At 45.8% G+C, this 144,179-nt stretch overlaps 1 protein-coding gene across 1 annotated transcript; it reads right to left on the bottom strand.

Moving 5' to 3' along the window:
- Nucleotides 1-63,116: 63,116 nt before the first annotated feature.
- LOC126161438 (farnesol dehydrogenase-like) lies at nucleotides 63,117-137,593 on the bottom strand. The gene is made up of 6 exons (XM_049917239.1): nucleotides 137,427-137,593; nucleotides 111,168-111,330; nucleotides 108,153-108,282; nucleotides 88,783-88,912; nucleotides 78,688-78,831; nucleotides 63,117-63,278 (listed from the first exon to the last, which is right to left on the bottom strand). The coding sequence occupies exons 1-6, from the start codon at nucleotides 137,556-137,558 to the stop codon at nucleotides 63,231-63,233; spliced, it is 747 nt and encodes a 248-aa protein (XP_049773196.1). The 5' UTR covers nucleotides 137,559-137,593; the 3' UTR covers nucleotides 63,117-63,230.
- Nucleotides 137,594-144,179: the final 6,586 nt, after the last annotated feature.

Raw genomic sequence — 144,179 nt, 5'->3', positions numbered from 1 at the left:
GCCGGTGACAAGCCAGCGCGGAATAAATTTTATGGTCAGGATCTCTGTCCACTTCTCCATCATAATCATACTGACTTAGTGATCGGTGGTGATTTTAATGCAGTAATTGATGGTCGCGATCAGGCGCCGCGTCCTAACTGGTGCCAGGAATTGCGTACGTTGGTTGACAGCTTTCGGCTCCGGGACACGTGGCGTGTGCTTAATCCGGAGAAGACGCAGTTCACCCACTTTTACGCCACCGGTCACAGTCGCTTAGACAGGATCTATGTGTCTTCGCCGCTCGCCGCCCACGTCCGGAAGGAGGACGTGTTGCCGGTTATTTTATCAGACCATTGCGGTTACATGTGTCACCTCTTCCTGCCGTGTGTGCGCCCTACTCGGCGCTGTAATATTTGGAAATTTAACTGTAGCCTTTTGGACGATGCCAGTCTAACGTCTCAATTTACTGCGTTGTGGCGCAAGCTCTTGCGTGGTAAAGGAGATGGCGGCAGTACTATCGGGTGGTGGGTGGCGGTAGCCAAGCCGGCTATTCGGCGTTTTTCAATCGATTTTAGCCGCGATGCGGCGCATTGGCGTCGGTCGACGGCACGATTTTACCAGGACTGTTTAAAGGATATCGCTCAGCGAGTCGCGACGTCACCTGAGTTGCTTCCGGTTTTTAATCAATTCAAAGCCAAGCTCCTCGATGATCTACGTCGGAAGGGTGTTGGGGCTATCGCGCGGAGCCAACCGGTGGGTGACGTGGAAGGGGAACCGCTCTCTCTCTCTACCACCTGAGCAGGGAGCGCCGGCGGCGCGAGCGGTTGGCCATCCGTAAGTGGATCCAGCGAGATGGCACGTCCACTTCCGATGGTGCGGCCATTGAGCGAGAAGTTCACGCGCACTTTGAGACGCTCTTTCGACAGGTTGACGTCGACGCCGGGGCGTTGCGCGATTTTTTGCAGAGGGTCCCACGTGTGTTAACACGACAAGATAGAGCCAGTTTAAATGAACCCTTTACCCTTGATGACTTAGATACAGCTGTGAAACGGAGTCCTCGGGGCCGGTCCCCTGGACTGGACGGGATTCCTGCAGAATTTTATTTAAAATTTTTCAGTCCTTTAAGTGATGTTTTAATTGCCATTATGAATGAGGTCCATAATGGCGTTGCTATTCCTGCGGAATTTTCAGAAGGGCGCATTGCACTCGTTCCGAAATCGACCGCCACACCAAATCTCGACAATGTCCGTCCTATAACCTTGCTGAACGCCGACTATAAAATTATAGCGCGGTGTATCACGCACAGGTTGACGAACGTTATGCCAAAGTTGGTGAGTGACCATCAGACTTGCGCTGTCAGGGACCGTAACATATTCGATGCTGTTCTGGCGTACCGGGATTGTATCGGATATGTAAAAAGTCACAGGCTCCGGACGGCTGCGATAATGCTGGTCTACTTCAAAAACGCTTTCGATCGGATTAGTCACACCTATCTGCGGCAGGTCTTGGTCGGTTTCGGATTTGGTCCTAAACTGACGACGATGGTGCACAATATTTTAAGGAATGCCACGTCACGGGTTGTAATAAACGGAATTCCCAGTCGTGTTATACCTATTAGCCGATCAGTTCGCCAGGGCTGCCCCTTGTCTATGTCGCTCTTCGCTTTGGCGTTGGATCCGCTCCTCCGCTGTATCGCCGAGGAATGCCGGGGCATTCGCATTGGTGGCGATCAGCTGATCTGTAGAGCGTATGCCGACGACCTCGGCGTGTTCCTCGTTCAGCCAGAGGACATTAACAGGTTGCATGGTGTTTTACAGCGATTTGAGAGGGCGACGGGGGCTATCGTCAATCCTCGGAAGACTGTTTTGCTCCCTCTTACACCTCGCCTGCGTACTGCTCGCGGCGATTGGTTCTCTGTCAAGCAACGGCAGACAGTACTTGGTGTCATTCTGACTGACAATACGCAGCGCATGGAAGCTCTTAACTGACGGTCCACGCTGTATAAGGTTAGGGCCGTTGCGAAACTGTATGCCTCTCGGAATTTGGCGCTCCGTCAACGGGTGGCCCTCATTAACACGCAGATTTTGGCCAAAGCGTGGTATCTGGCACAAGTCCTACCTGTGCCGAAACAACTGGAACGGGCCCTTCAACAGGCGGTCTATTGGTTGTTATGGAAGGGTGACAATTTTAAGGTCTCCCTGGCAACCTGTACCTTGAGTCTGGCGGAGGGGGGGCTGGGTTTCGTTGACTTTCGCAACAAGTGTGCGGCGCTCTTCGTGAAGCGGACTACCGTGGTGCTTGACAAGGGGCCGTGCAGTCCGACGGCTGCCTTGTTCCGTGCATATCGCCCGCCATCGGTGATTGCTCCGGTATCGGTTAGTCATATTCCGTTCACGTTGAACTTCGTACGCCGGTATTATGTGTATAACAGCTATCTGGTGCTCGGTGATGTCCGTGCGTGCAATGTCGGTGACATTATTCGCGCTCTTCGGGGATCGCCAAGCAGGAATAAATGGGAGTATCGGCTGCCTCAGCATGACTGGCGGATGGTGTGGCGGAACCTTGCCACCGCCGTTATTCCGGCCAATGTTCATGCCACTTGGTATAAAGTGGTCAATCGCACATTTCCGACTAATGCTAAGCTGCACTCCATCGATCTGATTTCTTCGGGAATGTGTGATGCGTGTCCTGAGGAGGACACTATCGAACACCGATTCGAGTGTCGGAAATTCCGTGTTGTTTGGGACATTGCGTGTGACATGGTGCGTCTAATCAACAGAGTGGACAGGCGGCAGGTGACAGCCTTGGACGCCATCGTGCCTCAGTGTGTAGCGTATCCGGCCACCAAACGGAATGCTACTCTTTGGATTTTGGGCCACACGGTTTATTGTATTTTCACCCTGAAATTGACTGATGCCGTCGACTTTCTGTCTTACCTGTGGGCAGAACATCGTCTGACCCTCGGTCGAACGGCTTATTCCTCGACTTTCGCCAATTTTCTGCATGTTGCCTTGGCCCATGCATTCACTAAATTGTCACTTCCCTCATAAGACTGCATACCCAATCTTGACATTATTACTTTTCTTATCTGGCGATACTGTTAATATTCCTGTTGAAGTGTTTTGCCGAAACCTTGCTTACCATAGGACTTGGATTCTTGGATAATGAATTAATGGCTTTGTAAAGTTGTGTTTATATGGACCGTCCATTACCGTACATGTACAAATGACCTCCTGTTATGTAAATTATGTTTTGTCCGTCAAAGTTCTTTTATGGTTGCTTTACCTTCTGTTTCTTCTTTTTTCTTCCTTGTTATTTGTTCTTTTCTCGCGACGGCTGAGGGGACAGTGTCGAGGTGATAAATTTTATTACAGGTGGTGAGTGTCTGCATGTGGGACTCCTTCCTCCTACTCTGTGTCGACGTTTTGTTTTCTCCTCCATGTACTATCCGTCGACAATTAGCGGAGACATTTTTTTCGGACTTTATTTTATTTGCGGTGGATTCACTTTTTTTTTTGTTGACTGATGCTTTGGCGGGTTGTCATTGTTGTAGGTCACTGTCACTGCCAGTTGCAACGGCGTCCAGTAGCCACTTTTGTTTCTATTATTTGGCATAACGGATTCCCTTACGTTTCTTTTTTTGTATTGGCGGATGCAAATTCTTCTCTGATTTTTGTAGTGGAAACCCACAGCATATATTCACGCCAGCACACCTCGCCGATGAAGGCACTATTGGGGGGCCTTACCTCGCGTCCCTTGCAGAAGTCAACGGCACCTTTATAGCTTGAGAAGCTCGCCAAGAGAAGGCGTTTTGTGGAGAGCGAAAAGGCCGGGCTATAAGGGGAGATGGGAGGTTTAAAAAAAAAAAAAGTGCTGTGGGCTCCCCTTCTTTTTCTTTTTCCTTTTTATGTCGCTACTCCTGCCAGACCTCTTATCACTTCTGTTGTGACAAAGACGTTTCCTCAAGCATTTTAAACTACTATAATGGTACGAAAAAAAAAACAAACAAAAAAATGAACCAATAAAAAATGGTACTGTTTGCTCCCATGCATTTTTTTTCCTTTTTAAGTCGCCACCCTGCCAGCAGTCTTCTCATACTACCTTTCTGTTGTGACAAAGATGCTTTCTTGAGCATTTTAAACTAATGCAACGGTATGATAATGCGGTAATTAACTCAGTTTGAGGGAGAATGTGCTAACGAAGTTTGCCGGAAAGGCTTTGAAAACGACGAAACAGTACGAATCTGCAGGTGAGCCCTGAAATGCGTCAGCGCCCATTGTTGTGCAGCACTGTACAGTTCCAAATTTGATTTGTAATCATAAATTTATTCTTTAGTCGCGTCGTCTAGTCCCGCAGACGTTTGTGGTGCTTGCGCCGTCATATGGACCACGACCCGAGCGGCAGCGAGCGGCAGTCGGGACGAGTCGGGACGGGGACAGGGGTAGGAATGGTGCGAATGCACTGCAAACTACGCAGACACCTGGTGTGAAGCGAGGCGTGGCGTGGCGTGGCGAGGCGAGGCGAGGCGAGGCGAGGAAGCCCACATCGCTGCCAGTGGCGCCCTCCAGCACGACACTGCCACACCCCGCACAGGCCCCCTGCTGGACACCAGGGACAAGATGCGTCCTCCGCTAGTGTCTAAGGCTGCACGCGCCCAGCCACACCTCGGTGCTGTGGCTCCGCCCTGCGGTCGTTCGCTGTCAGTGGTGACATAGCTGTCGTCGCGTGCGCGTCGGCGCGCGGTTGCTCCTGCCCGTGTTTGTGTTTGCTGTTCTACAGCCGGTGAGTACCATTATGTCGACATTCAACAGGGCGAATAGCGCACAGTGCGTTTTTGATCGAAATGCTAAGCGGCCGACAGCTTTTGAGATACATGAATGGATTTTCGATGAACTTAAGTTACCGGATGAAGTCGTTGACACTTTTCAGCTTGATTTTATACTGTATTCCTTGTTTATCAAGTTTACTAATGTAGCCCATTACGATAAATTTATCGAAACGTTTGCTGGCGTCCGCAAATTTAAACATTTCGACGGCAGTGTCAGTGACGTGCAGATAGTTCCATCTGGCTACGGTGTGCGAACTGTTCGTGTTTTTAATGTGCCACTTGAATGTCCCAACGACTATATCTCTCGCGGGTTGACACAGTTTGGCACGGTCTTGTCGATAAGTAATGACAAGTGGGGTAGTGGATACCGTTATCAAGTTAACAGTGGCGTCCGGAGTGTTAGAATCGATTTGAAAAAGCACATTCCGTCTTATTTCATGATCGCGGGCGTGCGTGCGCAAATAAGTTATGTCGGGCAACCGCCAACTTGTTCTGTTTGTCATTCGTCGGAACATTTGCGCACGGACTGCCCGCGCCGACGCCCTGTTCAGCTCCCACGCGAACGGCCTGTAGACGCCTCTGGCCAGTTTGTGCCGCTTCTTAGTGACGTTGTCGCGGGCACGGTATCCCCACCCGTTCAACCGACTCCGCCACCTGCAGTAGACGAGACCGTTCCCTCTGTTTCTGTTAATACTGCTATTGATGTTGTAGACGCGTCACCGATAGCACCTCTTTCTTCGCGGCCGGAATCCATTCCGCCAGCTGTGTTACCGGCAACTTCTGTCTCTGTTTCCGCACACGTGGAGGCGATTCTGCCCCCGCCGCCCGCCCCGAAGGAAAAGCCTACGCTGCCGAAGCAGCAGCGTAAGCGGAAGGTTAAGGGGAAAAAATCCAGGGATAGCTCACCGACCCCTCTCTCAGGGACCGGCAGTGACTCTGTCGTCGTGCTCAGGGGGTGGGACGAAAGAAACGAGGGAGACGCGAATCCAGGAGCAAACCCAGCATTTACGTCAGCTACTGGGAAGTCAGGGCGATATGGCTGAGCCGCCTGTTAAACGGAAAAGTGATCAGGCCGGCGATCAGTCGCTGAGACGGCAACGCACGCGTTCGGGGGCGGCTGCGGCCTCCCCCGCCCGTGCGGAACCGATGGAAGCGGAATCTTCGCCAGTTGTTGACAGAGACCGTATGGAGCAGGATGACGCTTGGTGGAAGTCGCCGGAGGACGTCCCACTGTCGGGGGTGGTTCCTGACCCCCCACCCGCACCTACGTAAATGCATTCCTGTTCAAACCACTCAGTAGTTGTTTTAATGTTACCTTTCTGTGATTGACAATGTTTCTTGTGTTTGTACTAATCACGCTGTGTCTTGCACGTGGACAATAATTTAACGGTTGAGATAGAGCTTTCTCCCCTTTGCTCTTTTTGTGCAGTGGCTTGCCTAAGGTTTTCGGGTGTAGCAACGGTATTATCTTTTACTGTGACTGTTTGCCGTGACGTGTTTTTCAGCCTCTGGACGGTGCAGTATCGCCGTTTGACTTCCTGTTGCCGCCGTTTTAATCTGAATTTCAGCGTCGTGCTTGTCCTGTTATACTATTTCGCTCCTATTGTCACGTTGTCTTGTGGCAATGTTGCTATGTTGAGGGGCGGTTTCTGTCTGCTTTTTGGCGTTTTTTTTCTGCAGCAGTTTTTTTCTAGCATTCCGTGTGTTTTTCCAGGTTTGCTTACTGTCAAATGTCCGTTGTCCTTTCGACGGTTTATTACTGCCGATTAATTTTCATGCCTGGCACTGTTACTATTTTGTGGGGCGGTTTCTGTGTGTTAATTGGCGTCTTTTTTGCAGCAGTTTATTTTTAGAAATCCGTGTGTTTTCCTGTGTTTATTTGCTGTCCGATGTCTGTTGTTCTATCGACGGTTTATTACTGCCGCTTAATATTCCTGTCCACTTTGTTGTATTGCTGTCGTCGTGAGGTTTTGTAATGTGCCATTTGTGTTGTAAGTTTGGTGTAATTATCCCGCGTTATAATTAAATGACATTGGCCTGCCATGTTTGTCGCGTTTCCGCAGTCTTTAGGGCAGGATTGTACACTCACGTGGCATTATGTGGTGTTAGATGTTGTCAATTTCGCGCAGCTGTTGTGTTCCACTGTGTTCGGTCTCCGCTGCGCGCATGTTCAGCACATCAACCGGCGCATGTTTTTCTGTATCCATTGTGTTACCTTTTTATGCATGACTATGTCCTAATCTGTTGCAACTATCAGTTGGATCATGCTTTTGATGCGGGGTTTTTGTTTGCCGTTTTTTTTTGTGCAACCTCCTGCGGGTTCGCAACTTTTAGAATGGCGACATTCCGGCCACAGTTCTGTCATGGGCTCCTTACGGGGTGGGTCTGTGTTATGTGCCCCCTTGTGTTTTTACGTTTTATTTTTTATTATGCATGTTGTGTCTCTTTCCACGTTTACATTTTTACATGTTGACTTCGATTTGTATCCCCACGATATGGATATCGTTTTGTGTACTTCCCTACCATGTTACGTGACGAGCCTACAGTCGGATAGCTTGATGTTTCTTTTCTGCACCCCACCTCTAGACCAATGAGTTTATGTTCGATCTTCACGCTGAATGTCAATACCGTCACGGCTGCGTATAAAGTTTTATTATTCACTGACCTCATAAAATTTGGCCGTTATGATGTTGTTCTTCTTCAGGAGGTGGCCGGCAGAGTTTTTGGTGATATTCCTGGCTATGGTGTCATTTACAATGTGGACCGTGACACTAAGTGTGGCACTGCCATTTTATATAAAGACTCGTTAGAGCCACAAGATGTTCAGGTGATGCCTAACGGCCGTGCTATTGCGTGTACGATAAGAGGAGTCCGTGTTGTAAATATCTATGCGGCGTCGGGCGCGGACAGGCGCCGTGACCGGTCGCGTTTTTTTAGCTATGAGATTTGTCCTTTTTTAACTCCTGGTCGTCCACTTGTGGTAGGAGGGGATTTTAACTGTGTTGTTGATGCTGCAGATATGAGTACCGCTCCCTCTTTGTGTCAGGAACTTGCCGCGTTGATTACTGCTGCTGATTTGTGTGATACTTGGCGACATTTCCACCCACGTCGCACTGTCTTCACGCACATCTACAACACCGGGGGCAGTCGCCTTGACCGTATTTATGTTTCTCGCGCCCTTAAGGATGCTCTCCGTCGTGTTGACGTGCTCCCCGTGGCGTTCAGTGATCACTGCGGCTACGTTTGTGATCTGCGGCTGCAGGGTGGAGCTGCGGCTCCTGTCCCGCGGGTTTGGAAGCTAAATGTCACTCACTTGCCGAAAGCCGGTTTCCGACTAACTATTACGGCTATGTGGGAATCTTGCGTTCGAAAAGTTGACAATTACCCCTCGACGCTTGATTGGTGGTTGGCGTTAGCTAAGCCTCAGCTACGTCGTGCCGCGCAAGCGTTCAGTCGCGAGGAGTCGTACTGGAGGAACCGTACGCTCGACTTTTACCAGCAGTGTCTTAGGGATGCTTTCGACGCCCCTATTGACCAATATGGTAACCTCCGTCTGCGGCTCAGTCGCATTAAAAGCAAGATTCTAGGTATTCATCGCGAAAGGGCGAAAGGTTACATAGTCCGTAGTCGTTTTGCGGGCACCGTTGATGTGGAGCATCCGACGACTTTTTATTTGGCGAAGGAGAGACGCTTGGCGTCTACGAAACGCGTTCGGAGTTTGTTAACGGATGATGGCGTTCGCCTCAGTGGCAGACGGGATATGGTTGCCCACGTTACTGCCTATTATTCCGCGTTGTTTTCTGACTCCGATGGTGATGGCATCGCCACTGCCGCCTGTTTGGACGAGCTCCGTTGTTTTTTAACGGACGACGATCGCGCCGACTTAACTGCAGCGTTGTTGCCACAAGATGTTTTTTCGATTTTGAAGGCGTGTCCCAAAGGGAAGTCTTCAGGGCCCGACGGATTACCGACGGAATTTTATCTCGCCGTCTGGGACATTATTGGGGGCGTGTTCACTTCCTTGATTAACGACGTCCTTCGTGGTATGGCAGTACCCAGCCGTTTTATGGACGGTAGGGTGGTGCTTATTCCTAAGAAGGAAGGAGACTGTCGCGTCCAAGACCTGCGGCCTATCACCTTATTGAATGCCGACTATAAGATCGTTGCGCGGTGCGTGGCTCACAAGTTGAAATCTGTCATGGATAAGGTTATTGCTGCTCCTCAGTCGTGTGGAGTTCGGCGTCGTAACATCTTTACTGCGGCTTCTGCATACAGGGACGTAGTCTGTTCAGCAGCGGCTCCTGGTTCCTCCGCAGGAATCTTATCCATTGACTTCGCCAACGCCTTTGATCGTGTCAGTCACGACTACCTCCTTCAGGTCATGTCGCGCATGGGATTTGGTCTCCAATTTCTGGAAGTGGTACGCAACTTACTTACGGGAGCTCGGTCGGTCGTCATCTTAAATGGCTGGCCGACCGTGCCTCTTCCGATACGTCTTTCTGTTGGGCAAGGCTGTCCATTGTCGATGTTTTACTTTGTGCTTGCCATCGATCCACTGCTGCGAGCTCTCGACCGTACACTCCATGGGGTACACATTGGTAATATGTCGTTGAGATGTTCGGCTTATGCTGATGATGTGGGTGTTTTTGCAGCGCATACGGCGGATGTTGATGCAACTCGAGCGTTACTGGACCGTTACGAACAGGCTTCTGGTGCCCAGATAAATGCACGGAAAACTGTGCTCCTTCCACTGGGGTTGCACGGTGTTGACGACCGACGGCCGTGGTTCCGCGTTGTTTCACACCACACAATTTTGGGTCTCGATGTTAGTGCGTCGCCGCAGAACATGCAAGCTCGGAACTGGCGGTCACTCCTTATGGGTATTCGCATTCTTTGTCGTACACATGCTTCCCGACGGCTCAATTTGCTACAAAAAGTCGACCTCATCAACACGTTTGTTCTTTCGCGGGCATGGTACATTGCGCAGCTGCTCAGCGTCCCGAAATTGATTGCACGTTCCATCTCACCTATTGTTTTTTGGTTACTGTGGCGTCACGAAATTTTTAAGGTGCGGGCGTCGGTCTGTGTCCTTGACAGATCCTTGGGAGGCCTAGGGCTTGTGGATTTTGCACGTAACTGTGCGGCGTTGCTTGTAAACCGCACAGCTGCGCTGCAGACCAGCTGTCCGGGTGGCTCCACAGCTGCTTTATTGGAGATTTGTCGGCCGGCGTCTGTGCGCGCCCCCGTTTCTGTCGCCGACATCCCGTATCGTTTGTCGTTCCTGCGAGAATACTATCTCACTCGCAGTTACGTTTTAAGAACGGCTAACGATCCACACTGTACGGCTCGACGTCTCTACGCCGACCTGATGGGACGGCCGCCGGTTCACAAGTTGAGGTTCGCTTCCCTACTGTGAACTGGAAACAGGTGTGGCCGAACATCAATGACAGCGTGTTGCCAACCGACGTTTCGGCGTTGTGGTTCAAGTTGGTGAACAACACCTTACCGACCAACCAACGCCTCGCCGACATCCACCTCCTCGCATCGCCCAGCTGTGGCGCGCCTGACACCAGGGAGCACCGGCTGCAGTGTCGGGCTGTTGCAGACGTGTGGTCGCTTTGTCAGATCACGCTCGCACTTATTCACAGAACTGTACCGGCAAATGTCACCGTCATTTCCGTTATTACCCCTGATTTTAAGGGGCTCCGGAAAGGCTCAAAATCATGAAAAGTTCAATTTTTACTTTTTTGCGTTTTCTGAATCTGCAGACTATTACCTTTTAATAGATATTATTTTCTCATACTAATTATTTTCTCATACTAATTACATGTTTTCTAAGGATCTTCCAAACATATTTGTTTCAAACTTTCAGTAAATGTTACACAGTACCTTCTGCATAATTTAACACAGCCTTTTTCCAAAAAACTATATTTTTGAATATATAAATAAAAAATTGCAAAAAATGTTGTGAATTTTCATTACAATTGAAAAAAAATCATCTTTAATAACTGAACTAAAATTTTGTAAAATCCCTGTGTTAAGTTGTAGCCCATATTCCAATAAATAATCTGTAAAAAGTTCAACTTCCTACCTCAAATACTTTGTGAGGAAAGATGTAATTTATAAGCGTTATTTTAACATTGCAAGTATAGGGCGTTCCGGAGCCCCTTAAGTATTTTCCACGTGCAAGGCATACAACTACTGTGTGATTATTTGGACATACGGTTTACGCCCTGATTGATCTGGAACTGTCTGATGCATTTTCTCATTTGGCATTGCTTTGTGACGGCGAAGCGTAAACAGACATACCGTGCAGATTTCGCCAACTATTTGAATGTAGCGATCTCTCACGCTTAAACAAAAGTTCTGCGACTTTGAATTTTCTTTCTTTCATTTATTCATTAATTTGATTCTTTATCAATTTTTTTTCCAACTTTGCACGCTTTGGCGTCTTGTTTGTGGTACTGACATACACCTTTTCTTTCTCCATTTATGGTGACGCACTTCGGGCCGTGTGTTACTTCAATGTGTAAATGCTTATCACTGCCACGACTATTATGTTTAGCTTACGTGCCTGTTTGTCTCAGTCGCTTTGTTTTTACGCGTGCAGTGTCGCCTGCTTATGTGTTTTTAGGTATTTTTCTGTGGCATGTTATTGCCAGGTACTTTAGTTTTTCATTTTTCTTGCAGCGTGGCGAGCTTATTGCCCACTATTTTAATTCTACTTTTTGTGTGATGATCCTGCATATGTGTTCAGCTATTTTTCTGCGGCATGCTAATGCCAGGTACTTTTGTATTCATTTCTTCTTTTTTTTTTTTTGAAGCGTGGCGAACTTACAGCCTAATATTTCACATTTATTTTTTGTGGCTGTGATCATGCATATGTTTCCACTATTATATAAAAAAATACACCGGTAAAAAAAAATAAAAAAAATACACCGGTTCTCGTCCGATCACCGAAGTTAAGCAACATCGGGCCCAGTTAGAACTTGGATGGGTGACCGCCTGGGAACACCGGGTGCTGTTGGCTCCCCTTCATTTTTTTTTCTTTTTATACAGCCAGCCCTGTTTCCATACGACCTTTCTGATGTGACAAAGATACTTCCTTAAGCATTTTAAACTACTGTAATGACCATAAGGTACGAAATTGCAGTAAATATCTCAGTTTGAGGGAGAATGTGCTAACCAAGTTCGCCAGCAAGTCTTTGAAAACGGCAAAACAGTACGAATCGGCAGATACGTTCTGAAATACGTCAGTGCCTGTTGTTGTGTAGCGGTGTACAATTGCTAATTCGATATGTAATCATAAATTTATTCTTCAGTCGTCTCGTCCCGTCTCGACATCTCCTGCAGACGTTTCTTGTGCTTACGCTGTTATATGGGCCACGGCAGCGAGCGGCAGTCAAGCACTACAACGTATGACACGTTACACCAGTTTCAGAAGTATGATAAACTTACATTATTTCATATAATCCACAGGAGTGTGTGGAATATTTACAACTATTTTTGAACAAAAAAGCTTAAAATGATACATACAATTACACACACTCCTCTTGAAGTTCAACATTTACGAAACTGAAGTTCCATCTCACACACACATTGGACTGGTGCGCTACGCCTGTATACCTAAGGTCAACATAAGTGATCCTGTTGTACATTTGATGGTACACAACACCAGCTGGAATACAACTTAATGAAAACTATAATCCCTGACCTTTGAGGGCTGTCCGCTGTGTGGCAGCTCCCATTGCAGCAGGAATGGCGCCTCCATGCTTGACATGGCAATGTGCGGCACATCCATCTGTCCATTGACGCAGCAATGGTGTGCATGCAGCTTATCTAGGGCAAGTACAAGGTTCATTGACGGCCCTACCATGATGTCGATGGACATAGGCAGGAGTTCCATTCCAATCTGCAGCTGTGCCTTGCGGACACAGCCCACTATATTCTGCTCACCGACAACACCAGCGCAGCGCGTGTTCGCCAGAAGCTGTAAATTGCTGCATTTGACGTATACCGCCGACATGGTCGTTCTCTGGTTGCCCCGCCAAGGCATTAGGCGACACAGGTGCACATTCATCCAGCTCTTGACGTACAGCATGTTGCCATTATGGGATTCCACCTCCTGGTTGTTGAGCCGCATCTGTCGCTGCCTTCTGAATGCGTGGAAGAATCCGTCACGACATGATGGAGAAGTGGGCGGGACAGCAGTAGCGATGCCCACGGCACTTGCCCCACAGCTGGTGATCCACTTGCAAGTGGCACCTGCTGCAGCTGCACCGACTGTGGGCAGCTGCGCTAGCACGAAGTGGCAGCACGAGCAGGGGCTGCACGTGGGTGCTGACCATCACAGGTTTCAGCGTGGCAGCATTGGGTAGATCAGTTCAGATCAGACTCGTACAGTGTGATCGACTGTTCCACGTGACGGATCAAGCTGTCATTTGGTGAGCTCTCGTAGCTGGCTAGTGAGAAGCTGCCAGACGTCTCGTGCTGGGCTGACACTGTGTCATCACAGCGTCTACTCTTACTTGCAGACTCATAGAAATCTGACAATTCCTCGTCAGATTTTCTCTTACAATTTTCATCGTCCTCTGATGACGTGTGAAAATCACTCACCAGCCCCTTTTTTTCCTTTCCTTTCCTCCTTTCCTCTCCTCCTTTCCTCTCCTCCTTTCCTCTCCTCCTTTCCTCTCCTCCTTTCCTCTCCTCTTCTTTCCTTCTTTCCTTTCCATGTTAAGGAATTGTAACTGTGTGTGTGTGTGTGTGTGTGTGTGTGTGTGTGTGTGTGTGTGTGTGTGTGTCAGAGGCTCTCACCTCACCTCATCGCGATCCTCCACCCCATGGTCGGACGATGTTAACATTCAGATGCTGCAGAATTTCTCTTCCAGACAAGTACTTTCTCCTTCATACATAAAATCTCCTGTGGGTGGCGGGCACATTTCCCAGATGCTGGAGTGAAGCCACTGTCATACCCATGTATGAACCCAGTAAGAACAAGCACTTTTCTCCTAGCTACCGTCCCATTTCTCTCACCAGCCGTCTTTGTAAGGTCATGGAACGTATGATCCATGCCCAGCTGGTATGGTGGCTCTAGTCCCACAATGCACTAATAACTGCAGTGTGGGCTTCGGGCGCGCCGTTCTGCAGTCGGCAATCTCGTCACTTTGCCTGTATGAAAAAGCGTTTCCTCCAGAAATCCCAGACTGTGGCCATAGTTTCCTGTTTTGAGAAAGCCCACTACACGTGCTGGAAGACTGGTAACCTCTCCACTCTCCACATAGGGCTTACATGGCTGCCTGCCCCGTTTCGTTGGAATTTTTAAAAGACTGAGTTTTGAAGATACACGTGGGTTCTGGCTTGTCGGACACCTTCAGCGAGGAACACGGTGTGCCTCAGGGTTCTGTCCTAAGTGGTGTGTTCTTCACTCTCACCAGCAACCCTATTGCGGCCTGTGTTCAGCGGGCCTCTACAGGTCCCATTTCGTTGACGATTTTGCTATCTATTGCAGGTCTACATGGACTTGCCACCTTGAGCGGCGTCTTCAACGTTGTCTCGATCGTCTTTATTCGTGGGTCAACAACAACAGTATTTACATTTCCACTGACGAAACACTTGGTATGAATTTCTAGCGGCACAGTCGGTTTTCTGCAGTCTTCACATCGTGGGCCTGTTGTCCTTCCATTCCTTGAAACTAACGCAATTCGTGAGGCTCATGCTCCACTGGAGACTTCCTTCAACCTCCCACGTGTCTCACCTGGTCGCCCACTATACGCAGTCCCTCAGTGTCTCACGCGTCTTCAGCGGTATTTCATGAGGAGTGGATACGACAACCCTCCTCGGATTGTACCGGTCCCTTGTCTGTTCGAAACTGGACTATGGGTGCTTTCTTTATGCATCTGCACGTTTGTCAAAAAAAAAGTCTAAATGGCTATGACCACTATGGAACTTACGTGGTCACCACTTCCCTAGAACTTAAAACTATTCAAACCTAAATAACCTAAGGACATCACATACATCCATGCCCGAGGCAGGGTTCGAACCTGCTACCGTAGCAGTCGCCTTCCTCCTCCTTCTCCACACGCCACCTGAGAAGCGATCCTCTTCTCAAGCGTCCATCGGGGAAACGTTCCGGACCCCGGCTTCCGAGGTCCGGCGTTCCAAAACGGACCCCGCGCGTGAGGACCTTCTTCGGGTCCAGCCCACCATCCCTGTGCCTCCTCGGCCTTCCAAGAAGGCCTCCAAGAAGAAGTCTCTATCCCCCTCTCCACCCCGGCGCGTTTCGACTGACGCTCCATCCGTGAGTCGCCGCTCCTGGCCGTCCTCAGTTTCGCCGGGACGCTCTGCTGCCAGGCGCTCAGCTGGCCTTTCGTCGGCAAATGATGCTGCCCCTCCTACACAACCAGGGACAGCGGCCGCAGCTGGCGACCAGTCGATGGAACCGGATCCGCCTCCCGTCGGTTGTAGCGTTGTTCCCTCGCAACCTGGCCCTCCGCGGCCGTCGAGGTGACCAGCTCTTCCCCCGTCTCGTTCCCCCAACTTTTTGACTAGCGATGGCGTTGTTTCATTGGAACATAAGAGGTATTCGATCTCATCGGGAGGAATTACAACTGCTCCTCCGCCTGCACTGTCCGCTCGTCCTTGGACTCCAGGAAACCAAGTTGCGCCCGACTGACCGTATTGCCTTTACCCGCTATACCTCGGAGCGGTATGACCTCACCCCTGTGGACGGTGTCCCAGCTCATGGTGGGGTCATGTTGCTCATTCGGGACGACGTCTATTACCATCCCATCCCATTGACCACCCCACTCCAAGCAATAGCTGTCCGCATTACTCTTTCTGCTTTTACTTTTTCAGTTTGTACCATCTACACTCCACCGTCGTCTGCTGTTAGTCGGGCTGACATGAAGCACCTGATCGTTCAGCTTCCCCCGCCGTTTTTATTGTTTGGCGACTTCAATGCCCATCATCCCCTTTGGGGCTCTCCTGCATCCTGTCCAAGAGGCTCACTCTTGGCAGATGTCTTCAACCATCTCAATCTTGTCTGCCTCAATACCGGCGCCCCGACTTTTCTCTCGGACTCCACTCATACCTACTCCCACTTGGACCTCTCGATATGTTCTACCACTCTTGCCCGTCGGTTCGAGTGGTATGTCCTTTCTGACACCTATTCGAGCGACCACTTCCCCTGTGTCGTTCGTCTCCTGCACCACACCCCATCCCCACGTCCTTCGAGCTGGAACATACTGAAAGCTGACTGGGGACTTTACTCATCCCTGGCGACCTTTCCGGACCACGATTTTCCCAGTTGTGACAGTCAGGTCGAATACCTCACGGCTGTTATCATCCATGCTGCCGAACGTTCCATTCCTCGTACTACTCTTCACGTCGCGTTTCCGTCCCCTGGTGGAACGAGGCTTGTAGGGACGCTATCCGTGCTCGACGACGTGCTTTACGCACCTTTCGCCGCCATCCTACGTTGGCGAATTGTATTGAATACAAACGACTCCGAGCGCAATGCCGTAGAGTCATCAAAGACAGCAAAAAAGCTTGTTGGGCCTCTTTCACCGGCTCCTTTAACAGTTTTACTCCCTCTTCCGTCGTTTGGGGTAGCCTGCGCCGGCTGTCGGGCATTAAGGCCCACTCCTCGGTACCTGGCCTGACCTCAGGTAATGCGGTCCTTGTTGATCCGGTGGCTGTCTCCAACGCCTTTGGCCGCTTTTTCGAGGTGGTTTCAAGCTCCGCCCATTACCATCCTGCCTTCCTTCCCATGAAGAGGCAGAAGAGGCTCGGCGACCTTCCTTCCACTCGCTGAATCTGGAAACCTATAATGCCCCCTTTACTATGCGGGAACTCGAACGTGCGCTTGCACTGTCCCGGTCCTCTGCTCCGGGGCCGGATGCCATTCACGTTCAGATGCTGGCACACCTTTCTCCGGCGGGCAAAAGCTTCCTTCTCCGTACCTACAATCGCGTCTGGACCGAAGGTCAAGTCCCCATGCGTTGGCGTGACGCCGTTGTTGTTCCTATACCCAAACCCGGGAAGGATAGACACCTTCCTTCTAGTTACCGCCCCATTTCTCTTACAAGCTGTGTCTGTAAGGTGATGGAGCGCATGGTTAATGCTCGGTTAGTCTGGATTCTTGAATCTCGACGGCTACTTACTAATGTCCATTGCGGCTTTCGTCGCCGCCGCTCCGCTGTTGACCACCTCGCGACCTTGTCGACATTCATCATGAACAACTTTTTGCGAAGGCGCCAAACGGTAGCCATGTTCTTCGACTTGGAGAAGGCTTATGACACCTGTTGGAGAGGAGGTATCCTCCGCACTATGCACAGGTGGGGCCTACGCGGTCGCCTGCCCCTTTTTATTGCTTCCTTTTTAACGGATCGAAAGTTTAGGGTACGTGTGGGCTCCGTATTGTCCGACGTCTTCCTTCAGGAGAACCGAGTGCCTCAGGGCTCCGTCTTGAGCGTAGCCCTTTTTGCCATCGCGATCAATACAATTATGGATTGCATTCCACCTAATGTCTCAGGCTCTCTCTTTGTCGATGACTTCGCGATCTACTGCAGTGCCCAGAGAACATGCCTCCTGGAGCGCTGCCTTCAGCGTTGTCTAGACAGCCTCTACTCACGGAGCGTGGCAAATGGCTTCCGGTTCTCTGAAGAAAAGACGGTTTGTATCAACTTTTGGCGATATAAAGCGTTCCTTCCGCCATCCTTACATCTCGGTCCCGTTGTTCTCCCATTCGTGGACACAACTAAGTTTCTAGGGCTCACGTTGGACAGGAAACTGTGTTGGTCTCCACATGTCTCTTATTTGGCGGCCCGTTGTACACGTTCCCTTAATGTCCTCAGAGTTCTTAGCGGTTCATCTTGGGGAGCGGATCGCACTGTCCTGCTTCGCTTGTATCGGTCCATAGTCCGATCGAAGCTGGATTATGGGAGCTTCGTCTACTCGTCCGCTCGGCCGTCCCTCTTACGCCGGCTCAACTCCATCCACCATCGGGGGATACGTCTTGCGACCGGAGCCTTCTACACTAGTCCTGTCGAGAGTCTTTATGCTGAAGCTGCCGAGTTACCGTTGACCTACCGGCGCGACGTACTGCTGTGTCGGTATGCCTGCCGGCTGTCGTCTATGCCCGACCACCCCTCTTAAAAGTCCTTCTTCGCAGATTCTCTCGACCGTCAGTACGGGTTGTATGTGTCTGCCCTGCTGCCCCCCCGGAGTCCGCTTCCGTCGCCTGCTTCGACAATTGGATTTTGCCCTCCCTACCACCTTCAGAGAGGGTGAGAGCCCGACACCACCTTGGCTCCAGGCTCCGGTTCATATTTATCTCGACCTCAGCTCACTCCCGAAGGATGGTACTCCGGCTGCAATGTATTGCTCACGGTTTGCCGAACTTCGTGCTCGACTTGCCGGTCACACCTTTATTTACACCGATGGCTCCGAAACTGACGATGGTGTCAGCTGTGCCTTAATCGTCGGGGCCGCCACATTTAAATACCGGCTCCTCGACCAATGTTCCAGCTTTACGGCCGAGCTTTTTGCTCTCCATCAGGCCGTTCAGTATGCCCGCCGCCACCACCATTCATCATATGTACTCTGCTCTGACTCACTCAGTGCTCTTCAGAGCCTTGGAGCTCCCTATCCGGTCCATCCCTTGATTCAACGGATACAGCAGTCCCTCCATTCTTTCGCTGATAACGGTGGTTCTGTCAGCTTTCTGTGGGTTCCCGGACATGTGGGAGTGCCTGGGAATGAGGCTGCGGATGCTGCAGCCAAGGCTGCAGTCCTCCTGCCTCGGCCAGCCTCCCATTGTCCCATCATCCGACGTTCGTGGGGATGTCTGTAAGAGGCTTGTGTCGTTGTGGTGGGATGCTTGGTCATCCCTCCAAGGAAACAAGCTCCGGGCAGTAAAACCGCTACCAACTGCTTGGACAACATCCTCCCGACCGTCTCGGCGCGAGGAGGTCCTTCTGACCAGGTTGCGGATTGGGCATTGCCGGTTTAGCCACCGCTACCTGCTCTCCGGTGACCCAGCCCCGCAGTGCCCTTGTGGTCAGGCATTAACAGTGCGCCATGTTTTATTGTCGTGTCCCCGTTTTAGTCAATTTCGTGTTGTCCTGTCCCTGCCATCTACTTTACCGGATGTTTTAGCTGATGACGCTCGAGCAGCTGCTCGTATTCTGCGTTTTATAACTTTAACTGGCTTGTCCAAAGACATTTAATCTTTTTACTTATTTTGTCTGCATCTTTGTCGGGTCCTTCTGGTGTCCCCTCCATCCCCTTGAGTTTTACCAGATTCCATGTGCTCTAACAACAGTGACTGGGCGCTAATGACCTCAGCAGTTGAGCGCCCTTAAACCCAACAAAAAAAAAAAATAGCAGTCGCGCGGTTCCAGACTGTAGCGCCTAGAACCGCTCGGCCATCCCGCCGGCGCACGTTTGTCCCTCTTCCGGAGTCTCAATACTACACACACACACACACACACACACACACACACACACACACACACACACACACATACCATCGCAGCATCCATTTGGTCACTGGACCAGGCTAGTGTAAAAGGCGCCAGAGTCTCTATGCCGAAGCTCCCAAACTACCACTGTCCTATCGCCGTGACATTCATCTCAGCAGGTATGGATGGCGTTTGTCTACCACGTGTGGCTATCCATCCTGCGCCTCTTTCTTCGATGACTTCTTTGATAGCCTGAATGCGGCGCATCCTTTCCTGATACCTCCTGAGGTTCAGTTTAGGCTATTGCTCTGGCAGCTTAACTTCCTGCTACCTGCAACTTTCCTAGTTGGTGTGAACCCTTAACCCCCTTTCCTTCATGCGGCGTCTCGTGTTCACATTTGGCCTTCATTCGCTTCCTAAGGACACCAGTCCAGCCTCATTCTGTCGCCTTCAGTTTCACGACGTCGGCTTGGAATTTAGCGATAGTAGCTTAGTGTACACTGATCGCGGTCAAACTGACCGTGGTGTAGGGTGTGCCTTCGTCGTTGGCGCCGACTTTTTATAGTATCGGCTTCCGGAACATTGCTCAGTATTTACAGCAGAGCTCTGCGCCCTGTATCAGGCCACACAGTACATCTGGCATGTACGTCATCTACTGAGTCTCTCTCAGTGCCCTCCGAAATCTGGTAGCTCCACACCATCCAACCCGTAGTGCAGCTGTTCCAGGATATGTCACTTGCTCACTCTTGATGGAGCCAGTGTGATGTTTACGTGGATCCCTGGTCACGTGAGTCTGACGGGAAACGAGGCTGCTGACACTGCTGTCAAGACTGCAGTCCTTTTACCACGGCCGGCTAATTCTTACATTCCCACCGATGATCTGTGTTCCTGTCTGTTAACAGGTCGTCTTCCTTCATGGGAACATGCTCCGTGGAATTAAACCTCTCCTAGTGGCTTGGCCGACTTCCTCTTGGCCCTCTGGGCGCGAGATCATGTTGGGTAGGTTACCTTTTGGGCACTGCCTTTTTAGCTATCGCCCCCACCGTTTTGCACTTCTTGCCCTCAGTTTCTGATGGTTCGCAACTTCCTGGCGGAATGTCATTATTTTTTAACCGTTTCAGTTCTCATTTCCGTTTCCCATCTTGGGTATCAGCCGTTTCAGTGCACGGCGCGCTGGCTATCGACTGCGTTTTACCATTTACTTTTTACTTCAGGACCTCGGTTTCTCTGTGGCGTATTTCGTAGACGTTTCACCACGTCACTCTTTTCAACTATCTTTTCTTCCGTCCATAGGGCTTAACGTGTAGTCGTTTCAACTCCGTTTTCTCTTTGTGTTGTGCTGTTCTGACGTGGTCGTGAATGACCCTGGTTTTATCACCCTAAAACGTAAACTACATGAACAGCAAAAATCTTTAAAATTTTGATCTGTCGTGACAAAGCGATGGTTTTCATCAGCAGTGACAAACCGTAAGTTCGTTTCGGTCTCTAGATCCAAGCTGCTTAAATGAAGACACCGCGATCTTCAGCATTGAAAACAAAGTGGGTGTTGTTTCGTACTGCCTATCCCACGAAAGCTGCACAGCTGGTACTAGTTCATGGATAACGTCATTGCATGTGGCGATGGCTGGGAGTCGAACAAAGAAAGCAGTCAGTATGTTAGAAGAACATGTCGACAAAGGAAAGAGATTGTAGGTACTAGTTCCCCGGTTTTGGTGGTAACTTAGTAGTGTCGTGAGTTGGTTAGCAGGTAAGCGTTTCTATTCTGGTCCTGTTGGCTACTCGGTAGGCACAGTGTAAGTAGCACGAACGGTATCGTATCACAGCATTTTCTCGTGTAGAGAGTAGTTCATCTCAGTTATTTGTACAACTCCCCTGCAGGACAAGACATCGTTGCTTTTGAACAGTATGTTCTGTAGAATTTCTCTAATGCTCTCGATGTTCATTTGACAGAAACACCTTCTCACATTTTCCTAGGTATGTGCCCCTGTAATAGGAGCTTCTGCTGTGGCATTCTTTCTCTGTTCGATAATGTGTTCGCATACATTGAGACGTGGAGTTATTGTCTAGCAGACGGTTGTTGGTTTCCTAGCACCACACAGTGTCATATGTAGGAGACTTCCTGGTAACACCTACAGATCCGAAGTTACATCGACCCCTGAAACAGCAGTCAGTTGTAAAACTCCTAAGCTTCATCTTAATTTATGTAAGGTGTCCGTTCACATACGTAACATCTCCCCTCAGCAGTGACAACTTATGTAATTGTCATTCATTTATTTGATGATGTAAGGCGTCTAGATTTTACGGATTGTACATGATCTTGATCTATAACTACAGTACAATGTAGTATGATATCGTCCAAAAATAATAATTATGTATCTACAATAGGTTGTTGCAGTAATCTCATGTATAAAAAACTAACAAAAAATATTGATGCCCCTGCCCATACTGGTAAAATGAAACGCATTTTGGAGACGAAGCGAGCAGGTGGTTAATGTCATCGGAAAACCCCACTTAAAAGGAATAACGTATCGTTCCGGCCTCATTCCTTTCTGCACTGAAGCTCGCCATTCTTGTCGTAATGTAAATATGGCCGGCACCAAGGGTAAATAGCTGGACAGCTTTAACAGAGCTAGGCTGCGAGCTGGCAAGAAAAATAAAATTCTCCTCTAATGAGACAGCTATTGGCTGAAGCCATACTGGGCGACACAGACGCTTCACATCCCCCTGCGGGTCCGGGGATTAGAATAGGCCCGAGGTATTCCTGCCTGTCGTAAGAGGCGACTAAAAGGAGTCCATCCCCTTCACGGGGGTAGTTAGCGCCTGCGTCCGGAGACGGACGGTTCCTCGACCTATTATTGTGGTCTTTTTGGTTTTTCCCTTCTCGTTTCTTCCTTCCTTTTGTTGGTTCCTTTCTTTGCTCTTCTCCACCTCACTGTCTTCCTTACTCTTTCCCTTGACTTCTCCTTGCCTTCTCATTGCCTTCTTCTCCTTGCCTTCTCTGGTCTCCGCCTCGGCGTTTGAGACAGTCTGTCCTCTTTCTCCCTCTCTCTCTTCTTTTTCTTCTTCTTCCTTCCTCCCTGTGCGTGCCTGAAGGCCGACCCACGCGTTCGCACGCGTAGCCGGTGACGTGGTAACGTGTAAGTCCCCGCCCTGGGTAGATACGTAAGGCACGCGCGTACCCCCTGGTAAAGGCCAGGCCCGGGGAGGGGTGATTGCCTGAGCTGATACCTTCAGACCATGCCGATTGGTCCCTCCGTCTGTTTCTCGGGAGGTGTGACCTGAGGTGTAAACATTCACCTAAGGCAGGAGTGCCCTCTGAGAGGGTCCCCACAAGGAAGGAGCGCGCCATCGGAGACGCTGGCAATCATGGGGGATTCCTCCGCAATGGATTCTACTCCATCTCTCTCGACTTCGACCCAAAAACGGAAACGTGACCAGCCAACAGTGACAAAAGTACTACCGCCTGCCCCACAGTTCCTCGTAGTTTCTAGATCTGAGGACGGAAAGGATTTTTCCTCTGTCAACCCTTTCGTTATTCAGAAGGGCGTAGATGCCATAGCCGGATCTGTCAAATCTTGTACCAGGTTGCGTAACGGTACCTTATTACTAGAAACTGAGAATGCCTTTCAGGCACAAAAACTGCTTCGGGCCACACTATTGTACACGTTCCCTGTCCGGGTGGAGGCCCACCGAACTTTGAATTCGTCTTGTGGTGTAGACTATACTAGCTCCCTCGACGGATTGACTGACGAGGAGCTTCAATATTTCCTCGCTGAGCAGGGCGTGACGGCTGTCCATCGGGTCATGAAAAAGGTCAACAATGACCTTGTACCGACCCGGACACTTTCCTTGACCTTCGATAGTGTTAAGCTGCCATCGCGCATCAAGGCGGGCTACGAGGTTATTTCTGTTCGCCCCTATGTCCCGACACCTACGCGCTGCTACCAGTGTCAGCGTTTCAGTCACACTCGACAATCTTGTTCCAATGCGGCTAAATGTGTCACTTGTGGCAGGGATGCCCATGAGGGTGACTGTCCACCTCTGTCTCCTCATTGTGTGAACTGTCAGGGTGACCATGCCGCATCCTCCCGCGACTGTCCTGTCTATAAGGAAGAACGCTGTATCCAAGAAATTCGGGTCAAAGAGAAAGTGTCCACCTCGGCTGCTCGCAAGCTATTGGCTAGTAGGAAGCCCACGCTGCTCCCAGCGGGGAAATACAGTACTGTCCTCGCCTCTCCTCGGACTACCCGGGAGGTAGCAACCCAGACATGCGATCTGACCTTCAGCACCACGGTCGTCCGTTCGGCCAGTGCTAAGATCGCGCGGTCGACGTCTCCTCTTCCTCCCATCACCCCACAGACACCAGCCCCTTCCTCAGCTTCTGCTAAGTCGAAGACCCCGAAGTCAGATGCACGGGCCTTCAAGAAGGAACCATCCCGTGCAGACTTCCTCCGCCCCTCGACCTCCCAGCCTTCGACCGGTACTTCCGCCAAACGTCCTTCCAAAAAGGCGCATAGGAAGCACAGTTCTCCTTCTCCGCCACGGCGCATTTCTTCTCCTGCGCCACCCAGCGGTTGCCGCCCCAGGCCGTCATCCGTTTCGCCTGGCCGCACCGCTGGTAGCCGTACATCTGGCCGTTCACCGGCGGAGGAAGCTCCCCCTCCCGGCCATCCTCCCGAGATGGCCGATGACCCTATAGACCCCATGGACGATGACTGTCCGCCTACTGATAGCGGCGGCAGTGCTCGCTCGAAGCCAGGCCCTAAGCGGTCTTCGAGGTGACCCCTTCTCTCATCTTCCTTTTCTTACGATGGCACTTATTCACTGGAATATTCGCAGCATTCGCTCCAACCGAGAGGACTTGAAGTTGCTGCTCCGCTTGCACCGTTCGCTCGTCGTAGCCCTCCAGGAAACGAAGCTACGCCCATGCGATCAAATTACCTTGGCACACTACACCTCTGTGCGTTTTGACCTACCCTCTGTGGTAGGTATCCCAGCTCATGGAGGGGTTATGTTGCTGGTCCGGGATGATATTTACTACGATCCCATCACGTTGCACACCGGCCTGCAAGTAGTTGCCATCCGCATTACTCTCCCCACTTTTACGTTTTCCTTTTGTACCGTTTACACTCCATCGTCATCTGCCGTTACCAGGGCAGACATGATGCAACTTATTGCTCAGCTACCTGCACCATTTTTGTTAACTGGAGACTTCAATGCCCACCATCCCCTTTGGGGCTCTCCAGCATCCTGCCCGAGGGGCTCCTTGTTAGCAGACCTTTTCAACCAGCTCAATCTTGTCTGCCTCAATACTGGCGCCCCTACTTTTCTTTCGGACACATCTCATACCTATTCCCATTTAGACCTCTCTATCTGTACTCCCCAACTTGCACGCCGGTTTGAGTGGTATGCACTTGCTGATACATATTCGAGCGACCACTTCCCGTGTGTTATCCATCTCCTGCAGCATACTCCCTCTCCGTGCTCCTCTAGTTGGACCATCTCCAAGGCAGACTGGGGGCTCTTCTCTTCCAGGGCGACCTTTCAGGATCAAACCTTCACAAGCTGCGATCGTCAGGTCGCACACCTCACGGAAGTCATTCTCGCTGCTGCTGAATATTCCATCCCTCACCCTACTTCTTCTCCACGTCGCGTACCGGTCCCCTGGTGGACCGCAGCATGAAGAGACGCTTTACGTGCTCGTCGACGTGCTTTACGCACCTTTAAACGCCACCCTACAGTGGCGAATTGTATTAATTATAAACGATTACGTGCTCAGTGTCGTCGTATTATTAACGAAAGCAAGAAAGCCAGCTGGGCTGCTTTCACAAGCACCTTCAACAGTTTTACTCCTTCTTCTGTTGTCTGGGGTAGCCTGCGCCGGCTATCTGGCACTAAGGTCCACTCCCCAGTTTCTGGCTTGAAGGTCGCGAATGAAGTCCTTGTGGCCCCTGAGGCTGTCTCCAATGCCTTCGGCCGCTTTTTCGCCGAGGTTTCGAGCTCCGCTCATTACCACCCTGCCTTCCTCCCCCGCAAACAGGCAGAGGAGGCTAGGCCAACTGACTTCCGCTCCTCGAATTGTGAAAGTTATAATGCACCATTCACCATGCGGGAACTCGAAACCGCACTTGGCCGATCACGGTCCTCCGCTCCAGGGCCTGATTCTACTCATATTCAGATGTTGAAGAACCTTTCTCCTGCGGGTAAAGGTTTTCTTCTTCGTACATACAATCGCATCTGGATTGAGGGACATGTTCCCGCATGCTGGCGCGAGTCTATTGTTGTCCCGATTCCTAAGCCGGGGAAGGACAAGCACTTGCCTTCCAGTTATCGACCTATCTCGCTTACCAGCTGTGTCTGTAAAGTGATGGAGCGAATGGTTAACTCTCGATTGGTTTGGCTGCTCGAGTCTCGACGCCTACTTACCAATGTACAATGTGGATTTCGAAGGCGCCGCTCTGCAGTTGACCATCTGGTTACCTTGTCGACCTTCATTATGAATAACTTCTTGCGGAAGCGCCCGACCGCGGCTGTGTTCTTTGATTTGGAGAAGGCTTACGACACCTGTTGGAGGGCGGGCATTCTCCGCACCATGCATACATTAGGCTTTCGCGGTCGCCTCCCTCTTTTTATTTGTTCCTTTTTATTGGATCGACAGTTCAGGGTACGTGTGGGTTCTGTCCTGTCCGACACCTTTCGCCAGGAGAATGGGGTGCCGCAGGGCTCAGTTTTGAGCGTCGCTGTCTTCGCCATCGCGATCAATCCAATAATGGATTGCCTCCCAGCTGATGTATCAGGCTCCCTTTTCGTGGACGATTTTACCATCTATTGCAGCGCGCAGTGTACACGTGTCCTGGAGCGCTGTCTTCAGCGTTCTCTTGACCGTCTTTACTCCTGGAGTGTCGCCAATGGCTTCCGTTTTTCTGCCGAGAAGACGGTCTGTATTAACTTCTGGCGCTACAAAGAGTTTCTCCCAGCGTCCTTACGACTCGGTCCCATTGCTCTCCCAATCGTGGAGACAACCAAATTTTTAGGCCTTACCTTTGACAGGAAACTTAGCTGGTCTCCACATGTGTCGTATTTGGCCGCCCGTTGTACCTGTTCTTTAAATGTCCTCCGTGTTCTCAGTGGTATGTCGTGGGGAGCGGATCGAACCGTCCTACTTCGTCTATATCGGTCGATCGTCCGCTCCAAGCTGGATTATGGGAGCTTCGTATACTCCTCTGCACGGCCATCCATCTTACGCCGCCTCAACTCCATACAACATCGGGGTTTACGACTTGCGATCGGAGCATTTTATACCAGTCCCGTAGAGAGTCTTCATGCTGACGCTGGCGAATTGCCACTCACCTACCGGCGCGATATACTGCTTTGTCGGTATGCCTGTCGGCTACTGTCAATGCCCGACCATCCGTCTTATCGTTCCTTTTTTGACGACTCTCTTGATCTTCAATACGGGTTGTATGTCTCTGCCTTGCTACCCCCTGGAGTTCGCTTTCGTCGCCTCCTTCAACACCTTAATTTTTCACTCCCTGCAACCTTTCGAGTGGGCGAGAGCCGCACGCCACCTTGGCTCCAGGCTCAGGTCCGCGTTCACCTCGACCTCAGCTCGCTCCCAAAAGAGGTCACCCCCGGTTCGGTCTACCACTCCCGTTTTTTGGAACTTCGTTCGATGTTCATCAACATGACTTTCATTTATACAGATGGCTCTAAGACCAATGACGGGGTCGGGTGTTCCTTTATTGTCAGGGCACAAAGTTTCCAATACCGGCTCCATGGCCATTGTTCGGTCTTCACAGCTGAGCTCTTTGCCCTCTACCAGGCTGTTCTTTACATCTGCCGCCACCGACATTCTGCTTATGTCATATGCTCAGATTCCCTGAGCGCCATCCAGAGCCTCAGTGATCCGTACCCGGTTCACCCTTTCGTACACCGGATCCAACGCTCTCTCCAGCAGCTGGTGGACGTCCGTACGCCGGTTAGCTTTATGTGGGTTCCTGGCCATGTCAGTATCCCTGGGAACGAAGCTGCAGATGCCGCGGCCAAGGCTGCGGTCCTCCAGCCTCGGACAGCTTCTTGTTGTGTCCCTTCGTCCGATTTTAGCAGGGTCATTTGTCGGCGCGTCGTGTCGCTGTGGCATGCCGATTGGGCTGCACTTACCGACAACAAGCTTCGGGCCTTAAAACCTCTTCCCGTGGCTTGGACGTCCTCCTCACGCCCTTCTCGGCGGGAGGAGGTCGTTTTAGCAAGGTTAAGAATTGGACACTGCCGGTTCAGCCATCGCCATCTGCTGACGGCTGCGCCGGCGCCGTTCTGCCCATGTGGGCACTTGCTGACGGTTAGGCACATTTTAATGTCCTGTCCAGATCTTACCACACTGCGCCTCGATCTTAACCTGCCTAATACTTTCGATGCCATTTTAGCGGATGACCCACGAGCAGCTGCTCGTGTTCTTTGTTTTATCAATTTGACAAACCTCGCTAAGGACATTTGATGATGTTTTTTAATCCTCTGCCTGTCCGTCTGTCTTTATTTGTGTTTTCCCTTTTAGTTGTTGTTGTCAACTTGTGCCTCGCGGTGCATTTTTAGAGTAGTCAGGGCGCTAATGACCATTGAAGTTGTGCGCCCTAAAACCACAAAAAAAACAAAAAAAAAACACACGGACAAGGCCTGGGTAAAACCATTGCCAGACACAGCAAGGGCAACTTATGTGGAAGTGCTTTCTCCTCCGAGGAGCCATGAAAGCGTGGCCCAATCACCACAACACCAGGAAACACACAGCAACAACGACCAGGTCCACCATGACTGAGAAAGCTCTAGGGAACCCCACACACTTCACATTTCAGACACACATTTCACATTTAAAGTAAGCCGAGATTAAACTCGACTAACAGTCGTAAAAAAGCTTTCACACAATGCATGGTTGAATCAGGGGGGTTACAGATATTGCATGTTAAATGTATTAGTCATCGCCTGTCATCAGTTAGAATAATATTATATAGGCACATTTTAAAACCACATCACAATGCACCATTGAACTGGGCCATAACAAAATTGTTACACCATTCCCTTATTTCGTCTCAGTTAAACTACCAATGCTACGAACCAATGGTTAGATAGCAAGCCAAATAGCTTCTGTAACAACTTCCTGTACTTACCTTGCCGAAGCGACTGTCCGAAACTTTGGTACTGCCAAACACAGTCGCAAGTACTTCCAGAAGGTATCCGGTAGTGGACACAAACGTAAATAAATGAAGGGCTGGGGTCATAGAGGTTAGCGATATCACGATGTATTGACCCATTGAAGTGGATTCACACCTGACGAAACGTCATAACGTAAGGTTTCTCGGGAAGAATGTTTGGACGGGCCATTGATTTATGAGTGCTGTATGGCTTCCCGGAAACATCAGGTTCACAGCGATGACATCTCTCCGTGCAGTTCAAGAATACGGACAAAGCAGACGAGGTTCGCCTGACTAGCGAGAATCACTTCCGGAGGTTCCTCAAGGCTTACGTTACGTCCTGAACTTCTCGTAACCACATGACTTCCTGCCTAACGTACAACAAGCAGATTTAGTTGCTGACAACAGCAGTATTTGTATCAAACTTACATACAGTAAGTGAAGTGGAAAGTAATATTCGAAGTATTATTAAGAGTGCAATGTGTTGCCTTTCTGAAATTGAGTGACACCATTCACGGAAAACTACTCAATATCTAGAGATACCACACCGATCATGAATATAACAAATTGTGACGAATTAATAACTAGGCTGGAAACGTGGAAATTTTTGAACACGGTAAAACAGATTTTCGAACTAGTAAAGCATATCATTTTGGCCTCATTTGCACGTCGAATTATCGAAAAATATTGACGAGAGACCAGTACGGTAGTTGACATTTTGCATATTTTCATTGTCTAATGTTCTGTGGAATAACGTTCTGCGGTAATTCAACGTCAGGAAGGAAACGTATATATCCTCTGCAATTCAAAAGGAACAAAGACATGGACAATTATAATGCCGGGAGAAAAAGGCGCATTCATTACTCCACATTAAGCATATCTTCCCTTCAAAATAGGGGTGCAAAGTGGAGACACCAAACTCTTCGCTCCCTTACTGCACTGGTATACAATGCCTGAGGAACGGCTAGGTTAAATTTGAAAACGTAATGAAAAAGTTCGTCCGTTGCAATTCTTACGCCGTGCTCCTGAGGGGTGGGTGGCCATTTCTACCACCAAACCCTCCATCAGCGTTTCTTCGTAACACCACGTGAGCTGTCAGTCTTCAGCTGACGTGCTCTAATAGACAAAGGTACGATCTACTGGTTCTCGCAGGGCTCTTCATAAATATGCCTGCCTATCAGTATGTGTGAGCCCCCAGGGGCTCAGCATTCATTTGCTGAGTACGGGCTTGGCGACCCCGGGGTCCTGAGCTGGGGACTGGTCAGCGCCGCCAGTCTCCTGTCACCGTAACCCCCGGACATGCTTCAGCGACCACCGTATGGCGCGGCGGTGGAATGTTGTGTCCTGGGTGAATGATAATCTTGGCTCGACCGCCTGGATTGTGAGGAAGGACAACCTCTATAAAAAACCCTCAATCTTCCGGTGTGCTCCGCGCCTATGAGATGCATGGCTGTTGGGGTGGAACAGTCGCAAGCGGGCAACCTCTGGGGCACCTGCCGCACCCCAGTTGTATAAGGCTTACTCAGGCACGCGGGGCTCTGTCTGAGCGGACCTTTAGTTCCCTAGCTGCTCGTGGGACGCACATGGCAACCACGTATTTCCCTTCACCAACTTCGCAATCAGTCAAGCGCATGAGGGAGGCTAGTCCTCCAGATATGCAGATGGAAAAGAGTAACAGGGCTCATGGAGTCGTAAATGACAATGTTTTCATCGTGATTAAGAGGAAGGAGGGCTCATTTGAAAAAGTGTCTCCATACATAAAGGTTTAGAAGGACTCGCAGGTACACTGAAATCTATCAAACGCCTGAGGAATGGTACCCTGTTAGTTGAGACTACTAGGGCAAAGCAAGTGGAGCTGCTTCGGAAGTCAACCAAGGTAGGCGAGTATGATATTACTGTCGAGTTGCACAATTCCCTCAACTCCAGTAAAGGCGTTGTCACCTGCCGTGATTTAATGGATATCGATGTCGACGAGCTGAAGCAAGAATGGGCAACACGGGGGACTGTAGATGTGGAACAAAGGACACGTAGGAATAATGGAGTTATTGAGAAATCTGCCACCTTCATTGTGACTTTCAATTCGCCTGTCTTACCTGATTACGTTCTGGCTGGTTTTCTCCAACTTAGGGTTCGGCCTTATGTACCTAACCCTATGCGCTGTTTCAAATGTCAACGATTTGGCCATACGACAATGAGTTGTGGGGGTGAACCAACCTGCGGTATATGTGGCAAGGCAGCTCATGAAGCTGGGACCAACTGCACTTCTCCAGCGCTGTGTATCAGCTGCTCTGGGAGCCATCCCGTCTGGAGCAGAGACTGCCCCGTCTTTGCGGAAGAACGAAAAATTCAGGAGATCATGGTGACAAAGACGCTACCTTATGTGGAAGCCAAAAAAGAGTATAGGGCTACAAAACCCCCTGTCTTTGCCACATCCTATGCCTCCTTGGTGCACAACCGTGCGTCGCAAGTAGACGCTTCGACGCAGACCATGTCCAGCGTAGCAGTATCCTCCACCAATACCTGTACCTGCGTTTGTACCTGCCAGAGCACTCCCAATAACGATATATCTATTCAGGCTGCTCCGCCTGCACCAACCGCTATTGCAGAGAAAGATACAGTGAAGCCTTCGAAGGCCCTCCAGAAACAGAGTGCCTCTCCACTTCCCCCATCCCCGACTTCCACAAAGAAAACGGGAAAGGGGCACGGCGTTTGACGTCAAACCTGCCAAAGGCACCATCGGATGTCGTCATGGCATCCCTGACTGATGAGGAGGAAATCTTCATGGATTTTGATACCTCTTCCCCAGAACCTGGCAGCCCCTCTGCTGCCACTCGCTCTACAAGTGCCTCACCAGCGCGGCGCAAAGACAGGGGGAAATATAAACCGAAACGCTGATATGGCTCCCATACTTCAGTGGAATCTGAATGGAGTCAGCCGCAATTCTGCAAAGCGAGGTCTGTTAGTACAGGAAAACCCCTTTTGCATCTCTTTAAAATGTTTCTCTTGCAAAGAGACTGACACGCCTGTACTTACAGGATATCACATGTACAGGAAAGATGACCTGACTGGTAATAGGGCTCAGGGTGGGGTGGCAGTGTTCATTAAGGACACATTCCACTCCTCACCTGTGACCTTAACCACAACGCTACAAGTGGTTGCAGCTCGGATCCTGGCCCAGGTTAATGTCACAGTGTGCTCCTTGTATTTACCACCTGCTGAGCTCATTGACAGTGAAGCCCTCGCACGGCTCATTGATCAGCTACCCCGTCCCTTTCTCATTTTAGGAGACTTTAATGGTCATAATGCATTATGGGGTTCCAACAAAACCTGCCCCAGAGGACAGATGATTGAGCAGTTGATCAGGACTTCCGACATCATACTGCTGAACACAGGTCAGGCCACGCATTTTAGCACCGCTTCAGGTTCGTCTTCTGCTATAGACCTCTCTATTTGTTCGGCTGTGCTTGCGGACATTGCTCAGTGGGTCGTAGACGACGACCTTCATGGCAGCGACCATTATCCTATCTGGCTCCATCTGCCAGTTGAAATGGGTCGTGTCGCACAGCCGCCGAAATGGTTGTTCCGGAAGGGAAACTGGACGCTCTACCGGCAGTTGGCTGTTTTTGAACGGTGTGAAGGCGTCCAGGATTGGGTGGATCACATTACGGCGGTGATGCACCATGCCGCTGATGTATCCATACCAAAGTCAAAGGGAACACCTGTGAGGCAGCCTGTCCCTTGGTGGAATGACGACTGTCGTACCGCCATCAGAGACAGACGGGCGGCTTTGAGAAGATTCCGTCGGTGCCCCACTGCTGCGCATCTGACAACTTTCCGAACAGCACGGGCGCGGGCGATAAAAATCGTTAGGGAGAGTAAACGGAGGTCTTGGCGTGAGTTCCTGAACTCCATCAATAGGTCCACATCTTCAAGCAAAGTATGGGAAGCCATTAGGAGGATCTCAAGGCGATACTCTCGACCACCAATAGCAGCTATACGTGAGCGAGGGTGTCTCCTAACATCTCCAAGAGACATCGCCTGGGCGTTGGCAGAATCTTTCAAACTATTACGGCCGATTCTAGCCAGGACCCAGAATTTCTGCGCTATCGGGGTACACAGGAGAGGGCTGGTTTTGATTTCCGTTCAAAGAACGCTGAGGAGTACAACCAGCCTTTCTCTTTGTGGGAGTTGGACTCTGCACTGTCCGTATCTCGGGATACCGCACCTGGTCCAGACCTGATATCGTATAACAGGCTGCAGCAGTTGGATCTGCGGTCAAAGGAAGTCCTCCTTCAACTTTTTAATGAAATTTGGAAGACAGGCGACTTTTCTAGTTAGTGGAAATAATCGATTTTAATTCCCCTTTTAAAACCAGGGAAGGATCGGACCGAACCCAGTAGCTACCGTAGCATTAGTCTCACGAGCTGCGTCGGGAAGACATTTGAGCATATGGTCAATAGGCGCCTGGTGTGGGTTCTCGAATCCAGATCCTTACTTACCCGCTGCCAGTGTGGGTTCAGAAGGTATCATTCCACCCTAGATAACCTGATCCTACTCGAAACAGCGATACAAGATGCTTTCCTACGTAAGCAACACCTTATCGGGGTTTTCTTCGACCTGGAGAAGGCGTACGATACTACCTGGAGGCATACCATTTTGCGGCAGCTTTATGAGTTGGGTTTCCGTGGGCGTTTACCCACACTCATCAGATTCTTTCTGTCGGTGAGGTATTTTAAGTATAAGGTTGGGAATGTCCTGTCTGACCATTTTAAGCAGGAGAACGGTGTCCCTCAAGGAAGTGTCCTCAGTGTGACAGCTTTCGCAGTTGCCATCAATAGTATTGCGTCCACAGTACGACGGCCCGTGCAGTGCTCCTTGTTTGTGGACGATTTCTCCATTTTCTGTGCGTCTTCCTCCCTCACAGCTGCTACACGCCAATTACAGCTGACACTCGTGCGATTGGAGGAATGGTCTCAGACCACGGGCTTTAAATTCTCTTTGGAGAAGACCGAGTTTTAAAACAGGGAGATTAAAAAGAGAACGGGACGGTTAAAATCTACACAAACGGAGACACTGTTCTCCCCTTTATGGCAAGGTGAAATATCTCGGGCTTATTTTTGATGAGAAGCTCACATGGTTGCCACACTTAAAGGATCTAAAAGTCCACTGTTTCAAGGCTTTAAACGTCCTTAAATGCGTCAGTCATAGATCCTGGGGCGCTGACAGGGCACGTCTGCTCCAACTTTATAAGGCCTTTGTTCGAACTCGACTTCAATACGGATGTCAAGCTTATGGCTCTGCAAGACCTTCCTACCTCAAAATGTTGGATGTGATTCACCATGAGGGTATTAGGCTTTCAACGGGGGCTTATCGCACAAGTCCAGTTGCTAGTCTGTGTGTCGAGGCGGGAGAGCCTCCGCTGTCCATTCGGGGTCTTCTCCTCGTGGTACGGCACGCGTACAGGGCCAAGTCCACTCCTCTTTCATTGGCGTCCAACACTTTTCCCAGCCGGCACTGGCACGTCTCTTCCGCCACCGTCCGGCGGCAACAAATCCGTTTGGCATCCGTGCAAAGGAGAGTCTTGAGTCAGTACACCTGGAGGGCAGTAAGGTACTCCACCAGGGATGGAGTAGGGGATCTCCATGGCGACTACAAAGGCCAAGATTACTTCTTGATCTGGCTGCTTCCAGGAAGTATTGTACCCCGGACTACCTTTTTAAAATTAAACTTACTGAGATTTTAGAACGCCATTCCGATTTTATTACTGTTTACACGGATGGGTCTAAACAGGGGGATTTTATGGGCTGCTCTGCTGTGTTTCACGATACTGTCCATCGGATAGGGCTCCCAGAGCAGTTCTCAGTTTACTATGCAGAACTGTTTGCCATTCTGCAAGCATTAGAGCATATGCGCCGACATCGTGGCACGAAATTCATCATCTGCTCCGATTCCCAAAGTGCTCTACACGCTCTTGAACAGATGTACCCAGCAGATCGGTTGGTGCAAGAGGTGCAGGACGCACTCCTGCTCTTGCAGCAGCAGGGTAAGGATGTAATTTTCTGCTGCGTTCCAGGGCACATAGGGATTCCTGGAAATGAACTTGCAGATGCGGCTGCCAAGGAGGCTTGCTCCATCCCACCTCCTGCTCGCTGTTCCGTCCCCCTGCAGGCCATTACGTCTTTCGTGACTCGGAAGGTCATGCGTTGGTGGGAGGCTCAGTGGCTGGACGTGCGGGATAATAAGTGGCGAGCGGTGAAGGATTCTGTCCGACCGTGGCTCACCTCCTTCCGACAACGACGCACTGAGGAAGTAGCCCTTACACGGCTTAGAATAGGACGTTGTCCTTTGACACATGGTTTTCTGTTACGTCGTGAGGAGCCACCAACGTGTCAGACATGTGGGACACAGCTGTCGATACGACATATTTTAACTGAGTGTGTTTTATATGCGGGTTTGAGGGAAGATTTCAGTTTCCCACCAGACCTACCCTCTCTTTTAACTAATAATAAGGCGCGTGTCGCTAGAGTTTTACGTTTTTGTGTGATGTCTAGCCTTCTTCCCAAAATATTGGGATTGAAGTCTTAATGTGCTGTCCAGTGATTTGGTCACCCATTATTTGTAAGTGGTCACTAAGCCACCGTTAATTATTTTTACCTGTTTGTACTGCTATTTTATTTTTAGTTTTATCTCCCTGTTTTGATGTGCTGTGTCCAATCTTGCATTTTAAACAATACCAATTCTCTCGCAATTCGGCTCTGAATTGAACTTTTGGGAACGGGCGCTGATAACCTCGTTGTTGTGCGCCGTAAAACACTAATAATCATCTGCTCTGGTCTGGTCTGGTCTGGTCTGGTGTATCGTGTTGGCTGGGCCGGTCGCGGTGCAGCGATGCCGGAGCCTGAGTATTATTGATAAGGTAAAAAGCAGCCTCGCGCATATGTAGTAATGTCATCTCAAGTCCCATGTAAATGTTTTAAAAATCTCGTAATAATAATCGTTGTCGCAAAAAGTAACTTTTAACAACCATTCACTTCAATTCAAAGAATTTACTAATTTCTCCCATCCATGATCATCCCGATTATTGCAAAAGAAAAAACAGTTGCTTCCTTTCATAAATGACAAATCTATCGGCCAGCTGTGCGAGAAAACATTATTTTAAGAGCAGATATATATGCGTTATCCGGCGACTTCATTGAGGTAAGAATTTTTCTCTTTTTTATTCAGAATGATCTTTCAGGGCCATGACGTAGCACTGCTGACGTCCAAAATTTACCAGGTTAAATTGTCACTCACTTATAACTTTTCAATAATTGACTGTGAATTTAATTGAGAGGTTAGTTACATTTTATTATCACCAGGTTACTGAATTTATTTTTTGTTGGGACTTTACACTGAATGTGAACGACATAATTATAAGTTTTACTGTTGAGAAGTTTAGGAATTTTTCTGTTTTGATTTTACACAGGAGAAAGAATTTTCTGTTGAGGTTACACTTTTGTGTTTTGAGGTTATACTAAACGTGAATATTATTTATGTAAATATTTTTGTGGGGAGGTTACACACTATTGGACTCAAACGTAACTAGCCTGAGAGGGAGATGGCGACAGCTTCCGAACATATCCTCTCCCCCCCCCTCTCTTGCGTGTGTGTGTGTGTGTGTGTGTGTGTGTGTGTGTGTGTGTGTGTGTGTGTGTGTGTGTGTGTGTGTGTGTGTGTGTGTGTGTGTGTGTGTGGGGGGGGGGGGGTAATAATTATCATACGAGGCCTCTCTAGTTGTTTTGTCATCATGTGTTTTGAAATCCAGATAGGGCGTTTCACTTCTTAATTGCAGTGCAGTCCAACTGCAAGCCTCTGTCTATGTCAAATTACAGTCTAGGGAGAGAATCACCTTTTTTACAACTCATTTGTTCATGATCTTTGCTGAGTTTTAGGTATTGGTCCAGTGTAATATTACCGGTTTTGAAACCAAATGCCCTTGCTAAGAGAGTGTGTTGTTACATGGAGGCGTATTTCCCTCAAATCTAAAACTGCGCTTTTGCTTATAAATCTGGGTGGCTAGTTCACATTTCTCCCAACGCTGGTGTCTGAGAAAAGCTTCCGACGGTGCGTTGCAAGTACCGCCAGAGATGACAGAATGAGCCTCAGAGGCTGTGTTCATATAGCAACACAGTATTTCGTGGGAATAATTGAAGACGCATTTTGCGTAACTGTGAAATCTCAGCTGAGTGTAAGAATCTGTTATACAGGTAGACACATAGTTAGGAGAGATGTATACAAACCATTCAGATTTCCTCAGGTCGCAAGCACCTGTGGCGTTGGGGGCAGCCTCAGCACTGTATCCACAGTTGCTTAGATCACTGAGAGTGATGTGTAACATCTGTTTGAAAACTGCTGTACAAATGCAGATCACCTCGCAATTGATCCAAAATCTGCGAGGTTCAGTCGCACGTTTTCACAGTACGCATTCCAGCTTAAATCACTTAAAAAATCATTTAATAAAGGCAAGGCCTCCGGTCCAGATTGTGTACCAGTCAGGTTTCTTTCAGAGTCCATAGCTCCATATTTAGCAATTATATACAACCACTCGCTCACAGAAAGATATATGTACCTAAAGACTGGCAAATTGCTCAAGTCACACCAATACCCAAAAAGGGAAGTAGGAGTAATCCGCTTAATTACAGGCCTATATCACTAACGTCGATCTTCAGTAGGGTTTTAGAACATATATGGTATTCGAACATTATGAAGTACCTCGAAGAAAACGATTTGTTGACATATAGGCAGCACGGATTCAGAAAATATCGTTCTTGTGAAACACAACTAGGTCTTTATACTTATGAAGTAATAAGTGCTATCGACAGGGATGTCAAATTGATTCCATATTTCCATATTTCTAGATTTCCAGAAGGCTTTCGACACCGATTACAAGTCGCTTGTGAGGAACGAACTGCGTGCCTACGGATTATCGCCTCAGTTGTGCGACTGCATTCGTGATTTCCTGTCAGAAAGGTCGCAGTTTGTAGTAATAGACGGAAAGTCATCGAGTAAAACAGAAGTAATAGCTGGCGTTCCCCAAGGAAGTGTTATAGGCCCTTTGTTGTTCCTGATCCATATTAACGACATAGGAGACAATCTGAGAAGCCGTCTTAGATTCTTTACATGACGGTAAATGACAGCACCATCTGCAAAGTCATCAGATGATCAAAAGGACTTGCAAAATGATTTAGATACGATATCTGTATGGTGCGAAAAGTGGCAATTGACCCTGAATAAAGAAAAGTGTGAAGCCGTTCACATGAGTAGTAAAAGAAATCAGCTAAATTTCAATTACACGATAAGTCACACAAATCTGAGGCTGTAAATTCAACTAAATACTTAGGGATTACTGTTGTGGTTGGCAGGAGAGCCAACACCGTGTTACTAGAGGAAGCCGAAAGGCACGCGTTTTAGCTCACGCAGGCTGGCGTGAGGTCTGGAACAGGACAAGGAAATTAGACTGTAGAAAAACGGACGTAGATGGTGAAATACTTAACTTTAATCCATTAATGGTGAACGTCGCTCTTGACGGTACATGATTCACAGTATCAATAGTAACTGGTAATGGCGCCTTGCTAGGTCGTAGCAAATGACGTAGCTGAAGGCTATGCTAACTATCGTCTCGGCAAATGAGAGCGTATTTTGTCAGTGAACCATCGCTAGCAAAGTCGCTTGTACAACCGGGGAGAGTGCTAGGAAGTCTCTCTAGACCTGCCGTGTGGCGGCGCTCGGTCTGCAATCACTGATAGTGGCGACACGCGGGTCCGACGTATACTAACGGACCGCGGCCGATTTAAAGGCTACCACCTAGCAAGTGTGGTGTCTGGCGGTGACACCACAATTACAAATAACCTACACTGAAACGATCACATAGATAATATTGTGGTTAGAGCAAACCAAAGACTGCGATTCTTTGGCAGACCACTTAGAAGGTGCAACAGGTCTACCAAAGAGACTGCTTACACTACGCATGTCCACCCTATTCTGGAGTACTGCTGTGCGGTGTGGGATCCGCATCAGGTGGGACTGACGGAAGACATCGAAAAAGTACAAAGAAGGGCAGCTCGTTTTGTATTATCGCTAGATAGTGGCACAGACTTGATACGTGAATTGGAGGGGCAATCGTTAAAACAAAGGCGTTTTTCGTTGCGACGGGATCTTCTCATGAAATTTCAGTCACCAGATTTCTCCTCCGGCTACGAAAACATTCTGTTGGCACCCACCTTCATAGGGAAAAATGATCATCACGATAAAATAAGAGAAATCAGTGCTCGCACGGAAAAATTTAAGTGCTCGTTTTTCCCGCGTAACGTTAGAGAGTAGAACGGTAGAGAGACAGCTTGAAGGTGTTTCATTGAACACTCTGCCACGCACTTTATTGTGAATAGCAGGTTAATGACGTAGACGTTGTTCACAACTGCAGCATAAGTTAGATTAAGTTAGTTTAAGTAGTGTGTAAGTCTAGGGACCGATGACCTCAGCAGTTTGGTCTCTTAGGAATACACACACACACACACACACACACACACACACACACACACACACACACACACACACACCTGCAGCAGGTTTGTCACAAGCACTGGCCCACACTAAAATCCTAAGACACCCCGCGACCACGTAGTAACGACAGATAAAGGACGCACCGTAACCCCTAGCTCTGGTTAGCAGTACTGGCTGAAGATGGCAAACAATTTGAGAGTTCTCGCTGTTACAATTCTGACACTATAGAAGGCCCTGCCGTGCACTTGTTGACAGATGGAGCTGTTTTTCTCGTCGTGCCGTAGGCTCTATAGTGATCCCTTCCTGATTCGTCCTCGCCCGACCATTCGCTATCCACTAATTGAGAAAAAACTCTTCTCTCCATCGCCGTAGTCAAGGAAATTCGAGATAGCAAGTTCATTACATTTGTGCCAGAGAACGCTATTAATCTAAAAGTCGATCTGTCGACAATTATGGGCCTCATACGGTGAGTTCTTCATGTTGCGTTCAGTATTATTCAGAGACATTCATGTAGTAGTACTTGGAGGACCGCAATTAAAAAAAATATCGAAACACTCCAAGTTTCACTCTGCCATGTCAGTAATTCTTTACGCAGACAAAGTTTGCTAGTCTGGTTGAGATACTTGTATGGTCTTTGATAGTGAAAAAGGCACACTGAGAATGGACGGCGGCATGATGTGGTTCTTGTGTGTTTCTTGTCCAACGTTACTCCCAGGTACATAGTTCTATCAGTCTTTTCTATCTCCAGGGTGAAAACTGATGGTTAGTATTCATCGTCTTCTGCTGAAGAAGGTGGCTGTAGGTAAAATACTCCGTCAAGACGCCACTTCAAGAATTTTTGAGGCGACTTACGGCCCAGTTCGCAATAACTCGAAATGATTCGTATAGCCCCACTCAGTGGAAGACCTTAGCAGCGCAGTGTGGCAGCAGGCGAGCTGACGGGACCTCGGGACTTGGTCGGTTGCAAATTTACGGTTGCTTAACTGTTTCCGCTACGTACTTGGACTTCACGTCCAACAAAAAGCTACGAGCGTGCTTCAGTGGCTTCTTAAAATGTCAGTCTCAGAGTGGTACTTCGTTCTCGTCCAGTTAACTCATTTTGGAACGTAAATTATGTGGGCGAGGGTGATATCTAGAATAAAGCTCATTACGTCCTACACTGTCTGACTCACTTTATGTCAAGAGCTAAAACACAGTGAAAGTGAAGACGGGCAGCATAGTTTTACTGTTAAGCAAATACCTGACACGTAGCTTATTATGCCGTTTTTCTAGGTGGTCTGTTAAAGAAACTTTATAGTGAATGTGATGGTACACAGCAAATTGTTTGTGATGCGTGGCGGTATTTGGCTGGATCGTGTGTTCCGTATTGTTATCCTGTGGTTTCATTGAGCCCTAGGGCTACTAGTTCTTAAACATCCTTTTTTGTTACGCCACTTGATGGTCCAGCTACAGCCACTCCGAGCAGCTGACCTGTCTGCTCTTGGAGTGTGAATTAGTGGATGTTGTGTACTTCTAAAAATTCTGGAGTACTTATTCTTGCTCAATAATGTGTTAGAAGTGGTATTACTCTGATTCTTTTTATAGATCGCTTCCGCTGGCCCATTTCAGTTTTTCTTAAATTCAACTTTCAGTTTCAGGTAGTGACCATTCAATTGGATGATGATGATGATGATGATGATGATGATGATGATGATGATGATGATGATGATGATGATGATGATGATGATGATGACTGCCAACACTTTTGCTGGTGGTTTCCAATATATTGTTCGTATTTCCGAAACGGAAAAAACACTGGAGTCAGTTTCGCAGCTCCTAACCGTTTTCAGTTGTTCGTTGTAGTCTGATAACTTTCTTTCGCTCGGGATTATTTCCTTTCCTATTAGGTTCATTGTCGATTTCCGTCAATTGTTTTGTTGCGTGCCTGCAGTGTCTTCATCGGCTGCGTTTTGAGCTCGGCGAGCCTGAATAGTGTCCACTTGAGCAGGTGCGTCGTTCCAGGTTTTAACTTTCAGCCCTGTGCTCCTGAAGTGTTTCTAATTAGAAATAACCTATCCTATTGATGTAAGGATGCGTTTTAATGTCTTTCTTAAGTAATAGAATTCGGGACTACGGGCCACATCATCATCAGATGCACATTGAATCGTTGATGAGATAACTATTTGTGTATCTAATGATAAGGCTGATTTGTTAATTAATCGGACAGGTATTAAGCAGATGATAGTCAGCGGTCCACTGGAAGATGCATAAAAGTAGTACATAGCACATGCTATAGGATTTACGTTTTGGGAGCTGGAAAGCGTTTACAGTAAGGTGTGCTTTGGAAACCCAGTTCTAAGCAAAGAAGGGAAAGTAGAAAGGCGGAAGAAGTATATAGAGGGTCTATTGACGGGCGATGTTCTTGAGGACAATATTATAGAAATATAAGAGAATGTATATGAAGATGAGATAGGAGATATGATACTGAGTGATGAGATTGACAGAGCACTGAAAGACCTGAGTCGAAACAAGGCCCCCGGAGTAGACAACATTCCATTAGAACTGACAGCCTTGGGAGAGCCAGTCCTGACAAAACTCTACCATCTGGTGAGCAAGATGTGTAAGACAGGTGAAATTCCCTCAGACTTCAAGAAGAATATAATTCCAATCCCAAAGAAAGCAGGTGTTGACAGATGTGAAAATTACTATCAGTTTAAGAAGTCACAGCTGCAAAATACTAGAGTTTTGCTATTTGGGGAGCAAAATAACTTCTGATGTTCGAAGTAGAGAGGATATAAAATGTAGACTGGCAATGGAAAGGAAAGCGTTTCTGAAGAAGAGAAATCTATGCCCCCAGGGGCTCAGCATTCATTTTCTGAGTACGGGCTTGGCGACCCCAGGGTCCTGAGCTGGGTACTGGTCAGCGCCGTCAGTCTCCTGTCACCGTAACCCTCGGACATGCTTCAGCGACCACCGCATGGCGCGGCGGTGGAATGTTGTGTGCTGCGGAGAATGGTAATCTTGGCTTGACCGCCTGAATTGCGAGGAAGGCCAACCTCTATAAAAACCCCTCAATCTTCCGGTGTGCTCCGCGCCTATGAGATGCATGGCTGTTGAGGTGGAACAGTCGCAAGCGGGCAACCTCTGGGGCACCTGCCGCACCCCAGTTGTATCAGGCTTACTCAGGCACGCGGGGCTCTGTCTGAGCGGACCTTTAGTTCCCTAGCTGCTCGTGGGACCGCAATGGACCCTTCGACCTCTACATTTACCCCTACCAGTGGATTGGGTGGGCCACTGGTAGGAAAACACACCCCATAGAAGAAGCGACTTCGTGCTGCGAGTCCTCCAGCGCCTAGTGTTGATAGAGATTTATCAGACTGTCGTAACAGAGCACATGCTGATAATCAGAACGTGTTTTTGATTCTTAAACGGCAGGAGGGTAGCTTTGAGAGGGTTTCTCCCTTTTACAGCCACAAGGGTCTTGAGGGAACTGCAGGAACACTTAAATCTGTGAAGCGACTGCGCAATGGGACTCTGCTTTCCGAAGAGAAGCGACTTGACGGGAACTAGAAGTCTCAACTAACAACCTGTCTCGGTGAGTACGCTATCGAGACCGAGCTCCACTCCACTCTGAACTATAGTAAGGGTGTTGTGACACGTAGGGACTTGGTGGATATCCCCACAGACGAGTTAAAATCTGAATGGGCTGATGAAGGTATTGTTGACGTGCAGCATATTATGAAATGAGTCGATGGGGACCTAGTCAAATCCGACTCCTTTATTCTCACGTTCAGTTGCCCACGACTCCCAGAGCATGTAAAAGCGGGGTTCTTACGTTTGCCAGTAAGGCCATATTTCCCCAACCCAAAGCGCTGTTTTAAATGTCAGCGCTTTGGGCATACTACGTTGGGGTGCAATGGGATACCCACTTGTGGTAAATGTGGTCAGCCTGCACATGAAGGAGCTGATTGTTCATCCCCTGTGAAGCGCGTGAAGCGCGTGAATTGTTCGGGGAATCACCCTGTCTGGAGCTGGGTGTGCCCCATCTATCTCGACGAACGGAAGATACAGGAGATTAAAACTTCTAAGCGCATCCCCTATGGTGAGGCCAAGAAGCTCTTTAAGGCCATGCAACCTCCTGTGTTTACCACATCTTTCGCTTCCGCTCTGAAAAAACCGGTACAAATGGCCACTGTTGCTACACAAACGGAGGTTGCTAGTGTTAGCACTAATACCTGCGTTTGCCAGTGTACTTGTGCTGCTGCAGTTGTTTTGCAACCTGCGACTCTCCCCGCAACGTCGGACAAGGCTGTGGTTGCTGACATTGGGGTACTTCCTCCCTCTCCCCATATGGGGCCTTCTGCCCAGGCGAGTAAAGCTCCAACTGTTGACAAGGCTCTGCATTCTAAGCCCCCCAAGACAAAGACGCCGAAGCTGAAGGTTTTGCCACCTGAGGAGACTAGTCAGAGTCGGTCCGATGACGAGGCCATCGTACTGTCTGACATCTCCCATGGGTCGTTATCGGAGCTGATGGACATTGATATCGACCGGGGGCGATCTTTTCCCCCCAGGGATAAATTTCCAGCCAGTACGGGCTCTCCTCCAAAGCACAGAGGCAGAGTGAGAGTTCAGCCCCCCTGATCACTGGCTCCCATATTACAGTGGAACCTGAATGGGTTCAGGACGCATGTGACCGAATACAACTCCTTGTACGAGAGTGACCTTTGTGCTTATGTCTCCAAGAGACCCTTTTTCGGGCCACTGATGCTCCTTCTTTACGGGGCTATACCGTATATCGAAAAGACGATCTGACGGGGGAAAGGGCAAAGGGTGGTGTTGCGGTTTTTGTCCGTGACATGCACCCCTCATCTGAGCTCCGTCTCGTTACAGACTTGCAAGCAGTTGCAGTTGACCTTCTTGTGGGTCGGAGGCTCACAGTCTGTTCAGTTTACTTACCACCTCAGGATGCGATAGACTCTGAGGCTCTCACAGACCTTATTAGCCACCTCCCCCGCCCATTTGTTCTGCTGGGGGACTTCAATGCTCATAATGTCTTATGGGGCTCTCCGACTACTTGCCCCAGGGGTCGCATTCTGGAAAGCCTCATGATGTCTGAAGAACTGTGCATCCTCAACTCTGGTGCTCCCACTCATTTCTGTACTGCTTCCGGGTCGTCATCGGCTATTTACCTTTCCTTTTGCTCCCCAGCACTCGCGGATTCTGCTCTGTGGTAGGTTGTTGCTGACCTCCATTCTAGTGCCCACTTCCCCCTTTGGATTCGCCTCCTGGATGAGGCTGTGGCAGTATCAGTTCCGCCTCGGTGGCACCTCTGCAGAGCTGACTGGACACTTTTCAGCCAACTGGCTGTTTTGGAACACCATGCCAGCGTCCACGAATGGGTAAACCATGTTACAGCCGTGATCTCCCATGCTGCTGAATTGTCAATCCCACGGTCATCCGGTCATCCCAAGAGGCGTCCTGTCCCTTGGTGGACCACTGACTGCCACTCAGCTATCCGAGCCCGCCGTGCAGCTCTGCGCCGCTTCAAGTGCCGCCCCTCAGCTGACAATCTTGCAGCTTTTCGGGTGGCAAGGGCCAAGGCGCGGCGAGTGATTGAAGAGAGCAAACGACGGTCATGGCAATCGTTCTTGAACTCCATCTCCCGCTCCACTAATTCTACGAAAGTATGGGAAGCCATCAGGAGGATTTCCGGGAAACTCAGCCAACTACCTTTCACGGCATTGCTGCATCAGGGATGTCTCCTCACGGCGCCGAGAGACATTGCCCAGACACTGGCCATGCATTTTGCGAAATCTACCGCCACTATTAACTGTGATCCAGATTTCTGCCGCTACCGCACTGCCATCGAGAGGGGTCACTTCGACTTCCGGTGTCCCAATTCTGAACCCTACAACTGCCCCTTCACAATGTGGGAACTGGATTCGGCGCTGTATGTGGCTCATGATACTGCGCCTGGTCATGATCAAATCCGGTACAGCATGCTGCAGCACTTGTTGCTGCCATCCAAGGAAGTTCTCCTGAATTGTTTTAATATGATATGGTTATCCGGCACATACCCTGACTCCTGGAGGGAGGCGATTTTGATTCCTCTCCTCAAACCGGGGAAGGACCGAACGCATCCCAGTAGTTATCGAAGTATTGCTGTGACGAGCTGTGTCGGGAAGACGTTGGAACGCATGGTCAACCGTCGCCTGGTTTGGCTGCTCGCGACCAGGCAGTTCCTTAGCCCCTCTCAGTGTGGCTTTAGGAGATGTCGTTCAACTATAGTCAACTTGACCCAGCTTGAGGTGGCCATCCAGCAGGCCTTCCTACGTAACCAGCATTATCTAGGTGTATTCTTTGACAATCATAAAGCGTATGACACTACTTGGCGCCGCCATATCCTCAATCCATGAGTGGGGTTTTCGTGGCCGTCTCCCCATCTTCATTCGGTCCTTTCTTTCCCACCGCCTCTTTCGATATAAGGTTGGTAATGTGCTATCTGATTTGTATGTGCAGGAGAATGGTGTTCCTCAGGGAAGCGCTTTAAGTGTCACCCTCTTTGCCGTCGCCATTAACAGTATCACGTCCACTGTCCGGAGTCCTGCCCAATGCTCCTTGTTTGTGGACGATTTTGCTGTTTTCTGTTCTTCCTCCAGTCTTGTCACTGCTAGTCGGCAGTTGCAGCTTACGATACAGCGATTAGAGGCATGGACTGCGAAGACGGGTTTTATCTTTTCTGCAGACAAATGTGTGTGTGTTCATTTTAATCGTTCTCGACGTCTTTTTACCTCCCCTGAATTGCGTCTGAGGGACACCATTCTTCCTTTTAGCGACACTGTGCGGTTCCTGGGCCTCACTTTTTATTCCAAGTTGTCGTGGTTGCCTCACCTTAAGGACCTCAAGGTGTGGGCCCTGAAGGGACTGAATATTTTGAAGTGAAGTGTCTGAGCCATCGGTCCTGGGGAGCAGATCGGGCGTGTCTGCTGCAGTTTTATAGGGCTTTCGTCTGATCGCGTCTTGACTATGGTTGCACCGTGTATGGGTCAGCGAGGCCTTCGTATCTGAAGATTCTTGACGCAGTACACCATGAGGGTATCAGGCTGGCCACTGGTGCCTTCCGTACCAGTCCCATCCCCAGCCTGTGTGCTGAGGCAGGGGAATCGCCGCTCGCCATCCGGCGGAAACTCCTCATGGTGCGACGGGTGTGTCAATTCCTTGCCTGTCATACCTCCCCTGCGTACCGACCGCCTATGGAACGTCTCTTTTCCAGTCGTCCCAGGGCAATGAGACCATTTGGGATTCGTGCCAAGCATTCGCTTGAGTCCCTTGGTGTGGAGCGTGTGGTCCCCCGACGACAAGGTTTTACTCGCCTGCCTCCCTGGTTGCTCCAGAGGCCCAGCGTCCTTTTAGACTAGTCGGAGTACCGGAGGAGCTGCACTGCTGCGTTTGTTTTTACCTCCTTATTTTATGATATTTTAAACCAGCATCCCGACCATGTACCAGTATTTACGGTTGGCTCTAAACAGGGGGGACTCTGTTGGTTGTGCTGTTGTTTTCCCTGATCGAGTCGTCAAGTTACGGCTTCCTGCGGCGTTTACCATCTTTGATGCCGAATTGTTTGCGATCTTGCAGGCATTGGAGCAAATGAGATGTGTTCCCAGTCTTAAGTTCCTCATCTGTTCTGACTCCCTGAGTGCCCTTCAGACCATGCAACACTTGTACCCAGCGGATACGGTCGTCCAGAACATCCATGATGCCCTACTCCACCTGCAACGGCAGGGGAAGGAGGTTTCCTTCTACTGGGTGCCGGGGCACGTGGGTATTAGGGGAAACGAACTGGCGGATGTGGCTGCCGAAGATGCATGTTCCCTCCCTCACGTTGTTGCATGTGCCGTCCCCCTCCATGCTGTTACCTCCCTTTTGCGTTTTCGTGTTATGTGTCAATGGGAAGAGGAGTGGCTGGCAGTCGGTGAAAATAAGCTGCGTCTGGTCAAGGCCACCACGCGGCCATGGCGTACGTCCTACCAGTCATGCAGGCGGGATGAGGTTCTCCTCACTCGCCTCCGCATCGGGCACAGTCCCTTAACGCATGGTTTTTTTACTCTGGCGGGAGGACCCCCCAATCTGCAGTGCTTGTGGCGTCCAGAGTACTGTCCGCCACATTTTACTTGACTGTCTTTTATTCTCTGACCAGAGGGCGGTGGTTTCTTTGCCACCGGATTTGCCCTCTATTTTACAAGATGACGCAACGACTGTAGTTAAGGTCTTACGGTTTTGTGTCCTGTCCAATTTGTTGCCTCGGATTTTAGGGAGAGGGTTTTAATGTGCTGCTGGGTGACTGGCTCACCCAGGTTTTAGGTAAGAGGTCAGCCAGTCACGATTACCTCCTTGTTTCCCTTCGGTTTATGTTCTCTTTTCCTTGTGTTTCCCTTCCTTTTTCGTGTGTTCCTTCTCCTCTTGTTTTGCCTCTGTATGTAAAGATTTGGAACTGCGTCAGGTCTGTGTCTTTTAGCCGTTATCCTTGTTCGCTGTTCGTCTTAGTCCCTTCACTGCATGTGTTCCTGTTTTTATGCGTTTGGGCGCTGATGACCATGCTGTTTAGCGTCCGTAAACCTCAAACACACATACACACACGAGAAATCTATACTCGATGTTAACAAATTTAAGTGTCAGGAAGTCGTTTCTGAAAGTATTTATAAGGAGTGCAGCCATGAATGGAAGTGAAAAGTTGACGATAAATTGTTTGGACAAGAAGCGAATAGAAGCTTTCGAAATGTGGTGCTACAGAAGAATGCTGAAGATTAGATGGGTAGATCACATAACGATTCAATATCTCCTTATTAGAGTCGGGGAGAAGAGGAGTTCGTGGCACAACTTCACTAGAAGAAAGGATGCCTCAGAACATGTCCTCCTAACGGATCAAGGGATCATCAATTTAGTGTTGGATAGCATGGAGGGTAAAAATCACAGAGGGAGACCAACAGATGAATACACTAAACAGATGTAGGATGTAGGTTGCAATAGGTACTGGGAGATGACGAAGCTTGCACAGGATAGAGTAACATGGAGAGCTGCAACAAACTAGTCTCAGGACTGAAGACCACAACAACAACAACAACAACAACAACATTGTGTTGAGATGTTTAGTACTGACTTACATTTTAATTTTAAGCTTTCATGTAATTTTTCTGATGTTCCATTATTTTCATTTACTTTCCACCACACTCTCAGGTTTATAAATGATGCTTTCAAATATCAGCGACATGTTTTGTGAAAGAGTATTTTCGTTTTCAGTCGCAAACATGGCGGGTTCAGGTGCGGAATGAGTTTTCTGTGCCTTGAGTTCGACAGAAACAAGTGTGCTACAGCTGTTAAGCGGATGTTTGTAACCAAGTACGGAAAGAAGCCACCAACAAGGAAGGCTATTTACCATGGGCAGAACAAAGTCGTTACGACGGTAAATGTTTTTTGTGCCTCGTCACGTCGAAAACTGTAAGGGCAATTCTTCTTCGGTGGGAGCACTGCTGCAACACGTCCAATTACGAATGTCCAGTGACAATGGCTGATGCCTCAAATGCAATCGGACCCTCCTACCATCTTTCAGCAGGATGAGGCTCCACCCCATTTTCGTCGTGAAGTTCGTGGGTACCTGAACACGGAGTTGCCTCATCGATGTGTCGGCCGTGCTACAGAAGGAGACAGCTGTTTCATGAAATGGCCTCCCCCAATCACCAGATCTCACTCCGTGTGACTTTCTTCTGTGGGGACACATGAAAGACCTGATGTATGTACCGCTTCTACCATGTGATGTAGCAGACCTCCGGAACAGAATATGGGGAGCGACTGCCACAGTCTTCGGTGTCACGCTGGGACGGTTATGACAAGAATTTGACTACTGTATTGACGTCTGCTGGGTTACTCATGGTTCACGTATCGAATGTTTGAAGAGAAACTCTGTACAAAATAAAAAAATTAAAAGAAAACTTTCAAAATGCAATATGTATGACATCTGTACACTGTTTAGTTGTTGTGTAATAAATAATGGAAAGTGTTTCCCGACTTTATGAACACCGTATATTTGCAAACTTTTCGGCAACACTTTTCAGGTCGGATTGTTCTTTAACGCTCACAGCCTTTTTGGTGTGAGCAAAAATCTCTGGTCCTACAGAACGTGAAGATATTTGCCTGCAGCAACAGTGTGTAGAGTCGACATGATATTCAGGCCTACATGACCCTTGACAGCTTGAACCACTTCCGAAACTAATTGGCGTAAGCGAAAGAAAGAAAGAACTCCATAGTCCCACAGCGATCGCAGGGTCGGTGTGGTTACAACGGATTTGGCAGTGTTAGTGTTGGTGGCGGCAGGAAGGGTATCCGGCCATCCCTCCGTACCACCCCCCCCCCCCACAGGACGGAATCAGTGTACCCCAACTGTCTGCGTCTAGTGGAAATCGTGAAATAGTGCGGACGTGTTGCAAATGTCAGCGACGCGTGTAACGGAGGCGGAACGAGGAGACCAGCCCGGTATTCACCTAGCGGGATGTGGAAAACCGCCTAAAAACCACATCCAGGCTGGCAGGCACACTGGCCCGCGTCGTTAATCCGCCAGGCGGATTCGATCCAGGGCCGGCGCGTCTACCCGAGTCCAGGAAGCAGCGCGTTAGCCCGCTCGGCTACCCTGGAGGGACCTCGAAACTATTTGAGTAGTACTGTACAAATGCTGAATAGGCAGCTTCGCAAAACTTTGTCGACGGATGAATGAATAACTCGAAAGTTACGCGTTTCAGGATATCAGATACATAGAGTTGTACAATAGAAGTTCCGTGTTAGCGACCAGCGGTTTGACAGCCTGACTGTGACAGTTTCGGAGATAGATACGTAACTGTTTTCTGCTTTAGGTTTCGCCGATTGCACCTTCTGGTCTCAAGTAAAAACAAGAGAGAGAGAGCAAACACGTAAGTATTCTGCTGTTGGACTAATTGGCGTTCCGACCTCCTCCTGTGTTGTAGTGGTTCTTGTCCTAACCAATCGGGGAAAACTGCAAGTACTCAGAAACAGACGTATGTTTGCGCCCAGTCCCGCAAAAGTGGGGCTTCATCGGCTGTTTTATTGTCGCTGTCGTGAGGCTCTACCTTTCCTCGCAAATAGGATACCTTACTGCTCGACTCGGTCGATCGGATAAAGCGCGTTCAGCTTATTTCGAGTAGCAATTGCCAACTAGTTTACCCTAAACTCAGTTCTCTGCCACCATCTTTTTGTCCTGTTTGCCAAATCCCGTCAACCACAAATGTCAGAGTGGTTAGCCTTAATCCGCCACTGTTTCTCCATAAATATGCCGATTCCAAATTGTCCTTAGGTTAGTTAGGTTTAACCTCAAACCAGGTAACATCACACACATCCATGCCCAAGGGAGGATTCGAACCTGCGACAGTAGCGGTCACGCGGTTCCAGACTGAAGCGCCTAGAACCCCTCGGCCACAGCGGCCGGCTATCATCTGATTAAAGCTACTGTCAAAATAGCGAACTGTTCGTTAAGTAAATACAAAACCTGTGGCACCATATGATACATTCATGCTGTATTCGTTTGCTGTGTAATTGTGGTGGATATGATGATCTCACAAAATTTGCAGAATGAAACACATACTAAATACGTCGTAAATCAATAAATAGAATAGATAGAGGTATCATTACATGATAGCTATCATTCCTGAAAGCTATCATCTGAGATATTATTCGTTGAAATTGCATGAAGCGATTACAAGTTGTTAATTCAGAGGTTCATTCTGTAATGTTTATTCACAATGAAACATTTAAAATTACAGAAGTACACTACTGGCCATTAAAATTGCTACACCACGAAGATGACGTGCTACAGACGCGAAATTTAACCGACAGGAAGAAGGTGCTGTGATATGCAAATGATTAGCTTTCCAGAGCATTCACATGAGGCTGGACCCGGTGGCGACACCTTCAACGTGCTGACATGAGGAAAGTTTCCAACCGATTTCTCATACACAAACATCAGTTGACCGGCGTTGCCTGGTGAAACGTTGTTGTGATGCCTCGTGTAAGAACGAGAAATGCGTACCATTACGTTTCCGACTTTGAGAAGCCGGCCGCGGTGGTCTCGCGGTTCTTGGCGCTCAGTTCGGAGCGTCATGTCCTTAGGTTAGTTAGGTTTAATTAGTTCTAAGTTCTAGGGGACTGATGACCACAGATGTTAAGTCCCATAGTGCTCAGAGCCATTTGAACCATTTGAACCGACTTTGAGAAAGGTCGGATTGTAGCCTATCGCGATTGCGGTTTATCGTATCGCCACATTGGTGCTCGCGTTGGTCGAGATTCAACGACTGTTAGTAGGATATGGAATCGGTGGGTTCAGGAGGGTAATACGGAACGCCGTGCTGGATCCCAACGTCCTCGTACCACTAGCAGTCGAGATGACAGTCATCTTATCCGCATGGCTGTAACGGATCTTGCAGCCATGTTCTCGAACCCTGAGTCAACAGATGGTTGTTGTCTTGCAAACATCCCCATCTGCACGAATAGTTCGAAGACGTTTGCAGCAGCATGGACTAACAGCTCGGAGGCCATGGCTGCGGTTACCCTTGACGCTGCATCACAGACAGGAGCGCCTGCGATGGTGTACCCAACGACGAACCTGGGTGTACGAATGTCAAAACGTCATTTTTTCGGAAGAATCTAGGTTCTGTTTACAGCATCATGATGGTCGCATCAGAGTTTGGCGACATCGCGGTGAACTCACATTGGAAGCGTGTATTCGTCATCGCCATACTGGCGTATCACCCGGCGTGATGGTATGGGGTGCCATTGGTTACACGTCTCGGTCACCTCTTGTAACGTCCACTGTTCAAAGTGCCGTCAATGCGAACATTTCATGTGTGTTACGACCCGTGGCTCTGCCCTTCATTCGATCCCTGCGAAACGCTACATTTCAGCAGGATAATGCACGACCGCGTGTTGCAGGTCCTTTACGGGCCTTTCTGGATACAGAAAATGTCCTACTGCAGTCCTGGCCAGCATATTCTCCAGACCTCTGACCAATTGAAAACGTCTGGTATATTGTGACTAGCCAGTTGCTCCGCCACCATTGACCAGTCAATACTCTTGATGAACTGTGGTATCGTGTTGAAGCTGCATGGGCAGCTGTACCTGTACACGCCATCCAAGCTCTGATTGACTCAATGCCCAGGCGCATCAAGGCCGTTATTACGGCCAGAGGTGGTTGTTCTGGGTATTGATTTCTCAGGATCTATGCATCCAAATTGCGTGAAAATTTAATCACGTGTCAGTTCTAGTACAATATATTTGTTTAATTAATACCCGTTTATCATCTGCATTTCTTCTTGGTATAGCAATTTTAACGGCCAGTAGTGTAAAAGTACTGTGTTATGTCTGATAAGAGTTGTTTGATTAGACAGGATTCTTAAAGAGTTTTATTACAAAAATACAATCGAAGTCAACTTTGATTATTTCGTATATCGCCCTTTGCTTGCGACACATCTGTTTAGTGGCGAGACTGCAGTGACTACTGATTTGTAAGTGACAACAGGGACTGTTGTCGAAGTGGCTAACGTTAAAGCTGCTATCGAAGAGCCTGAGGTTGACACTACTCTATCCATGTGGGCGTCACCAGTGGGGTGCGTCGCTTATGTCCTCTTCACTTAGGGGCCGCTGCTGTGGCGTTGTCGTCCTGGAAAGGGGTTGGTCAGCGTGCTATTGGCTGATCTCTTCTCACAGCCTTCTCTTCTCTGTCGTTCCCGCCTTTCGTGCCGGCGCTTGACTTAACGCTGTAAGAAACTGAAATACTGTCGAGTCACTGGATGTGCCTCATGTTCCTGAGATCCGAGATCCATTCACATTCGCTTTAATATGTAACTGTGATTTACTGTCGAAGTTTAACGATGTTTAATATTGTCGCCATTTCTCCATTTCTTGGACGGTCGCTTAAGAGGACAGACAGTGCTCCCGGAGCGCCACGGCGGCCCTCCCGGATACTATACGCTCTCGGCCCCCGGTCCGCACAGCTTCACGGGTAAATTCACCTTACCCTGTACCAATTCTTGGCGGCCAAATAGCTCGCCTACATACCCGTAACATTACATCATCCCACATACTCTCATAACTTGCGATGTTACAAAATAAAAGTGATGTTGTTATTCAAAGGAAAAGTTGGAATTTGAGATTTCGCTTACTGTTTTGTAAATCACAAATGGCGTAAGAATCATGGATTGACCATTGTCATAAAATATTGCATTATGAAATGTGAATAGTTTTTACTTGCAGTTTCGCGTGCCTTGAAGCAGTCACAGCTAGCGTGCTATTGATTAATCGTCTTTCTAATTACTTCATGATCGTAGGTACGATCATACCCGGTTGTGAAGTTATTGTTATGACAAAACATTTTCCTAAGGGACCAGAAAGTTCTTAAGGGCGCAAAAACAACTGTAACATCACACAAAAGGGAAATTCAATATTAAAGCTGACGCAAGATGAAGAATGTAACACGCACATTGGACTGCTGATCTTGGTGTCTGTAATCTTAGCAAAATGCATAATTAAAATGAAAATAATACTGAGAAGAGGACAGGAATGAGCACTGCTTAATGATCCAATATTTCCAGAACAAATATTTATTATAACTAAAACATATATCGTACCTTAAGCTTAGCACTACAATCACAGTAGATTTTTATGTCCGTTTCATGTCCATTGAGCGCTCTTTTATATAGCCATTGTCCTCTTGAGTCGCTCGCGCGTCGTCACGATAAGTTATAACAGTTCTTCGTTCTACACTTCACTCAAACGTAGACATAACACGTTTTTATACATTTAGTAAAAATTAGATCAGACTGCCACAAATCTGCGTCCGTCTTACTTAAGAAAAACAGTACAAGTCTTTTAGCGCTCAAGGCTTCATTTGCTCTCCAGCGAACAAAACGGTGAAGGATCGCATATCTATCCGTATTTTTCTGTTTATATTGCCGCCCAAAGACGACGAATTACATTATTTAGAAAATTCCACCGTCGCTATGCGACGCCTTATTATACATTAGTCATTCTTTATAAACAAGTATTTGCCTTCTGGCTGAAAGTATTAACTATTCGCTATTTTTGACTTCATTAAAACAGCAAATATCACAAACTGTAAGGCTAAACGTCTTGTCATTAAACCAGAATTTACTGTCCCCACCCACCTAGTTCATCCTTTCACCCAACTGACACATCATTTTACAATAAGAAACAACTGCGTCCTACTGCTACCACAGAAGACATGTGTTTTATTACCACCGTCCTTCAGAATATGCATTCTTTTGAACGATCTCATGTGCTGGAGCTACTAACCTAAGTTGCTCTTTTTGCATTCCATTTAAATGCCACCACATATATTTCCAAAATCAACTGTTCTTCCGTCTCGTCATCAATGAATGTAGAGCAGAATCAGTGCGAACAAAGCTACAGTGGCCCTTACTTGGCCAACTATTTCTTGAATGTTTGTCAATGCAAAGTCCGATCTACCAGCATGAAATACAGCAGGTCCATGAAGAGCGTTTTGTGGTATCCACATCCATATTATAATTCGTCTTCCAAATGAGAACAGTTTTATACATACGGTAGGACGCGAGCGATATACACGGTGCACACTACGCCGAGGCATGTTGCCATCTAACTGCCGTCTTTCCAGATCCACGATTTATATGGCAACGCGCAAATGTGATCACGTCAGCGACTGATAACGGAACTAGCCGCGACAGCTCAGCGCTCGTTATCCAGGACGCGTACCGAGTATCAGTATGTCTAGCGAGTACGTGCCATAGCGCGGTGCGATAGCGCGCAAGGTCATTGGTTGCAAAGCGCGTTGCCATTGATTCTCTAACTGCTATGTTTACAGGCGGAGTACCCATGGATCAGGGAAATTGTTATTATCGGCTCAAATATTATATTAAGGGACTTAATGCACTGAATCGTCAAACTAAAAGTTCAAATGAGTGTGAGATCTTATGGGACTTAACTGCTAAGGTCATCAGTCCCTAAGCTTACACACTACTTAACCTAAATTATCCTAAGGACAAACACACACACACACACACACACACACACACACACACACACACACCATGCCCGAGGGAGGACTCGTACTGCGAGAAGTAGGAGGTGCTGTGTCCCCTACAATTCTTTCTCGTGTGTTTGGTCCTGCAAGGGCAGTAGAGGATATTGACGTCACAGCAAGAAACGTTCCAGCCAATTTACCATCAAGATTAACATCATTGCCTTAAAGCATTCGAGTACAGTTATGCCTGCCGACTGTTAAAGGTACCAAGAGTATTTTCCAGGGTTCTTTTCATATGCATTTTCTATTCAAATCCCGTTCGGTCGGAGTTGAAAACAAACAAACTTATCTCATTGTTCAGCAAGGAACGTATCTCATCCACAAATTTTCCGGCCGATTCTGCAGCTTCCTGTCATGTTAACGCTTTGTTTGAAAATCCGTTATCTTACACCTTCCAATTCTGTAGCATTGTTTGCGTTGATGCAGCCATCCACGACTTCCCTTCAAGTCACTGTAATCTATGTCGCTCGCAATTTGATGTGCATAACTTAGTAGCTAACTATCATGCACGTTCTGTAATTTGGTGTTTGCGCATTTCAAGGATTTTCAATACAGTTTTTGTGCGGCTTGTCCTCCCTTGAATATCTGTCGTTTCTCTTGTGGACAACATGGTCATACTGCTGTGGACTTATTCGAAAGCAGTTCATAGTTTATTGTATTATGCAGAGCCTGGTCTTCCATGAAAGTAATTATATTTAGTATCCGCCTCTTGGACAACGATTGTCCATTAGTACGTTTCCCTGGAGACTGGATTTGTCTCTCCCTGTCCGACAAGGATGAAGAACTACACGGCTCGACACCTGTTTCACTTTCGCTTGCGAAGTACGTGTCGTCGTAATTGTAGTCATCATGTACATTGTCTGCAAAGTCGAGCGTATACGACTACACACATTCCACTGACTCATCTTGCAGAAACGCTAATATCCTATCTGCCACTTCTTTATCACTTCGTGAAATTTCTTCGGTTCCCTTCTGACGATGTCCGTTACTGCAACTGTTTTTGTAGGTATATAATGCAATGTTTGCTTTGTTTACCGTTGCCATTGTTGTGCTTTGTACCAACACAACTGTCGCACTGTTGTGAGTTACTCGTCGACTCAGCAGTTCAACTACGTCCCGTAGTCCCTCCTGTGGCCACCACTGGATACTTTCAGGTCTGCCCCCTGTTGCCATTATAGCAGCCAATGTTGTGCTTACATGGTAGACAATATGTGGAGGCGTCGAATCGTGTAAACATTATTGCCCTTTCGCAACTTCCCACACAGAGTGTTCCTTGTGAACGGCCGCCTGTCTTGTGTGTAGTGTTGTGTATGCAGAGTGTACGATTGTAGCAGTCTATTGTTCTGTAAAGGATGAGCCAGACAGTAGGGGATTTTACTTTATCATATGAGCTTTCAAACGGTAACTTCAATTTTCCATTACGGCCAAGCTACGGCCGGCAGCCTGTAAATTCTTTCGTCGCACGGTCTAGTAACAGAAGTCAGCATAGAGGAATGGCACCTTGGCCACGCGCCTCCCCCATGTGCTTACGAGGTAACGCCGCCCCACGCGTCGCTTAGCAGGCAAAGATCGGTTCCGGCCAATCAGGGTGAAGGAAGCCGCGTGGTGCGTCGAATGTACCCGGCCGCCCATCTCCAGGCCCGCTCTCTTGTGCTCTTGTATTCTTGCTCACCCGCGAGTTGGACGCGCGCCCTGTAGCAGTGTAGACCTTCCTGTTTCTCCCGGTGTTGCGCCACTGTGGACTGCGAAGCTAACGAAAGTTGTCTGCCCAACCTATGTTTCACCAAACGCTATGCTCTGGCTCACCGTTGCCTTCCCAGGCCTAGCTATGTGACCCCTTGTTAACATGGAATGAGAAGGACAAAATTTAGACAAAGGTCATTTATTGGCGAAAGCATAACGCCCAGCGCCTTCCCATACACCCATCCTGTACAGTTCTTACTGAGAAAAAGTTACAACGCAAAATATGTTATTATTGTGTTAAAGTTTTTTTAATCGTTATAGAGAAATACCCTTTTCCGGAAAGGTGGTTTATGAGGAGAAAAGAATACATAAGTCAATGCATTAGTAAAACTTCAAAATGTGGTATCTTTCAAAAAAAAAATTGAAACATGTAGCTGCATCAGTTTTATGCAAACGTGTCTAGTGGCACTTTGTTCATCATGTTTAATGCATACAATACCTCTTCTCTAGGCGGTATTCTGCGTTGATCTATCTGGGATTAGCAGGATAAAGTTGCACTCGGTTATGCATATGGGATTACCATCATCACCCAATCTCCTTCCACGACGGCTCCATGTTTGCGGTCTGTGGTGTATATCTAAGATACCCCTGATCTAAAATCTCAAACGGGAAAAAATGCTTCAATAAGGCATGCACGTTCAGCATAGATAGATCCACCAAATGAAAAAATACATTTTTGTACCATTTTATAGTTTTTCGGACGCATTGTACTGAGCTTACTGACCTTCAGCATCATGTCGCTCCTGTCAACGTCCTCCATTTCTTCAGTGTAGCTTGCAATGCAGGCTGGTTTATCTTTCGCGTCATTTCTGCTCCTTCCAATTTTGGTAGCCGCTACAATTTCGCTTTCATGAAGAGTATTGTATTGTATTGTATTGTATTGTATTGTATTGCGTTGCATTGCATTGCACTGCATTGCATTGCATTGTTTGGTAACTGGGGGCCTAGAAACGACGGAGAGGCTCCGTCCGTGCTGCAGCCGCAGTAGTCCTCACGACGACTACCGAAGTCCACTTTGGTTCAGTGTAAGCCGTATGTTTGCATAGTGTACGCGTACGTGGAGAACTGGTTTGTGCAGCAATCGCCGACATAGTGTAGCTGAGGCGGAATAAGGGGAACCAGCCTGCATTCGCTGAGGCACATGGAAAACCGCCTGAAAACCATCCAGACTGGCCGGCTCACTGGACCTCGACACAACGTCGGTGGGCGGATTCGTGCCGCGGACCAGGCGCTCCTTCCCAATCCAGAAAGGCGTGTGTTAGATCACACAGCTAACCAGACGGGCCTATGAAGAGTAGGAAACTTCCTCACTTCCCGCTTGTCCTGCCACTTGAGAGCAAGAAGTTTATCTTTTGACATGAACTCGATATCAACTGTTTTAAGATTCTTTGATGAGACAGCCATGCCGTTACCGTTTTTCCTTACAGTTCCACAACCGTTAGCCCCCCTTTCCTGCAGCCCGGCGCTATTTTCTGTCAACATACTTTACCAAGGCAGCAAATTTTGATGCAAATGTTGGAAGTTCTGGAAGCAGTTTCTTTCTTCACGTACGTTGCTGCACCCACAAAAATAAGTCAGGAATATATCCAGCTTCACAATCACACAACACAAAATACACTACTGGAAAAAAAAATTAGGAAACCTGGAAAGATGACGTCCATCTTGATCCGATCATTGCATATGCCACCTGAGGTGTTATAGATGGCTTTTAACAGTTTCATCGTCGCCCGTGGGCAGACAGCGTAGTGACATAGCTATCAAAGTGCCATCTGAGTCTACCCTTTAATAGGGACCGCTCACGCCCAGAAAGTTCTGTGTGGAGCAAACTTGTGAAGCAAGTGGGCAAATGGCCAGTCGTGGCTTTCCGAGTGGCTGGATGGTCCTTTCGGAGAACCGGTTCTTAGCTCTTCCACTCACTCCACATCGTCGACATGCACGGCTCGACTGTTACCGTCAGAGGACAATTTAGGAGACGGAATAGTTAGCCATGGTCTTCATCACGTGCGTACAGGTAGAACCTGTTCTCGTTGCTTACCATCTGCGCGTACGACGTGCGTGCTGTCTCGTAGAGCGCTTTCGTCTGAGATGGCAGCGGCCCAAACCCAGACCGTACAGCCCGCATCTCGTGGTCGTGCGGTAGCGTTCTCGCTTCCCACGCCCGGGTTCCCGGGTTCGATTCCCGGCGGGGTCAGGGATTTTCTCTGCCTCGTGATGGCTGGGTGTTGTGTGCTGTCCTTAGGTTAGTTAGGTTTAAGTAGTTCTAAGTTCTAGGGGACTTATGACCACAGCAGTTGAGTCCCATATTGCTCAGAGCCATTTGAACCAGACCGTAGAGTCCGACGTGTGATAAGCTACAACTCTCGTTCACCTTTGGTATTTTTGGAGGTGACGCTAATCAGCGCTCGGTACACGCAGAAAGTTGTTAGACCCGTTGTTTTGCGTTCTTGCAGCAGGAAGGTGAAGTGTTGTTCCAATAGGGCAATGTTCGCCCACCCACTGCCCGTCAAACACAGTGTGCTCTGCAAGACGTACTGTACTTCACGGGCAAGTAAGATCTCAGGACTTACCTCCAGTAGGGCATGTGTGGGATGTCAACCATGACGGGTCGCACGGGTCACTTCTCGTTCGAACGACTCCTACAGAACTACCTGAACGGGTCGCGCAGGCCTGGAATAACATACCCCAGGGCAGTATTCCCCATCTGTACGATCGGCTGGATGCCAGAGTCAGTGCCCCCATTGCCTCCTGTGGAGGCTACACCACGTACTAATATGGGTGTTCTAGTATGATAAAAAAATTATTATTATTATTATTATTACGTGAAATATATTTCAATTCTATCAATTTAAATCTGTATTTCATACTAGAATGTAGTGTTTCCAGTCTGGCACAGCTTTGCCACAGGAGACACGAAAGCGGTCGATGACGTCCGTCTTCTGGTCGGCTCCTGATCGTTGTCAGGAGGAGGCTAGTTTCTGATTACGCAAAGACTTCTATTATTTGGAAAAGAATAACCCGGATTTCTTTACGTAATCGGTATGAATTTTATAATTACCTAAGGGACCTTTAACAATGAATAGTAAAAAAATTGCATTTGCAAATGAAATCATTAATAAATGGGGCAGCTATGAATTGTATAGAAGACAAGGAGCGGCCTTCTGTCTACGACCAGGATGCCGCAGTATTCTCTGCTGTAGTACAGGCTGTTCGACATTTATAAAAATAATATGGCATGGAGGATAAAGAAAAGTATAAAGGAAAAGAACAGAATAAGAAGTCAGGTAAACACTAAATATATTCAAACAATTCTCACTAGCAAATTAGGGCTTATTTATAAACAATACAACTTACATAATTACTTTTCTAACTGTATGGTGCGATCAGATTTCAGCCTGTCCTGTGCTGTCTCCTTGGTTCACTTTTTTTTTTTCACAAATTACAGTCACTACTTTTCTCCTTTCGTTGAAGACAATTCTTGCACTGTTAAACACCTCCGATAACAATAACTTGCTGATTTACAGTTTCGAACATGAATTATCTTAATTTTATTAATTAATAATGTTGTCTGCACGCTGGCAAGACCGCTCACTTTTTTAACTTAAACTCGACCTCCTCTACGTTTTCACATAACAAGCAGAAGCACATTAAAATCTGAAGATCTACAAAAGTTTGTTACCGTCATCTTTTACTTAGATCGAAGCGGAACGTCAGTTCAGCTTCTGTTAAAATGTCTCTTTGACTGCGCAATCGATGTATTAGCGTCCGCGCTAGATGCGCATCTTTACAGTTATGTAAATTATACAACACAAATGTCTTTCAAAGGGTACTCAAAGCTTTCATAGGACGGAAATACCAATAATATTACAGTGTTCAAGCATGGATCGACAGCTGGTGCCTCAGAACCGCTTGTGTTATTGATCTGTACGTGTAATCGTTACTTTTACTCAATATGCACTGTTGCAACAATAAATCTTGAGTGAACAGGACATCTCTAAAAGGGTGTACTAATTTTTTTGTCTGGCATTGTACTCCAGATTTCATCCAAACGTAGTAATTTGCTTTACTGTCTTCAAACAAATAAAGGTCGTGCTTTTTTAAAATTTCTGCATTGGCGAAAGTTTGAACAGAGTATGGAAGGCATTTGGAAATGATTTCTTCACATAAAAACTGGAAAATTAGGCGAATTGTGGATTGTCATCTCCAGGGTCCTCTTTGTTATCACTGAAGTGTAGCATTCCTAATAATAGGTGATTTTTCACTGGTGGTGTAGCAAAAGCGCTCGTAACATAAGTTGTATTGCTCAGCTATGTAGTTTGATTTGGACTAGAACCTGTAAAATTTCGATCATAGCCATTCTGGTTGCAATACCGTAAATGTAGGTGATTTATGTACTGTCTAAAATTCCTGAGCTAAGAAAACTGAATAAGTCAAAGTCTTTCCATATAAAATAATCTTCGGTGTGTCTTTCAGCAAAATTTTCAGGCTTATGCTGAGGATCTCTTTCGCAATAGAAGGAAGAAGCGATGGTAACATCAAAATCTGGGTCTGCAGTCATTGGTCCAGCGCATGCTGCATCACAAATATTTTGAATATTATGTTGTGACAGATTCACCTACAGGGGCACCGGTATCAATGACAATGAGCTGTACTTGGCATGCTGAAGTCCTCATCTTCTGTAAACAAGCAGCAACATACTGACGATGAGCTGCCAAATTTTCTATATAGATTTGTGTGTCATTTTACTCGGTAAGACGGAAAGTGCAGCACACTAGGTAACGCTGAGATACCGATGATCTTTAAAAAGAACTCAGCACGCCGTAAGAGATGGTTTCTGCAGAATTATTCCGTCTAACTGCTGGAATACTACGAATTACCCAAACGACTTACTCGATGGCCGAGTAATATTCACAGATGTCCCCTGTAAGTATAATGTATATATTTCACAGTATCGTCTGTATCCTGCCTGGAAGGCGGCGCTTGGGTAGGAGCAGGAAAAAGTAATAAACGTCGGTACTGCAAGAAAGTAGAAGTGGCTTACTGGTGCAAGAAGAGTATTACATTACTTTGCACGGAGATGCGAAGCTGAAGCGAAGTGTCCCGGCCGTCTGCTCTTGATCAAATGGGCCCAATCTACAGTGGTGCTAGTAGAGCTGAACAGCGCCTCCTAGAGGGCGCTGTCGTTGTTGTCTGTCGTACGCTGTGGCATCCTTGCTATCGATACCACAGTATCACATATCAGTACTACCTCAGAGGCATCAAAGTGGTAACGGAATGGAAAGTCCCTGTCAGACTTAGCAGTCTGGCAGAACCAGTGGTGTACGCCCGCTATCCACGCCGCCAGCGGCTCTGTACCATTAGCGCCCTCATGCCATGCGATGTTAAGACGGCAGCAGCCACTGGGCGCCCAGTCGCACTTTCAGCATCTTCGCTTCGTGACGCTATACAGATGCCGCCTGGTTGCAGCTCCGAAACCACTGTTAATGTTTCAGTTCACAGAGCCTTTTCCTTATTGCCACTGAGAGCTGGATTCTGTTACGTGATACGTAATGCAGCAAGAGTCTATGTACGCTTGGAAAATACAAGTTCAATAAATCTTCTGTTTACTGTGTAACCTGTTTGCAAATCGTCTATGCTCCTGCGCTGCTTTTCTATGGCGACAGTTGCTGCACCACTCTGCACAGAATAGTAAGGAGAGGTAGGTTACAAAGTCGCACACAACACATAGCAAGTACTATATGTAGGCTTGAACACTGAAACGGTTAGGGTTTAATGCTTGACTTACTGCGATATACACTATCACTGCTCGAGATGTGCCGGCCGGGGTGGCCGAGCGGTTCCAGGCACTTCAGTCTGGAACCGCACCACCGCTACGGTTGCAGGTTCGAATCCTGCTTCGGGTATGGATGTGTGTGATGTCCTTAGGTTAGTTAGGTTTAAGTAGTTCTAAGTTCCTGGGGACTGATGACCACAGATGTTAAGTCCCATAGTGCTCAGTTTATATACATCTCGAGCAAAAAATAACTCTGAGTATCCTTGTGCCAAAGGCACCCAGTGTACTGAGGTGACTGTTCATCCAAGTGCAAACTGGGCACAACGTTGCTTAACTTCAGTGGTCGGTCGACGAACTGCATTTCTGTTGCAGTAAGGCTTTGGCTACCTGCTACTGTGAAATGGTGATCCAGTAGTCGGGCAATCGTTTTAGCCCTTTGTTAACCAGGACAGAGGCTGTGTGTTCACAGCAAAGGAAAACAAACTGCAGCTATCACGCTGAAACAATTGTATTTAAAATAGCCAAGAATACAAACTTCACAGAAACACCTCTTGCCGACAGCGTAACTGGTCGCGCTATTGAAAGTGAGAGTTCCACGTAGCATCAACAGCCGCTAAGGTCTGAAGTCACTTCCAGTCGGTCGGATGACGATGTCGTACACCTGTAACATTACACAATGTAGACAGTTACTTCCTCATTGTGCAAAATCTTAGAGTTATGATATTTGGCAAGTATTCAAGTTATGTGACAGGAAGATAACTTGCGTAAATTGTACTGAATAAACGAAAATAAAATACGTGATCGATAACTTCTCTAGTTCAGAGAAACTTAGCAAAAACCTAGTAATATACTAATATTGTCTGTTTAGTTCGCTATTGGAGAAACCTTGGCTCCAGATTGAAAAGCCTGAATACTCATAATTAAAACAAATGCAGTACAGAACGTTGTATTTTTCAGTGAAGTTTACTCATCCGTCAGGTGGTCGTCCAGGTTCGGTTGGGATTGGGTTGTTTTTGGGGAGGAGACCAAACAGCGACGCCATCGGTCTCATCGGATTAAGGAAGGGTGGGGAAGGATGTAGGCCGTGCCCTCTCACAGGAACCATCCCGGCATTAACGTGGAGCATTTTAGGGAGATCACGGAAAACCTAAATCAGGATGGCCGGAGGCGGGACTGAACGGTCGTCCTGCCGCATGCGAGTCCAGTGTGCTGACCACTGCCCCACATCGCTCGGTCGTCCTGGTGTTGTATCATCTCCAGGAATACAGAAATAGTGCCGTCCGCCAACAATCCTTGTGACTTGTCCTCTACTATCGATCAATCCTAGCTGGTACCCTCTGACCGCTTCTGCCGGAACGAAAAATTACAGTTCCTAGGTGGCGGTGCCTGCTGAGGAACAAGTATTCAAGCAGTAGTAAAGGCCTTAAAGTGGAGAGTCGCCTGGACGAGGTACAGCTAGTGCGGTTTGGGGACCTTGGCGGTCCCCGGCTTGTTGATATCGGTAGTGTGTCTGTTGCTGTTAGGGGAGGGACACTTTGTGTTGTCAGCCGCCCGACCTGCCCTGTGGTCTCATTTCTGGGACACGGTACTGGGCAGAGCTTCATAACAAGACCACAAGTGGAGCGACATCTTCGCAGAGTAACGGACTGTAACATTGAGTACCGTGATCTAGGGGTAGCGTCTTTGACTAGTAATCAAAACATCGTCGGTCCCGCCACTACTTAAATTTTGAGTAAAAATCATCAGCATTATCGGCTGAAGACTTCCGGTATAAGAAGTCACCTTCATTTAGTCAATGGCCTTGTCAAAGACAGCTGGGTTGGGTTGGGTTGTTTGGGGGTCAAAGACGGCGGAGGAGCGGACAGATGTTCAGGGCACATTCGTGTCGCAGGGGTGGAAAACTGCCCCTAAAGACAGAAGAATGATAAACGGCATGAGGATGCAGGAGGCAATGAAAGCCACTGAAGGAAATGTACATAACGTCTATCCGCAGCACATGTGGCCTGTAACAGAAAAATTGTCGTAATGATCTCTTCATTGGCAAAAGAATCCACAATAGTCCTCCATTCGGATCTTCTGGACTTACCTGTCAAGGGGCAGGTGGCCGTGAGAACAATAACAGCGGCAGAAAATGGTGTAAGGGGCGTAGGATTCGTTATGAATCGAAAGTAGGTTAGAGAGTGTATTACTGTGAACAGTTGCTGATTGTGGTAATGATGGGGCAAGTGTTTGAGCTTTTGTGCATACCTTGAGATGAAATTTCGTGATAAAGCAGTAAAATAAACGAGAGAGAGAGAGAGAGAGAGAGAGAGAGAGAGAGACAACGTATAGAGGATCTAATGTAACAACTCGCCTCAAACTACACTCCTGGAAATGGAAAAAAGATTACATTGACACCGGTGTGTCAGACCCACCATACTTGCTCCGGACACTGCGAGAGGGCTGTACAAGCAATGATCACACGCACGGCACAGCGGACACACCAGGAACCGCGGTGTTCGCCGTCGAATGGCGCTAGCTGCGCAGCATTTGTGCACCGCCGCCGTCAGTGTCAGCCAGTTTGCCGTGGCATACGGAGCTCCATCGCAGTCTTTAACACTGGTAGCATGCCGCGACAGCGTGAACGTGAACCGTAAGTGCAGTTGACGGACTTTGAGCGAGGGCGTATAGTGGGCATGCGGGAGGCCGGCTGGACGTACCGCCGAATTGCTCAACACGTGGGGCGTGAGGTCTCCACAGTACATCGATGTTGTCGCCAGTGGTCGGCGGAAGGTGCACGTGCCCGTCGACCTGGGACCGGACCGCAGCGACGCACGGATGCACGCCAAGACCGTAGGATCCTACGCAGTGCCGTAGGGGACCGCACCGCCACTTCCCAGCAAATTAGGGACACTGTTGCTCCCGGGGTATCGGCGAGGACCAATCGCAACCGTCTCCATGAAGCTGGGCTACGGTCCCGCACACCGTTAGGCCGTCTTCCGCTCACGCCCCAACATCGTGCAGCCCGCCTCCAGTGGTGTCGCGACAGGCGTGAATGGAGGGACGAATGGAGACGTGTCGTCTTCAGCGATGAGAGTCTCTTCTGCCTTGGTGCCAATGATGGTCGTATGCGTGTTTGGCGCCGTGCAGGTGAGCGCCACAATCAGGACTGCATACGACCGAGGCACACAGGGCCAACACCCGGCATCATGGTGTGGGGAGCGATCACCTACACTGCCCGTACACCACTGGTGATCGTCGAGGGGACACTGAATAGTGCACGGTACATCCAAACCGTTATCGAACCCATCGTTCTACCATTCCTAGAACGGCAAGGGAACTTGCTGTTCCAACAGGACAATGCACGTCCGCATGTATCCCGTGCCACCCAACGTGCTCTAGAAGGTGTAAGTCAACTACCCTGGCCAGCAAGATCTCCGGATCTGTCCCCATTGAGCATGTTTGGGACTGGATGAAGCGTCGTCTCACGCGGTCTGCACGTCCAGCACGAACGCTGGTCCAACTGAGGCGCCAGGTGGAAATGGCATGGCAAGCCGTTCCACAGGACTACATCCAGCATCTCTACGATCGTCTCCATGGGAGAACAGCAGCCTGCATTGCTGCGAAAGGTGGATATACACTGTACTAGTGCCGACATTGTGCATGCTCTGTTGCCTGTGTCTATGTGCCTGTGGTTCTGTCAGTGTGATCATGTGATGTATCTGACCCCAGGAATGTGTCAATAAAGTTTCCCCTTCCTGGGACAATGAATTCACGGTGTTCTTATTTCAATTTCCAGGAGTGTATATAAATTTCCGTGGAACAGTAACAAATGGAACCAAAACTATCATTGCCCCACTCCACAATATTTTGGGGTGGAGAGGAGGACGAGGACGAGGACGAGGACGAGGACGAGGACGAGGACGAGGACGAGGACGAGGACGAGGACGAGGACGAGGACGAGGACGAGGACGAGGACGAGGACGAGGACGAGGACGAGGACGAGGACGAGGACGAGGACGAGGACGAGGACGAGGACGAGGACGAGGACGAGGACGAGGACGAGGACGAGGACGAGGACGAGGACGAGGACGAGGACGAGGACGAGGACGAGGACGAGGACGAGGACGAGGACGAGGACGAGGACGAGGACGAGGACGAGGACGAGGACGAGGACGAGGACGAGGACGAGGACGAGGACGAGGACGAGGACGAGGACGAGGACGAGGACGAGGACGAGGACGAGGACGAGGACGAGGACGAGGACGAGGACGAGGACGAGGACGAGGACGAGGACGAGGACGAGGACGAGGACGAGGACGAGGACGAGGACGAGGACGAGGACGAGGACGAGGACGAGGACGAGGACGAGGACGAGGACGAGGACGAGGACGAGGACGAGGACGAGGACGAGGACGAGGACGAGGACGAGGACGAGGACGAGGACGAGGACGAGGACGAGGACGAGGACGAGGACGAGGACGAGGACGAGGACGAGGACGAGGACGAGGACGAGGACGAGGACGAGGACGAGGACGAGGACGAGGACGAGGACGAGGACGAGGACGAGGACGAGGACGAGGACGAGGACGAGGACGAGGACGAGGACGAGGACGAGGACGAGGACGAGGACGAGGACGAGGACGAGGACGAGGACGAGGACGAGGACGAGGACGAGGACGAGGACGAGGACGAGGACGAGGACGAGGACGAGGACGAGGACGAGGACGAGGACGAGGACGAGGACGAGGACGAGGACGAGGACGAGGACGAGGACGAGGACGAGGACGAGGACGAGGACGAGGACGAGGACGAGGACGAGGACGAGGACGAGGACGAGGACGAGGACGAGGACGAGGACGAGGACGAGGACGAGGACGAGGACGAGGACGAGGACGAGGACGAGGACGAGGACGAGGACGAGGACGAGGACGAGGACGAGGACGAGGACGAGGACGAGGACGAGGACGAGGACGAGGACGAGGACGAGGACGAGGACGAGGACGAGGACGAGGACGAGGACGAGGACGAGGACGAGGACGAGGACGAGGACGAGGACGAGGACGAGGACGAGGACGAGGACGAGGACGAGGACGAGGACGAGGACGAGGACGAGGACGAGGACGAGGACGAGGACGAGGACGAGGACGAGGACGAGGACGAGGACGAGGACGAGGACGAGGACGAGGACGAGGACGAGGACGAGGACGAGGACGAGGACGAGGACGAGGACGAGGACGAGGACGAGGACGAGGACGAGGACGAGGACGAGGACGAGGACGAGGACGAGGACGAGGACGAGGACGAGGACGAGGACGAGGACGAGGACGAGGACGAGGACGAGGACGAGGACGAGGACGAGGACGAGGACGAGGACGAGGACGAGGACGAGGACGAGGACGAGGACGAGGACGAGGACGAGGACGAGGACGAGGACGAGGACGAGGACGAGGACGAGGACGAGGACGAGGACGAGGACGAGGACGAGGACGAGGACGAGGACGAGGACGAGGACGAGGACGAGGACGAGGACGAGGACGAGGACGAGGACGAGGACGAGGACGAGGACGAGGACGAGGACGAGGACGAGGACGAGGACGAGGACGAGGACGAGGACGAGGACGAGGACGAGGACGAGGACGAGGACGAGGACGAGGACGAGGACGAGGACGAGGACGAGGACGAGGACGAGGACGAGGACGAGGACGAGGACGAGGACGAGGACGAGGACGAGGACGAGGACGAGGACGAGGACGAGGACGAGGACGAGGACGAGGACGAGGACGAGGACGAGGACGAGGACGAGGACGAGGACGAGGACGAGGACGAGGACGAGGACGAGGACGAGGACGAGGACGAGGACGAGGACGAGGACAATGGCGGTAATTTATTACAGTTTCAGAGCAAGTTATTACTAATCGAGAGACAAGTTAAGGGTTGCTGAGCCAGTCTCCTTATTGGTGGCTGAAAGCTTGTAGCTGAATTAGCAAAAACTACAGCTATGGCCTGGCACAAGAAGCCAGAGGCAGATGAAGCAGATGAAAGCCAGAAAGATATACTTTTGCAAGAATCTACAAGTGGGCCCTGCTGATGGAGGAAGAACAGCTGATGATGCCTTAGATGGCAAGAATTTGTCTGCATATGTAGGTTTGATGACCACTGCCAGGGGTGTATGCCACTGAACAGCAGAAGTACGAAACCAGACTGCAGCAATAGCAACCTGTCACCATACATCCATGCTAGGCACTGAGCAACTTCCTTCGTATACCTGACGTGGATCGATGGCTTGACAGAACAGCAGTGGATCAAAGCATTATAAAGACTGCGTAACGAAAATGGGAAGCGTCTGTCATAGAACATATCTCGAATTCGTCAGCAGGTGGCGACAGCTATCAACTTCTAGAGTGTCATCTAGAAACTGCTACCGGACTCAAAGTTCGTTACACTGCCTGCACCTAGCCCTGATGTCATCGGGAGTAGAATAGTGAAATGGTTCCTTTTAGCCGCGGAATCTTCCGCTGGCTGACTTCCACTGACCTCAGGCGTGCCTATCTGGGCAGCCAACATAACTCACTTCTTTTTGGAGCTGCATGGCATTCACCTACCCTCAGGGCCTGACACCGTGGTTCTTTATTCGCCAGAGTGCTGGCGACATGACTCCACAGCACTGCCATTGCCGCTGGTGTGCTGAGGCGACACGGTCAGCACTTGGCTTTGAAGACCTGGCCAACCCGAGGTCAGCACCCTGTCCATACTCCAGGGCTGATGTCTGCACCCCCCGCCCCCCCCCCCCCCCCCCACCATTGCTGCTGACTATGGTGACTGCACAGAACAGTATTAAAATGATTGTGCTTTAAGCACTGTAAACATCCTACCGAGAACCACATTGTGATTTAACAGCAGACATCCACCAAGCTCCATGAATTTTCTGCCCTACCAATGAACTTACTGCGTCTTCACAATTAAGGTGCATTACTTAATTGCAGCCGCTATAATGACCCACAGTGCTACAACTGGCGTCTGAAGTGTCTGACTGGGGGGATTATAGGCAGAAGTGGCCAAGTGATTTGGGACGATGTCGATACCCATCAGAACTGTGACCGCACTCACTCAACTGTGTTCTTTATGCTGTACTTGCTCTTCGCTCTTTCGTGTTGGTTTTGTGTGGAAGTTAGATACCACAATGTCGGGCAGTTATGTTTTATGATTAGATTTGTTAATATGGATGAGGATGTCGAGATCAGTCAGAAAGATCTATGCAGCTTTGAACTAACAGACTACATTGCTCACACCTCACTGGACACAGAGTGCACTAAGACATGAGTCAGCCCCAGTGACATTTTCAACACACTGTAGTTACGATACTGACTAGCATGATTATTATGAGTCGAGATGGCTGCAGATTAGATGCATGGACTAAGAATAATATTTTATTAATATGGTTAGTTATACGCTTATTACTTTTTTCTGCTGTTATTTTTCTAGTATGGGATTGAGACTTCACAATGACTGAGGCAAGAAGACAAGTTCTTACCAAGAAGCTAGCTGTACAATCCTTATTCAAGTAAGTACTTCAGATGAGACCAGATAATATTGAACTGTATAATCGAATAGATGCTACAATAGAGGAGATGATCTAGTGCAGTTTGATGGTTCCCACACCACTAGATTACTTTTACAGATGAGGCAGGGGAGAATATACTAGCATTTATAGATAACCTGTTGACAGTTGCGAAGCTGGGATTTTGGACAGATGAAGAGGGTTTCCAGACGACCAAATTGCGCTTACCAGGAGAAGCGAAAATTTGGGTTATGTACAATGAGGACGGAGGGAAAACTCAGTATTTTTTCCAGCACATTCCTGTGTTCGACAACGTTCTAGGAGGCAGAATGTCGTTTGATTAGGGTGCATTAGGTTGGGGAAGCCACACTTTTTTAGAGGTGGGCGCCCAGATGCCAATGGTGAGCCTGGAAAAGTTAACCTATAATGGGGAAGGTTTATGTCGAGTGGAAGATGTGTGTATTAACATCGTCGAACCTAGCAATTGTACATCATCATCAAAAACAGTTTTGCATCATCCCAGTTCCCACAACACTTGAAGACAGACTTTCACTATGGATATTGAATCACAGACACAGTCGCTTTGACTAAACCCGCTCAAAGTTATAAACAACCATGCATGAGCAGTGCCTATTAGACGGAGGGAGTCCGACGGCCGATCAGTATAGTTCGGAGGAACCCTCACAGCAACGCCACCATGTTGAATAATATTTTCCGTGCGGCCACAGGCTGCATAATGCGCAGCTTCGCTCCCGACGTCCATGGCATTGCAACCACGACACCATGCAGAGAGTTACATAGGGGCCCAACAGCATGACGAATTGACGGATCAGGATTGGCATCACGTTCTCTTGACCGATGAGTGTGGCATTTGCCTTCAATCAGACAATCGTCGGAGACGTGTTTGGAGGCAACCCGGTCAGGCTGAATGCCTTAGACACACTGTCCAGCGAGTGCAGCAAGGTTGAGGTTCCCTGCTGTTTTGGGATGGTATTATGTGGGGTCGACGTACGCCGTTCATGATGGGCGCCGTAACGGCTGTACGATACATGAATGCCACCCTCCGGCCGATAGTGCAACCATATCGGCAGCATATTGGCGAGGCATTGGTCTTCATGGACGACAATTCACGCCCCACCCCCCCCCCTTCCCTATCGTGCACATATTTTGAATGACTTGCTTCAGGATAACGATATCGCTCGACTAGAGTGGCCAGTATGTTCTCCAGACATGGACTCTATCGAATATGCCTGAGATAGATTGAAGAGGGCTGTTTATAGACGACGTGACCCACCAACCAGTCTGAGGGATCTACGCCGAATCGCCGTTGAGGAGTGGGACAAACCGGACCAACAATGCCTTGATTAACTTGTGGATAGTATGCCACGACGAATACAGGCATGCATCGATGCAAGAGGACGTGCTACTGGGTATTAGAGGTACCGGTGTGTACAGCAATCTGGACCACACCCTCTGAAGGTCTCCCTGTAAGGTGGTACAACATGCTACGTGTGGTTTTCATGGGCAATAAAAAGGGAGGGCGGAAATGATGTTTATGTTGATATCTATTTCGATTTTCTGTACAGGTTCCGTAACACTCGGGACCGAGATGATGCAAAATTTTTTTGATGTGTGTATATGTATTATTATAAGTCTCGTAGTTATTAGAGATTGAAATGTGACGGTATTTTGTCACACAAGGGAGCTCGTCTCACGAGCGAATAGACGTTTTCGTGTCTTTCTTTTATTATGCAGTGTGGCTAGGGCCTCCCGTCGGGTAGACCGTTCGCCTGGTACAAGTGCTTCGATTTGACGCCACTTCGGCGACTTGCGCGTCGATGGGGATGAAATGGTGATGAGTAGGACAACCACAACACCCAGCCCCTGAGAGGAGAAAATCTCCGACCCAGCCGGGAATCGAACCCGGGCCGTTAGGTACGACGTTCCGTCGCGGTGACCGCTCAGCTACCAGGGGCGGAAGTTTCCGTGTCAAAAGAAATGGCTTTCAGAAGGAGTGCATCTCAATTTTGGACAGTATAAACAACCTCTGGTGAAACTACAATCAGAAGTGTAAACTTTAAAAGTGCAAGAGGAATTCTACTCTTAATAGCGGGAGGCAGGTGGGATAAGTGGAACGAAAACGTTAAGTGTCTGCACGAGTGGGAGGACTTGTCAAATGACATTTCAGAAAAAGAAATGGAAGTAGATATCGAAGACGTAAGGGATCCAACATTACAAACATTTTATTACAAACCTTTCAGAGGTCTGTTAGAACCCTGACCAGACATTCGTAAGGAATGTTATCTGTCCTTTCTGAATTAGATTTTGTGTGATACTGGATTAGTTGTTGATGAATACTACCTACAAACGGTCTGTTGAGAACAGCTGTCGTTCAGCTACGGGCGTGAGCCAAAGCTGCCAGCTAGTGGTCACACATCATCTTATTTAATCTGGTGGAAAGAGTTCCCTGAGGTTAAGTAGCTGCTAACTAATTCATCTACATCTACATCTACATGATAAATGTGAAGTGCAGAGTAAAGTGCTTGGCAGAGGGTTCATCGAACCACAATCATACTATCTCTTTACCATGCCACTCCCGAACAGCGCGCGGGAAAAACGAACACCTAAACCTCTCTGTTCGAGCTCTGATTTCTCTCATTTTATTTTGATGATCATTCCTACCTATGTAGGTTGGGCTCAACAAAATATTCTCTTCCGAATGCGAAAAAGTTGGTGACTAAAGCAAAGACGTTTTTCGTCGCGGCGAGATCTATTTACGAAATTTCAATGACTTCCATCCCAACTCGCGTATCATATCTGCCACACTCTCTCCCATAATACGTGATAATACGAAACGAACTGCTCTTGTTTGCACCCTTTCGATGTCCTTCGTCAATCCCACCTGGTAAGGATCCCACACCGCGCAGCAATATTCTAACAGAGGACGAACGAGTGTAGTGTAAGCTGTCTCTTTAGTGGACTTGTTGCATCTGCCAATGAAACGCAACCTTTGGCTCGCCTTCCCCACAATATTATCTATGTGGTCTTTTCAACTGAAGTTGTTCGTCATTTTAACACCCAGGTACTTAGTTGAATTGACAGCCTTGAGAATTGAACTATTTATCGGGTAATCGAATTCCAACGGATTTCTTTTGGAACTCATGTGGATCACATCACACTTTTCGTTATTTTGCGTCAACTGCCACCTGCCACACCATACAGCAATCTTTTCTAAATCGCTTTGCAACTGATACTGGTCTTCGGATGGCCGGCCGCGGTGGTCTAGCGGTTCGGGCGCTGCAGTCCGGAACCGCGGGACTGCTACGGTCGCAGGTTCGAATCCTGCCTCGGGCATAGGTGTGTGTGATGTCCTTAGGTTAGTTAGGTTTAAGTAGTTCTAAGTTCTAGGGGACTTATGACCTAAGATGTTGCGTCCCATAGTGCTCAGAGCCTTTTTTTTTTGTCTTCGGATGACCTTACTAGACGGTAAATTACAGCGTCATCTGCGAACAACTTAAGAGAACTGCTCAGATTGTCACCCGTGTCATTTATATAGATTAGGAACAGCAGAGGTCCCAGGACGCTTCCATAGGGAACACCTGATATCACTTCAATTTTACTCGATGATTTGCCGTCTATTACTACGAACCGCGACCTTCTTGACAGGAAATCACGAATCCAGTCGCACAACTGAGACGATACCCCATAGGCCCGCAGCTTGATTAGAAGTCGCTTGTGAGGGGCGGTGTCAAAAGCTTTCCGGAAATCTAGAAGTACGGAATCAACTTGAGATCCCCTGTCGATAGCGGCCATTACTTCGTGCGAATAAAGAGCTTGCTGCGTTGCACAAGAACGATGTTTTCTGAAACCATGCTAATGACGTATCAATAGATCGTTCCCTTCGAGGTGATTCATAATGGTTGAATACAGTATATTGTGCAAAACCTTACTGCAATCAGAAAGGAACCTCATCGGTATACAATCTGGACCTGAAGATTTGCCCGTATCAAGCGATTTGAGTTGCTTCGCAACCCCTAAGGTATCTACTTCTAAGAAACTCATGCTAGCAGCTGTTCGTGTTTCAAATTCTGGAATATTCCATTCGTCTTCCCTGGTGAAGGAATTTCGGAAAACTGCGTTCAATAACTCCGTTTGAGCGGCACAGTCGTCGGTAACAGTACCATCGGCACTGCGCAGCGAAGGTATTGACTGCGTCTTGTCGCTTGTGTACTTTACATACGACCAGAATTTCTTCGGATTTTCTACCAAATTTCGTGACAATGTTTCGTTGTGGAACCTATTAAAGGCATCTCGCATTGAAGTCCGTGCCAAATTTCGCGCGTCTGTAAATTTTAGCCAATCTTCGGGATTTCGCGTTCTTCTGAACTTCGCATGCTTTTTCCGTTGCCTCTGCAACAGCGTTAGGACCTGTTTTGTGTACCATGGGGGATCAGTTCCATCTCTTACCAATTTATGAGGTATGAATCTCTCAGTTGCTGTTTCTACTATATCTTTGAATTTGAGCCACGTCTCGTCTACATTTGCATAGTTAGTTCGGAAGGAATGGAGATTGTCTCTTAGGAAGGCCTCTAGTGACACTTAAACACAAAATAATTTTATTTAAAAAAGCGGATAGTTTCTGGTGGATTTGGAAGAAACGGTATTGAGCCTAGCTACAACGACTGTGTGATCACTAATCCCTGTATCAGTCATGATGCTCTCTATTAACTCTGGATTGTTTGTGGCTAAGAGGTCAAGTGTGTTTTCGCAACCATTTACAATTCCCGTGAGTTCGTGGACTAACTGCTCGAAATAATTTTCGGAGAAAGCATTTAGGACAATCTCGGAAGAAGTTTTCTGCCTACCACCGGTTTTGAACAAGTATTTTTGCCAACATATCGAGGGAATGTTGAAGTCCCCACCGACTATAATCGTATGAGTGGGGTATTTATTTGTTACGAGACTCAAATTTTCTCTGAACTGTTCAGCAACTATATCATCGGAGTCTGCGGGTCGGTAGAAGGAGCCAATTAATAACTTAGTTCGGCTGTTAAGTATAACCTACACTCATACCAATTCGCACGGAGTATCTACTTCGACTTCACTACAAGATAAACCACTACTGGCAGACACAAACATTCCACCACCAATTCTGCCTAATCTATCTTTCCTGAACACCGTCTGAGACTTCGTAAAAATATCTGCAGAACTTATTTCAGGCTTTAGCCAGCTTTCTGTACCTGTAACGATTTCAGCTTCTGTGCTTTCTATTAGCGCTTGAAGCTCAGGGACTTTCCCAGCACAACTACAAAAATTTACAACTAGAATTCCGACTGTTCCTTGATCCAAGCACGTCCTGTATTTGCCATGCACCCTTTGAAATTGCAGCCCACCCCGTACTTTCCCGAGGACTTCTAACCTAAAAAACCGCCCAGTCCACGCCGCACAGCCTCCGCTACCCGTGTAGCCGCCAGCTGAGTGTAGCGAACTCCAGACCTATTCAGCGGAACCCGAAACCCCACCACCCTATGGCGCAAGTCAAGGAATCTGCAGCCAGCACGGTCGCAAAACCATCTGAGCCTCTGATTCAGACCCTCCACCGGCTCTGCACCAAAGGTCCGCAGTCGGTTCTGTCAACGATGCTGCAGATGGTGAGCTCTGCCTTCATCTCCTAAGCAAGACCGGCAGCCTTCACCAAATCAGATAGCCGCTGGAATCCAGAGAGAAATTCCTCAGATCCAAAGCGACACACGTCATTAGTGCCGACATGTGCCACAACGTGCAGCTGGCTGCACCCTGTGCTCTTCATGGCATCCGGAAGGAGCCTTTCCACATCAGGAATGACTCCACCCGAAATGCACACCGAGTGCATACTGGATTTCTTCCCCTCCTTAGCCGCCATATCCTGAAGGGGCCCCATTCCGCGCCAAACATTGGAGCTCGCAACTACCAATAAGCCCACCCTCTGCGATTGATTCTCAGCCTTCAAGGTCCGGGCGTCCTCTGAAACAGGGCAGGCAGCTGCATCTGGCTCAGCCAGAGACAATACCTGAAACCTGTGTGTCAGACGCACCGGGGAGGCTTTCTGATCAGCCTCCAGGGACGTCTTTGGCTGCCTGCCATGCCTTGGAACGACCTCCCAATCAACCACAGGCGAGGACTCAGCCCCACTGCGGGCAGCAACCGGGGCAACCACAGCGGCAGACCGATCTGGGGACAGACAGAACGAGGTTGACATCCCCGTGATACCCAAGTCCAGCTCCCCACATTGGCAACAGCCTCAAGCTGCGCGACCAAAGTCAGCGCCGCCTGCAGCTGTGAGCGAAGGGATGCCAACTCAGCCCTCATCCGAACACAGCAATCACAGCCCCTGTCCATTCTAATCGATGTTGAACAAGTTACTGAAACACGAGTCCGTGCCTAGATAACGCAATGGAAACACGCAAATAATGTATGAACTAACCTGTACAAATGTCTGACGACAGCGCTACAATCTGCCTGAATTTACGGTTACAGTAACTAAAACTCGAAATTACACCTCCTATACGAAACTAACACGAAATATAAATAAGAATCTACGAAGTAAACACAGAAAAGAAGCTATATACGTATCTTTCTGCGCTGTCGATGTGCACCAACTGGGAGCTCATTACGTGCGGGCACAACGTAGTATCGTGCTTGTAGGGACTCGGTCAGGTGCGAACGCTGCTGGCGAGCTATGTTTGTGCCCCTCCTGAAGCCCGCCAGAGTCTAGCGTCTGTTGTCTGGTGTGCACACAGATTGGCAGCTTGCTTTTTGTGGTCTGGCAGTGTAAATAAGCACGCTGCTATGTTCAGCAAGAGTAGGGGTTTCTCGCTTGTGGCTGACTTTGGTTGCTAGACTCCAGGCATCGTCTACCGGGTAGGCGAAGACATGACCACTGCTGCCACCAGTACTGACTACTAATTAATGTGACCACCATCAGACGCTTGAATAACCACCTTTTGCACTGCAGACCATTGCAGGACTTGCTTGAAGAGAGTTAATGATGATCTGGAAGGAACTGACAGGGATGTGAAGCCATCCTGATTCCAATGCAGTGGCGAGCTACGTTAGGATTCTCGGTTGAGGATCCATGGCGCGAACTGCCCGATCGAGATGGTCCAAAACATTCTCTATTGGGTTTGGATCTGAGGAGTTTTGTGGTCATGAAGAACGATAAACTTATCCTGGTAGTATTCGACCCGTGCACATACATTGCGAGCTCAGTGATACGTTGCATTGTCCTGCTGGTAGATGCCACTGTGCTTAGAAAAACAAACTGCTTTTAGAGTTGGACATGGTCCCAAAGATGCATTCCTGAATGACGATCAATGTTTCCGTGGCATTCCCTAGGTGATCTCAACATTCCTCAGAGCATAATGCTTCCCAATTCGACCTCGACGCTTTGGCGTGTAAGGCGTAAAACGTTTGAAAGCAAAGACTCTCTGTCCAATGGGGTATAAAACGTGACACATCTGAAAAGGCCACCTGTCTCTACTCAGTAGACGTCCAGTTGTAGCAATGAAGTACAAATTCCAGCCTTCATCGCCGATGAACAATAGCACCAGTGCATGAACTTAGATGCCTGCTATGGACGGACATATGCAGAAACGTTGGCTGAATGGTCGTTGAGGAGATACTGTTGGTAGCCTCTTGGTTCATCTGGGCAGTCAGTTACTCGACGGTGCTCCTCCTCTTGCCTCTTCACATCTCTGCAGTCGTAGTTCACACATGTCATCTATGGCCCGTGGTGCACAACAAGGCCTCGGCGCCAGTTTTGGGCCCGCATCTCGTGGTCGTGCGGTAGCGTTCTCGCTTCCCACGCTCGGGTTCCCGGGTTCGATTCCCGACGGGGTCAGGGGTTTTCTCTGCCTCGTGATGGCTGGGTGTTGTGTGCTGTCCATAGGTTAGTTGGGTTTAAGTAGTTCTACGTTCTAGGGGATTGATGACCAAAGATGTTAAGTCCCACAGTGCTCAGAGCCATTTGAACCATTTTTGAACCAGTTTTGGATTGCGCCATTTTTCCATGCACAGTATAACCACATCGGCATGCGAACAGTTTATAAACGTAGCCGTTTCGGAAATGCTTCCACACACGACCCAGAAGCTAACAATCATGCCCTTTCGAACGTCAGATAAATCGCTCCATTTCCGCATTACAACGACTGCTATGTTCACCGCATTCCTCCAATACGCCTTATATACCCTCCATTGCTAGTGCTGCCATGTGCCGACCGTGAGTGGTTTATTGCACGTTGACATCGAACATTGGCGGTGTTCACATTAATGTGAATCCATGTAAGTATAGTATAACTTCTAACACTAAAGCATTGTAAATTGTTGCTAATTTGTATTGCAACATATTTTTGCCATACCTGTTGCCTAGTAGTATTCAATGCTATGACGAATACGTATAGCCACTCTATGACAGCAAATACTTTCTGTGGAGGTCTCTCCTTTCCACATTTCTGTTCCGGTCTCAAACTGATTGTACAGGACAGGGACTCACCTGTGTGCGTGGGTGCTGTGAGAGCATGAAAATGATGGCCTCTGCGATGTCCTCTGGTTCAAGAAACTGGCTCTCCCAAAAGTCGTCTGGTAGACCAATCAGCGGGTTAAAGAGCTCCGTCCTCACAGGTCCCGGAGAGACTTGCTGTTGGATAAATGAATGTACCAGGGTGAGTAACTACAACTAGAGTGAGTAATGCGTACAACAAAGGCGGCAAGATCCAAGTTTTGACTGGTAAGTAACGTCAAGTAACCCGCTTTCCTGCTTCGTTTCGTTGAATGTTAGCTGATTTCAAGGCTTCGCTGCTGTAGGGCCTGTGTTTATTTTCAAATAAGAGTCTTAGTAAACAGTAATATCTGTACAGAAAAGCGGCACAAACTTTTCGCCGTGAAATGTAAGAATGGGCAACATTTATTTGTTGAGAACGCGGGCTTACAAATTATGACTGCTTGCACAATCGAAAGCTTATCACTTTCAGGTCTGAAATAGATAAAAAAGTGTAGCGCATAACAAGTTCTATCTACTTCCAATACTTGCAATATAAACAGGAAAAAAGGGTCAAACAACATACAGTGAGTATCGGTATTCTACGATAAGATGTTACATGTTGTACATCAAGTACTGCGTCATTAAAACGACTGCGTGTTTGCGATGCTGCTATTTAAGATAAAAAGATGCATGAATTAGTTAGAGCCCACCACCGTGTGCACAGTTACACAGTGAAGTTTATCCTATTAAAACAAAGTTAAACAAAACATGAAAGAAATTTGGCCAGTTAACGTATTGTAGTAAAAGAGTTCCACAGCCGAAATTATTTTATCTTCTTATATACTCTAAGCACATTATAATTCTTAATGAGCAGGCTGTTAATTAATGATTAATTGTGCTCTTTATTAAATTACGAAATAGTTTTACAAATAATGTGTGAGGTATACAAAAGGGCCGGCCGGGGTGGCCGTGCGGTTCTAAGCGCTACAGTCTGCAATCGCGTGACTGCTACGGTCGCAGGTTCGAATCCTGCCTCGGGCATGGATGCGTGTGATGTCCTTAGAACTACTTAAACCTAACTAACCTAAGTTCTAGGGGACTGATGACCTCAGAAGTTAAGTCCTATAGTGCTCAGAGTCATTTGAACCCAACTACACAAAAGGAACACTGTTAGATGGAAAAATAACGTCACTAATGGCTGCAATAAATTTAATCGGCGGCACAACGTAATCTTTCTGCTCTTCTGTATTCTGCATTTTATTTGACAAATTATTTCGTAATTTCCTGACAAAGGCCGTTCCTGTCAGGCGGCCGCCCTAGTCTTGCCTAAGAAGGCCCAAAATTTTAGGGGCGGCGAAGGGCGGAAAAAAGTAATTCAGTTAAATATTGTAAAGCCGAAGATTAGCGGAAAAGTTACTAACGTATTATGATTGTCCAGTAAATGTAGGATGAAGATGGATGTTACTTGTCATGTGAAATACGTAGAACGTAACAATAAAGTATTATCATTCAGAGTATTACTTCAGATAAATCGTAAATTCACTCATACGGGCCAGCACATAGTACGAAATAAAGATGTAGCTTTGTTTCTGGCATTTCACTGGGATTCTGTAGAAGGAATATTCCTTCCTCTGTACAGTAGATTTTTGGCTTCAGATTGTTTCCCAAGTCCTGTAACTTTGCTTGAACATGTACACGTTTAATGTAAAAAAAAGTAGAATGAATAAATAACTTGCGTTACGTACGACCACTGTGAGCAACTCAAGGGCTATAAGCTACCACCCACTCCTATTTTAGGGCCACTGACTCAATGAAGGAAAAGAGCCAGTGCTTTTTGACAAACACATCCATGCCTCACAGGTGTTCAAACCAGCACCCATATACGACGAATGATCAGAAGCCAGCTCAGACGACTGTAACTTTTATTAGCTGCCCTGGTGGTAAACTACTCTGAACAGAATAGGGAAACAAGACGTCATTTATTTACGTAATCGCAAGAAAGTGGGAGCTGAAAAAATATTTATTCCTCATTATACAAATATTTCAATTAAAACAGAAACGAAATAAAACCACAGTTGTCCTGAAGACAGTTGATGCTTCAGCATACCTTCTGCGATTATAGCATAGTTTCTAAATTGAAGGAGAAATTCATTCACCACAGAAAATACGTAGTTCCACACCTTTATTAGTCCATTTTCTTGCAAAAAATATACTAAATAATTGATGCTGAATTTCGTTGCAGTGGTGTATTCAGTTGAGCTCTAGTTCAATTTAAATAGGAAGAACATGCTAAATATTTTATTCTAGAAATTTCAAAAATTGAAGATAGTCTTTGTCCTCATCAGTTCTAAAGTAACTAAGAAAGTGAGGATATTTATTGAATACAGAGAATTAAATTTGAGGACTCACCTCGAAAAATGAGGACGTCTGATCACCTTAATTCAATGATTCAAAGTATAATAATTCCTGTTGTTGTTCCGTTGGATGTTGTTGAGAGTGGAGAGGGGGGTGGGATACGAGGGAGAGTTGGGGTAGTAATAAAGGAGGAGCGTAATTATTCAGTTTCCTCCTAACGTTGTAAAACACCTCGCAATGGTCCTCTTCCTCACCTGAACTTCATATGAACAATATTTTTTCTGTTCATGTTAGATCAGAATATGACTGTTAGGACAATCGAAGCTAGTCATACTATTTTATAAATTCGCGATCTAGACAAAGGTTGCACTGAAAGCTGAAAACGCTTTTCACATTCTTGACAATGTCGAGCTCTTCAAAATAAGAAAGTGATGTTTACTAATTTACATCAAGGCGCCAGTTTATGGTAACTTTTATCTCATTGTGGCACGATTATTTCCACGGAGGACTTTACCGTGTTAGTTGTCTTACAATTGATTTATGGAACATCGAACTGTCTAAACTATTTGGAACAAAAGCAAATTACGTCCAATATCCACATTATAATCAGATCTGTATTTGTGCTGGTTGCGTAAGTCTTAAAATATACTGATATTTATCAGAATCAGGGTTGATAGCAATTTCAAGAGAGCAAGGGGCAAAAGTATACGTGACAGTTTTCACTTTCACATCAAATTTCAGCTTTCAGCTTTCAAAACAACTGAAGTTATGACAAACTAACTGAACCTGTAGTGACAGTAACTTTTTTGGCGGGGACTGACTGAAGAACGTTTATGAAAAAAAAAACACTGCAGTGTGCACCTGTAAAACCTTCTGGATGTTTTCGAGAAGTGAGAGGTCCACCTGTTTCATGTAAAAAATTAGTAAAAGAATTATTGCAATGCATACTATGGAATTGCTACGTATGAATAATTTTGAAATACATTACAAAATGTTGTTGCTTCCGTAAATTTACTTTCAGTAAAACAGATAGACTAAGAGTAAATCTGAATGGAAAAATGTATAGGAGTACAAGGTATTTTCCTCATTTTCTTTCAAACAGACGTCTGTTTACCAATATGTGACTACCGAAATAAGAAAATAATATCCCATATATGGATATCAAATACCACGTATAATATACATAAAAATAATAATTAACGGAACCTGTAGGACAAATGTGTAAAGCTGCTGGGAAAAGAAAAAAAAATGAATCTCTGTGTACCTGATCAAATTTTTTTTTTTTGTGTGTGTGTGTGTGTGTGTGTGTGTGTGTGTGTGTGTGTGTGTGTGTATCAGTGACACACACACACACACACACACACACACACACACACACACACAATCTCATCTCAGCGATGTCCATTAGAAAAACACACAGAGTAGGCATTCCTATAAAATACAGCAGAGCTGTACAGGACGGCAAACACAAAACATTTGATCGAACAGCGCATGGGAATACTGTGGGTGTATAGAGTTCAGTGGGCACACTGTGAACCTGCAGTACGCTCATGCACTGATCAACAATGCACAAGAGAAAACTGAAGAAACAATCACACATAACAAATGTTGCTGCTTTCAACAAAACGGAAGTAACGAATACTTTTTTTACAGATATAAATGTGTACGTAACGAAATTCATTACTTGAGTGGACGTGTGGACTCCCAGTGGCCGTAACTTCCTTATTAACAATAAGAATGGAAATATATTTAGGTCATATAGAAATTAAGATACAAGTAGATGCACTTTGATATCTACAGACATTCTCATCTACAAGTCAAGAAATAAAACGAATATTCAAGAGAGATGTAGGGAATTCAGTTGTTTTAGCTACAACCACCAGTGAAAATATTCAGAAAATATCCTTCATCACCATCTGAAATTTTGTTAGTGGAATTCTGGTTCACTCCTTATGTAACTCATTTCTGTTTAGTGTCATTCATAGTAAATATGAAACTTCAAACGTATTGGTGAGATTTTAAATTTGAAAAGAAACGTTTTTTATGTGCTTAAGCAACTTGGTCAATTTGTTTATCTGTAAAACTGGAACCAGGAAAATGAACAAATCATACAAGAAACATGAAATGAAAATAGAAAAATATGTTGAAGTTTTCATCCCACAGAAGCATACTGTAAGATAAGTAAGTTGTTCTTGCCTATCATCAACTTGTAAACATTGTGTTAAAGAGCATCACAGCACGTATATCACATCACAAACTGTGAGGTACACAACTGTTCGAGAGTTCAAAAGGAAAAATGATGTCCATAGTTATGGTACAAAAAGAGAAATGGCCTTCATTACACTTTTTTAAAACAGATTTAGGCTGAGAGAATGATGCTACCACAATCAGTGATCCTTCAGCTGATGACTGCAATTCTGCTTTGCAGAATGTGAATCATTAAAAGAGTAACGTAATTTTTTTCTATGTTGTAGATCGATTTGTGTCTATCAACATGTAGCAAATTTACAGCAACAGTATTACACATTTCTTAAATTACATACTTTCGACTATGTGAATCGTCCTGTAAATTACAGCGTTCTTCCTTCGCACAATTTCTTAGCAATCTTTGTTATTCAATTTTACTAAATGTAAATAAGTAACTATTGTCTTCCGGTTCTTTTCGAGTATAGAATGGGGGTATGACACATGTAAAAAAGGTTTTACGTGAAGGTGTATGTCTAGCTTCTTGGAAAAAGATTATCTGCATCCTCTAAAGAAAGACATGAAATCTATGAATCGACAGTAAAAAATTGTAATTTGAGTAATCAGAATTATTAAAAACCAGAAAACTTACAGAAGTAATCATGTGAATCTGCTGAAAAGAACCTAAAGCAGCTCAATCATAACTATATGATGAAGAAAATATGTGTTTCATCAGAATAGAAACTAAGTACTACACATATTTAAAATAAAAGAAAATCAGCCAGCACTGAACTATTTCTACCAAACTGATTACTACCATTAGAAAGCAAAAAGGTATTCATCTCTGATGATTATCACGATTTAGCCAAGTACTGTGGCAAATAACGTAGGGCTAATGTGGATTAAATAGTTCATCAATAAAATGCGACTGCCTGTAACTAAAAAGAGTTTGTGGAAACGTTTTCTTTCCTTAATTTGATCAAACTGAAGTATAGTTACATAATTTGATTTCTATAAAATGTAACAGAAGTGACAAATATTCTACAACAGTTCTATTTCTGGGATAAAAGTGTTTTCAGATCTAAATTGCTGATCTAAATTTCTTGTAGAATCAGACTTCCATTGTCAGGAATAGTTTTCCAGTAATATATAATAAGAAAGCCATTATTTGTGGTAAATAAAGAAACATTTTGTAAGTAATAGTTGGCAATATTAATTTCGGCATTTATAACAGTTGTTTGATATTCGCATGTCCGTACTCCAATTGCTATTGTGTACGCTCTTAGATACGAATTTCATCAAACCTAACCTCCTAGACACTGTCAGGAAGTCTCAAGTGTTACTGTGTTTGAAGTGATAAGTTCCGTTTTTTTTATTTTTGGAATACAAGAAATGACAAGCAATTTAGTGAGGAGTAATAGAATAAATAGGAATGTGTTTATATTGCATGAGTTAAATGAAAAATACGTTAGTATATTGTTTACCTAGGAAATTCCTCGTCGGTGCTGTGGTCCACATGTTCCTCACACTTTTCTTCACAAATGTAATACGTTCACATTTGCAAGAAATTGAAAGAGAATTTTAATCTTGTAGAGAAGGTTTACGTACGTCATTTTGAAAGAGCCGCTGGAGATCATAAAAAAAATGGGCACTTCGTACAGGATGTCCGAAAAAATTAGCATTCAGGGATATGACAAGAACGACCACGCGAAGCAAAAAAAAAAAGTGTAGTTAAAAATGGGCTCCAAATTGCACACCCTAAAAGCTGTGAGCACTTATGAAATGCCGGCCGGTGTGGCCGCGCGGTTAAAGGCGCTTCAGTCTGGAACCGCGTGACCGCTACGGTCGCAGGTTCGAGTCCTGCCTCGGGCATGGATGTGTGTGATGTCCGTAGGTTAGTTAGGTTTAATTAGTTCTAAGTTCTAGGCGACTGATGACCTCAGAAGTTAAGTCGCATAGTGCTCAGAGCCACTTGAACCACAGCCACTTACGAAATAGCGGTCATGTGCTTCACAGTAGCAAAGGTGAAAAATAGTAAACATGGCCTCTAACGTGAGTATCGTAGGAGTTACGAACACTAATTTCTTGTTCGAATAATCGGACCTGTCATATTCGTGAATACTGCCCATTCCTTCTGCGACACATTGTGTATATTACACAACCCGTCGTCGTAAATTATTAATTGGCAGAAAGGAAACAGAAAAGGTTAGTTGCTGTACATATGGTACGGAGAACATAACATACATCAAAAGACTATATCTCAGATTGTTATTTCTGTGTAATGAATATTCTGGCAGTAACAACCGAGAAATGAAAGAAGTACGTTGATTATCGGACCTACCTTCTGCACGAAGTCCTGTGCCAACCTCTGAAAGGTTTTTGGATGAAGAAATCACTAGTGACAGCGAATTATATCTTCATTTCCATATAACATTTCCTGAAAGATAGGGTCCTCTGTACCAGGACAGATGTAGTGGTTCAACGCCACACTGCCACGCACTAAATCATACGAATCTGCCTGTGTCATAGGGGTAAGTAAACAAAAGGCAGTACTGTTTGGTTCAACGTTAAAAGAATACAATCTTCTCCACAGAAGTACCAACATAAGCTAGTTTATTCAGAGAAAATATTTTTATTTCTTCTACTCCAATGTGGGGTAGGAGGGGGGTGGGGGGTGAATGCTGATGTATTTCAACGATGTTGCAGGCTTAATGAAAGCATTCTACTTCAGATACAGCCCACGGAAGTTGTTGAGACTGTTTATAGACACGTCGAAAATGTCTCGAAGGGTGGATTGCTCCACAATGAGAATAAAATGCCCACAGTTCGTAACTTTCTTCAGCCAGACTGGCGTGTGCAATTCGAAGTTAAATAAATACAGTAAGCATAAATAAAAGATTGTTTCATTCCAATCAACAATTACTTAAAAATCGTTGCCAAAGGTAGACACAATACGCTGATTTTCTGTGTGAGTAGGATAGGCGTGACATAAAACCTCACTACATGAAGAAAAAAGTAGCCTTAACGAAACTGACGACGAACATTTTTTCCACCCTCTTTCGAAAGTCTGGTAGCTCCTAAAGATCTCCTCCTTAGAATTCTTCACGTCAAACTCGGATTAATTAAACAGTTTGCAAATACACCTTTTATTCTCACTGTTGGAAGATGAGGAAATTGCCAAAGCGATGGGTCAAATCGGCAGAGGATTTTCTTATCTCGTTGAACAAACACTCGGATCAGAAACTTCAGCTAGATGGAAATTATGAAACATGCCTGATTGCCATGCTCATGTTTCTGCTTCAAAGTTTTAGGAAAGTGTTATGAAACCTTCTTTGAAGCGTAACTACGTTCTTGTAATTGGAACTAGTCAAATGATGATCGCTTATCAAGATAACGGCTGCAACATATCATTACAAGTACATTTCTTAGACTCTCACTGACTTCTTCACAGAGAGTTGCCGCGATAAATCGGTCCAAAATGTAGAAACATTCCATAAGGATGTGCTAAAGAAAGTAGATGCCTACAATGTTGGCTGAATATTACTGGAGTATGATTCGAGACAGGAAAAACATTCCACACAACAGAAAAAAAATAGATGTGTAATATTGTGTTGGCATATTTGTATTGTTTTTCTGTATACCTCCCTCTAAAATATATGCTAGAAAGTGAATGATTTTCCAGAATACAGCCTGGGGGATTACCTTCCTAGGCTTTCCTGATAAAGTTGAGTTCGAACAAGAAATAACAGCGTGAAGCATTTAAATTAAATGAAGTCCGAAAAAAAAACAAGTTTACATTTATATACTAATATTTGTCCATTTTTGTTAAATTATTCTTTTCTCTCTGGAAATAGAAAAAAACTTTTGTAATTATCTTTATTCGAAAATATCAACACCTAGAAGTACAGACAAGAGAAGGAAGTTACGAACTTGTGGCTAAGGAAAAAGGGTAATTTATTAGGAGTACTCAGTAGATAAACATTTACCAAATTTAAATTTTGTTAAATTAGCTAGTGACAGAAAGTACCTTTGGAGATCATCAACTTTAAAAAGTGTAGTTCGTGGTGTGCTGCATTCTATCCACAAAGTGTGTAGGCAAAAATTGGTAGATCAATTTTTTTAACTTAAAACAAAAAATAATGGCCTTTCAAAGAAGTATCTCTGAAGAAAACTTGAAAATGATAATGTGACCTATAGCTTTGCTATAATTACAGTTATTTGGCCCAAAATGTGTAGATGAATTTTGGTGTTTCACACTGCACATCTGTTTGAACGTGATAAATAGTGCAATGGTTTTGTAAAATGTAAGCAAGGTGGTATCAACATTGCAAAAGAAAGATGGGAAAGACAGATGTTTAAAATATGTGAGAAAGATGTATGGCACACAAAAGTAAATATCCTGTGTTTACTGGTTTTTTGAAAAATGTTTTCACACCTGTTGCAAGTATTGCAAATCATATCGGCAATAGACAGACGATCAGATATATTTTAAAATTATAGTCAGCAAAGAACAAAAATCACAGACAGCAAGACTGAAAAATTTAGGAAGCATTCATTACATTATCATCGTTTTATCATCAGGATTATTATTACAGTTGTGAGTGTTATTACCCTTTTCTCATGAATATTCTTCCAACATTCAGCAGGAAGTGTTAAACTGTCATTTGAACCAGACAACAGTACACCATTGATCATATAATTCATTTTGATTGGTTCCCTCCCCAAAATCAACCAACCTAACAGTGAGGTCATTATGGAAGGAAGTCGGCCGTGCCCTTTCAGAGGAACCATTCCGGCATTTGTCCTAAGCGATCTGGGGAAATCACGGATAACCTAAATCAGGATGGTCGGACGCAGGTTTGAACCATCGTCCTTCAGAATGCGAATTCATTTTGAAGATTGAGTGAAAATCCAAATCAAACAGTGCACTTACACAGTGTTGATCACCAACTGCAATAAATAAAATGAAGCTGTTTCAATTTAAAAGCTGATGGCTGCACAAAAAATGTGTGATGGAAACGGTTTTGTAAACAATACTATGTATCATTAAATGACATGCCTTTTTATACATTGGCATGGCTTTCTTAATTTTATACACTGGCATTATTATACACTGAATTTTTATACACTGAATTTTTATACACTTAGTAGTGCCGCCTTCATAGACGCACAGTGTTCTGGAATGAAACGGGTTACTAAGGTGTTCTTGTCAATTACCCCATTGCTGAAACTTTCCCCTAGGTAAAATTTGAACAGTTAGCACATTGGTACTTCGAAACATTGAAACTATGTGAATTATAGCGTCAATATAAATATGAAAGTTAAGTTTGTGTTTAATGGCTTTCCTTACGTGATCCTAAGAGCACGTGGCAAAAAGGGAGCGTTCTGTTATAACGTTTAACGTATTGCATATCATTAAAGGAAGTTATTGATAACTTTAGTGAAAGTCGACACCAGCTGACCTCAAAAATTTAGATCTATTCAGTAACAATAATAAGAAGTGTATGAGTTACCTTTTTGCCTTCTAAGTTCTAGTGTTTATAGTGTGCAGTACTGAACTGTACTTACTCCAACTCGTATGCTGCTTTTCCTTGCAACCAAATCCTTTCTTAATCCTTCGAGCAGTGCCTTCACAGCCACCTTGCTAGCGAAGTATGTCGAGTTCCCAGAGTCATTTACTGGCACATGGGAGGCGAGGCTAATAAACAGAGACATGTATACGTTTTAATAGTCACAGAGAAACATTCATCAGAAGCAGATAACACAATAGGTGTAAAACAACGCATAGGGGTATGGATAGACAGGCCTGAATGGCAAGCGTTTGGCTCTCAGAAGGGTCATGTGTGAAGCCTTCAATGAGTAACGCAGCAGAATCTTACCGAAAGCCCAGTACACTCTGTTACCACTGACATCTTGTAAATGTGACCAAAGTTGCTCTCCAGACACTGATGGTGGACATAGGAACCGAAACTGAAAATCATCTGCTTTTCCTTTGTTACCTTCAAATTTTGCTTTATGAAGGAAATCCCAGGAGTAATGTCCCAGTCTAATTCACACCACTGCAAAGATGAACCAAATAGATATTACCGTCACTGGTGCTGAGAAGCAACTGAAATCGGTAAAACTAAATAATATTTCAGGGCCAGTTGTTATCCCTTTCAAATTACCCAAAGAATTTGCAGATGAACCAACCTGTCTTTTAATTATTGCATACTGTAGATCAACTCAAATGAGGAACTGTGGTCAATAGCTAAAAGAAATCACAAGTCCGACCTGTCTACAACAAGGGTGAAATATGTGTTTAATACAAGGATTTCGGACTGTGAGTTTAGACTTAAGGAACTACGAGTTAAACAGACCTCTAATTTTGAAGATCTGTTGTCACTTTTTGCACGTGGCCTACTGAAAGCTAGAAGCATTTCAGTCAATACCACAAAAACGCTTATTAACAAAAACATGACCATATGTGGTATCAAGCAAAATATGTGAGTGGATTGAGGATTTCTTGGTAGGGAGATCATAGATTATCATTTTGGTTGGGGACGAATCATCGACAGATCTTAGAATTAACAGCCTCAATACGTTCAGTGAGTCACGCATGAAATTACTTCTGTCTGATAATAACCCTGGCAGACAGAATTAATACACGTAGTGAACTCACAGTACTTCGCTGTAGATAATAGCATCGCTTGCGAAAAGTCTGTCAATCAGACCCTGATTAAGTTTCACAATCTATTCTCGTGTAACAGTCCGTTGAATACCATACAGTTTTGGTTGATGGCCGGCCGGAGTGGCCGTGCGGTTCTAGGCGCTACAGTTTGGAGCCGAGTGACCGCTACGGTTGCAGGTTCGAATCCTGCTCGGGCATGGTTGTGTGTGATGTCCTTAGGTTAGTTAGGTTTAGGTAGTTCTAAGTTCTAGGGGACTGATGACCACATATGTTAAGTCCCATAGTGCTCAGAGCCACTTGAACCATTTTTGGTTGATGTTGCGGTTGCAGTTGTGAACGAGTGCAAACTTTAAAAGCGGCTGTCACTGTGCGAGATGGCTGCCACAGCGTTCTGGTTATACTTCGCCCCCCCCCCCCCCCTCACCTTCAGGTTCTTTGAGACACCAGGTGGCCAACAACGGGAAAAATTACCAGCAGTAAAAGAATGGCTCGTGAAGTGTAGATGCAGATATAGAGCGCAGCCCATCTAATGGTATATGGCGGAGGGTACTGCTACTTTCCCATTTTTCTGTTTCACTCGTGTGGAAGCTTCAGTCTCTAATTTTACCTTCGTGTTCTTTTCACCAGATGAACGTAGGAGGAACAAATATGCTGGTTGACTCTATAAGGTTTCTAGCTTCTTTTTGGTGTGTGATGAAAGTGATGTTTTTCTTTTTATTCGATGGGTTGTACTTGTACACCGGATACTTTTTCAAACAGAAGCTTGTAATGGTAGACATGTTACGCCACAGAGGTTCCAGTACAAGTAAAGTGGTGTTTGGGTGTCAGTAATGTTGTCGCTGCCTATAGAGCATTCGAATCTCGTATCGATCACGCTGCCGATCAGTCTGCGTTTACATCTCTGTGTTCTGCTAACTATTCCCAGAGGACGTTGATGTTCTGGAAATGCAATTTTGTAAAGACTGGTTTTAGAAGTGTGAACATAATCAGGTAATGTTATCGCTGCATAGCTTGCTCGTGCATAATTTGTGATGAATTACTGAGAGGCAAATTTTCAGTACAGGTTTACTTTATTGATTTCATTCGCTTCGTTTGATCGTCGAGACGAGAGAAGCAATATTATGTTTACCATTTCATTAACGTATTACAAGCCATGTGCAAAGGAGCGGCGAGTCTATAAATCTAACTCTGTTCAACGCGTGTGAATTCCTAAGGGACCACTGTAAGTCAATGGACCGATGACCTCATCAGTTTGCCATGTTCACATTACTTAAACTAACTTATGCTCAGAACACCACACACACCACACACACACACACACACACACACACACACACACACACACACACACACGCGCCCGAGGGAGGACTCGAACCTGCGGCGTGGAGAAGACGCGCAGTCCGTGACAAGGCGCCTCAAGCCCCGCGGCCACTCCGCGCGGCACTCTGCCATGGACTCATAGTTCTTAAATAACAGAAATAAATTTTATTAGGGATCGTTATCATAGATAAAAGTTAGGCCCATAATACAGGTTTGAATTCTAGTCTCTGATATATCAGTCAGTAAATTATTGAAGTTTTATTTTGTAGCCGTGTGTCTCCGCATTGCACTTGGCGGAACACAATTACTTAAACTATGGAGTGCTGAGCATAGTTGCTATTCATTGCATTGCGCTTGGGCAACGTTTTCTTGAGCTGGTTTGCTGCTGTGCTGCATTCTAACTTACACTACTTTCGAGCAGTACCGGGTTTCTGTTGCCCCAAGGAATGTCACACACCTAACAAACTTTCGTGATTACTTAACATATCCGGGCTGAGATGCCGTGGTCCGTACATAAGACTATGATCAAACTTTCGTATCATACAGCGAAGAGGAAGCATATAAAATTACAAGCACTCACTCCCACCTTACTCGAATTCACTCATACAATCACTCATCTCAAACGCTTTAAGAAAATAGACAGAGGCTGAAAGGTGCTACATTTCGGATTAAAGCAGAGTTAATATCACGGAAGAGCTAAAAGAAAGGCACAGGGAAAAATAAATTGTAAAGTGATAACATGTTAACTGACTCGTCCAACTTGCTTCCTACACTTTTAGGGAGATGATTGGATATCACATAATCTTAAAACTCCCACCAAATTCATTTGAACATTACTTAAAATAGAGGGTGATCTATTGGCAAACCTGCCGCTGCCATCTGGTCGGAAAATAAAACAGTCATAATAAAATATTGTCCCAAAACGAATGACCTGATTTTAAATAGAATTATTTATTAGGAAGACGGACTTAACACCAACAGATTGATTACTAAATTACTCAGAAAAGAAAGAAGTTTATAAAAATCCATCATAAATGTTGAATACGTCCTCTGTTGGCTCAACAGACGACATCTAGCTGACAGAAAACACATTACACTCAGTTTGGGGTGAATTAGGCTGTCACTGATGAACTACAACCCAGACTGTCGACTGCTGTAGCTTCAATGTCACGAGGTAAGGGAGGAATGCAAACACATTGTTTAACATATCCCCACGGGAAGAAATCACATGGTGTTTAGTTAGGGGGACCTAGGAGGCCAAGAGTGTAAAGCCTGGTCTCGCAGTCCTATACACCCGATCCGACGTTGAGGTACGTTGGCATTGAGGAAACTGCACACGTTTTCGTGCCAGTGCGGTGGTGCTCCATATTGCTGACAGATGAAATTGTCAGCGTCAAGTTGTGGGAACAATCAGTTCTGTAGCATTGCAAGATATGATTTTCCTAAGGTTTCTTCCTCAAAAAGTAGGGTCCATAAATCTTGCTTTGCCAAACAGCACAAAAAAACATTCACTTTTGGTGAATCCCGTTCGTGTCGAATTGATTCATGACGATTTTCTAGCCCCCGTATACGCACATTATGATGGTAAACATTACCGCTAATATGGAAAGTTGCATCACTGAATATCAATCGTGACATAAAAGTGTCATCTTCCATGTCCTCTAGAATAACATTGCTGAAGTCCACTCGCTTCACTTTGTCAGTATCTCGAAGAGCTTGTACCAGTTGTACTCGGTACGGTTTGAGGGCTAAACGACGCCGTAACACACGCCACACTGTCATGCGCGGTAACGCAAGTTCTCCGCTAGCACGACGCGTAGACTTGCGGGGACTCCGATCAAATGCTCGTCGGATTTGTTCCACTGTTTGTTCAGGAACGCGTGCCCGGCCAGGACTTACGCCTTTACAGAGGCACCCTGTTTCTCCAAACTGTTTGACAAACGTCGAAAGCTCTTTGGTGATGGTGCTTTAACACGAAATCGAATATGAAATGCCCGCTGAACTGCGATCACTGATTGAGTACGACTAAATACAATAACACAATACGCCTTCTGTTGCACGGACGCCATATTGCGCGCGAATGGCTGCACGCTCCAGGTCAGCACTCGTAGCGACATCCAGCGGATTTTTTCTGAAACTTTAGACCATGCCGATGACATCTAGCGCTGTTTCATTTACCTAGTGGCATTTGTCTCAATATTATTACAAGTTAAAATTGGATCATTCTTTTTAGGACGCCATGTGCAGTAATCTGTACACCACAAGAAGCACCATACATTGGAGGCTCTTCCACCCGGAGCAAGACGTCATGCGTCATAGGGCTGTGACCTATGCAAAAACGAGAGAGGAAGACCTCGTCCCGTCTTTGTGGCTTAAACGAGTTACGCCTGAGGCGCGTTGCAGGCTTTGCTACACGGAGCTTATTATCTGTTACTTCCAGCTATTCATACTTTCAGTGACGCACGATTCTGTACCACAACAGCTAGGTTTTAGTATGTAGTGGAATGGCACGCTGAACTAACGGAGGATAACGACACGCCTCCTTGGCTGCCAGATCCGCCCTTTCGTTACCTGCAGTACGCATGCGCTATAGCACCCAGCAGAAAGACACCACTTTCCCATGCTCTTGTAGTTGGAAGAGGCTGTCCTGATATTGTGGGCTACTTTATCGGCTGGGTTCAAGCATTGTAGAGAATGAAGGGACTAACACTCAGAGAATCGGAACAGATAAGGAAATCAGCACTTGAAGAACGTCTCACCTACTGCAGTGCCCACAAGATCGCATATACTTCCGTGCATATAATTCTCGAAGCAGTCGGACCTCGAGGAGACAGTCCGGGTAAATAACAGAGCGACCAATGGAGTCCCCTTGTTGAGAGCCATCTGTAGAGACATAATCTGGGCGCTGATTTAAAATTCCACAAGATATCGTATTAAAGACACACAGGAAAAACTGCAATCCTGCTTCTGTCACCAAACCTAAAATTACTCTGGGTCACTGCAGTAACCATGGCGACTGGCGATTAAGATCCTGGGTTTGGGGTTGTATATACTCCAGAAAAATTGACTCCATCACGTGCTGCATCCAGATCCCAAACAGCATGGTTGATTGTGGACGATTGGAGAAAAGGCGATCCAGAGGTGGACAAGCAGCAGTATGATATGCAGGAGAAGTCGGTGCATCAGGCCTGTAAGTTACTCTCAGCTCCAAGAGGAACTGTCGCCAAATGGTGATTTGTGGTTCCCCAGCCTCAGCACAGAAACTGGATATGGAGCTGGTCCTGTTAGCACCTGTGGCCAGCCTAATCCACTCATGGTGAACAGCATCAGTAATCTGGATGCACAGTGTATGGGATCAGCGAGATCATCTTATATCCAAAGTCTAGCCATGAACGCACAAAAGCCATGTAAAACTGGAGCAGACGTGCCCTGTCTGCTTCAGAAGACCTGTGACTAAGGCACTTCACAATATTTAGTGCCTTCTGGATTCTGGCCTTCAGTCCCACAGGTGTGGTAACCATGACAGCGGACCGAAATCTGCAGAGTTAACACAGAGACCAGATAACTCCTCAGCCATTCTCAAACAACTAGACTACGTGACGGTTAACCATGCACTCCAGGGCTTGTTAAGATGACGCTCCGGTAACCATTGGGACATGTGTGATCCTTTCCTGGTATGAGGAGAGGTATCACTCGAATGACAAGTGTCGAACCATGTTGTTCTGGGTTTGGCCGTGACGGCACTTTCCGAGCGTCGTGATATCGCCTGCAGATTCCCCCTCTGACATGGATAAAGTGTAGTTTGATTTGAGATCCAACAGTTCTGAACAGTACAACTTGCCCGGTAGCACGATAGCAGTGGAAAACCGGATCCTGGCTGGCAGTGGCTGTAGTTCTGCAAAAGGCTCTGCCATCCTCTTAGGAAAGTGTCTGGGCGTTGTTTGGAGACACACATGTTTCAACACTGCTGCTACTGGTAAACAACTCTGTGAAGCCATCTGGAGGATTCCCAGTAAGCATACTTCTGTAGAACATGTGGAACGGTTGATCGAGTCTAGGAACGATTGCCGTGACCTTTCCTTCCTCTCCTCAATTACGCGTTGAGCCTTCGCTCACGCGAATCTCAAGGCTGGGAGATTATCTCGTATCGAACAGCATTCGTAACATCAGAGAATTGCCCACCTGTCTCGGATTGCTTTATCTGAGATTCACAGGAGAACTAAGGGCTTTATATCAAGCTGCAGTTGTTTCATACACTGACAAACGCAGGTATTAATGCTGACACTGTCTGTGAAGAAGCTTTTGCTGTTGAAAGAGAATTTTTAATGGCCGAAGTAAAAGACGTAGTGTATGAGGGAGGCTAGATGCCCTTATAGATTTTCTTGCGGTCAGCATATGGGATGCGTTTCAATGTTTTACTCCTGTTTTTTCCTTTCTTCAAGGAAGACACTGATGTTGATACTCCACACAAGGTGACCCCAGAGCAATTTACACACTTCAGAGGGGAGCAGTAACCAACTCCATCATGGATGGACACAAGTGGCCCAAGTGGTTCCACACTTAGAATGTAAGGTGGTGTGCCCAAAGCACTGACACTCAGGCGAACGAAATCTGTCTCAATATGCTCGCTGTTGAAAGTGAGATGAAGGAATCGATTGTATGAGACTTCCATCCATTCTATTCAGTATATTTGGCCCATCAACGATTGCTTCCTGAGCCCACTCATCTCCCAACAACTCCTTGGGAACGTAGATCACTACAGATCTCAACACCTTCGTTTTAGTTCAAGGTGTTTTCTAACTCCGTTTCTGTGGCATATTCCCCAAGGTACTTAGCTTACTGGAGGATGCTGACTTATTGGAAGCTAGCTGTTACAATTAACAGCGTTTCCTTAACAAAACCAGTTCACCGATTTCATAGTGACCGCAAAGCCCTCTAAACCTTTCTGAATATAAAAAAGCGATACCTTCTCAAAGCTGCCCACTTGTCTCTTCACATTCAAAAACACATTCTCACCAGCAGCATGCATTCTGTTACTATTCAGTGACAAATACTATGTAACCACAGAGTGTGTGGATGGGCTACATGAGCCTTGTTATTTGGTTGGTCCCACGAGCAGGTAGGGAAATAAGTCACCTAGACAGAGCCCCATGTCCCTAGGTAAGCATTATACAACTGAGGTGTGGGAGGTTCCCCTGAGGTTGCCCATCAATGACTGCTCCACGTTAACAGGCCATGCATCTCATCGGTGCACAGCGCAGCTTGAGACTGAGGGTGTTTTTTATTATTGTAGAGGTTTATCCCATCCTCATGATCTGGACAGTCAAGCAAAAATCCCAGTTCCCTGTGACACACAAAGTTCTATTGTGGCGCCGCGTGATTGTCTCCGTAAGCTCTGGGCATGCTTCAGCGACCACGGACTGACAACGTTTACCAGTCCGCAGCCCACGGGTCGCCAAACCTGTACTCAGCGAACGAATACTGAGCCCTGAGGGCAGCATTTCAGGGCCTGTTAGGACTTGGTAAATTGCACTCAAGAGGAAAAAAATACAAAACTGGTACACACGCCTAATATCTTGTAGGGCCCCCACGAGCACGCAGAAGTGCCGCAAAACCACGTGGCACGGATTGTCTACAGTGGTGCTGAACTGACACCATGAACCTTGCAGGGCTGCCCATAAATCCGTACGAGTACGAGGGGATGGAGTTCTACTTTTTGAGCATATTTGGGATGCCTTGCAAATGTTCTTGTTGTTGTGGGTTGGCAGGAGAGCCAACACCGTGATACTAGAGGAAGCCGAAAGGCACGCGTTTTAGCTCACGCAGGCTGGCGTGAGGTCTGGAACAGGACAAGGCAATTAGAATTTAGAAAAAACGGACGTAGCTGGTGGAATACTTAACTTTAATCCATTAATGGTGAACGTAGCTCTTGACGGTACATGATTCACAGTATCAATAGTAACTGGTAATGGCGCCTTGCTAGGTCGTAGCAAATGACGTAGCTGAAGGCTATTCTACTATTGTCTCGGCAAATGAGAGCGTATTTTGTCAGTGAACCATCGCTAGAAAAGTCGGTTGTACAATTGGTGCGAGTGCTAGGAAGTCTCTCTAGACCTGCCGTGTGGCGGCACTCGGTCTGCAATCACTGATAGTGGCGACACGCGGGTCCGACGTATACTAACGGACCGCGGCCGATTTAAAGGCTACCACCTAGCAAGTGTGGTGTCTGGCGGTGACACCACACTTGTGTTGAGTATTTGCTTACCAGCGGAAGTTCTTAAACTCAGAAGTGTTCCTGAAGCCACTCTGTGACACCCCACACGTACAGAATTGCTACATTGTCCTGCTGGAATTGTCCAAGTCAGTCGGAATGCACAGTGGACATGAATGACAGGTGATCCTGTCTGACCACCTGATTCCAGAGTCGTATCTAGACTTATCAAGGATCTCATATCACTCCGATGGCACACGCCCTACGCCTTTACAGAGCCTCCACCATCTTGAACAGTGCCCTGCGGACCAGCAGGGTTCGTAGATGCATGAGGTTGTCTCTGTACACTTACACGTCCACGTCCATCCGCTCGATACACTTCGGACTGTTGATGACTGAAACGAGACTCGTCTGACCAGGCAACATGTTTCCAATGTCGGTGTTGATGGGCCCAGGCGAGGCGTAAAGCGCGTAAAGCTTTGTGTCGTGTAGTCATCAAGGGTACACGAGTTGTCCTTCGGCTCCGGAAGCTCATATCGATGATGTTTCGTTGAATGGTTCACATGCGGACACCTGTTCGCTTTCGGCTATTGCTCCGGTAGCTTAACTTCACTCTACGTGCCACCTTATCGATGGCTGTGAATCCTTCACCACCTAGACTTCGTGCCACAGCCCGTGTTCACATTGGCCCTAATTGCTTCGTAAGGACACTGCTCCAGATTCGATCTGTCGCTGTAAGTTTCTCTACCTTCGCACGGAACTTAGCGATAGTACTATCGTGTACACTGATGGCTCTCGGACTGACCGTGGTGTCAGTTGTGCCTTCGTCATTGGTGCTGACTTTTTCGGTATTGGTATCTGGAACACTGCTCAGTATTTACAGCAGAGCTCTTCGCCCTGTCTCAAGCCACGCAGTACATCCGGCGATACCCGCATTTCAATTGCGTCATCTACTCCGACACTCTTATTGCCCTTCAGAGTCTCTCTGCTGTACCGTCCATCCCTCAGTGATCAAGTGGAAGCTTTCCTGGACCCGTTTCATACTTGATGCAGTTACTGTGACGTATATGTGGGTTCCCGGTCAAATCGTCTGACGCGAAACGAGGCCGCTGACGCTGCTGCCAAGGCTGCAGTGCTCCTACCGCAGACGGCAACACTTAGATAATCGAAGACAATGGAAAAATTAACGAGCTGTTAGCAGTTGGTGGCCCTCCCCCATCACCACTGGTCCTCCCTTCAGGGGAACAAGTCTCTCCCACCGGCTTGGACGACCTCCTATCGGTTCTCTCGCTGTGAGATCATTTTTGCTACGTTACGCTTTGAGCACTGTCTTTTTAGCCATATTTATTTATTAAGTGGCGTTCCCCCACCATTTGGTACTCACTGCGCTCATTCTTTGACGGTCCACCATTAGCTGACCGAAAGCCTTTTGTTTTACCACTTACATTCTACTGTACGTTTGCCGTCTGAGTTGTCGGGCGTTTAGCGAACGACACGCGGGCTGTCGACCGCATTTTACATTTTATCCACTGTAGTAATACGGCGAAGGACTTCGGGACCTCTGTTGTCTCAACGGCGTACTTTATGATCTTTTCCTCCAAGAGAGAGTCCCCGTTTTCTAGCTGTCTTTCCTTCGCAAAGTCGAGACAAGTCAAGCTGAGAGCTGTAGGAGATGTTACGCAATCACATGTAGGCGTGTGAAAGCGACGCAGACAACACTGCCCAGGTGTCAGACGTGATGTGACGAAGAGCCAGTACTCTCCCACACAGCAGAGTGGCGCAGTGGAAGCGTGCTGGGCCCATAACCCAGAGGTCCGTGGATCGAAACCACGCTCTGCTAAAATTATTTCTTTTGCAGACTGTGTCGAGCCCAGTTATTGGGCTTAACGTCTAGTCGCTTATAACTGCTTTTTCGCCTTAGTTTTTTGCGGCCTAAAACAAAACAAAACTAAACTAAACTAAACTAAACTAAACTAAGGTCATACGCACCCACGTGAGAAACTTAGAACACTATGATTTTGTCTCTCTCAAGTAAAATGAGTAAATAAATATGACTATAAAAAATTTGTTACACCTCAAGTTCTTGTGAACATACGAGGATAGGAACTTAAATAGTGGCAACTATTTATTCACAACCGATGCAAAAGGGTTACATGTTCGCACCTGTTACTGTCCTTCAAAGTAGTCACCAGCGTTGTGTAGAACCCGTTGCCAGCGAAGTGGCAGGCGTAGTATACCTTTAGCAGAGCCTGTTCTGTTGATGGTGCGAATGAAGCAGTCTACTGCCTGTCGAATCTCTGGAACAGTTCTGAAGCGAATGCTTACTTCATCTTCGGAATCAAATCAAAGTCACAAGGAATTACGTCCGGGGAACATGGTGGATTGTACAGTACTTCCCAGTCCCACAGACCGAACAGAGCAGCCACACGTGATATATTAAAGGTTTCAGTTTTTATTTGCCTCTGAATAAGATAAGCGAAGTTTCTGTTTAGGACAGTTCCGGGTGTACGCAAACGTTTGTTTACATTCTTAACCGACGTTAAATACGCGGGATTATCAACTAATTCAGTGCACAATACTCAGTATTTGCGATTATTAGTGTCATTTAGACTCGATACATTGAAGGTAGCAGTTCTTATAGTTTATTAGGTCACTTTCGTGTGTACGTAAACTTTTGCTTAAATTACGAATACGAGCGATAATCAGTAGGTGCAGCTTACCGTAGGTCACTGTTTAACTATCTAGTGAATATTATAAACGAATTACTTACAGTAAACTGGTAGTGGCTGTCTTATTCTTTCGTAATCTCTAAATAGCCCGTAGTAGGAAAATAAGCACCAGATCTAGCTTCTACCATAAATTTTTATTTTCATTATTGAGTTCCTTTCTGCCAACTAGAGAGTAGCTGTTAACCTTGTGTGGCAGTAGGTTTCCTTAAGTTTTTTATAGTTAATCAGTAATTAACTAGAACGGTAGGGACTGTCGCCGACTCCTCCTGCATCAGCACACAACAGACACAGTCCAAACGCAGCTGGAAGATTTGTTGGGCACAGTCAACAAGCTCCAGAGTGCCACCTTGAGGTGCGGTGGGGATGGAGTGCCTGGGGCAGCCTCTACTGTACTAGATGTGCAGGGGGGGGGGGGGGGAGAGGTCACAGCTCTCTGTCACTGAGACGACCTCAGATGCGACTGAGCCGGCCAGCCCACTCTCACCTCTGTGTGGGTGGCAGAATGTGTCGAGGTCTCGAGCCTCAAGGCGAAGGCTGCGTGGGGGATGCAGGCTCCTGCCATATCCCATGCACTTTGCTAATAGATTCAGTGTACTATCTGACGCTGGGGGGGGGGGGGAGGCTGATCCCGATCAGAATGCACCTTCTGCCAGGATAGTGGCCGCTCCTTCAGCAAGGTCTGGACAGGCATGTGGGGGTAGGGGTTTGTTAGTTATTGGGAGGTCCAATGTTAAGGGGTCACAGAGCCTCTTAGGAACATAGCGGCTAGGGCGGGGAAGAAGTCCAACGTTCTCGGTGTGCTTGCCAGGGGGTCTTGTCCGGGATGTGGAAGAGGCTCTTCCGGCTGTAAGGTGTCAGGCAAATCCAACACCTTCCATGAAAACCCTGACATGATAAGCAAATCCGACAGTATGTCACATAGCTCCGAATAAATCCTGACATTAAATTAACCAAAGTAATACGATTAACGAGTGAGCAAATGGAATACCACAGACTAACACAAGAACGCCTAAATGCTTGTTATACCTTCCCACCGTGAAACAGACGCAGTTCCGAGGGAAGAAACGAGAACAGAAGCCGAGAGCAGAACCGTGTTAAGCTAGGGGGCCATGCGATAAGGGACGGACACCCACGTCGCCAGCCAACCACCAGGACCACCCCCAACCCATGTTAAAAGCTAGAGCCCTCCAGAAGAACAGTATAAATCTTACGATAACACTAAAACGGCCACACCAGCTGCAAGTTTTAGCGTGAGACTTTTTCGCGTCTCTGTTACGTTGCAAACGTTAAAAACATTGCCTCACCACGAAAAGTATAACGTTTCTCTTTGGCTGTGTTTTCATCTGACCAATCAGGGTCTCAATGTTAACCTTGAGCTCTGCCTACAAAACTTCTGTCTATCCAGATAGTTTTTTTTCAAAACCAACTTCGGTAAATTGTAGTAAGGAGAAGTGAGGAGGAGAGTTGCTTCCGAGACAGCGAGGTGCGTGGAGCTGTGCTGTCCGCCACCCCCTGACGAACACCGACAAGGTAATGAACGCACGCGATGCCGCATTTTTGAGCGCATAAGGCTTCACCCAGATGAGACTTCTGCAATTCTGTTACATCCCCTTTTTACGTAATACTAGTGTCGATCGTCAATTGAAGCTCACATAGCAAATGTGAATACCATAAGTTAAAATCTGAAACACGATGATTTTTCTGTTATCTAACTTGTCGTAAATTACAGTGGCTGATGTGGCTTCTCAATAATTATATAAGTAATTAAATATAATTGAGGGTCACTGTAGACCATTTTGATAGTTTTCTCTTTTGTGAAACTTAATTTAAACCTAGATTATAGATGTGATATGACATAGATCATCCTTTGACCCTTTGTAGAACTTGGAAACCCACTCAGGGAATATTCGTTCACATTTTTGTTGTACACAGTTTGTTTTTATCATCCTGTATTAAAATATTTCCTTTTATCAATAGTGCAATTTATAAACAATGTTTTGTGAGTAGAATAAAATTTCCAATGGTAAACTTAACTGCTTTTTCGACGTTTTTTTTTAGCAGCTAACTAAAAATAGGAAAGCCTTGAACCCCTTCCACTAAATTAAGTTAGTATTAAGATTCTTTTACAGGGAGTGCAGTGGAGCTGACGCTGAAATCATTAAGTATTTGGTTATATCATCGCTAGTCTCACTGAACTCTTCTGAACTCTACATGTCATGTGTGGTCTGGCGTCTCCGTACCAGCAACAGGTCCCAGGTTCAAACTAGTCAATTCCCTAAAAAACACGCTCAGAGCGACGTTGCACGAAAGTGGTAGGGAGACACGACTTAGAACAGACAGACACCACGCAGAATGTTAGACGGCGGCTATCGAGCGTGCGGGGTGCAGCCAGTGCAGACTGTTGCACATATCGGCACCAATGATGGCTGTCGTCGGGGTTCCGAGGAAATCCTTGGTCCCTTTCGACGGCTGGCTAAATTGGTGAAGGCGGCCTCCATCTCTCGAGGAGTGGAAGACAAGCTGACGATCTGCAACATCGTACCCAGGTTGTACTGGGGTCCTCTGGTTTGGAGCCGAGTGGAGATTCTAATCCAGAGGCTGCGTCGACTCTGTGACGAAAATGGTTCCACCTACGCTATGGGGTGGACGGTTGTAGGACGCCCTTCGATAGATCAGGGGTACTCTACACATAGGAAGCAGCTACGTGGGTAGCACAGTACTTGTGGCGTGCACATCTTTTTGTTTTTTGTTTTTTTTTAGGATTAGGTTCCTCCTCACGGGAAACAAACCACTGGCCTGAAAAATTACCAGTTCATGTCACTGATGTGGGTGAGCCAACTATAAAAATTGTTAGTTCGCCTAAACAGGTCATTCCAAAGGATTTAAATATGCTTAATCTCATGTTAGTAAATTCTCGAAGTGTCTGTAGCAAGATCCCCGAGTATTCTCCGAAATAAACAGTAGCAATGCCAATATTGTATTAGGTACGGAAAGCTGGTTGAAGCCAGACATAAAAAGCAGTGAAATTTTGAACTCAGATTGGACAATGTTTAGGAAGGATAGGACTGATGCTGTGGGAGGTGTTGTGTTCATTGCAGTTAAAAGCTGTTTAAACGCAGTTGAGATCGATACTGGGTCGGACAGTGACAGCTTTATCCAGACTATTTCAATCAGACAAAGATTGACCTTTGTTGCGGAGCTGGTGGTCTATAAAAACATCATAATACAAACGTCGCAGAACGTTTCAGGGAAAGTCTTGAGTACATAGGAAGTAAATATCCAAATTATCCATTAGTTATAGGTGGAGACTTTAATCTAGCATCCATTGACTGGGAAAATTACACGTTTATCACAGGGGGCAGAAAAAAAGATTCGTTCGAAGCTATTCTAGGAGCGCTCTCAACATACAACCTTGAGCAATTGAGTAGGAAACCAACTCGATATGGGAACATATTAGATATGTTGGCGACAAACATATCTGGTCTTTTTGAGGCAGTTAATCTAGAAGAAGGTATTAGCGACCATAATGTCGTTGTGGCTTCTAAGTCAGTTAAAGTAGCAAAAAACCCTAAGAAACGGCGTAGAGTTTTCTTGTTTGAAGATATTCATTAATGACACTTTTATTTGCTTTCCCATAGTCAGCTCCTAGTATTCACCGCGGGACACAAAGATATTGAGAATATTTGGTCGGAATTTAAAGGTATTGTCCACTATGTGCTAGAGAAGTACGTGCCTAGAAAAAGTCTAGGGGAGGGAAAGGATCCACCTTGGTAGAACAAACATATTAGGAAGTTGCTGAGAAAGCAGAGAATTAGGCACAGTCGTTTTTAAACGTAGTCACTGCCCCGCTGACAAACAGAAATTATGCGAAATGAAAGCTGTCAGAAGCACAGATTCTTTCAACGAATTTGAAAGCAATATGTTATCTGCTGATTCTAAAAATAATCCAAAATATTTTGGTCGTACGTAAAATCTATGAACGCTACAAATAATTCAATACCTTCTCTTGCTGACAGTATGGGTAACGTAACTGATGATAATAAACAGAAGGCCGAAATTCTAAATCTAGCATTCAAAAACTCGTCTACGGTAGAGGACTGCTGTACCATTCCCCCCTTTCAATTATCGAACAAACGAAAGGATGGCTGACATGGTGTTTAGTGTATCTGGTATTGTAAAACAGTTAAGATCCTTAGACGCCAGGAAGGCATCTGGCCCAGACGGTATCCCGGTAAGATATTTGTAGCATAGTCAACATAAAAAAACACCATTCTTATCCATCATCGATCAGAGAGCATTGGAACAGTGGAAAGTTAGTCGTGACTGGAAGAAGGCCCAGGTCATAGCAATCTATAAAAAGGGCAGAAATTCGCATGCACACAATTACCGGTCAGTTTCACTGACATCGATTTGTGGTAGAATCTTGGAACATATTTTGTGTTCAGACATAATGACCTTTCTAGACTCTGAGAAGCTCATCTGCAGAAACCACCACGGTTTTAGGAAACAGCGGTCATGCAAGACACAGCTGGCCCTCTTTGTGCATGATATATAACAGGCTCTAGAGACCGGCTCACAGGTTGAACGCCTTTCAAAAGTCGAGAAATATGGCATCGACTCAGTTCCGCACTGTCGCTTGCTACAAAACGTGCGCGCTTACGGTCTATACGATGACATTGCTCCCTGTCTGTTATAAAACTTTCTATCCAAACGCATATATGTCGTCCTGAACGTGGTGACTTCAACAGAAACTAGCGTAACTGAAGGTGTGCCACAGGACAGCGTAATAGGTCCGCTGCTTTTTACGATTTACATAAACGATCTGGTTGATGGTATTGACTGTGGCATTAGACTGTTTGCTGATGATTATGTAGTGTACAGGAAAGTAGCATCACACGAAAGTTGTGAACACGTCAGTGAGGATTTGCAGAAAATAAATGCGTGGTGTAATGACTGGCAGTTATCTCTCAATATTAGTAAGTGTAACCTACTGCGTATAACAAGGCGAAAACCCCCATTAATGTGAGGGTCTTTGGAAGCGGTAACGTCCGTCAAGAATCTGGGTGTGACTATTCGAAATGATCCCAAGTGGAATGATCAGATTACACAAGTAAGGCGAACTCTAGATTGCGGTTTATTGGTAGAATTCTGAAGTGATGCAGTTCTTCAACAAAGGTTAAGGCTTACAATACGTTTAGTTCGTCCAGTCTTGGAGTATTGTTCGTCTGTATGGGACCCTTCCCAGTTGGGTCAGATTGAAGAGATTGAGAAGGTCAAAAGAAGAGCGGCAAGATTCGTGACTGGTACATTTAGTCATTGCGAGAGCGTTACAAATCTCATAGAAAGTCTGAAGTGGGACACACCTGCAGATAGACGGCACACTAAACGGAAGGGGCTGCTCACTAAATTCCGAAATTCGATCTTCACAGAGGATGTAGAGCATATATTATTACCACCAACTTTCAAATCGCGCAATGGTCACCATTCACAGATAAGGCATATAAGTGTTCTTACTGTGGCGTTTAGACAGTCGTTTTTTGCTTGTGCGATCCCCGAGTGGAGCAGAGGGGGGATATATGACTTTGGCGCGTATTGTGCCCTCCGCCACACACCGCTTGGTGGCTAGCGGAGTGTAAATGTAGATAACGCATTTGTCTAGCTATTTCAGTCGGCTCGCACGACAGTGCTGAAACACCATTTTTACTGGATCACAATTACAAATATTAAGGAAAGCAATTCGAAAAGATTTTATATGATAAATGAGTACAGTAACCGCAAAAACATTACTCGGATCCTTTTTAACTAAATTATCAGGTTAGTAGCGCGCGCGCGCGCGCGCGCGCGCGCGCGCGCGCGCGCGCGCGTGTGTGTGTGTGTGTGTGTGTGTGTGTGTGTGTGTACAATAGGTTTGTGTGTGTGTGTGTGTGTGTGTGTGTGTGTGTGTGTACAATAGGTTCCCATTAAGCGATTAAAAGAATAATTTAATCACGCTGCAGACATACACTCCTGGAAATTGAAATAAGAACACCGTGAATTCATTGTCCCAGGAAGGGGAAACTTTATTGACACATTCCTGGGGTCAGATACATCACATGATCACACTGACAGAACCACAGGCACATAGACACAGGCAACAGAGCATGCACAATGTCGGCACTAGTACAGTGTATATCCATCTTTCGCAGCAATGCAGGCTGCTATTTTCCCATGGAGACGATCGTAGAGATGCTGGATGTAGTCCTGTGGAACGGCTTGCCATGCCATTTCCACCTGGCGCCTCAGTTAGACCAGCGTTCGTGCTGGACGTGCAGACCGCGTGAGACGACGCTTCATCCAGTCCCAAACATGCTCAATGGGGGACAGATCCGGAGATCTTGCTGGCCAGGGTAGTTGACTTACACCTTCTAGAGCACGTTGGGTGGCACGGGATACATGCGGACGTGCATTGTCCTGTTGGAACAGCAAGTTCCCTTGCCGGTCTAGGAATGGTAGAACGATGGGTTCGATGACGGTTTGGATGTACCGTGCACTATTCAGTGTCCCCTCGACGATCACCAGTGGTGTACGGCCAGTGTAGGAGATCGCTCCCCACACCATGATGCCGGGTGTTGGCCCTGTTTGCCTCGGTCGTATGCAGTCCTGATTGTGGCGCTCGCCTGCACGGCGCCAAACACGCATACGACCATCATTGGCACCAAGGCAGAAGCGACTCTCATCGCTGAAGACGACACGTCTCCATTCGTCCCTCCATTCACGCCTGTCGCGACACCACTGGAGGCGGGCTGCACGATGTTGGGGCGTGAGCGGAAGACGGCCTAACGGTGTGCGGGACCGTAGCCCAGCTTCATGGAGACGGTTGCGAATGGTCCTCGCCGATACCCCAGGAGCAACAGTGTCCCTAATTTGCTGGGAAGTGGCGGTGCGGTCCCCTACGGGACTGCGTAGGATCCTACGGTCTTGGCGTGCATCCGTTCGTCGCTGCGGTCCGGTCCCAGGTCGACGGGCACGTGCACCTTCCGCCGACCACTGGCGACAACATCGATGTACTGTGGAGACCTCACGCCCCACGTGTGGAGCAATTCGGCGGTACGTCCACCCGGCCTCCCGCATGCCCACTATACGCCCTCGCTCAAAGTCCGTCAACTGCACATACGGTTCACGTCCACGCTGTCGCGGCATGCTACCAGTGTTAAAGACTGCGATGGAGCTCCGTATGCCACGGCAAACTGGCTGACACTGACGGCGGCGGTGCACAAATGCTGCGCAGCTAGCGCCATTCGACGGCCACCACCGCGGTTCCTGGTGTGTCCGCTGTGCCGTGCGTGTGATCATTGCTTGTACAGCCCTCTCGCAGTGTCCGGAGCAAGTATGGTGGGTCTGACACACCGGTGTCAATGTGTTCGTTTTTCCATTTCCAGGAGTGTATGTTACAAAAACACATAAAATAGCGGAACTCTAGCTCGACTTTGCGTAGTTCTCAAAACGGAAGGAGAAAAAAAAGGAACGTGTTCAGTGACTTGAACAGCCAAGTACACTTCAGAATAAGATACATAACTTTCCTGGGTGGTACATTGAGGCGATTCACTTATATGCACTTCTTGCATAAAGACAGCTGAGAATCATTTTGCGAAGACCTCGGTTCCCGCGAGGAAACAGCTCCATACCATGCGAGTTGAGATCACGTGACCTGAAATAACTTGACGTGAGGAACAGTGTGAATACACTATGACGTGACGGTGCCGCCACGGCCAGGGCGAATGGCCTTTAGCTCCGCGCACCCGCTGGCTATTGTGCGAAAAACACTTGCAGCTTTGGCGCCACCTGATGAGCGGCTCACAACATCACCAACTCACGGCAAAACATCTCTATGATTTGTTGGGAAGTAGAAACCGGACGTGATACTATTTGGGTGAGCGGAGGCTGAGAAATACTATACTTACTGACACCATAATCTGCTTTCATTTACTGTTGTTTTCTGACAGTTGTGTAAACAGCAGCGTTCTCCTACCTGCCTATGTGCACAATGAAGCCGTCATCGACACCTCTCCTCAGCATGTCCTGCACGGCCTCCCTGGTGCAGATGCTCAGACCCAGCACGTTCACGTCCAGCGTCTTTTTTATTTCCGACGTTGGAGCAGCTGTTGGCAGTGTAAATATGACATCGAAACTGCATCAAAACAGTCCTAAAAAAACGCATGCGAACATACTTACAGTCCAGGGTCGCAGAAGCTTTTGTCAAAAGTTTCCGTGCCAGCAAGTTTGCAGCAACCACCATTAGGACACAGGCAGATCCTTAGAAAAACCCCAAACAATTTTTACGATTTTTTCCTACAAAAAGCCGCAGATTCCAAGAAGACTGTTCGTAACAAATAGCTGAAATTTATCGGTATATTCCTAGGATTCAGATCTCGAACAACCTTGAGAAATTTTCTTGCTGTATTTGTGCGTTTCCGAGGTATTCTACATGAACACGTACAATACGCACGTAAAATTCGCTGTGAGGCGAAAGGTAGTCTATAAAGTGACGCAGCACGGAGAAATATGCTATAATGTGTATTCGCCATCATCAGAAGGGTTCTGGAAAACCGATTTTTGCTACTGAAGCAGATGCAAAATTTTTGTGTGCATAGAACTTGGTTTGAGAAAAAAACATTGCAAAACTAATTTTGTACCTCAATTTCATGTAAGTAAACAAACTTTTACTAACCTTTGAAGTTATTTTCGTATGAGTGACATGACCCGCTGTAGGAGGGAAAAGAAAAATGCTCCTATTGGAGCACAAAAGAAGAATATGCTCCTGTTAAAGAGACAAAACAAGACTGTTGGTACGCCACTTTGAACCTTCCTCAGCACCTTCAAGAAATTTCCCAAAAATTTTGGCATTCGAACACACTCGCCCTTGTTTATGCTGTGATAAGGCAGTGGCAGTGGGAAAGAAAATTTGGCGGCAGTGGTTGTGGTATTGAAAGAACGAAGGACGTGATGGCAGTGAGAGATAAGGAGACACAGTGGCAGTGGAGCACAGTTGACCGTAATAGAAAAACGCTGCCAAAAGAGTGAAAGAGACAGGGCAGTGGACGAGGAATGGAGAGACAGAGAAAGTGGAAGTCGGTGACAGCCAGTGACGATGAAAGAGTAACAATGACCTCGTCAAAGAGAGAGATAGTATCAGTGAGAGAAAACTGGAACAGAGAGCAGTCCTTCTCACTGCCGCTGCCTCTTTCCACCGTCACCGTCTCCTTTGTTCTGCCCTACCACTACTATCGTTACCTCTTTGTGTCTCTGTCACAATTAGTTGGTCTGAAAGAGTGAGAGTCATATCCATTCACTCCCTGTTGCTCATTCTCAGACACCAACTAGTCCATCGCTGTGAATCAGAGTGTTACAGTCAGGGATTATTGGAAGGGAGTGAGATTAGCTGCTTGTTAAAAAGCGTGTGCCATAATTTATGTGAAAATTTTTAAAGGTGTTGACGAAGGTAGAATGAGACAGCTGCTATCCCACTTTTCAGCCATAGTCTTGTAAAACAGGGGCATATTCATCTTTTGTGCTCCAATAAGAGCATTTCTCCCCTGGTAATTTACGGTCACAATACACAGAAATTTTACCGACTTGTGCTTTCCAATCGAGTTACATCCCGATCATAGTTTTTATCATCAGGATGCCACAAACACTTCCATTCCTGGACTAAATTTACAGGTTTCTTACAGTCCATATTTCGTGTATGGGATCGTCGACCAAATTTCACCGATTCTCGTCTTGAGTCCGCGCCTATGGGGGATGAAGTCGCTTGCATTGTCACCACGCGTATTGGCTTACTGATTTGAAAAGATCCGTGGATTCCACCAGTGACCGACATTGGCCACAAGACGCAGATGGGCAGTGGCACCGACATCGGACATTATGTCTTAGGCTGTGGTCAGAGGTTGTCAACACGTTGTTGGCAGCTGCTTGGGAGAGGTACAAGCAGCGCTGACATTCACGAACGAGGCCACCTCATACTCTTAGTGAGAGACAAGTCAGCCAACTGGGTCTCCGACCGATGTTTACTCTTAGCTTCACTTCTATTGCCACTTGCAGAGAAGTATGTGCGTCACACTCTTGGAGCTGAAAAGAGTTTTCAGTCTGTCATCATTTGGTTTTGATAGTGAGCTTAAACTGAGGTGACACTTCTTAACTACGTTCCTCCTATTTGGTTTTTATTTCTGATTGTCAGAGAACTTGCAGCATGCGGTAATTTACACGTCCTCAGATTTCTGTATCAACTTAGTATTCTTTTTATTATTATCGGCTTTCGGGACGTGCCCATACACCCATCTCAATAGTAGAATGTCAATTATGACGACACGAACGTAAATGACAACACAATACACACTCCCACAGCAGTGAAAACTTCCGACATGGCTGGTAATCGAACCCCGGCACCTTCGTTTGGCAATCCGCCACGCTGACCACGCACCTACCGGGATGGACACCTGAGAAGTCAATTGCGAAATTAACAAAAATCCAGAAAGAGTCTGAAAAGCTTGTAATGATGTCGCAGGGCGGGCTGTGCTGCGAATAAAATTGTTAAGATAAAAGGTCGATTCGTTGCGCCGTTTCCCATTTAAATAGCATTGACGTTAGCCAGCAAGGTCGCTGTGCGCGGAAATTCAAGTAGCCTGCCAGAGACAGTGTTGCCAAACGTTTCTTTGGTTTGACTAAACCAAACGAACAAACACAGCTTTTGCTCAACTAGCTTTAAAACGTGCCTTTTTCGGTAGGAATAAATTTAATGGTAATGAGCATTTCAAGAAGTGGTAACTGCATTTTAACGCGTGCAATTGTTTCAATTCTCGTGCCCAATGACCTGATTAGCTAATGTCAGTGCCAGTTAAATCGGAAACGGCGCAACATATCAAATTTGTTTCACAATTGTTTCTCAGCACAACCTAACCTGCAACACCCTTACAAACTTTTCAGACTGTTACTGACCATCCTATATATCTACTTCGTATACTAATAGGGAATATTAGTCACTTACAAGTCAATTGAGGATTGCGGAATAATCCCGCGCTGTTGATGAGAATGTCGACGCCTCCCAGGTTATCAGAAATCCATTTGAATACAGAAAGTAGGCTTTCCTCGTCAGTGACATCTCCATACATTGGATACAGCTGGCCGGTGGAATCTTTCAGTTGCCATTCCTAGGGAAACAGAAACATATTGCTGTTACTATCAAAAGACTCATTCTTAAGAAACATCTCAAAATTGAGGCAATGAGTGCATGAGTGCCTGTAATAGTACGACTGTAGACCACGAACATGTATTGTACAATTTACTTTCCGACTGTAGCTAACAAAGTGAGCGTAGTACAGAAAAAAATGAGAGAAAAAACGCAGTTGTCGACATAGCAGCCTGTACGTTGTGTCTGCGTAGCGAAATACAGCCTGCTCTCAAAGGTTGTGATAAAATAAGCCCTAATATTTAATGAAATGCGGAATGTCAATATTTAAGGCTCAAGAGAACAAATTTAGTGATTTGATCGGACTGAAATGTCTATATTGTGCAGAAGCATCGGGACCCAAAGATTAGAAAAGGGCGGAAACGATTGAGTAATTATCATTTTTCGGCATAGTACTTGGTTTCATCATTGAACATCCCATTAAAAGAATTGTTCTATGGAAAACTCAATTGTAATTTGCTGAGCTGTGAACGTCTTTTGAAAATAAAACTGTTTTCTTTAATGCATATGCCACCCAGTCAAACCAACAATTGCTCAGTATTATTAAATTTCTCGTAAAACAGTTATTGATCAAACAGCAAATAAGTTATGAGTAATGCTGTGTTTGTCTGAATTTAAATTACGTTACTCAATGATTGTTGTGTAACTGTACAGCTGATAATTCCATTAACTTTGCAATTTTGAGCCAGCCGGTGTGGCTGTGTGGTTCTAGGCGCTACAGTCTGGAGCCGAGCGACCGCTACTGTCGCAGGTTCGATTCCTGCCTCAGGCATGGATGTGTCTGATGTCCTTAGAAATACTTAAACCTAATTTACCTAACATCTGAGATCATCAATCCCCTAAACGTAAGTCCCATAGTGCTTAGAGCCATTTTAACTATTTGAAATCCATCAACGTTTATGAGAAATGCTGGTAAATCTCGGCTTGCGCAGCTCAGGCTATACATTGCTGTGTGTGAATTATATGAGCATAAAAGACTGGTAAACGATAAATGAATCTCCGATTGAAATTATGCGTAAGACATCTCTTTTTCGCCAGCAAAGTGTCGAAGCTCTCTTGTGGTTCGCTTTTTAGGTACTCCACATCGACATCTGCTCGTAGATACGTCGGGAAGTAAAGCCAGAAAACCTACCGACGATACGTGATGCGACGACTCTCCGATGAGGTGTGGGCCTTGTGTTTTGCTATTACTGCGAGTCTTGTAAATATCGCTTTTATTTAGTAATTTGCCCGGCTAAAACGCTCCCCTTTTATGATTAAGACAGCCTGCGGCACCTTTCGGAGGGATTGGGGACCTCAAAGAGTCACAAAAGTTCATATTAAGCAGTCCGTAAAACACGTAAACGTTCACTTCAGTTAGCGTGTTAGTTAATGCCTACGCTTTCCGCTAGATGGTGCTGACTTACTGCTGATTAGCTTTTGTTCCGTAAAACCTTCACTGTTTTAATTATTTCATTTACCTATTACTAATCACTCTTGTATTTCACTTTCACTCTATATTCAAGGATTAAGATGGTGATGGATGATGGTCTATTTAAAAGGTTCCTAGCCTGGAGGAATCTAAATAGTTCGCAAATGCCGATATGCACACGCTCTACGTCCAGATTCGGGGTCTAGTGCAGCAGGGGATACAACCCGTCGGCTTTGAACAATGACGTCATTCCTTAGTCATAGATCGTAATGTCTTCACTTCGAGGCATAGATAATAAAGCAGTTCTGTGTTCTAATAAGCACTATCATTAAAATAATTGAATGTTAATCTAAAAGCGATCGCTTGATATTCGGTACATCATTAAACGTGTGATTTAATTAACTTAATTGTATATTTTTTATTCGGCCGGTACATAATATTTTTCGTAATGATATTGAGGTAATGTGGATTGTGTTTTTTGGCTTTAAAAAAAAATCTCACTGATCCTACTTTATTAAGCAATCAATAAAAAAACTAAACTAAAACATAACAGCTTTTGCTGTTATGTTTCAATTTCGTTTTTTTACTGATTGCTTAATAAAGTAGGATCAGTTTATTCTATCTCGTGAGATTTTTTTTAAAAAGCCAAAAAACACTTATTAGCTACTGAAGGGAGCTACAACACTAAGAAGAATCGCTTCTCGGCTTTTGACAAGATCAATGTTTATCTCTCTCGCATTCCTTTGTTTCTAAACACTCTCCTCAGCTCTTTCATCTTTGTAATACATGGTCTCTGGCGACTTGTGACGTCATTTTTCAAAGCCGACGGGTTATCCCCTGCTGCACTAGACCCCAGATTCGCAACTAACGGCACACGACACTTTCAAAAGTCCACACGTTAATATCTGAATTCAGAGGTACGGGTATTCACTCGTATCAGCAGATAATTTGAGTTTCTGTCATCTATATGTCCGCAAAGTTCCAATCTAGCACTAAAGTCGTAAAATCCCCTTAATACTCCGTTTCTACCAACAGTCAAAGATCGTACACTACATCACTTTTAATCTCCGTGATATTCTAACAGTTTATCGTGAATCTTAACACGATGAAGTCCAATCTAACTATTGTCTCGCTGACTGACACGGGTTCCCCGCCCTTTAACGAAACAGTCAAGGAAAAAAGGCCGGCAGTAATGACGATCAGGCCTTTTTATAGGTTTTTCATCTCAAGAGTTTAACGTCACTGCCTTCTCCATGACGGAGCTTCCGTGGCTTTTCTGTACTTAGACGTTAAACTACTTGCTGATATACCATAATTTTGATCTGCAGTTACCGAACTCTGATTCTGCACTATTTTCCCCTCTAAAAAGCTATAGAAACAATAATTTAAAATTAAGAATGGAATTTTATCACTGTAAACTGAACCAAGGTGTTACAGTGTCCATACAAATATAATCTGAACACTGAGCGCCCCGTGCCGAACATGTTCCGCTCATTTTCGGTACATCAGAGGAAGCAGAGCATTTGCGTGTGACAGCTCTGGATGGGAGTACGCCGTGCGTGGATATGAGGAATTGCGCTGAGCTGCACGGGGCACAGTGATTCACGTTGGAGCGCGTGGTAGGTCACAGCGGGAGCAAGCCGACATTGCATTTGTGGCATTGTACCGTCGTTTACAAAAGAGAGAGAAGCTGTCGTCAGTGGGTAACACCAGCGTTAGAAAGTAGTGTAATGTAAGGCAGAAAAAAATATTTCCAGTGTACCACTTGATTGCATTTCGGCTCTGAGCACTATGCGACTTAATTGCTGAGGTCATCAGTCGCCTAGAACTTTGATTGCATTTCTACCAAGTTCGTTATTCGTGGTTCAGATACAATATCTGTTTTAAGTCTTATAAAGACATTCGATAAAAATTTTCGAACACAAACTGTACAACTGCAATATGTTGCAAAGAGATTCTGGCAATAACTTCGCACTTTATCAAACTCATGAACGAGTCTCCAGTTGCCATATACTATGGATATATTCAGTACATACATTGAAAGGTTCCCTCTGCTTAGTTATGCATCATCCTCTTTTTGTATCTCTCTTCCTCTGTTTCCTTCTATCTATGCTAGAGCGTGCCGGACGTGTGTGTGGCCAAGTCGCCTCATTGACACGTGCTAGCCCGCTTGATACATTGCGCGGAAGGATTGAATTTAAGGGGCCGGCCTGACGTTTAGTTAAATGATCTGATGATTATTATGTTAATATTGTGCAACGGATAAGACGGGGGAGGGCTCAAACAACCAAGTGGGCAAGACAGTAAAGAGGATGATCTATAAGGACACCACTTTGTTGGTAACATTGCTCTGTACACAGAACTGGAGTTTGTAATGTCATGAATTTAATGATCATTACAAACCCCAGTCCTGTGTCGAGAGGAATGACCACTAAACCCATGACATCCAGTTTATAGGTCATTTATTGTCTAGATCCCAGAAATTTTACAAACTTAATATGAGATTTATTATCTATATTTCCCAAAACTTTACAAAGCAAACAATGTGAAGTGAAATATCTTCTAATTTTTTGTCTCCCACTGAAGGTGCTTAAACTAACAGGCATCTCGTTTCTACTTAAGCACTTGGAAAGAGGATGGGACTACGATGCTGCCCTTGTGGTCCGTCTGCTGGGACAGTGATCGAAATTCGCACCCATGATTACTACTAGGACCGAATAACAAAAATTCTCTTTGGAGGAAAATCGGGGGAACAAAGCAGACACAAACATCTCCCATATTCACAAAAGAAAGCAAATTCTTAAAAAATAAAGCATCCTGTCAACTACGGCACACGTAAATAATCAATTAACATCACACGTAAGCAGTCTCACCTTAACTAATTTCCGAGAAGGAACCGGTAGCTCGCTGGTAGTGCAATTCGGCACCACGTGGGTGACAAATACCAACAGCTAATTTCTTGTACTCGGCCCTCTGTATAGTATGGAAAGCAAGAACGAACAATCATTCACACGCTTAACCTATTCTTTATCAAAGTAGTTAGGACGTGCTGCTTGCAAATGGGGTTAAAAAGAAACCGTGAACAACATTTGAGAGATGGCCTAGAAAAATTTTACGTCACACGCTTTGAACCTTAAGTATGTCTGTCACACACGCATCTCCTACCAGGTTTCACACGGAATCGTCATCCAAATTACCCATCAGCCTTAAGACCACGTGTTAACTAGGCAGGGTGAGGCCCCAGGTTACTTCAACATAACAAAAGAAATACTGCTTCTAAAAGTGAAACTATATAATGTTTGTTAGAGCTATTGCTGCTCTCGTGTGCTGAAGGCGCCAAGTGATTGCAGCACTATAAAGGGATAACGCGAGCCCCCATGCTCGCCTCTGAAAAAGAAACCCTAACTGAAAACTTTAATTGTAAAGGCGAAATTTCTAAAAAAAATGAATGAATGGCCGTAACGACACGCTAACTATTTCAATCCTGAAAAAGAGCGGATTAGTAACAGTGTAAAACATAGTACCTCATCCCACGGTGAAACTGGCGGCAAAGACGGAGATCGCCCTCGATTCCGTCCGCTCAGTTAAGCCGCTACCCCAAGAATGACTCTGTCATGGCGGCTCTCAACGGCCGTTCTCCTTACCTGGAGGGGAGGGGGACCTGTTACCAACCCCGGACCACCCCCTGCCAAACAGGTGCATCATCTGTCTTTACTCCAGGCTTAGGTTGGCACCAACCGACCCACAGGGTGACCACATCTCTTCCTTGGCAATACCAGCAGACGAACTCTTAATACAAACCCCAGACTTAATCAACCCAAGGCAACGTAGTGGGAATAGGGAAAGAAAGTGCTTTTATATAATTATGAATTGAGTTAAATAAACAGGTAGTCCACTTCTTTACTCGAGATATAGCACTATTTAAACTAAAAAAATGTTGAACGTATAATGCAACAAAAAACTAATTGTAATGAGATAGAACAAACTGTTCCCTCTGAACATCAATGATTGTCATCGAAGTTTGCATGTTGTTCTTCTGTTCATCGGGTTTGCAGCCGACACCATACGCGACCTATTATCATTCAACTCTATAACGATAATTAATGTCGTTAGGGTCTCGCAATTTTCGGTTTCCTCTGTAAAGAGCTACAAGTTGTTGCATTTCTTTGCTGTTCCTCCCGTCCTTTGCCTCAACACGGATGCGGGCAATGAAATGTGGGCGATGTGACTTGCCACGTTGTAAATTGCATGGCTGAGCATTGCGATATTCACTTGCCTGTTGTCGCTGTCTCAATACTGCAGAACATTGCCAATGCAGACATGAGTCTCTTTCGCTGGGATACTCACTGTCCCAGAAGCACCTGACTAGAAATTAATCGTTCTTTGAATCGTTAAAACCAAGAACTCTCATACAACAGGAAGGGATCTCATCAAGCCATGCTTACTAGATACGCTGAATCTAGTTCTAGGAGATCTCATTGTGTTGTTAGATGAAATAGAAACAAATATCTTTTACACATGTTGAAGTCGTACGTAAGTTTGTTATTCAGTTGAGTACCGTTTCAAAATATCCAGAGTCTGCTACTTGCCCTGCAATTAGATAAATCGACCAACGTTGCATCTTGTTTTCAGCTGTTTCTCTGTGTTCGACACACAAAAGATGTCGACCTGAAAGAAGAATACTTGTTCTCCGAATCAGTGTAAAGCTTTTTTGCCGCGTGCAGTTATGTCCAATCAGTGGTGAATTTTGTTGAGAAAAGTGAGATGCTTTGGTTTGAAGTTGGTAGGTGTGGTGTCACCGCCAGACACCACACTTGCTAGGTGGTAGCTTAAATCGGCCGCGGTCCATTAGTACATGTCGGACCCGCGTGTCGCCACTGTCAGTACTTGCAGACCTAGCGCCACCACATGGCAGGTCTAGAAAGACGGACTAGCACTCGCCCCAGTTGTACGGACGACATTGCTAGCGACTAGACGTACGAAGCCTTCCTCTCATTTGCCGAGAGACAGTTAGAATAGCCTTCAGCTAAGTTAATGGCTACGACCTAGCAAGGCGCCATTTGTAACATTGCATGTATCTTAATGAGTCTCACTTGTATCATCAAGATTGCTGTATACCAAAGGATGCATAAAAGTTAAGTGTTCTTGTAGCTACGTTCTTTTCTTTATCGCATTCACTAATTATCCCGTTCCAGAAATCACGCCAGTCGGCGTGTGTGTACGCGTGCCTTTCTATCGGATACCCGTCACTGTGGACTGGCTGCCTTGACAGTCCACAACAGTAGGTGTAGGCACATACGCAGTGTCTTCCATGTTGGGCGTTAGCTCTGAATTCCACACATTCGTAAAAGAAATTGTGAATAATGCAGTGACTGAACATCGCATTTGACGCAGTCATACTCTGGCGATGAAAATACATCCACCTTATTTCTCTAACGAACTCGCTCAGACAGTGAAAATGGTAATACTAGTTCAGAATTTATGAGTTGAATTTCCCTTAAACTATCTCGGATATGATTCACAATGTGCTCTTCTTGCCACGTCATAACCATAATACATCTGTATGGAAGATGTTCCATACCGCACTCGGAAGTTGACAAAAAATCGCTTTGTGCCTGGAAAAGAGGGAAAAGGAGAATAGTTCCATTTCAGAATAACAGATAATACATTTATTTTCAACATGACTTATTTAGCGGATTACATGGTAGAAATCAATACGCTTAACCTCGGCTTGCAAGGAAATACGGTGAATATTTTGACACCACTAGATGAAGTTGATAAAGTTCCAATCTGCGACGAAAACTAGCAACACAGGGCTAAAGTTCAACACATTTCGATGTTTCCAGAACTGATAGTGATGCTCGACACCAACAGTGAAATATGCTCAGTCACACATGGAACTGGTCAGCACTTATCAGCAACAAACTCTTTCAATACCTATTTTTGTGAACTGGAGAGCAGCGTGGGACTAGCCAAGCGGTCTAAGGCGCTGCAGTCGTGGACTGTGCGGCTGGTCCCGGCGGAGGTTCGAGTCCTCCCTCGGGCATGGGTGGGTGTGTGTGTGTGTGTGTGTGTGTGTGTGTGTTTGTCCTTAGAATAATTTAGGTTAAGTGGTGTGTAAGCTTAGGAATTGATGACCTTAGCAGTTAGGTCCCATAAGATTTCACACACATTTGAACATTTTTTTTGAACTGGAGAACCGATAAGCAAGTGCGTGGGTTTTATGACCACTGCCCGTAAATGTTCCTCCATTCCACGAAAATGAAGTCTAATCCTAAGAAGAATTTCTTAGAGCAAGTCAGAAGTAGCAACACTTTGGGGATAGCATGGTGACGAGTATCTATTATTACCATAACAAGGTATAAGAATACTGTTTCCAGTCTCCACATCATACAAGTAGGACAGCGGATTCTCGACTACAGTGGCAATGAAAACAAAAGCAGGGGACCGATTGCACTTTGAGCACGGTTTACGACGTGCAGTGGCCGAAATGAAACAGATTACAAAAAAGAATGTTATAAACAACCACCTCACTTACTGTAATTACATCTTGGTTTAGAATTAATCTACAAAAATGTCGCTTCAGTCTGCATATATACATAGCACGAGTGAAAATTTGTTCCTAGTCCGGTATTCGAACCCAGTTCTCTCGCTCTCTAGGCAGATGAGCTATCCACTACGCCACTCTGGCATAGTGGCTTTGAATAACTGCACGGACTACCCTAGCATGCCTCTTCCTCGCTCTATATTCCTATTCGTGCTTTAACCCACTTGGTATTCCCCATGAACTGTAATAACACTGCAGGGGTTCTCCAACTGTATTCGGTTAGCGCCTCAGCATCGAACGAAATGGGGTCTCCTGCCTGAAACCAGGCTTAGGTGCTTTAGTCAAGTGAAGTTACATGGTTCCAGAGATCTTTTCAGGTCTCATACATCTGTGATGTATAAGTGCAGACTGTAGCGAAGATTCTGTACCATGGCCAGGATTCGAATTCAGGTCTTCTGCTCACGGGCTGACCTCTACTCCACTCTGGCATAGAGCCAATCAGCGTTGTGAGCAAGAGAACTGGGTTCATATCCTGGCGTTGGTACAAATTTTCATTCGTCGCTTCAGTCTGCATATATACGTCTTAGATATTTGAGACCAAAATGTCTGTGGAACCTTGTAGTTTAATTTGGAAAATATGTTTTGTTTGTTCAGAGTTAGTTTTTTTTCGGTCAAATTTTAAAATTACAGGAAAATACATATTGTAACCTCCCCACAAAAAAATAATTATTATTATTTGGTTAATGATTCCAATTTTTGTGTAACCACTGAACAAAATTGGTTCCCATTTAATGTACCCACAAAATTCCTAAACCTCGTAATAAAAAATAAATTCAGTAACCTGGTAAAATTTGGACGACAGCAGTGCTGCGTCATGGTCCTGTAAGATCATTCTGAATAAAAAGCAAAAATTCTCACCTCGATAAAGTCGGCAACTATTTGCTCTTACAATAGCTCTTTTCCGGCACAGTTCTGTGCAATGCTGGCCTATACATTTGTTACTTATGAAAGGAAGCAAATGATTCTTCTTTTGCAACAATAGGAATGGGAATGATCATGCATTAAAAAAAATTAAATTCTTTAAATTGAAATGAATGCCTGTTAGAAATTAGACAAAGATTATTATTAGGACATTTTTAAAAGATTTACGTGTGAGTTTACATAATATTACTAAATGTGCGCGAGGCTGCTTTGTTTACCTTATACAATAATACTCAGGGTCCGGCATCGCTGCACCGCGACCGGCCCAGCCAACATGATACGCCAGACAGGACTGACAAGCGCAGACGGACGACTGCTCGCTAGCAACAACTTACTGCTACTGCTACACAGTTCGTACTGCAGTCAACACTGCTCTTTGGTCTCAAATTCTCTTATAGCTTACATATCGCAGGCAGCACATACCTCTTACAATATTACACTGTTTCAACATTTCTAACCTTCGGTTACATAATAAACTACGTTCAAGGTACTGGTTGCTATAGGAAATCATTCAGGGATAATGGTGTCAGAAAGTTTGGGAACGACTGTATTAAGGCGAGTCATCAGAAAGAGAACCCTAGCGGTAACATGCAACGTTGGATGCACTGCCTCATGCGGTCCCTCCAGTCAATACAAAAACGATACAAAAACGATGTCTCACGTGTTACGAAAATTAGTTTTACAATCTCCTTAACAACTTCGCGTTCTGTTGGACCTCGTAGAAACTGTCAGCAACAAAATCATCAGCTGCGGAATTTTCTGTTGCACAGGCGAAGTAATACCGTACCTCTTAGGGTATTTTATTTTTTATCTCACACTAATTTTACGTTTTCTCGATAAAATATATATTGAATGCATCAACAAACTTCGAGAACATTCGTTCTTTTTTCAGTCGTAGTACACTGCCGGAAAAAATCGCAACAAAAGTAGTTGTAGAAACACGTCCACCAACTTTCGTTTATGTCGCACGTCTGACAGGTGTCCGTTCAAATTTCGCCTAAGAGCGGGGTTATCAGCGCCACTATGAGGACGAAAATTAGGTTTGCTTTGATATAGGACGGGGTGAGATGATGATAGTGGGGTATTGGCGTCTTTCTCCCCTTTAAAGGCATTCTTGACTGCGTCTGAACGAGTTTACAGAATAGGGCTACGAGAAGCTGGATGTTCCTTCTGCGATATTGCACGAATACTTGACAGGAATGGTTCAAATGGCTCTGAGCACTATGGGACTTAACATCTGAGGTCATCAGTCCCCTAGAACTTAGAACTACTTAAACCTAAGGACATCACACACATCCATGCCCGATGCAGGATTCGAACCTGCGACCGTAGCGGTCGCGCGGTTCCAGACTGCACGGCCTAGAACCGCTCGGCCACTCCGGCCGGTTGACAGGAATGGAGCCAATTTACGTGATTGATGGCAGCAGCAGACACCGGAATGTAAGGATCATAAAAAGACCGGAATAGGGACGCCTACGTGGCACTGCCGAGAGAGAACACCATTGCGTTCGGCGTATGGCTTTGACGCATCGAACTGCATCTGCAGTAGCAATTTGAGCAGCAGTTGGCACCAGAGTGGCACAACGGACAGTTACAAATGAGATACTTCAGAGACAGCTCCGAGCCAGACGCTCTGTACCGTGTATTCTACTGGGCCAAACTATCGCAATTTTCGGCTTCAGTGGTGTCAAGCGAGAAATCATTGTGTTCTCTGGCACCAAGGCAGAACCAGTTGTCATCGCTTATGGCCGTATGTTGATTAGAAGGGGACCAGTTGAGGGCCTGTGCCGGGCGGTTCTCGGCGCTTCAGTCCGGAACCACGCGGCTGCTACGGTCGCAGGTTCGAATCCTGCCTCGGGCAAGGATGTGTGTGATGTTCTCAGGTTAGCATCTGAGGTCATTAGTCCCCTAGACGTAGCTAGGTTTACGTAGTTCTAATTCCCATAGTGCTTAGAGCCATTTGAACCATTTGAGGGCCTGCGACCAGCCTGTCTGCGTGCTAGACACACTGGAGTTGTGGTCTGGGGTGCGATTTCGTATGCCAGTTATCTCACGTACCCTGGCTTCAAATTGGTATATCACTCTGGTAATTTGACCTGTTGTGCTGCCATTCATGAACAGCGTTCCAGGGTATGTTTCCCAACAGGATAACGCTCGCGCACGTACCGACGTTGTAACCCAACATGCTCTGTATAGTGTCGACGACATGTTGCTTTGGGCTGCTCGATCACCAAATCTGTCTCAAATCGAACATATATGGAACATTATCGGACGAAAACTCCAGCGTCGTCCACAAACACCAGGTGCGACAGGCATGGAACTCTATCACACAAACGGACATCCGGCAACTGTACAACTCAAAGCGTGCACGTTTGCATGCTTGTATTCAACATTCTGGCGGCTATACTAGTTATTAATATACCAGCATTTCACATGGCTATAGCTTATTCCATGCTTGCGTTAACCAGAGATCTTGCAATGTTAATCACTTCAATGTGTTACCTACACAAGTGTAGAGCAGTGAAATTTCGGGAATACATCAATTTTTTTATATTTTCTGTTGCGGTTTTTTTCCGCCATTGTATTTTAGGTAGACCACAGTAATGAAAGCTACGTACAACACGATAACCATAAATGTAAACAATGTTTGATATTTCAAAAATATCAGTCTGTGAGGGTACTGGTGTGTAGTATCTGTAAGTGGTTGTTCTTTGCAGGGCGACAATGCCCAGTGGCGCAGAGAGTCGCAAGTAGAGGCAGTTGTTGAGAGGCTGTGGAAGGTGTAGGCTGCGTGAGCCAAAGGCGGTTGCGTAGCGAAGGACTTATCTCTATGTTTATTATTCAAACTGTATGCCACTACTATTAGTGTGTTTATGTTTGATGCAGACGCATTAAGAAGTGGTAAAATTTTATTTATTTCCTTTATCACACTGCACAGTTCGTACCACACCATTGAATTTAACAATGAACGAAGTCTCGATATACACGGTCAACTAAAACAAGAGGAACGTAACATAATAATTAACCCATATAATCTCCAAGGAGACGGTAGCTTGTCTTATTATTATAACGTTTATCTATCATGCATACTGCTGTTTTGACCCACAATTTTTGTTTGAAATTTGATTTATTTATTTAATCTGGAAATATTAGGCTTATTCAGGCCATCCCTTACAACATTATGTGGGCTGTTGTAATGTAACTTAATAAAATTTTAAATTTATTATATCTGCTTTGATAGCTTTTAATAAAGTAACGTCAAAATAAAAGAGAAATAACTCTCATAATAATATGAGCAGTGTAATGTAATTTAATGTTGCCCGACGCGGATCAGCAATCAGCAAACTAGCGTAGTAGTCAGGGTGGTTACGGGACCATAAATAACTATCTGTGATGATTCAGGAGAGAGACAATTATTCTCCAACATATAGTTAAAACTCATGTGCTTATAGCACCACATAATATTTCTTCGTATTCCAGTTCAATTTGAAGTAATAAAACCCGTAACTTCATATCGTGGCTTCGTCTCGAATACCAATATAAGATAAGAAGCATGATCTTTTGCAGATGACATATTAGAATTAGAATACTGTGACCAGACCTTTCTGCCTGGGGTATTATCTCGCAACCTTGAGAAAATGTGAAATTGAAATATATTACATTATTCGTAGCGGCGACATAGCTCGTAGAATCTGAAAGTAATTTTCTTTCGGCTCATCTTCGAGACGTGCCGCCGGTTAGGACACTAAACTTTCTAATTGTTTTCTAGTATGGTCAATATTCCGTTAAGGTTACGTCTATTCAGGACAAGCAAGGTTGAAAGACATGTAATTCTTCAGTTTCTCCCGGCGTATTTCTTGCTCGAACAGTCCACGGGTGCGCTGCCGGTCCATAGTGTCCAACGGGCACAATATTTCTGTCATCAGACATGTCGCCATCGTCAGGTGCACTGACGATGGCGACATGTCTGATCGCCGAAATATTGTGCCCGTTGGACACTATGGACCGGCAGTACAACCGTGGACTGTTCGAGTTGAAGAATATACATTATTGAATACCGTACACAAATTTTAAGTTATGAACAACTATATATTTTTTTCTTCATTTTCAAATTACAGACTATTACAGCAAGATGAACAGAAAAGAACGATTGTATGAAGTTCATGTCCAATAACAGAAGAAGACGACAGAAGAATAGAGAGTTCAGACACAGAATCGCGAATGTCCATGGAATTCTGTATAATGCATTTGTTTACTCGCTTGCGTACTTCGCCAGCTGTTCACACAATAATGAGAGATGCAGGGCATTTACCTCCTGAGGTGGTCATGAAGTGTGTAAAGTACACTGCCCTGTTTAATGTGTACCATGCTTGTCGTAACGAATGAGATACATCTTACGTAAGACATACAACTGCCAACATTTAGTAATTACTGCAGTGCAGAGAGGGACGAAAAATAAGCACGGATGATATTCGTTCATGTGTGCAACTATAGACACAAGTTGTGGGTAGGTAGATTCAAACAATGAGGGCTAGTAGCAATGGATATGTGAGTAGATGTGGAAGGGGGAGGAAAAGACGAATGTGATGACAAACTGTAGAGATGGAAGTGACGTGACTGCTCTTTCTTTGTCTTTTCATTTCTCAGCCATTGTCTTTGCATATCGCCAGTTTCCACTGTTTTAGACAGCATTTATTTTAGGGAACGCTATGGTGAACAAAAACCGAAGTCCTTTAGGCAGTTCTTACAAGCAAAAGGCCATTTAAATGTGCGTCGAGTGCAGGGTAGCTTGTTGCAGAAGTGGACACCAATAACGATGAAGGAAGTTGATAACATACACTCCTGGAAATTGAAATAAGAACACCGTGAATTCATTGTCCCAGGAAGGGGAAACTTTATTGACACATTCCTGGGGTCAGATACATCACATGATCACACTGATAGAACCACAGGCACATAGACACAGGCAACAGAGCATGCACAATGTCGGCACTAGTACAGTGTATATCCACCTTTCGCAGCAATGCAGGCTGCTATTCTCCCATGGAGACGATCGTAGAGATGCTGGATGTAGTCCTGTGGAACGGCTTGCCATGCCATTTCCACCTGGCGCCTCAGTTGGACCAGCGTTCGTGCTGGACGTGCAGACCGCGTGAGACGACGCTTCATCCAGTCCCAAACATGCTCAATGGGGGACAGATCCGGAGATCTTGCTGGCCAGGGTAGTTGACTTACACCTTCTAGAGCACGTTGGGTGGCACGGGATACATGCGGACGTGCATTGTCCTGTTGGAACAGCAAGTTCCCTTGCCGGTCTAGGAATGGTAGAACGATGGGTTCGATGACGGTTTGGATGTACCGTGCACTATTCAGTGTCCCCTCGACGATCACCAGTGGTGTACGGCCAGTGTAGGAGATCGCTCCCCACACCATGATGCCGGGTGTTGGCCCTGTGTGCCTCGGTCGTATGCAGTCCTGATTGTGGCGCTCACCTGCACGGCGCCAAACACGCATACGACCATCATTGGCACCAAGGCAGAAGCGACTCTCATCGCTGAAGACGACACGTCTCCATTCGTCCCTCCATTCACGCCTGTCGCGACACCACTGGAGGCGGGCTGCACGATGTTGGGGCGTGAGCGGAAGACGGCCTAACGGTGTGCGGGACCGTAGCCCAACTCCATGGAGACGGTTGCGAATGGTCCTCGCCGATACCCCAGGAGCAACAGTGTCCCTAATTTGCTGGGAAGTGGCGGTGCGGTCCCCTACGGAACTGCGTAGGATCCTACCGTCTTGGCGTGCATCCGTGCGTCGCTGCGGTCCGGTCCCAGGTCGACGGGCACGTGCACCTTCCGCCGACCACTGGCGACAACATCGATGTACTGTGGAGACCTCACGCCCCACGTGTTGAGCAATTCGGCGGTACGTCCACCCGGCCTCCCGCATGCCCACTATACGCCCTCGCTCAAAGTCCGTCAACTGCACATACGGTTCACGTCCACGCTGTCGCGGCATGCTACCAGTGTTAAAGACTTCGATGGAGCTCCGTATGCCACGGCAAACTGGCTGACACTGACGGCGGCGGTGCACAAATGCTGCGCAGCTAGCGCCATTCGACGGCCAACACCGCGGTTCCTGGTGTGTCCGCTGTGCCGTGCGTGTGATCATTGCTTGTACAGCCCTCTCGCAGTGTCCGGAGCAAGTATGGTGGGTCTGACACACCGGTGTCAATGTGTTCTTTTTTCCATTTCCAGGAGTGTATTTATTTTATGGTTTTGCAAAGCTGGAGTACTAGGTAAACGAGATCTTGTGTTTCGACTATGATAGATGATGGTGCACACCGCGCCTCAGTACCACACAACACAGATTCAGTACCTGAGTAGCCGATAAAGTAAACACGGCGTATGGTACTGAAGTAAAGGCCAACGAAGACCAACGCAGACAGAGACCGGATTCGGCTGATCGTTAGTCGCCTGGCAATGGCGTTCGGCTTCTTGTCCACACCAAACGAAGGGCTTGAGGCCAAGGGATTCGGCCATCGTGTCATCGCAGTTGGCTCTGATAACCTGCCGACGTTGCTCCCGTTTCGTTATTGTTATAAAATATTGTTTTAACTCCAGTTTCACAGGCCGGTATTATCAGGAAAGAATAAGATTTAGCAGTCGTCGCAGCATTTATTTTGCTGCTCATCATCAGAAAAAGAGGAAGCAGAAGAAACGACACTGGCGGACGACCTCGCTTTTAAAAAGGTAGGGAAGAGTGTGGCGGGACAAAATTCATGGCAGACATTAAGTTGAATTTGGAATGTGGGCTATTCCATACTATTTTCAGAATAAAAACTTCCGATTTCGAATAATTATTAAATTGTGTAGGCCCAAAAATTTCCAAATGAAACACCTCTTTAAGTTTCTCTTTTAGGAGAGCTGCACCTTCAGCAGAAACAAACAAAACTGGGAGTGACTGTTTTTATTGACACCTTTATGCCGTGAACGAAGACACCACTGTCTTTTTCACATCGTGCATATCACTTTTATCAGCTCTAGTCATTTCAGTTTGTTTCTATAATCGCCGTTCTTAGGACCCCTACGTATTCCCGTTCACGATAAAACTAAAAATAATGGAGTATGGAGAGAGCATTAAAACTGATAAACACATTAAATACAAACCCTTAGCGAGAGGAGGCATCGCATGCAGGGGAAACAGGGCAGCCACAAGTCGCTCTCTGAAACCAGTCAATCAAATAAATATACACTCTTTAAACTAAGTGCAACTTGGGGCTGTCCTGGAAAACTTAAGTACACACCTGTTTTAGAGACACAACAAATCACTGCTGAACCAACGAACATTCGTCCCGGCGTCCACAGTAGGAGAGGGATCCCAAAGCCAACTGCCAACGTTTTCATGTTACCGGCAGCAGACCTAACCGCAACCAAGGCCAGAGGTTTCATTGGCTCCGATAATTCGCCGCCCTTACGCAACAAACAAGTCTCGGCCAACGAAGCGGTTGGCTGTCAAATGTTCAAATGTGTGTGAAATCTTACGGGACTTAACTGCTAAGGTCATCAGTCCCTAAGCTTACACAGCATCTCACCTAAATTATCCTAAGGACAAACACACAAACACACCCATGCCCGAGGGAGGACTCGAACCTCCTCCGGGACCAGCCGCACAGTCCACGACTGCAGCGCCTTAAAGACCGCTGAGCTAATCGCGCGCGGCCAGCTGAAACAAAGAGTACTGCAGTGCAGGTATGATTTCATTGGGGTGCGCAATAAACACGTCAGTTCTGTCCTTCAGAAACATAGCTACGGTATCTCGAAACAAAAAAGCCAGTTACTAATCCGGTTAAATATATTAAAAAAGGCAAGCCATACAGCCATTTAAAATGCTTCAAAAAGGATAATTTTTTTTAATGATAAAGAGGATTGTTGTTGGTTGGTTTGGGGAAGGAGACCAGACAGCGTGGTCATCGGTCTCATCGGATTAGGGAAGGATTGGGAAGGAAGTCGGCCGTGCCCTTTCAGAGGAACCATCCCGGCATTTACCTGAAGTGATTTAGGGAAATCACGGAAAACCTAAATCAGAATGGCCGGACGCGGGATTGAACCATCGTCCTCCCGAATGCGAGTCCAGTGTCTAACCACTGCGCCACCCCGCTCGGTTGATAAAGAGGACTGATGAAGAAAACTGATACAGCCAAGGAAAACTGATACAGCCAACAGCGACAAACTTTACACTGTATGAATATGTTCGGAAGTAGTGGATAAACTATTGAATACAGTGCATTTCTTCTTAAGAATTATTTTGTAAAATCAAACAATATTTTTTACTTAGTGTGTAGGTATTTGTATTATCGCCACCAAAGCCTGTGAAGGGCCATGAGGTCCCATTCACCCACGGGTTGACAAAACCACCAAAATTGCTCACTGACTGAGATAAAGCTATGCTTGCTTAGAAAGAGCAGATCATTCCGTGTACGAATTCATTTCCCCTAACTCTCAAATACGCAGGCTGACTAGGCAAAGGTTGAGTGAAACGCTGTCCTGTATTGTAACTTCCTTTGCACGTTTTGTGGTTCTTTAATGGATACAGGAGCAAGACGCAGATGCAGTTTGTGGACGGAGTATTTCATATTGGATGTAGAATTAACTAATGTCTGCAGCAAACAAATTTATCTATTACTGTTAGAATTCAGTTGCAGCGTCAGCTGTTGACAATTGATTTGAATGTTGAAATATATACAGATACAAAGGTTTACAGTGCAGTCGTCAATACAGTGAGTATTACGTAGATGACGAGCCCTGATTGCTATTCGTTAACGTTTACAGACTTTCATAGCAAACTCACAAAATTGGACTCCGTGCATCGATATTTGAACTTAAGTAAACCCGTCGCTGGAGCTGCGGAGAGGGGACGCTTTCAAATCGTTGGCAGCGCCGTTAGTGTTAGTAGCTGCGCCCTCATGCCTCCGTGGCGGCTGTAGGAAACCCGTGATCTTAAGTGCCGCCGACAGGAAGGCGGCCGACACCGCACCCAGAAGTGAAGAGGCGACGAGAGCTCATGAAAGCGGATTTTGTACTTCCCCCAAGTACTTAGAGCGTGTAATGGAAACATTACGCGAATGCACCACAAGTAACAATAGCTCGAATCCATGCGTACTGCACTGCACAAAGACCACGTGACAAATTTAATTATTCACTCGGCTGAGGGCCACGTGATTACAGAAACGGAAACCGAACGCAGAGGTGATTAGAAGCGTTAAACCACTATGGCGTAGATTCGTAATAGCAGAAGGGAAAAACAGACTTATCTTCCCAACGGTACGAGCTATGCTGCAATGGATCAGTCTCACCGAACAAAGTATGGATCAGCATTCGCTACGACCAACTGGACTGCGTATTGTCCCACTAACACGTGTCGCGAAACAACTCAGCTTCCGCGTGGGCAATATGCGCCTCTGCCCCTCCACCCTCAAACCTACCTTCAACTCCCAAACTCCCACCCGCCGTTATCTGCATAAAGCGGTCTCTACACCAGGGTTTCCCAATCTTTCCTCTGACGGAGCACTTTGAGAATATTGTTACTTCGATGCAAAACAGTAAATAAAACAGTAAAATTAATACAATTCGGAAATATGAGAAACTCCTAACCTTCAAAATACGTGAACATTCTGATTATTTCAGTATTAAATCACAAATAACAACACGGAACTCATACTTTTTTATAAAAATAAGAAAAATATGGAGAAAACGCATTTTATTAATAGTTTGTTCCACGGGTAGCAAATAAGTGCTCCCAGAAAGAGTTTGGGAAACCCTATCAATACTATCAGGCTTCCCGCTCGGGAAGCAGTGCATGAGACCGCGCGGCTAGCCGGCGGGCTGGTTGCATCTATAATTGTGATTACACACTACTGTTCATTAATATTGCTACACCGCGAAGATGCCGTGCTACAAACGCGAAATTTAACCGACAGGAGGAAGATGCTGTCTTATGCAAATGATTAGCTTTTCAGAGCATTCCCACAAGGTTGGCATCGCCAGCGACACCTACAACGTGCTGACATGAGGAAAGTTTCCAACCGATTTCTCATACACAAACAGCAGTTGACCGGCGTTGCCTGGTGTTGGTGTTGCCTGGTTCTTGTGATGCCTCGTGTAAGAAGGAGAAATGCGTACCATCACGTTTCCGTCTTTGATAAAGGTCGGATTATAGCCTATCGCGATTGCGGTTTATCGTATAGCGACGTGGCTGCTCGCGTCGGTCGAGATACAATGACTGTTAGCAGAATATGGAATCGGTGGGTTCAGGAGGGCAATACGGAACGCCGTGCTGAATGCTAACGGCCCCGTATCACTAGCACTCGAGATGACAGGCATCTTATCCGCATGGCTGTCACGGATCGTGCAGCCACGTCTCGATCCCTGAGTCAACAGATGGGGATGTTTGCAAGACAACAACAATCTGCACGAACTGATCGACGACGTTTGCAGCAGCATGGACTATCAGCTCGGAGACCATGGCTGCGGTTACCCTTAACGCTGCATCACAGACAGGAGCGCCTGCGATGGTGTACTCAACGACGAACCTGGGTGCACGAATGGCAAAACGTCATTTTTTCGGGTGAATCCAGGTTCTGTTTACAGCATCATGATGGTCGCATCCGTGTTTGGCGACATCGCGTTGAACGAACATTGGAAGCGTGTATTCGTCGTCGCCATATTGGCGTATCACCCGGCGTGGTGATATGGGGTTATACGTCTCGGTCACCTCTTGTTCGCATTGACGGCACTTTGAACAGTGGACATTACATCATTAGATCCCTGCGACACCCTACATTTCAGCAGGATAATGCACGACCGGATGTTGCAGGTCCTGTACGGGCCTTTCTGGATACAGAAAATGTTCGACTGCTGCCCTGGCCAGCACATTATCCAGATCTCTCAGCAATTGAAAACGTCTGGTCAATGGTGGCCGAGCAACTGGCTCTTCACAATATGCCAGTCACTACTCTTGATGAACTGTGGTATCGTGTTGAAGCTGCATGGGCAGCTGTACCTGTACACGCCATCCAAGCTCTTTTTGGCTGTAATAACGGCCTTGATACGCCTGGGCATTGAGTCAGAGCACGTTGTTCTGGGTACTGATTTCTCAGAATCTATGCACCCAAATTGCGTGAAAATGTAATCACATGTCAGTTCTAGTATAATATATTTGTCCATCTGTATTTATCATCTGCATTTATCATCTGCATTTCTTCTCTGTGTAGCAATTTTAATGTCCAGTAGGGTGTTTAAAATATCTTATAATCGATGGTGGTGTAGTGTTAGCATCTACATGCGTGTTCATTAGGCAAGATTTGCAGAAGGCAGACATATCAGTAAATGCAGTGATGTGTTACCGAAAAACCAATCGTTGTAAGAAAAACCCTTGCTAAACGTACAGGCTCTACGTGCAGATTGTGGCGTTGGTTTAAAAACTATTCAGTGCCTGTATCGTGAGAGAACATCCAAACGATCAATTCTCCAGGGAATAACATTAAACAACACAGTTCTTTAACCAACAGATGTTGCCATTGTGAAATTCATAGAATGTCTGCCTGACGAGTTCCAACAACAGAAAAACTGCGAATGAAGTTGATCGTAAAAATAAATTTTACTGTATCTGCCAGATCTGTGGAACATATTAAGAGGGTGTAGGACGTCAAACGGACCGACTTGGCGCAGGAGAGGCACCACAGGACATTTCCACTGTCTATACGTTTACTTATAAATTCGTAAAACTTTGAACGTCCACTGCTATGAGTGTCAGCATGACCAGGAAGGATTTAAGATTCACAAACACATGACAAAATAATTTCTTACATGTGAAATTTCATCATTTTTTCACTTACTATTGGCTGCATTTGTTGCTATGGGTACATTTTCCTTCATAAGTAAGAGATATTCTTCGGTGTATTTTGCACAGTATACATTCTAGAGTTTGATGCACCTGTATGTATGATTTTTACCAGCTCAGTCATTTTGTTGATAAATAAAATAATTTTTACCAAACATGAAGTTCAGAATTTGAGATAATTAAGTATGGATAAATTCAAATTTTAGAGTTTTTAATATATTTGGGAAATTCTTGAGTTTTGCAATAATGATTTTGTGTTTAATAAGCATACGAAGTTTGAAAGTAATAGGATGTTTATTTTCGATGTTACATGTACCCAAGCACAGAAATTTGTGTTTTGAAAAAAACGGCAGTTAAAGTTTCTGCTTGTATTTGATTTAGAACTGTCCAGCACCGTAAGTAGGTTCTTTTTCATTTTCTACAAGAATGCCAGTTTTCTTCCTTTACACATCACTATGACACACTCATCTTGATTTTATCACCTCCCAAAATGATTAACCTGCTTGCACTACATGCTCTCAGTGTATCGCATACGAAGCTTTGATGCAGTTCACTCGAGGATTAATTTCCATTTCGTGTAAAACATATTTCCGGCTTTGCACGCCGTCGTTAAAACATGAAACAGCATCATAAACACCAATGGCAAGTGCATTGCTTCCCACAAAAATGGTATTTGGCAGTCTTTCCCATACAGACAGGTTACAAGTTTCATTTGGGTTTTGGGTATCGCCATGAAGAAATTTATTGTGTATGTATTCATTTGCAATGTCCCTGAATATAGGTTTGATGGTTTCCATCAGTTGGTAGAGAATTCCTGTTATGATATTCTTCACTTACGTATGGCAGAAGAATACTGTGCAAAGGCATGTGGCACTGCATCCTGGTACACTCAAGACCAAATAACGTCCTTATAAATATTTGAAAAATTATGGTTTATACATCGAACTATTCAGGAAGATATGCGCTACAAAACAGGCATATTTTTAAAAAATCTAACTTTTAATGTTTTGCTTCCTACTCCCTACTTTAACGAGATAAGATTTTAATACAAGAGACAGAATGATGGTAGACTTTACTTGAACGCAATGACGAAGTTGCCTCAAGAATTAAATTTCTGCGGACGATGAATTCGTTGCGTACTTCATGTGTCATGCGACCTGTATCCTATTTGACTCGAAATCTGCGGTTTTCATTAGTGGTTTTATGTAACCCACATTTCATCCACAGTAGGCGCTTAGTGTACTCGGAGAAAGGGGCTAAGCTGATTGTTATGCGTGTGGGCTCGGCAGAGACTGATTTTCTACTTTGTAAACAAATTTACTTCTTTAACAAAAACAATTGCAATAGTTAGGCCTGTACTTTTTTGCCTTGATAGGCGTTTTTTCACTGATTTACGTATATTTACACTTCATATGAAGGTATAATATCTAATGTTGTCTACAATAATTTTAGAAACTGTAGAACGCAAATATCGAATTGAATGACAAGGCTGTGCATTTAAAAGTGTTGTAAGATAACGTACACACACAATTCTTTCTTGACGATATGAGAGATGTAGTCAAAATCAATATTTCACCGCAAAAAACCGTAATTATATAAAGCAGACACTATTACGAGTATCAGAGTATCAGAGGTATTTGTGACTCGCGGTATGGTAGCAGCGCACTAGCAACCACCCGCCAATACGTCTGACCATAGCTATAATTGAGGCTTATTTGCTTCTGGGTACTTTTTCCCATATTTCGACAACAAATGTTCGTATTTCTCTGTTTCCTTTTGGCGATTGCTATACGCGTTTCATTTAAAGCGCCGTAAGGCTGAGAAACCCGTGTATACTTCCCGGTAGTATCTTAGCGTATAGATCATCTCGGAGCGGTTGCCACGAAGATTCCTGCGAACGGCGCTTTGAACATCGCCTCCAATGAAGAAGCTCCAGGTTGGTTCCAGGTGTCCGCAGCTTACAACACCCTCCTGGGGGTCCTCACTGGTCGGCAGTCTTCTACTACAAGACTACTTGTAGTTGCTAGTGGGTGCCGAACGTTCCACCGAGTTCTAGATACTTAGCCAAACTGGCAAACATTCAATGTACGTAGACGTACACCCGTGTCGGGGCGTTTCTCACAGCTAGCTGCGTCTGCCACAAGGTGTCAATAATGTATCATTTCTTTGCCCACAAGTTGAGTAATTTATTTGAAGTGCCCTCGTTACAACTGATCTGGTGTTTGTCGCCGTAGGAATCTGGACAAGCAGATCCCTTTCGTCACTTTCCACCCATTTACGACTGTCATCTAGGACGTAACATTTGGCCCCTTGAAACATAACTGTTACCGACGCGCATCATAACACTTCCAGATTCTCGAAATAGCGTCTGTTCCGCTGATTTCGAAGCTATTTCCACTTGACAACGCAATAAACTGTGCAAAATAAACAGTTTAGCTTACGGGACTAAGCTGACAAAGATGTACAGATTTAGCCATAGATTTTTGAAGAGCAAGCTACTTACAAGGGGAAGCCACGACGTTTGGAACGCGGATTTACTGCAAACCTCGTACACTCGTAGTACTCCACTAGGGCAATAAAATGTGTAAGCAGTAGCGCGTACTTCTCGAGCGTTATAGAGAAAATCGCAAGATAATTTCGGTAGTCAAATATATACCCGTGCGTGGCCCTTTTTACCATGCAACGGCGGCAGCCGAGTGGTCGGCGTTCAAGCCCCCTAATCGCCGGATCGAGTCCCGTTCGTCAGTTGTTTTTCTTTCTTACACTAGTTTCTTTACTATTTATGTTACAATTGATGTAATGGGAAAATACGTGTAATCGGATATTTGTGATGATTACAATGTTAACATAAATAGTAAAGAAACTTGTGTTATAAATAAAAACAAATGACGAACGGGACTCGATCCAGCGATTAGGGGGCTTGAACGCCGACCACTCGGCTGCCGCCGCTGCATGGTGAAAAGGGCCACGCACGGGTATATATTTCACTACCGAAATTATCTTGCGATTTTCTCTATAACGCTTGAGAAGTACGCGCTACTGCTTACACAATTTATTGTCCTCGTGGAGTACTACGAGTGTACGAAGTTTGCAGTAAATCTGCGTTCGCAACATCGTGCCCCCCCCCCCCCACCCTTGTCAGACTGTACAATCTAATTTCAGCAGATCCGTCAATATATTGCATAGCATCTTCCATCACCTTAAATCTTATTTACAGATGGTCAATAATATTGCGCAATATGTACTGCACAGTATTATTGATAGTCTACGGCCCGTTTAAGAGCTTCGCACAGACCGCAAACATCTCTTAGTCGATGAACAGTGATACGCTACCCACTCTGTTTCCGCCAGTTGGATTCTTGTTTTTGTACACAGCTGAACGTCTGCGGTAGACGTCAAGGTATAGCTCGTGTGTGAAACTGCAGAGCAGATGCTTTAAACTATTTCCTTCTAGAATCTTGATACGTGTTACAAACCGGACACAAAATAAAAAAGCAAAGGGGCCTGGTCCTTCCTATTATCACTCGTTTATTACATCAGAGAAATACACATTTTAAGACAAAATTTAACTACATGAAATATTGCTCCCAGTAAACGTTAACGTAAGTAGTGACAAAACTTATTTGTATTAGGGGTTTCTGCTGGCAACAAATTTTAAGGAGGCAATGTCACGTTTATATCAATTTAGCTCAAACACGTAGCTGGTGATTGAATCACGACACAGACACTTTGAATTTGTTGCCGAAATTGTTAATGGCAAGGCTGTTGATTAGTTGGTTATTGTGGGTACAAATTCACGCTGTTTAGAAGTAGTAGGCCAACTGGAACGAATTAGCAACACCCCGCAACTAGGGGTGTCTTGCTCCCCATTAAATAAACAAACTTACAGTAATTAAATGAATAACAAATCAAACACACTACGCTCCACTAAAACTCATCAGTGGAAGCCAAGCCGAAATGAAGATTCCATTGACTGACTAGCACTGAAGTCACACTAAAGCCCATCTCTGCCCCATGTGTGTCTGGGAACACAAACTTACACAAGACAAGATTTTGAAGGGAGCACATCAGTAAAACCGGTAGTGGAGCTAACTCGTGCCACTGAATACTAAGGTACTAGATCGGGGTACAAGGTGATATACAATGAGGTTGCCTTAGTGCTATACTGCGCTCCAAAATATTAATTCAAATGGCCAATTCAAAATTAAGTACACATAAACCAGCATTAATTAACGAGGAGTGGCACCAGGTCGCTCGAAGGGATGACAACACTTAATTGAAAGACGAACGCCGGAGGCGGCAGTAACATCAAACACCTTCTCCGAGTTTTACCCAGAAGTCACTTCCCGCTATACAAGTAAACATTTAACCAAACACAAGGAAGGAACCTCCAAGAGAAAATTCAAATAAAACCCCCAAAAAATTATAAAGGTCAGGGAACCCAAACTATTTAAATTTAAAAGAATTAGCGTTTCCACTGCCTTTGGGGAGAGCTAAGGCCACACTTAGGAAGTCACCAAAATTGGTTACAAAAAGTCTTATGCATTTGCTCCTTTCCTTAAAAAAACCATAAGGCTGCTTAACGTCTGCTGGACGTCCGGTATGGCTCGTATAGGACACACCAGGCAGCAACCCAAGCTAGGCGTTCGCAAGGCATGGCGAGCAAAATCAGGAGAGCAGACAGGCAGGCAGCCATCACATATCCTCCATGCAGAACCGGCAGACCGTGTACAACCAACCCCACATATACGTGGTTGCTTCCCACATCGTACCTCGCGGCGTCTCACAGGTCGCCCGAGCAAACGTCAACTGCCACTCGCCCCGCGAATGCGGAAAACAACAAGGCAAGCAAAGATAAGAAACATCGAAAGATCGATAATGGACATCCAAGAGACTGGCGCGCCAGTAATGAGCGCCACGGCTCTAATCTAAAGCTGTTCCTTCGTCTTAGTAAGACCTACAAAAAACTTGACCTATTTTAAAGAAAACCAAATAGTCTCAAGCAGTTGTAGTTCGACATATTAATGAATTAGAAGGTAACCGATATCGAAATTGAGAACTGACACCTGTGGGCGCTCCTGAGGGGTTATGCTACCAGGACGACTTCTTATTCCTTCAGATAACTCGTTGTTGTCTATGAAGAGGACGCTGGAGTTGCTGGAAACCTACTTGAAATATAGTGATCGGTCAGCAGTACCCAGTTCGATACAGGCGCACGCACCTTCATCCTGTCGGGTCGCAGGTCGACCCCCACGACGGTGACCCCGCGCTGCAGCAGAGCGCGCGCCACGGCGGCGCCTATGCCGGAGCTGGCGCCCGTCACCATGGCAACACGTCCGGCGTACCGCTCCATGCTGCTGCCTGCAGACCTCTGCCGTCCGCTGCGGCTGCTGAGGGCCCTTCCCGCTGTGACCCAGTCGCACGCGTAAACACGATAACGATAGCTGCTCTCGCTATTTAGATTAAATTCTGCACGTTCAGCATGACAACTCGGCTGGAACCGGACGAAGTTAGTTTCCTATTATTCTGGGCTCTGACTCATCGACACCCTATACATGGAAACGACGTTGTGATATCCATAAATGATTGCGACCGGTTTTTAAAAGAATGTCATTTCCATAGAACACCTCAGGCTGCTGCTAAGCAGACCTTTATTTCATACCAGTTTGTGTCCATCTGACCATAGCCAGCAACCTCAGTGGCAACTTCGAAAATACGAGGCTTTTTCAAAAAGTGAGTTACACATGTTGTCACACTATAAGACCATTGCGCAACAAAATTCTCGCAGTGTCGGAAGAGACTAACTATTTCTGGTTTACTGTTGATACTGCTCTCCTCCGGAACTAATAAGAGGTACATCACAGTGTGCGAGTGAAATGGTGCAACAACAGGAAACACACTGCAGTGTTAAAATACGAGGGACAGTGGTATTCTAGTCAGAAAAACGTCTTAAGGGCAGATGTAGGGCAAAACTGCGATAAATATCATTTTGATTAATTGCGTAATTTATTAGACTGTGATGTTGTCCATAAACAATCATATTTCTGGCCAGAATTAGATATTAAATCTTTTTTTTTTAAATGTTTGCTCGTAACGGACTGCAGATGAGCCTAGAAGGCCGTAAGAAAGATTAACTTTGTTTATTCCTTCGTTTACAACGTTTTTTGTTTAAATAAATGAAAAGCACCAGTTTGCTTTTGTTTTACAATATTACTTTTATTGTAAACCGGTTTTCGGCTTACAAGGCCATCTTCAGACATTTACTGAGTATTATCACCAAAGAAGTTAAATGTTAGCAGACAACATTGGAAGAGAAGTAACACTCTAGACTGATGTAGAAGCATACAGTAAGTAACATCTTTGCAATGAAAAAGTAAAAACTGAACTGCACATGAATAACAATGGAGGAGAAAGGAAAACCTTTAGCACAAAATAGGAATAGCATGCCTACATAACAGTTTCTATTAATAAACAAAACTAATAAAAGAAAATAAAATTAGTACTAGACAAGGCTTCATCAGGAGGTATGAAACATGGAGAGTGATATACTACATTGATAACTGTCTCTTCTTTTAATTTGTTAATACAGAATACGAAGGGAACTTACGCAATATCAATAAGATAAACAGAAATAAATAAATGCAGGAAAATGGAGGTGTTTGAGGGAACCTACAGTCTAAGAGTGTGGTGGTAATGCATTTTAACATTTACATTATAATCAAAGCAGTGGCTAACAGTTTTCATTAAATAAAAGAGCAAAGTAAAATATGAACAGTATTTGAGACAACTACAAGGGGTGTTAGACTGTAGTTTCAATAGTTAAACATGGACAGTAATACAAGTACCAGTTAAAAGAAAGCCTTAATTGGAATACAAAGACCACTTCAACAAAACAAAACAACTTAATGAATATAGGAAAATGGGAATGTGTAGGAAGAGGGAGTGTGGGAAGTAATGGACAACAAAGATGGTTACATGAAATTTAGGAGAGGGGAAGTGTTGAGCTGTGTCTGGTCATTTAGGATTGTTATTCCATTGTTATTCATGTGCAGTTCAGTTTTTATTTTTTCATTGCAAAGATGTTACTTACTGTATGTTTCTACATCAGTCTAGATGTGTTACTTCTCTTCCAATCTTGTGTGCTAACATTTAACTTCTTTGGTGATAATACTCAGTAAATGTCTGAAGATGGCCTTGTAAGTCGAAAACCGGTTTACAATAAAAGTAATATTGTAGAACAAAAGCAAACTGGCGCTTTTAATTTATTATAATGTTGTTCTACAAAGAACCGACGGAAGATTATGTTAATACAGTTTTTAGTTTTGCATATATTGTTTAAAAAACATTAAGTTTATAGCACATAACAACCTGTTTTATCGGAAATGGGTCGTAACACTATTTTAAAAAGTGAGGAAATGTCGAAATTCACGTGTAAAAGGTACAGGAAATTTAAATAAGTGTTCTTGGATGAATTCTGTGACTTTGTCGAAAATTGTTACAGATGCTGCTCCTAAGTGTGAAGAAGAAAATTAGTGAAGGAACCGATGATGCCAGGTGCGCATTTAGGTATTATAAAATCGACTTGCACGTACCGAGGCAATCCTGAACTCCTGAAAAAATGGATAAAACAAAATATAAATGAGGGCTACACATACACAATCATATGGCTGCATTGTCCATAAACAGTATGTGTCCTCAACTGTTGTGAAGATAGCTGAATGTGATTCCTGTCTAGTGTTAAAGAGTGGAGATGTAGGTAGGATATGTTCACACGGATTCATTGTGCATTTGGTCCGTATACTTTCAATGTCGCAACCAGCAGAAACGAAATGTCGCACAGATGTGAGTGTTGTCACTGATTCTGACAGAGGAGGAAGACCATCGGCATCGACCAGTCTGCAGGCAGTCAAGGCAATGAGTCTCGGCAGTCGTAGATTTTCCGACGTTGAGGACGCTCACCCAGCCCAAGAAGCGGATTTCTAGTGTCGATTGTTTTGTTAACACTGAGTTAATTCGTTCAAATAGTCTTAATCGCGGTTGTTTTATTTATTCAGTGCCGACCGGTTTCAGCCCATCCCAGGGGCCATCTTCAGGGCGAACATATGGTCGACTGCTGGTGGCGTTACGTCTGCCGAGGTGTGGCAGGAGACAAAGTATTAAGAAAGAAGACTGAGTTAATTTATAGCAATCGCTGTTTCTCAACAACCATGCTGTCCAAACATTTGAACGAATAACAGGACGTTCCGACCGATATTTACGGATGTTCGGTGACTATGTTGAAAAATAGTGTCATCTATCTACGTCATTTGAAGCTTATCGCAGTATTGAATACACGTTACTTTGCTGCCATAATAATGTGCAATTTAGTTTTTGAAGTCTCTTCGTAAATGTTACATTTACATTTAGCTCGTGGAATGTGTCTCAGTGTAGGATGAACACAGCCACTAAAACTATCATAAAACAAATGTGACATACTTACATACGGAGTGCATAGAATTTTGAAAAGAGATTAAGGGCAAAGAAGAGAACAAAGGTAACGGAATGTGGCAACATTAAGTGGGTCACATTGAGGAAGTCAGATTAGGAAATGAGACATCGAAGGGTAGGAGACGAGTCTTCTTGTTTCGGCAGCGAAATAACTGACAGCGGCCGAAGTAGAGAGTGTATAAAATGCAGACTGACAACAAAACCTATTCTCAAAAAGAGATTTATTAGTATCTAACATAAATTCTGCTCTGTAAGGAAGACAGCTTCCCAGGCGAAAGCGCATTTATAAAATCTTTATGGTAACTCATTACAATAATCCGTTTCGGTAGACTACATTTACGCACACTATTCACAGTTGAAATTAAAGCATATTAAGTTACGAAAAATAGAGTTTCTGTATTATATTTATGACATGGTACATTATTTTATTATTAATAATAATAATAATAATAATAATAATAATAATAATAATGCCAGTCGTAATGTTCTGCCAGTCGTAAAAGGCGACGAAAAGAACAAACCACTAATAGGGCTAACCCCCCTTTTAGTGTGATTACTTGGTTCAGGACAGAACTAAAGAAGCCTCGGACAAGTGCCGTCATGGTCGGGGACGACGCTTGAACCCTATGCCCGCCCACAATGGTAACGACACTGCTAGCCAACTGGAAAAGGATTTAAATCCGAATAGAGGTGTTTTGCAGGATATGCTTCCTGCAACCACCCTAGAAGGAAAACAAAGACAGAGGATGAGATGGTCAGATGAAGTTAATCGACACCTCATGTTCTGTTATTACCAAGCAACAAACCTAGGAACCAACACAACTGGATACAGATCACAAGTATACACAACATTTATTACCAGATACCCGGAATTAAAATTTTTAACAGAACAACGACTAGCTGATCAGATCCGTGTAATAATCAAAAATAACAGGATACCCCAGTCAGAATTAGAAAACATCAAACAAGTACAACAAATACTGGAACAAAATAATGTGCAATCAGAAGAGGAAGAAAACACAGTAATGGACTCAAACATCCCAGAGCAAACAAACAAAAACCAACACGCATCAATTAAACAATCAGAGGAAAACGAAATCTTAAGACAGCCACCAGAACAAGCACAAATAGAACACGAAGAGAGACACGTGTTAGATATAGAAGAGAAATTTCAGCTGACATATATAGAATACAAAGACACAAATACAGACATTAGACCATTCTTGCATAGACCGCAAAATAACCCACAAGTCGAAACAACAATAAAAACTATCAACACAATCATACACAACAAAATAAATGAAAACACAACTATGGAAGAGTTACAACTACTGGTTTATATAGGAGCACTCACTACACTAAATATACACACTAGGCAGAGATCAGAACAAACCAACACACAGAAGAAACCCACAAAACCAGCATGGCAACACAGGTTACAGATCAGAATAGAAAAACTGAGAAAAGACATCGGACAGTTAACACAATTTATAAGAAATGAAATATCAGACAAAAAAAGGTAAAAGGTTAGGTAAAATCTCACAACAAGAAGCAATAGAGCAATTAGATGAAAAAAAGCAGAAATTGCAAGCATTGGCCAAACGACTTAGAAGATACAAAAAAAGTGAAAATAGAAGGAAACAAAACCAAACATTCAACACAAACCAAAAGAGATTTTACCAAACAATGGATAACACACACATTAAAATAGACAATCCACCAAACATAACAGACATGGAACACTTATGGAGCAGCATATGGTCAAACCCGGTACAACATAACAGGCATGCACGGTGGATACAAGCAGAAACAGACACATACAAGATGATACCACAAATGCCTGAAGCGATAATTTTGCAACATGAAGTCACCCGAGCAATTAATTCTACACACAATTGGAAAGCCCCTGGAAATGATAAAATAGCAAATTACTGGCTAAAGAAGTTCACCTCAACACATTCACATCTAACTAAATTATTTAACAGTTACATTGCAGACCCATACACATTCCCTGATACACTTGCACATGGAATAACCTATCTGAAACCTAAAGATCAAGCAGACACAGCAAACCCAGCTAAATATCGCCCCATAACATGCCTACCAACAATATACAAAATATTAACTTCAGTCATCACACAGAAATTAATGACACTTACAACGCAGAACAAAATTATAAATGAAGAACAAAAAGGCTGCTGCAAAGGAGCACGAGGATGTAAAGAGCAACTGATAATAGATACAGAGGTGACATATCAAGCTAAAACTAAACAAAGGTCCCTACACTACGCATACATTGATTACCAAAAAGCCTTTGATAGTGTACCCCACTCATGGTTACTACAGATTTTGGAAATATACAAAGTAGATCCTAAATTGATACAGTTTCTAAACACAGTAATGAAAAATTGGAAAACCACACTTAATATCCAAACAAATTCAGATAACATCACATCACAGCCAATACAGATTAAGCGTGGAATATACCAAGGAGACTCATTAAGTCCTTTCTGGTTCTGTCTTGCTCTGAACCCACTATCCAACATGCTAAATAATACAAATTATGGACACAATATTACTGGAACATACCCACACAAAATCACACATTTGCTATACATGGATGATCTAAAACTACTGGCAGCAACAAATCAACAACTCAACCAATTACTAAAGACAACAGAAGTATTCAGCAATGATATAAATATGTCTTTTGGAACAGACAAATGTAAGAAAAATAGCATAGTCAAGGGCAAACACACTAAACAAGAAGATTACATATTGGATAACCACAGCGACTGCATAGAAGCGATGGAAAAAACAGATGCCTATAAATACCTAGGATACAGACAAAAAATAGGAATAGATAATACAAATATTAAAGAAGAACTAAAAGAAAAATATAAACAAAGACTAACAAAAATACTGAAAACAGAATTGACAGCAAGAAACAAGACAAAAGCTATAAATACTTATGCTATACCAGTATTGACCTACTCATTTGGAGTAATGAAATGGAGTGACACAGACCTAGAAGCACTCAATACACTTATACGATCACAATGCCACAAATATAGAATATATCACATACATTCAGCAACAGAAAGATTCACATTAAGCAGAAAGGAAGGTGGAAGGGGATTTATAGATATAAAAAAACCTACATTATGGACAGGTAGACAATTTAAGAAAATTCTTTCTAGAACGAGCAGAAACTAGCAAAATACACAAAGCAATCACTCATATAAATACATCAGCTACACCATTGCAATTTCATAACCACTTCTACAACCCTTTAGATCACATAACATCAACAGATACAAAGAAAGTAAATTGGAAAAAGAAAACACTACACGGCAAGCACCCGTATCATCTAACACAGCCACACATAGATCAAGACGCATCCAACACATGGCTAAGAAACGGCAATATATACAGTGAGACGGAAGGATTCATGATCGCAATACAGGATCAAACAATAAACACCAGA

This window comes from Schistocerca cancellata, chromosome 2, assembly GCF_023864275.1.
Source record: "Schistocerca cancellata isolate TAMUIC-IGC-003103 chromosome 2, iqSchCanc2.1, whole genome shotgun sequence".
Lineage (NCBI taxonomy): Eukaryota > Metazoa > Arthropoda > Insecta > Orthoptera > Acrididae > Schistocerca > Schistocerca cancellata.
This window is presented reverse-complemented; position numbering and strand designations above follow the sequence as displayed.

Coding starts and splice junctions, on each gene's coding strand:
- LOC126161438 (XM_049917239.1), bottom strand. CDS start 137,558: ATGGAGCGGTACGCCGGACGTGTTGCCATGGTGACGGGCGCCAGCTCC. Junction 111,331..137,426: donor TGCGACCCGACAGGATGAAG/GTGCGTGCGCCT, acceptor CTGTTTCCCTAG/GAATGGCAACTGAAAGATTC. Junction 63,279..78,687: donor CACAGCACCCACGCACACAG/GTGAGTCCCTGT, acceptor GTAATGTTACAG/GTGTACGACATCGTCATCCG.